Raw genomic sequence first — 142,979 nt, 5'->3', positions numbered from 1 at the left:
GAGTCAGGGTCTCACTTTGTTGCCCAGGCTGGTCTTGAACGTCTAGCTTCAAGTGATCCTCCCTCCCCAGCTTCCTAAAACATACATGTTAATTTGAGATGACTGTGAGGTATCAGAGTGGATGCAGCTATCCCAGCCCCACTAGACAGGTCAGAGGGAGGCTTCTGTCCAAAGGCTTGCTCGGAGGGACAGAATGCTCAGAAAAGAAGGGCAGGGCCTGGCTTCCTGCTCCCTCACTGCCAGCTGCTGGGTCCTGGGCCCCCAGACCAAGACTCCAGGATAGATTGTGCAAAATTTGGAATAATCAGTGACCTTTGTTTTTCACCCATCCTCACAGTTGCTTCAGGTCACCCCCTGATGTGGCACTTACACGCAGAAACACAAGGTTTAGAATAAATACAACTAAAAGACATGCACTGTGGAATGACTCATGCTCATTGAATGTGGGCACTAGCCTTTTCTCAGGAGCACCAAGTCCCAGAACCACAATGGCCTGGGAGACAGGGACCCTGGGTGGATGGGCCCTCCATTTGCACAGCACTTTGGGGCTTACAAAGCACTTTCACATCCATTGTTTCATTTGATTCTCTCAACAATTTTTGAGGGATTATCCTTAACTCTACTTTATATGAGAAGGTTCAGAGAGGTTAAGTAATTTGCCTGGGTTGCACAGGTATTAGGAGGAGTCAGAAATTAAGGACAGGGGCTGGGTGCAGTGGCTTACACCTGTAATCCCATAACTTTGGGAGGCCAAGGTGGGTGGATCATCTGAGGTCAGGAGTTCAAGACCAGCGTAGCCGACATGGTGAAACCCCGTCTCTACTAAAAACAAAACTTAGCTGGGCATGGTGGTATGCGCCTGTAGTCTCAGCTACTCAGGAGGCTGAGGCAGGAGAATTGCTTGAGCCCGGGAGGCGGAGGTTGCAGTGAGCCGAGATCGTGCCACCACACTCCAGCCTGGGTGATGAGCGAGACTCAGTCTCAAAAACAAACAAACAAAAAAAAAAAAACACAAAATTAAGATCAGAAACCAAAACAAATCATCTAATGCCAAGATTGAGGCACTTTCTAGCAAGCCACGTTCCATGGCAGGGATTGCCCATGTTCAGAGAAAGCTGCCTTCACTTCTAAGATATAATATGAGAGGCACAGGAGGCCCCCACTGCCTGTGACATTGCCCAGAACCCAGCCTAGTAAATTGCAAGGACCCCACAGAGATTCTATTCAGTCTCCTCGTCTTACAGCTGAAGAAAAAACTGAGACTCAGGGAGGGAAGAAAGTACGTGGCAATATCAGGACTAAAACCCAAATCTCCAGCCCAGATCTCTTTACACTTCACTCAAGGCCCCTGGGTTTGGCCCTCTTCCAACTCCAGAATGGTCAGCCCTTGTGCTAGGCGAGCTTTGCAGAACAGAAGAGGAACCAGAGCAGAAAAACAAAATGTTGCTTAGCAACCAGAAGGGTGGGCATGTGTGGTTTTGCCACCTGGCATCCATTTACCCTTCGTTCTGGTGTCTTCATCCCCGGCTTATTATCAGGGCACCAGCTACACACCCTTTTCAGGCTCTGCTCCTCAAAGAAATTCATTTCCTGGAGTTCACTTCACTTTCCGCTCCAAGAGTGGGCATGTGACTCAGGGTTGGCCAATCGGAGCATCACATTCCTCTGGCCAGTAAAGGGTCTGGGGCGGGTAGCAGGCTGGATAGGCTTTTCACATGTAATGCTTCACAAGATTGCAAAGCACCACTCAAGGACTGGAGGCTGGCTGAAGTGCTTTACAGACAAGGTCCTGGGTCCAATCCTGCCCCCTCTGCAACTCCAAGCCACCGCCTGATTTTGGCCAGCTGTTCACAAATGTGAATAAACAAGGAAGAAAATGTGAATCTGAGCCAGGCGCAGTGACTCATGCCTGTAATCCCAGCACTTTGGGAGGCCAAGGCTAGCGGATCACTTGAGGCCGGGAGTTCAAGACCAGCCTGTCCCAACATGGTGAAACTCCACCTGTACTAAAAATAGAAAAAATTAGCTGGCCATGATGGCCTGCACCTGTAGTCCTAGCTGCTTAGGAGGCTGAAGCATGGGAATCACTTGAGTCCAGGAGGCGAAGGTTGCAGTGAGCCAAGATCGTGCCATTGCACTGCATCCTGGGTGACAGAGAAAGACTCTGTCCCAAAAAAAAGGAAAATGTGAATCGAGTGACGTAAACCCCTCGACAATATAACTCCAATATCCTGCTAACAGGGGAGGAGGGGGAAGTCTTGGAAGGCTCACAAACTTCTCAAGATTCCTAAACTCATAAAGTACAGATTGCAAAGAGAAGTAGCAAAGATTCACCCATCTCCTCCATATCTCAGACAAGGAAACCAAGGCCCAAACTGGGGAGGTGAGTCCTTAAAGCCATGCAGAGAGTAGGTGACCCAGGTCAGTACTCAGCCAACAATGGCCCCTGACTGCTTTTATGTTATGATAGCAAATGGCCCAGGGTCTTTTTTTTTGAGACAGAGTCTCGCTTTGTTGCCCAGGCTGGAGTGCAGTGGCATGATCTCGGCTCACTGCAACCTCTGCCTCCCGGGTTCAAGCGATTCTCCTACCTCAGCCTCCTGGGTAGCTGGGATTACAGGCGCACACCACCACACCCGGCTAATTTTTGTATTTTTAGTAGAGATGTGGTTTCACCATGTTGGCCAGGCTGATCTCGAACTCCTGACCTCAGGTGATCCGCCCGCCTCGGCCTCCCAAAGTGCTGGGATTACAGTGTGAGCCATAACTCCTTTTTTTTTTTTTTAACCTCTAAGTTGGTAGACAGATGGCCCCTTCAGCCTTGCAGATTGGGATGCTTGTCAAAGCTGAAGAATACCCTCTGGCACCCCTATCTCCTTAGTAGTAGCAACAGAGGCAGCCCTGACCCAGCTGCATTTTTCTCAGGCTTTCTCAGACAAAGGGCCTGCATGCCTTGCCTTGTTATCTGTTACTCTTAATCAGCTCTGCTCCATTTTCTATCATGTTTTATCTGTAAAAGCCTCCTTGGCTGCCCAACAGGAAAGCTGGGCCGAGGTCCCAGAGTTAGTTTGAAAGCCAAGTTGGGACTGGTTTGATGGGAGAAAGAACAGCGGATGTGTCGGGCCTGCAGCCTGCAGTGCCTTCAGAGATCCATATCTCTGCACTCAAGGCAGTGTGGGGGAGGAGAAAGAGCAGGCCGGCTGGCCTGGGTTCACAGTCCAGCTACTTCCCAGCTGTGTGACTTTCAGTGAGATATTTCGCCTTCTGAACCTTACTTTCCTCATCTGTAAAAGAGGATGATACCACTTGCCTCGCAGCGTTGTTGGATTGCGTGTGTAGCGTCATTAGCTCTGGGCCTGGAGGATGGAACTCTGGCTATATTTGTTTTCCTGGTGCTCAAGGTGTGGAGTCATACTAATGAAGAATCAGTATTCTTATCCACGGGATTAGAATTAGTATTCTATCTGCCCTGAAGGTTGGGCTGTAGCATGATAGGCAGAGCCCAGGAACTGGGTCTGAGGATGGTGCTGATGCTCACCAGCTGTGGCTAATCCCACTCTTCTCTAAGATTCAATTTCCTCATCTCTAAGTGGAAAGCTTAATACCTTTCCTGCATCCTGATATTATAGTTATTAAAGTGCCTTGTTAACTGTAAAATACTATGTCAGTTTTATTTCTTCTTATTAGTACACACTGGTGTATAATCAAATCCTTCTGAGACCTTGGGCAAGTCATTAAACCCCTCTGGGTATATTCATCAGGGTCCCAGCAGGAAACAGATGGCACATTCAAATTGGGCAATTTGATTAGTGTGTAATAATGGGGCTATTTACAAAGATGTATGCACAAAATGGACAGGGCAGTACCTAGTAACCACAAGGAGCCCTTGCTCCCCCTCAGCCTTGAAAGAGTGAGGGAGAAGCAATTCCTTGGACCAGAGATGGCAGCTGCATGGAGAAGGCCACCTGACAAGGGCCGTGGCCTTCAGAGGAGGGATGCAGCTCATCCAGGGTGCCCTTGCAGGGAGGCGGTTGAGGAAATAATACTCACATCTCGCTCTCCTCCTGCCCTTTGATCTCCGGTGCGTGCTTTCCTTTGGCCTCACCAAACCGGAAGCCAGAGGGTAAGGGAACTCCTTGATGCAGGCCATACGGGTCACCCTCCCAGGACACAGGACAGGATGGAAAGGGTGGAGAGCAGGTTGGGTGACGGGGAGTGGGGGGGAATTGGCAGGTATCCAGTGCCCTGGGCTTTAGTGTATTTCACAATTAGAGGAAGGTGTTGAATGAGATGATGTCTCCTTCTTTCCCACCCCCTAACAGATTCTCAGCGCTTTTTCCAAGCTTCAGATCTGGACCTAGGGTTAGACCATAAGCCAGAATCCAAGCCCTCTCCCAGGGAGATCTTTAGTCTTCCTGATTAATAAAGAACAAGGACATCCTTTTCTGGCAGCCCCAAATTTAAATTACCCCCTTTGAGTCCCATACTCAAAGCAGTGGGTAAGCCAGCCACAAAGGGGGTAATTCTTTGGATTACTATGTTTTAGTATTTATTTTTCTCTTTTAATCAAAGTGCGCCAGGTGCATGTCTCAAATACTAAACAGATGCCGTTCCGCTTTCATTCATTGGGAAAAAAAAAAACTAATGCAATGTAGATGTCTCTTTAGGCCTTATCTTTAGAAATAATAAATTGCGTACAAGTGAACACCCTAGAGCAATCTAATTTCTTCCAGTACCTTCTAGCTGACAGGCAGCGTGGCTCCCAGGGGAGAAATCAAAGAACTGAGTAATCTTGGAGAGACAATAGTTCCCAAGTCCCCTTTTTCACTCCATCCTATTCCGGATGGTTGCTATAAATCATGTGCCTGTAAAAGAAGAGATAAGAGAGGGCTTCCCCAGAAATTCCAGCGTGGGCAGTACAGAACAATAGTTAAAACCATGGGCTCCAGGCCTGGCATGGTGGCTCACGCCTGTAATCCTAGCACTTTGGGAGGCCAAGGCAGGTGGATCACTTGAGGTCAGGAGTTCGAGACCAGCCTGGCCAACATGATGAAACCCCGTCTCTACTAAAAAGACAAAAATTAGGCGGGCGTGGTGGTGGGCACCTGTAATCCCAGCTACTCCAGAGACTGAGGCCAAAAAATCACTTGAACCTGAGAGGCAGAGGTTGCACTGAGCCAAGATTGTGCCACTGAACTCCAGCCTGGGCAACAGAGTGAGACTCCGTCTCAAACAAACAAACAAACGAAAACAAAACAAAACAAAACAAAAACCATGGGCTCTGGAGACAATGAAACCTGGGTTCAAGTCCTTGCTCTGTCACTCACAAAATTGTCTTTGTGACCTTGGACAAGTGACCTAAGCTCCAGTCTCCTCATCTGTCAAATGAACATCATAATACTCTACCTACTCATAGGGTTATTTCAAGAATTGCATGAAATGGTACATGTCTTTAGCATTCCATAAGTGGTAGTGGAGGGGAAGTTAGGAGCTGAGGACACACTAGATCCACAATAGTGCCCCCTTGCCTGCCATGGTACATCATATATGCTTCTTCTGTGGCCCTCATTGCTTTCCCTTGCATTTTAGCCATCCCTACCATCCCCCTGCTCTAGACCTGTCAGTCATCACTGGCCACACCCACAGTTCCCTCACTTAGGAGCACTGCCCTACCCCCCACTGCTATAAATCATGGGTATTTTTTAGCTCCTTAAGCAAATCACCATAATAAAATACTGTGTTTTATTTATTCCCCCATCATAGATACAGGACCAAGAAAGGCCATCCTGGTTCTGTAATGCAGACGAACCTAGAATCAGAGAACCTAGGTATTGTACTAGATAGAACCTGGAAGACTGACTTTTTTTTTTTTTTTTTTGAGATGCGGTCTCACTCTGTCACCCAGGTTGAATCCCAGTGGTGCGATCTCGGCTCACTGCAACCTCTGCCTCACAGGCTCAGGTGATCCTCCCACCTCAGCTTCTCAAGTAGCTGGGACCACAGGCACATGCCACCACGCCTGGCTGATTTTTGTATTTTTTGTAGAGATGAGGTTTTGCCATGTTGCCCAGACTGGTCTTGAACTCCTCAGCTTACCTCTTCCGCCTCCCAAAGTGCTGGGATTACAAGTGTGAAGCACTGCGCCCAACCCAGATGAGTGACTTAACCATAGGTTTCTACGTGAAACCTATCAACAAGCTGTGACAACACTAACCACCTGTGGAAAGCCAGCCTGCAAACGCAAAGCATACTTAGGAAAGAAGAAAAGAAAGGAGAGAGGAAAGGAAGTTTGAAACATATTTACCTTTTATTTCTAATTTTTAAATATATGTATTCATTTTTCTACTTATTATTTACCTTTTATTTATTAGGAATTAGCAAGGAGTTTTCCTGTGAGATCATGAGGTGAGGACCACAACTCTGGGAAAGCTTTATCTCCCCCTTTTTTACAGCTGAGAAAATGAGCTCAGAGACCATAAGCGACCTACCCAGAGTCACACAGCAAGTTAGAGGAAAAGTTAAAATCTCAACAGAGTGATACATATGTTTTGCGCCACCCCTTTCAAAAGTAGGTTGTTAGCATTCTTTATAAACAGCCCCTGTAGTTTGCTGACGTTTTGCTTGTATGTCAACACCACAGACTATTATGCAATATTATAAAATTTCACCATGATCTGTTTGCACTACAACAATGTACCTAAAGAAAATTTTTCTCTGATCAATTGCCTCATCTTTTTTGTTCATTTGTTTTGTCTTGTTTTGTTTTGAGACAGAGTCTCACTCTGTCGACCAGGCTGGAGTGCACTGTCGCTATCTTGGCTCACTGCAACCTCCGCCTCCCAGCTTCAAGAGATTCTCCTGCCTCAGACTCCTGAGTAGCTGGGATTACAGGCATGCACCACCACACCCGGCTAATTTTTGTATTTTTAGTAGAGACGGGGTTTCACCATGTTGGCCAGGCTGGTTTCGAACTCCTGACCTCAGCTGATCTGCTCGCCTCGGCCTCCCATGAGCCACGGCACCCTGCCCAATTGCCTAATATTTTACATCTGTCTTTCATGGTGATAGACTACTGGCCTAGAGGAATCATCCAAGAATTTAAAGTGTGCTCTGGCCAGGCACGGTGGCTCATGCCTATAGTCCCAACATTTTGGGAGGCTGAGGCAGGAGGATTGCTTGAGCTCAGGAGTTTGAGACCAGCCTGGGCAATATCGTGAGACTCCCCCCCGTCTCAAAAATAAAAATAAATAAAATGTGCTCTTTCAGGCTGGCTTGCACCCTCCTTCCTTCTTGCCACCTTTAGTAAATGACAAAGTCTTACTCTAAAATCTTTAGTCTGTGGTCTTATTTTTCCACATCCTTCTTCTCTTTCCAGCCCCACTGCAGTTTCTCTGGGTCAGGTCTTCAGATTATTGTGATACGCTCTCGATGTTCTTCTCACCTCTGGCCTCTCCATTCTAATCATTTTACACACATTGGTGATTAATTTATCTACTACACTGCTCATATCACAGTACTTAAATACTTTCATTAGCTTCCTGTTCCCTACACAAAAAAAGCCTCTTTTCCTTCTTTTTTTAAATTTTGTCTTCTTTCTAATCTTCCTTCCACATACACACACACACACACACACACACACACACAGAGAGAGAGAGAGAGAGATATTTTTTAGATGGAGTCTCGCTCTGTCACCCAGGCTGGAGTGCAGTGGCGTGATCTCTTGCTCACTGCAACCTCCGCCTCCCAGGTTCAAGCAATTCTCCTGACTCAGCCTCCCAAGTAGCTGGGATTACAGGCATGCACCACCATACATGGCTAATTTTTGTTATTTTTAGTAGCGATGGGGTTTCACCACGGTGGCCAGGCTGGTCTTAAACTCCTGGCCTTAAGTGATCCACCCACCTCAGCCTCCCAAAGTGCTGGGATCACAGGCATAAGCCACCACGCCTGGCCTGCCTTCCCAATATTAACATCCATGCTCCATCATCCCCATCAAACTGTACCTTTCACTGTTGCCCTCTTCTCCCTGTACTTTCCCAGAATGATGTGTCCAGGCCCCGTTTCTCCTGCCTCTGTCTCTGCTTCTTTCTCTGTTTCCCTCCAGGCTCTGCCTTCTTGGTGAGGACTCCATGCTCACAAGTCTCCCCTTGTGCCTGCAAAGTAACTGCCCGTGGCTTCTAAGGATATGCGCTTCCATGTTCAAATGCAGCAGAGAAAAGAACCTCTGCTTCCTGGGAAATCTCTTTGTCCTGACTGGCCTGACTTTTGTCATATGGCCCCATCTTTGAATCAAAGCCTGTGGCAGAGGGAGGGGAGAGGCTGATTGTAGGAACTCCCTGAATTTCCCAGTCATGAGATTTGGGTAGGACTGACTCCCAGCTTCAAGTCTGGGGACAGGCCCTGATTGGCTTGGAGTAGTTGGGGGAAGACACTCTGGAGGCCCCACCTTCCATGGAGCCTCTCCCTTACCCCCTTAGCTAGAAAGCAATGTTTTCTCTGAATTTGTGAGGCTCTTTACGAGCCTTTCTTTTTTTTTTTTTTTTTTTTTGAGACGGAATCTCTCTCTGTCGCCCAGGCTGGAGTGCAGTGGCGCGATCTCGGCTCACTGCAAGCTCCACCTCCCGGGTTCACGCCATTCTCCTGCCTCAGCCTCCCTAGCAGCTGGGACTACAGGTGCCCGCCACCATGCCCGGCTAATTTTTTTTGTATTTTCAGTAGAGACGGGGTTTCACCGTGTTAGCCAGGATGGTCTCGATCTCCTGACCCCATGATCCGCCCACCTCAGCCTCCCAAAGTGCTGGGATTAACAGGAATGAGCCACCGCGCCCGGCAATGAGCATTTCTTTTATTGGAGGAACCACTGTCTACCTTGCGTTAAAGGCCTCTGTCTCATCTCTGTGTCCTGGGCATCCATCGTAGTGCACACCACACCTACAATCTCCTATGAGAAATGGCCCTGTCCACAGTCCCTGACTCAGCAGCCAGCCCTTTGTGTTCTCCTGTCTCTCCTGTCTCCCTGCTGGCCACGCTGATTAGACCTGGGGTGGACACCTGAACCAAAGGCCACCAACCAGAGGCTGGCCAGCAGCTTCTGAGGGGTCTGAAAGAAACAGTTCTGGCCGGGCATGTCGACTCATGCCTGTAATCCCAGCACTTTGGGAGGCTGAGGCGGGTGGATTACTTGAGGTCAGGAGTTTGAGACGAGCCTGGCCAACATGATGAACCCCGTCTCTCCAAAAATACAAACATTAGCTAGGCTTGGTGGCACATGCCTGTAATCTCAGCTGCTCAAGAGGCTGGGGCAGGAGAATCGCTTGAACCCGGGAGTGGAGGTTGCAGTGAGCTGAGATCGAGATTGCGCCACTGCTCTCCAGCCTGGGTGACAGAGCAAGATTCCACCTCAAAAAAAAAAGAAACTTTTCTTTTTTTTTTTTTTGACACAGAGTCTCACACTGTCGCCCAGGCTGGAGTGCAGTGGCACAATCTCAGCTCACTGCAAGCTCCGCCTCTTGGGTTCATGCCATTCTCCTGCCTCAGCCTCCTGAGTAGCTGGGACTACAGGCACCCACCACCACGCCCGGCTAATTTCTTGTATTTTTAGTAGAGACTGGGTTTCACCATGTTGACCAGGATGGTCTCGATCTCATGACCTCATGATCCGCCTGCCTCGGCCTCCCAAAGTGCTGGGATTATAGGCATGAGCCATCACGCCCGGCCGAAATGGTTCTAACCAAACAGAGATCTCAGTGATTGACCCTGAAGGCCATGAGTGAGCTGCCATGAGGAGCAGGCAGAACCTCTGAGTAAGCAGAAGCCACAAGGCAAGCAAAAGACAAAGTGAGCAGAGAAGGAATTCTATTATTATCCCTGGGAAGAAGGAAGCTGAGACTCTGGGAAGTTAACTAACTTGCCCAACACTTGCCTAACCTGCCTAATTAGGTTGTCTAATTCTAAAGCTTACCCTCTGGACCAGTGCACCATACTGTCAAATTGCTAACGAAAACAACTGCATTACATTTGATGCAGACAATTCCTTATTTACAAGCTAGTATGGGGTCATGTTAATAGGGAATAAAAAAAAATAGGGTCATTAGAGTTATCTCCTTTTCCTGGGATGGTCACACAGAGCCTCTCTTCTGGCCCATTCATCTTTTTTATTTTCACTTTTTTAGTAGAAATGGGGTTTCACTATGTTGCCCAGGCTGGTTTTGAACTCCTGGGCTCAAGCAATCCTGCCATCTCAGCCACCCAAAGTGCTGGGATTACAGGCATGAGCCAATGGGCCCAGGCCCATTAGTCTTTTGGTCATTCCTTTCAAGACTGACCAGGAACCTTCCCACCATACCATATCCCGATCAAGAGTGCTTTTTATCGCCAGGCATGTTGGTTCACACCTGTAATCCCAGCACTTTCGGAGGCTGAGGCAGGTGGATCACTTGAGGCCAGGAGTTCGAGACCAGCCCGGCCATCATGGTGAAACTCCATCTCTACCAAAAATACAAAAATTAGTTGGCTGTGGAGACGCATGCTTGTAATCCCAGCTACTTGGGAGAATTGCTTGAACCCAGGAGGTGGAAGTTACAGCGAGCTGAGATCACGCCACTGCACTCCAGCCTGCCAGCCTGGGTGACAGAGTGAGACTCTGTCTTAAAAAAAAAAAAAAAAAAAAAAAGAGGGGCCTGGCGCAGTGGTTCACGCCCGTAATCCCAGCACTTTGGGAGGCCGAAGCGGGTGGATCACGAGGTCAGGAGACCGAGACCATCCTGGCTAACACGGTGAAACCCGTCTCTACAAAAACACAAAAAAATTAGCAGGGCATGGTGGCAGGCGCCTGTAGTCCCAGCTACTTGGGAGGCTGAGGCAGGAGAATGGCGTGAACCGCGGAGCTTGCAGTGAGCCAAGATGGCGCCACTGCACTCCAGTCTGGGTGACAGAGAGAGACTCTGTCTCAAAAAAGAAAAAAGAAAAAGAAAAAGAGTGCCTTTTATCTATTCTCAGCCAAGAGTGGTCTCAGCCAATATGTGGCAAGTGCCACTGATTCAGTAGTGAATAAGCCATATCTCTTCCATGAAGAGCTTTAGTCTTTAATTCCTAAGGTGTTTCTGCAGTTCCATAATAGTAATAATAGCTGCTAAACGTGCTAAGTTGAAGGCAAAGCCCTGGGAAAAGGCCACTGTAGTAGACCCCTCTGGGGGACACTGCCCAGCCAACAACAGCCTCCACCTATCAGAATATTTGTCCTTTCTCGCCCAAGAGTGGTTTTCAGAAGCACTGTTCTAGCTCGTTTCACAACAACCTTGAGATGATAACATTAAGGTTAAGTAAATTGTGCAAGACCACATAACTCTTTCATAGCTCTAGTAATGACTTTAACTCAGGTCTGCCTGGCTCTAACACACATGATCTTTCCACTATTTCCTGCTGCCTCCAAATAGACAGACAAATGGGCTATTCGGTTTGACTTAATATACAACAATCGCCAAGGTTTTTGTTTCATTTTCCTTTTATTGGCATCAGTAATATTCATGCTTTTTTTTTTTTTTTTGAGACAGAGTCTCACCCCTGTTGCCTAGGCTGGAGTGCATTGGCACGATCTCAGCTCATTGCAACCTCCACCTCCCAGGTTCAAGCGATTCTTGTGCCTCAGCCTCCCGAGTAGCTGGGATTACAGGCATGTGCCACCATGCCCGGCTAACTTTTATATTTTTTTAAGTAGAGACGGGGTTTCACCATGTTGGCCAGGCTAGTCTCAAACTCCTGACCTCAAGTGATCCGCCCACCTCGGCCTCCCAAAGTGTTGGAATTACAGGCATGAGCCACTGCGCCCAGCTGGCATTAGTAATATTCATTACACTGGTATCTTTAACCTTCATTTTGGCAATAATGCCCCGTAAAACACCAGACAAACCCTTAACAAGCTAGCATGATGCGTCTGGGGAGTTTGTACACATGGCCGTGTCCATCTATGGGAAGATATAGTGTTGGAGCAAGCCCCAGGAGTAGTCAGTCAAATGGCTGAGGATTCTTTTGCAATGAGGATATTACTGATGAGAAATAAAGGCCCAAGGGAAAATCCCCCTCAATGACGGAATGTTTCCAGTACATCTGAAGGGAGTTGGAAACGTGTATGTAATGTCCTGATGGGAGCTCATCTTTGCATGCCCAAAGTTGTGTAAGCACCTTGGTCCAGAAACATTCCCTGAATATAGCTAAAACTGCAAAAATTCAATGGTCCATGTCCTTTTTTCAAATTGTTTCACTATCAGCTGCTACTGCTCTGGTCTGTTCAAATAATGGCACCTTGATTTGAAAGAAGGAAATATGTATTTCATTTATAAAGTCAATAAATTTATTCTGAGTGCTAATATGTGGGAGGCACTATTGATTCAATAGTGAATAAGCACCATCTTGTCCATGAAGAGCTTTAGTCTTTAATTCATAAGGGCGTTTCTGCAGTTCCACAATAGTAATGAGAGCTGCTTGCTGTTGATGCACGATCATCCATTTGCACTTCACCATCATTCTGGGGTAGGCAGGGTAGGTCTTATAATCTCCATATCACAAATGAAAAGCCTGAGCATGAGAGAAGTTATGGCTTTTTTCCAAAGTTTCACAACTTGTAATTAATAGATCTGAGATTTTTTTTTTTTCTGAGACAGGATCTTGCTCTGTGGCCCAGGCTGGAGTGCAGTGGTGCGATCTCAGCTGACTACAACCTCTGCCTCCTGGGCTCAAGCAATCCTCCCACTTCAGCCTCCCAAGTAGCTGGGACTACAGGTGCCCACCACCACAGTGGCTAATTTTTGTATTTTTTGTAGAGACGGGGTTTTTCCATGTTACCCAGGCTGGTCTCGAACTCCTGAGCTCAAGTGATCCACCCACCTCAGCCTCTCAAAGTGCTGGGATTACAGGTGTGAGCCACCATACACACACAGTCAGATCTGAGATTTAAGACTGCTTAATCTGGGGGGTCCCTTTTATGGAGTTGCATGCTCTGTCATCTTATTTCAGATTTGGTATTTCTTGGAGATGCATAGTTTTCTGCTTGTGGTATTACAGAGTAAGGTTTAGCAACCTATGACCTGTGGGCCAAACCTGCTGCCATCTGCATTTGTTTGTTTGTTTGTTTGTTTGTTTGTGTTTTCGAGACAGGGTCTCACTCTGTTGCCCAGGCTGGAGTGCAGTGGCATGATCACTGGCTCACTGCAGCTTCAACATCCTGGGATGAAGTGATCCTCCCATCTAAGCCTTCTGAGTAGCTGGGACTACAGGAGTGCACCACCATGCCCAGCTAATTTTTGCTTTTTTTTTCTTTTGTAGAGACGGAATTTCGCCATGTTGTCCAGGCTCATCTCAAACTCCTGGGCTCAAGCGACCCGCCCCCCTCAGCCTCCTAAAGTGCTGAGATTACAGGCGCAAGCCACCATGCCCAGCCTGCTGCCACCTGTTTTTGCAAATAAGATTTTATTAGGACACAGCCACACTCACTCATTTATTTACTGCCTGTGGTGGTTTTGTACTACAACAGCAAAGTTGAGCAGCTGTGATCAAGACTATATGCCCCACAAAGCCTAAAATATTATTTCTGGCCTTTTATAAAAGAGTTTGCTGACCCCTGGTCCACAACATAAACGTAACTTGCCCTCCCCTTGATTACTCCCTTTGTTTAGGATTATGGGTCAGTCTGAGACCAGGATCAGAGTTCGTTGTGAGGCTATCAAAGATTACAGTTGCACAAATTCTACCTTGCCTAGGGCTTTTCTCCGTCTGCCTGACCTCAAAGATTGCCATGTGTCTCCACCTCTTCCGGTATGACTTAGAGAGGGCCCCCAGAAGAGCATATGACTTCATATCCAAAGGAGGAAGAATGTTCATAAACAAGAACTTGATTTGCTGGAAAACTGCCCTCATTGACCCTATCCTATAGCCATGGCACATTCCATTTGCCGTACGTAACATCCAACTCAAGAGGAGGCTGCCCAAGAACTCACTTGGTCTGAAAGCCAAAATGACTCTCTAAGAACATTCCTGGCAGTCTCGCCAGCTGCGGGTCCTTCGGGGGCTCCGCAACTTTCCTTCCGTCAGCGTCAGCTCCTTGCCACCCTCATCTCCAGCATGCCTGGTCCGACCCCCAGTGGCACTAATGTGGGATCCTCAGGACACTCTCCCAGCAAAGCCGTGGCCGCCCGGGCAGCAAGATCCACTGTCCGGCAGAGGAAAAATGCCAGCTGTGGGACAAGGAGCGCAGGCCGCACGACCTCGGCAGGCACATGGCGGATGTGGCGATTCTACACAGAAGATTCACCTGGGCTCAAAGTTGGTCCTGTTCCAGTATTGGTTATGAGCCTTCTGTTCATCTCTTCTGTATTTATGTTGCACATTTGGGGCAAGTACACTCGTTTGTAGATTCAGTTACATCCATCTGTCATCTGAAGAAGGAGGAAAAAACCCATCATTTCTTGGACCAAAAGTATAGTGACTATCCGTTCATGAGAGAAATTTTCTGTAAGCTTGCTGTTTTACAGGGGATTTATCAATAATTGATTTAGAGGAGTCAGTTTTTTTCTATGGCTAATAAACTTTTTAATTCACTTACAACAACAAAAAAGAACAATCTTGTTTTTCCAATTGTGCTTTTCTAATTGTGCCCGAATTTGAAACACTTTCTCTTTACTTTGTACTACCAGTCGGAGCCCACGCAATCCCCACAATTTGCATATTTGAATGGTCAAGGTTTCCTGTCACACTGTCCATGCTTTTTTGCCCAATGTGCCATTTGAGATACCCTCCCGGCAATTTGCATTTTTCAGTTTTTTGTTTTTGAGATGGAGTCTCACTGTGTCATCCAGGCTGGAGTGCAGTGGTGCGATCTCGGCTCACCGCAACCTCCACCTCTTGCGTTCAAGAATTCTCGTTTCTCAGCCTCCCAAGTAGCTGGGATTACAGCCGCCCGCCACCATGCCCGACTAATTTTTGTATTTTTAGTAGAGACAGGGTTTCACCATATTGGTCAGGCTGGTCTCGAACTCCTGACCTCAGGTGCTCCACCCGCCTTGGCCTCCCAAAGTGTTGGGATTACAGGCCTGAGCCACTGCACCCAGCCACTCCCAGCAATTTGATTCCATCAGTGAGAGCCTCTTCACCTGACGCCCTCAGCTCCCATTAATGAACACATCCTAATGAAGTTCTCTCTTTGTTGCTAGGCAAGTCTAATATGGTTTAGGGGAGGAGATGAGAGTCATTTAATCTAGCCTTCACATGGAAAAAGACCTCAAATTCAGGCTTTTGGCATCATCTATGAAAGAACTTACACGTAGATTCACCCTGCTACACTGGTAGGATTAAATTCAATAATGGACCACGTCACTTAGAGTCCACTTTAGACTCAATTGATATTGCTGTTGAACTTTTGCAATTGTTTGTGAATAGCATTTGACTTAGTCCATCTGGGTTGCTATAACAAAATACCTTAGACTGGGTAATTAACAACAGAATTTATTACTCACATTTGGAGGGCAGGGAAGGCCAAGATCAAGATGCCGGCAGATGTGATGTCTGATGAGGGCTCTCCACTTCAAAGATGACATCTTCTTGTGGCATCTTCACATGGTGGAGGTGGAGGGCAGCTTCCTCCAATCACTTTCTTTTTCTTTTTCTTTCTTTCTTTTTTTTTTTTTTTTGAGACAGAGTCTTGCTCTGTTGTCCAGGCTGGAGTGCAGTGGTGCCATCTTGGCTCATTGCAATCTCCACTTCCCAGGTTCAAGCGATTCTCCTGCCTCAGCCTCCTGAGTAGCTGGGACTACAGGCGTGTGCCACCACACTTGGCTAATTTTTTGTATTTTTAGTAGAGACAGGGTTTCACAATGTTGGCCAGGCTGGTCTCGAACTCCTGACCTCCAGTGATTCGCCTGCCTTGGCCTCCCAAAGTGCTGGGATTATAGGCATGAGCCACCGTGCCTGGACTCAGCTGCTTTTATAAGAGCACTAATCACATTCATGAGGGCAGAGCCCACATGACTTAATCACTTCCCCAAAGACCCCATCTCTTAAGACTGTAGCATTGGGTATTAGGTTCTAACATATGAATTTTGGAGAAACACCAACATTCAAACCATAGCAACATTATAAAATTACATTTTTACTTTTGTGGCAAAAAATATTAACTTGGGCCAGGTGCAGTGGCTCATGCCTGTAATCCCACCACTTTGGGAAGCCAAGATGGGAGTTCAGGAGTTTAAGACAAGCCTGGGCCACATAATGAGACCCCTATCTCTACCAAAAAATAAAAAATTAGCCAAACATGGTGGTGCGCACCTGTAGTTGCAGCTACTCAGGAGGCTGAGGTGGGAGGATCACTTGAGGCCAGCAGTTCAAGACCAGCCTGGCCATCATGGTGAAACCTCGTCTCTACTAAAACTACAAAAATTAGCCAGGCATGGTGGCAGGCACCTGTAATCCCAGCTACTCGGGAGGCTGAGACAGGAGAATCACTTGAACCTGGGAGGCGGAGGTTGCAGTGAGAGGTGATGGAGCCACTGCACTCCAGCCTAGGCAATAGAGCGAGACTCTGTCTCAAAAAAAGAAAAGAAAAAAAAAAGCATTGATCTTTCCTAACAACGTACCAAAGTTTGGCCATAGTTGGGTACGTTTTACTTCCCACTACCATGTCTCACATTATTTGTTCATCTCAGGATCCACATAGGCCAATGAGGAGGCTCTCCTGCCATTATGGGGGTCATCCCCTCTCCTACATCTCCCTCCTGGAAAGAAAGGAGAAAAATTAGCCCTGGAGCAGGACTTATTTAAAATTTTCAGATACGAGGCCACCCGAGAACTATCTACTGCATCAATGGAACCAATATGCAGACTCCATCACACACAGCTGTAACCCAGTATTGCACAGACTCAAATATTATCATCAGTCAGCAACCAGCAGGATTGTATGCCAATCGCCTGTTTTTTAAATTTTTTTTATTTTATTTATTTATTTATTTTGAGATGGAGTTTTGCTCTTGTTGCCCAGGCTGGAGTGCAATGGCATGATCTCGGCTCATCACAACCTCTGCCTCCTGGGTTCAAGCAATTCTCCTGCCTCGGCCTCCCAAGTAGCTGGGATTACAGGCATGCGCCACCACACCTGGCTAATTTTGTGTTTTTAGTAGAGACGGGGTTTCTCCATGTTGGTCAGGCTGGTCTCGAACTCCTGACCTCAGGTGATCCACCCGCCTCAGCCTCCCAAAGTGCTGTGATTATAGGCATGAGCCATTGCACCCGGCCTGAATCACCTATCTAACTAGGCCCAGTGCTGCCTACAAAGCTGTTATTAATATATGCGATGTTAACATATATGTTTATATGTATACATACATGCACATGCATGTATTCACATATACATATATACATAAAGACACACACATATATGTATGTAATTAATTGAATTAGCACTGATTTCTGAAATTGCACTTCCAGTTTCAGGTAACAGAGATGAAAGCTATTGCATCTTTTTACAGGATCTGGTGAAAGCCAGAGTCTGAAGGGTCATTTAGAGTTGGGTATACATTCATTTAATAAATTTTCACTGGGCTGCCTAAACACTCAAGACTGAAAGAGCTGAATATGGTGGCTCTGCCTATGAAGGATTCACAGATCAATGGCAGAGACCAACTCCAATGTAAGTCAGACCACAAAAGTGCTGTTCTAGAGATATAAACCAGGCATTGCTGTACCTCCAAGAAAGAGGCAATGGATTGAAGCTGGAAGAAGACTTCTCCTAGAAAAATTAATATTGGGGCTAGGCCTTGAAGAATGAGAAGATTCTGAGAGACAGAGAAGGGGGAAAAGGCTTTCTGTTCAATTTAACAAACAGTCTTTAATCACCTACCTTCTACTAAAGGCACTAAACTCTGTGCCTTCCTTGAATAGATGCTCAGTTTTTGTGACAGACTCAAATATTGCACAGACTCAAATATTATCATCAGTCAGCAACCAGCAGGATTGTATGCCAGTCGTCTGTTTTTTAAATTTTATTTTATTTATTTATTTATTTATTTTGAGATGGAGTTTTGCTCTTGTTGCCCAGGCTGGAGTGCAACAGCATGATCTCGGCTCACCACAACCTCCGCCTCCTGGGTTCAAGCAATTCTCCTGCCTCGGCCTCCCAAGTAGCTGGGATTACAGGCATGCGCCACCACACCCGGCTAATTTTGTGTTTTTAATAGAGACGGTGTTTCTCCATGTTAGTCAGGCTGGTCTCGAACTCCTGACCTCAGGTGATCCGGGTGCAGACAGAGCCAGCCCTAGACATATAGCACCTTTGTTCAATTAGAAAAGGTATCTGCCAGGCATGGTGGCTCATGCCTGTAATTCTAGCACTTTGGGAGGCTGAGGCAGGAGAATCACTTAAGGCCAAGAGTTCAAAATCCTGGGCAACACAGCAAGACTCTGTCTCTACAAAAAAATTTTAAAATAAAAAATAACAAGAATAATTAGCTGGATATGGTGGTGCACATGTGTTGTCTTAGATACTCGGGAGGCTGAGGTCGGAGGATCACTTGAGCCCGGGAGGTCAAGGCTGCAGTGAGCTATGATTGCCCCTGCAATCCGTCCTGGCTGGGTGGCACAGCGAGACCTTGTCTCTTAAAAAAAAAAATCTATATCTATATCTTTATCTATATCTATATCTATGTATGTGTGTGTGTGTGTGTGTATATAGATATATACATCTATCTATCTATCTATCTATCTATCTATCCTTCCCTCTAGACTTTCTTTTTTTTTTTTTAGACAGAGTCTTGCTCTGTCGCCCAGGCTGGAGTGCAGTGGCATGACCTCAGCTGACTGCAACCTCCGCCTCCCAGGTTCAAGCAATTCTCCTGCCTCAGTTTCCCAAGTAGCTGGGATTACAGGTAACTGCCACCACACCCGGCTAATTTTTTATCTTTTTCATAGAGATGGGGTTTCGCCATGTTGGCCAGGCTGGTCTCAAACTCCTGACCTCAGGTGATCCGCCCACCTCTGCCTCCCAAAGTGCTGGGATTACAGGCGTAAGCCACCCCGCCTGGCCTCCCTCTAGACTTTCAGAGGCCAAAATCAGGGCTCATGCTTGGTGAATCAGGCTAGATTTTAGCGCCATTTACAGCCCAACCTACCTTCCATGATAAGCTCCTTTGTACAGTGAATAACCTGCTCGACTGTATGTGGTAACCCTGAGTGCAGGAAACAAAGGTGAATAACACCTTTCACACTTGAGGAGCTCAACTGGTCAAGGAAATAAATATGGAAATGTATATGATATCATATGACATAATAAAGGTATGTTTGAACATTATAGGAGTTAGCATTGAGACGGAAATGTCATCAAAAATAAGGAAGCACGAAAACATGAATACCCTTGAGCAGAAAGGAGCAAGTGGCCTTATTTCTCTACCCCAGTGGTTCCCAAGTCTACAGGGTCATCAGAATCATTCGGTGGGCACTTAAAAAATTACAGACCCCTGCCCTCTACGCCTATCCCAGAGCAGGTCTGAGGCAGAGACTAGGAGTCTGCATCATAATAAGTTCCTCTAGGTGATTTCAGTGATTTGCTGGGTTAGGAACCACAGGTGTGAACCAAGCCCCACCCAGCCTCTACTCACCCAGTACCCACTTTCTCTTGGTGAGATAATAGTGTTCAGTACTTTCTCCCTAGAATAAAAAGGAAATGAAAGTTCTGTGGTCTCTAAAGCGGACTGCCCAGGTGAAATTTCAGTTCTGCTTTAGAAAGACAAAAGGCACCTGAGACCTGTGATGGCCGACACATCCAAGGGGCAGGTTACATGGGGTCACATGAGCCTCTTGCACCCACTGATGTGGCTGCTGCCAGGATGCAAAGAGAGGAAGGTGCAGCCTGGCCAGGACAGTGGCCTGTGAGCAGGAATTCTGATAACAAACCCTCAGAGGAAACCAGTCTGGTGTCTGAGAACCTGACTATGATGCTCATGCCCACCAAAAGACTCTTCCTGACTTCCTTGATTATGACTTTGGGATGTGTATTTGGGGAATTCAGTGCTGCCTTATTCAGTTGAAGGATGAAGTATGTTCCTAGGGCACCAGTGTGGCTTGCAGCAGAGTTTTCCTATCTATGAACATGGAATATCTATCTACCTATCATACTTCTTTGATTTCTTTCATCAGAGTTCTGTAGCTTTTCTCATGTAGATCTTTCTTTTTTTTTTTTTTTTTTGAGATGGAATCTCGCTCTGTGGCCCACACCACACTGGAGTGCAGTGGCTTGATCTCGGCTCACTGTAACCTCTGCCTCCCAGGTTCAAGTGATTCTCCTGCCTCGGCCTCCAAGTAGCTGGGATTACAGGTGCCTACCACCACACCCAGCTAGTTTTTGTATTTTTTAGTAGAGATGGGGTTCCTCCATGTTGGCCAGGCTGGTCTCGAACTCCTGACCTCAGGTGATCCGCCCACCTTAGCCTCCCAAAGTGCTGGGATTACAGGCATGAAGCACTGCACCCAGATCTCATGTAGATCTTGTACATGCTTTGCTAGATTTACACCTAAGGATTTCATTTTTGAGATGCTAATGTAAATGGTAATGTGTTTTTAATTTCAAATTCCATTTGTGGGCTAGGTGACAATGTGATTCTCCTGCCTTAGCTTTCCAAAGGGCTGGGATTACAGGCAGTGGTTCATGAGCCCAGGAGTCTGAGACCAGTCTGAGCAACACGGTGAGACCCCATCTCTACAAAAAATTAAAACATTAGCCATGCATGGTGGCATGTGCCTACAGACCCAGCTACTCAGGAGGCTGAGGCAGGAGGATGACTTGAGCCAGGAGGTAAAGGTTGCAGTGGTCCACATTCATGCCACTGCACTCCAGCTGAGTGACAGATCAAGTCCCTGTCTCAAAAAAAAAAAAAAATTTACTTGTTCATTGCTGCTACTTAGGAAAGTGATTGGCTTTTGTTTTTAACCTTGCATCCTGAAACATTGCTGTAATCACTTATTAGTTCCAGGAGGTTTTTGCTGTTGTTGCTTCTTTTGGATTTTCTACATAGACAATCATGTCATCTGCAAACAAAGGCATTTATATTTCTTCCTTCCCAATCTGCATAGCTTTTATCTCCTCTTCTTGTCTTGTTGCATTAGCTAGGACTTCTGGTACAATGTTGAAAAACAGTGGTGAGAGCGGACAGCCTTGCCTCATTCCTGATCTTAGCAGGAAAGTTTCAAGTTTTTCACCACTCAGTATGATGCTGGTTGGGGGGTTTTTAGAGATGTTCTTTTATTTACTTATTTATTTATTTATTTATTTATTTATTTATTTATTTATTTAATTTTTGAGATTGAGTCTCACTCTGTTGCCCAGGCTGGAGTGCAGTGGCACATTTGGTTCACTACAAACTCCGCCTCCAGGGTTCAAGCAAGTCTCCTACCTCAGCCTCCCGAGTAGCTGGAATTGCCCCCCACCATGCCTGGCTAATTTTTGTATTTTTAGTAGAGACAGGGTTTCACCATGTTAGCCAGGCTGATCTCAAACTCCTGACCTCAAGTAATCCTACGCCTCAACCTCCCAAAGTGCTAGGATTACAGGCATGAGCCACTGTGCCCGGCCTATAGATGTTCTTATTTAAGTTAAGGAAGTTTCCCTTTATTCCTAGCTTGCTGAGAGTTTTTTCTTTTTTTTTTTTTTTTTTTTTTGAGACGGAGTCTTGCTCTGTTGCCCAGGCTGGAGTGCAGTGGCACAATTACTGATGTGATAGATTATATTAATTAATATTCAAATGTTGAACTAGTCTTGCATACCTGGGATAAATCCCACTTGGTTATGGTGTATAATTCTTTTCTGACATTATTGGATTTGATTTGCTAATATTTTACTGAAGATTTTTGCATCTATGTTCATGAGAGATATTGGTCTGTAGTTTTCTTTTCCTCTAATGTCTTTGTCTGGTTTTGGTATTAGGGTAATACTGGCCTCATAGAATGAATTAGGATTGGTCTCTCTGCTTCTATCTCTAGAAGAGATTGTAGAGAATTGGTAAAATTTCTCCCTTGAATTTTTGGTACAATTAATCAGTGAACCCATCTGGGCCTGGTGCTGTTTTGGAAAGTTATTATTGATTCAATTTCCTTAACCTTTTTCCCATATGCCCCGAGAATACTCACCAGTGGCACTTGTGACTGCAGTATTTACCCCCAAGATAACTTTGCCACAAAATATCTTGCTTTTATTATTATTTTTGCCTCACTCTAGTATATTGACTTTGGCAACAAAAGATATCATTCTACTTATAGCATTCTGTTTTTAGTACTCGTATTTCCATTTAGAAAATATAGTAATTCTCGATTGCTGAAAATGCCAAATCCTAGAAAATGTAACATTCATACGTATGATGTTAACATTATTCTCGAACAGTTGTTGGCTGAAGATTCATTTGATGAATCCAATTTTTCCAAAACAGACAATTCTGATTATTCAGATTCTTATGTTAATTCCGTTTGGAAATAACTGCAAGAACAGTTTTTATATTTTATTTTCACATTGAAAATCAGTCAGATTTGCTTCAGTCTGAAAGAGCATGTTTATGTAAAATTAAATGAGCACAGGCAGCGAGCTGGTTTTTTTTTTTTCCTTCTAAGTGAGAAAAGGGTTAATAGATATAGGCCTATTCAGATTGTCTATTTCTTCTTATGTGAGTTTTGGCAGATTGTTTCTTTCAAGAAATTGGTCCATTTCATCTAGGTTATCAAATTCATGGATGATATGGTTTGAAGTCCCCTCCAAAACTCATGTTGAAATTTATTTGCCATTGTGATGATGTTGAGAGGTGGGACTTTTAAGAGGTGTTAGGTCAAGGGGAAACCACCCTCATGAATGAATTAAGGCTGCTATTGCAGGAGCAGATTACTTATTTTTTTTTAAAAAAAAAGAAAGTTCAGCCCCCTTTCTCTCTCTCTCTCTCTCTGTCTTTCTCTGTCTCTGTCTCTGTCTCTCTCTCGCATACTCTCTCACCATGTGATACCTTCTGCCATGGAATAACCATGGGATAACCCTCACCAGATCCTGGCACCATGCTCTTGGACTTCCCAGCCTCCAGAACCACGAGCCAAATAAACTTCTGTTCTTTATAAATTACCTAGCCGGTGGTTTTCTGTTATAGCAGTAGAAAGTGGACTAAGAGAGTTGGCATAGAGTGGCTCATAATATTTCTTTGTTATACTTTTAATGACAATGGGGTCTGTAATAATATCTCCACTTTCATTTCTTATGTTAGTAATTTGTATCTTTTTTTTTTTTTCCTAGACTGGCTAGAGGCTTATTGATTTTATCGATCTTTTCAAAGAGCCAGCTTTTGGTTTTGTTGATTTTCTCTCTTAATTTCCTGTTTTCAACTTCATTGATTTATTTATTTATTTTCAAGACAGAGTCTTGCTCCATTACCCAGGCTGGAGTGATGCAGTGGCGCGATCTCAGCTCACTGCAACCTTCGCCTCCCGGGTTCAAGCGATTTTCCTGCCTCAGCCTTCTGAATAGCTGGGACTACAGGCATGTGCCACCACACCCAGCTAGTTTTTGTATTTTTTAGTAAAGAGAGGGTTTCACCAAGTTGGCCAGGCTGGTCTCGAACTCCTAACCGCAGGTGATCCGCCCGCCTTGGCCTCCTAAAGTGCTGGGATTACAGGCATGAGCTACCATGCCCAGCTGCCAACTTCATTGACTTCTGCTCTGATTTTAATTATTTTTCTTCTTATACTGACTTTGGATTTAATTTGCTTTTTTTTTAGTTTTCTAAGGCGGAAGTTTACATTATTGATTTTAGACCTTTTTTCTTTTCTACTATATGCTTTCAATGCTATAAATCTTCCTCTAAGTGCTGTTTTTAATGCATCCATAAATTTTGTTAAGTTGTATTTTCATTTAGTTCGAAATCGCTTTTTTTTTTTTTGAGATGGAGTCTTGCTCCATTGCCCACGCTGGAGTACAGTGGCATGATCGTGGCTCACTATAACCTTTGCCTCCCGGGTTCAGGCGATTCTCCTGCCTCAGCCTCCCAAGTAGCTTGGATTACAGGCACACACCACCACACCTGGCTAATTTTTGATATTTTTTAGTAGAGACGGGGTTGTCCCATGTTGGTCAGGCTGGTCTTGAACTCCTGATCTCAAGTGATCCGCCTGCCTTGTCTTCCCAAAGTGCTGGTATTACAGGTGTGAGCCATCGTGCCCAGCCCAAAATAGTTTCAGCTGTCTCTTGAAATTTCTTCCCTGAGCTATATGTTGTTTAGGAATGTGTTGTTTGGGGATTTTTCAGCTGTTTTTCTGTTATGGGATTCCAGTTTAATTCCACTGTGGTCTGACAGTAGACATTGTATGGTTTCTATTTAAATTTGCTAAAGTGTTTTTTATGGCTCAGATTGTGGTCTATCTTGATGAATGTTCCATGTGAGCTTGAGAAGAACATGTAATCTGCTTTTATTGGATGAAGTAATCTATAGATGTCAATTATATTCAGTTGATTGATGGCGCTATTGAGTTCAACTACATCCTTACTGATTCTCTGCCTGCTATTTATTTCTGGTAGAGGGGTGTTAAAATCTCCAACCATGATAGTGGACTCATCTATTTCTCTTTATAGTTTTATCAGTTTTGCCTCACATATTTCGATGCTCTATTGTTAGTGCATACACATTAAGGATTGTTATGTCTTCTTGGGGAATTAGCCCCTTTGTCATTATGTTATGCCTCTCTTTATCTCTGACGACTTTCTTGCTCTGAAGACTGCTCTGTCCGAAATTAATTATAGCTACTGTCTGCTTTGATTAGTGTTACCATGCAATATCTTTCTCCATCACTTTACATTTACTCTATATGTATCTTTATATTTAAAGTGGGTTTCTCATAGGCAACATGTAGTTGAGATTTTTTTTCTTTTTTCTTTTTTAACATATCAACCACAGCAATCAGAGAGTCTTTTTTAAAATTCACTGTGACAATCTCTTTTTCTTGGTGTATTTAGATCATTGATGTTTAAGATGTTATTGGTCTAGTTGGATAATATCCACTGTATTTGTTACTGTTTTCCACTTTTTGCCCTGGTTCTCTGTTCTTATTTTTGTTTTCCATACTTTTTCTGCCTTTTGTGGTTTTAATTGAGTATTTTATATTCTCTCCTTTCTTAGCATATCAATTATACTTCTTTTATTACTGTTTTTTAGTGGCTGCCTTAGAGTTTGCAATATACATTGACAATTAATCGAAGTCTACTTTCAAATAACACTATACCACTTCATGGGTAGTGCAAGCATCTTATAATAACAAAATATTTTTTAAATTCCTCTCTCCCATCCCTTGTATCATTACTGTCATTTATTTCAACCATACACAAACATACCAACACACACACACACATATATATACATGTAACCGTACATAATCAATGACATTGTTGCTATTATTTTGAAGAAACTGTTATCTGTTAGATCAGTTAAGAATAAGAAAAGCGGCGGGCATAGTGGATCATACCTGTAATCCCAGGACTTTGCGGGGCTGAGGTGGGAGGATCACTTGAACCTAGGAGTTTGAAACCAGCCTAGACAACAAGGGAGAACCCCGTCTCTATTTAAAACAAAATAAGAAAAATATTTTATTCTTCATTTATTCATTCTCTGATCCAATGCTCTTCCTTTCTCATTTAGAAAAATTTTTTTTCTTATTTTTTAGAGATGGAGTCTTGCTATGTTGCCCAGGCTGGACTCTGGACTTGAACCCCTGGGCTCAAGCGATCCTCCTGCCTCAGCTTCCCAAGTAGCTGGGACTACAGGCATGTACCACTGTGCCTAGCCTGTCTTCCTTTCTTCATGTAGATCTGGTTTTTCGAACTTCTTTTAACCTTGCTTGAAAGGCAGACCTACTGATGACAAATTCCTGTAGTTTTTGTTTATCTGAGAAACTGCTTATTTCTCCTTCATTTCTTTTTTTTTTTTCCCAAGGCAGAAGAATTTTTCTTAGTACAGAACAAAATGAAGTCTCCCATGTCTACTTCTTTCTACACAGACACAGCAACAATCTGATTTCTCTATCTTTTCCCCACCTTTCCCCCTTTTCTATTCCACAAAACCGCCATCGTCATCATGGCCCGTTCTCAATGAGCTGTTGGGTACACCTCCCAGACGGGGTGGTGGCCTGGCAGAGGGGCTCCTCACTTCCCAGAAGGGGTGGCCGGGCAGAGGCGCCCCCCACCTCCCGGATGGGGCGGCTGGCCGGGTGGAGGCGCCCCCCACCTCCCTCCCGGACGGGGCGGCTGGCCGGGTGGGGGCTGACCCCCCACCTCCCTCCCGGACGAGGCGGCTGGCTGGGTGGGGGCTGCCCCCCACCTCCCTCCCGGACCGGGTGGCTGCCGGCTGGAGACGCTCCTCACTTCCCAGACGGGGTGGCTGCCGGGCGGAGGGGCTCCTCACTTCTCAGACAGGGCGGCCGAGCAGAGACGCTCCTCACCTCCCAGACGGGGTCTCGGCGGGGCAGAGGCGCCCCCCACCTCCCAGACGGGGCGGCTGGCCGGGCGGGGGCTGCCCCCAACCTCCCGGACGGGGCGGCTGCCGGGTGGAGACGCTCCTCACTTCCCAGACGGGGCGGCTGCCGGGTGGAGGGGCTCCCCACTTCCCAGACGGGGCGGCTGCCGGGAGGAGGGGCTCCTCACTTCTCAGACGGGGGGGGGCCGGTCAGAGACGCTCCTCACCTCCCAGACGGGGTGGCGGCGGGGCAGAGACACTCCTCAGTTCCCAGACGGAGTCATGGCCGGGCAGAGGCACTCTTCACATCTCAGACGGGGTGGCAGGGCAGAGGCGCTCCCCACATCCCAGATGATGGGCGGCCAGGCAGAGACGCTCCTCACTTCCTAGACGGCGTGGCGGCCGGGAAGAGGCGCTCCTCACTTCCCGGACTGGGCGGCCAGGTAGAGGGGCTCCTCACATGCCAGAGGATGGGCGGCCAGGCAGAGACGCTACTCACTTCCCAGACGGGGTGGCGGCCGGGCAGAGGCTGCAATCTCGACACTTTGGGAGGCCAAGGCAGGCGGCTGGGAGGCGGAGGTTGTAGCGATCCGAGATCACGCCACTGCACTCCAGCCTGGGCAACGTTGAGCACTGAGTGAGCGAGACTCCGTCTGCAATCCCGGCACCTCGGGAGGCCGAGGCTGGCAGACCACTCACGGTCAGGAGCTGGAGACCAGCCCGGCCAACACGGCAAAACCCCGTCTCCACCAAAAAATACGAAAACCAGTCAGGTGTGGCGGCGCGCGCCTGCAATCCCAGGCACTCGGCAGGCTGAGGCAGGAGAATCAGGCAGGGAGGCTGCAGTGAGCCGAGATGGCGGCAGTACAGTCCAGCCTCCACTCGGCATCAGAGGGAGACCGTGCAAAGGGGAGAGGGGGAGGGGGAGGGGGAGGGAGAGGGAGAGGGAGTTGTTGATTTTTAAGTTTGTTCAGTTTTTACTTATTTTAAGGACAGAGAGGTGACTTCTAAGCTCCTTACATGCCAGACTGGAAACCAGAAGTCCCTCACCAAAATTATTCTGGTACATAAGATCTCTAAAAGGGCTTCCTCCACCCGGGAAGAATTGGATTTTAGTTAACATCTGTCAAGCACCATCTGTGAGCCAGATGTCTAGTAAATACTTTCACACGCATTGCTTCATTAAGTCCTCACAACAGCCCTGAGAGGTGGGTATTATTATTATCATCCCCATTTTACAGGTGAGAAAGCTGATATTCAGAAAACTAAAATGACTTGACAAAATTATAAAGGTAGAAGGCCGGGCTCAGTGGCTCATGCCTGTAATCTCAGCACTTTGGGAGGCCGAGGTGGGCAGATCACATGAGGTCCATGACCAACATAGAGAAACCCTGTCTCTCCTAAAAATACAACATTAGCCAGGCGTGGTGGTGCATGCCTGTAATCCCAGCTGCTGGGGAGGCTGAGGCAGGAGAATCGCTTGAACCCGGGAAGCAAAGGTTGCAGTGAGCTGAGATCGCGCCATTGCACTCCAGCCTGGGCAACAAAAGCAAAACTCCATCTCAAAAAAAAAAAAATTTACAAAGGTAGAAACTGGTAAAGCTAATATTAAAACAAGGTTTTTTTTGGGCGGCTGAGGCGGGTGGATCACCTGTGGTCGGGAGTTCATGACCAGCGTGGCCAATATGGTGAAACCCCATCTCTACTAAAAATATAAAAATTAGCTGGGCGTGGTGGCGCTGGCCTGTAGTCCCAGCTACTCTGGAGGCTGAGGCAGGAGAATCGCTTGAACCTGGGAGGTGTAGGTTGCAGTGAGCCAAGATTGCGCCACTGCACTCCATCCTGGGCAACTGAGTGAGACTCCATCTCAAAATAAATAAACTAATTAATTAAAAAATAAAACAAAGTCTTCTGACGCCAAGGCTAAGGACTTAACTTTAGAATATGAAAAGTCTCAAGTTATTTTCTGCTCCTCTTCCTTCTCTCTCTGGGACCTTTACTCATGTTTGGGTTTTCATGGCGGTGGGGGCATTGGCAGTACTGAACTCTGCCCACTGAATCTAATCTATAGCAGAGGCTTCAACAACTATATGGCCAATACAATTCAGATTTATTTTGACTTTCCAAAACATACCACCAGAATTAGCAGGCACCTGGCACAGTTCAATTTCAACAAGCAGTTCTATATATTTTATATATATATATACTTTTTTTAGATGAATTTTTGCTCTTGTTGCCCAGGCTGGAGTGCAATGGCACAATCTTGGCTCACTGCAACCTCCACCTCCCTGGTTCAAGTGATTTTCCTGCCTCAGCCTCCCAAGTAGCTGGGATTACAGGCACCTGCCACCAGGCCTGGCTAATTTTTTGTATTTTTAGTAGAGACAGGGTTTTGCCATGTTGGCCAGGCTGGTCTCGAACTCCTGACCTCAGGTGATCCACCGCCCCCCGCCACCCCGCCCCAGCCTCCCAAAGTGCTGGGATAGCAGGCATGAGCCACCACGCAGGCATGAGCTACCGCGCCAGGCCCTCTTCTATGTTATTTTTAACTGTTTAGAGCTTCTTAACCAAGGTCTATGGATTCCTTAAGGGTCCTCAGGGGCTTTAAGAGGTTTGCGAATCTCTTGAAACCATGTTACATCTTGTGGGTATAGGAAAAGGTGAATTTGTTTTGAGGAGAGGGTTTATCTTTTTCATTAACGTCTCAAAGAGGTCTCCAATGCAAACAAGGTTAAAAATAATTAATACAGGCTTTATCCAAGAAGGATTTGTTTTAAACTTTTTGACCTCAGCCTAGGGAGAAAACCAGATACAAGTAAGGAATGCAGCAGCTCATATCAGGAAATAATAATAACACTAATACTTCAGTAATTACTTTTTTCCTCTATGCTGATTGAGACATAGATCTGGCTTTCGCCAAACAAAAATAATAATAAAGAAAGAAACCCCAGTGATTTGTGCTGAGACCAAGAGGATGCATCTGTTTCCTGAATCAACCAGATCAAATGAACACTGGATCAAAAGCTGCCAATGCCGAGACTTCATTTTCTTTCAGAGAAAGATGAAGCAGCTATGCTAAAGAGAGAGGGGAAAAGAGTAAACCCAGGCAAGAGGAGAAATATAAGTTCTGGTTCAGGATGATGCCAATGGATTTCTTGATATGGTACCTTCTCTAGACTAAAGATCATTCCAAACAGGTATTTTTCTACAATACCTGCATGCTAACTCCTCTCTGAAACAGTTATGCAACGGAGGCTTTGGCTCAGTCTGTCTGCAAGAGCTACATTGAATCTTGCCACCCACTCCTGCATCTTACCCAGTCTTCCACATACCTGCCACGAGCCATGCTTAACTCTTTGTCATGTTCTCAGTTCCCATGGCATCTTTGCATTTGCTGTTCCCTGAGCATTTGCTGTTTCCTCTGCTTGAAATACCCTTCACTCCCTTTTCCCCCTGGCTATCTCCTCTTCAGCCCAAGGGACATCTCTTCTAAGAAGCTTTCTGTAACCCCTTAGGGAAAATTAGTATCTTTTATACATATATATATATATATATGTTTTTTGTTTGTTTGTTTGTTTGTTTAAAGGTGCAGTCTCACTCTGTCACGCAGGCTGGAGTGCAGTGGCATGATCTTGGCTCACTGCAACCTCTGCCTCTGAGTTCAAGCGATTCTCCTACCTCAGCCTCCAGAGTAGCTGGGATTACAGGTGTGCACCACCACGCCCAGCTAATTTTTGTATTTTTAGTAGATACACAGTTTTACCATGTTGGCCAGGCTGGTCTCGAACTCCTGACCTCAGGTGATCTGTCCACCTCAGCTTCCCAAAGTGCTGGGATTATAGGTGTGAGCCACCATGTCTGGCCTCATTATTTTATTTTTAATTGACAAATAACAATTGTATATATTTATGGGGTACAATATGATGTTTTGCTATATGTTCACAATGTGGAATGATTCAATCCTGCTACTTAACAAATTCATCACCTCATATAGTAATCTTTTTTTTTGTGGTGAAAACATTTAAAATCTATTCTTCTATAAATCAACACTTTTAAAGAATAGAAGAGCTGCTCTCTTTCCTGGAAGCAGGGAGCTGTGCAGAATGACTAGCGATGTTAGAATTCTCTGATTCTTTTTTTCATGTTAGAATGGCATAAGATCATAAGTTTTGAGATTTAAAAGGGACTTTGAAGACCCTTTGAAAATCCAAGCTTTCACTCTACCCATATCCTGATTTGATTCATATCTCTCTGTCATTATATTCCTGGAGAGCACAGGTGGAATACAATCCAAAATAGCTTTCCTTAGAAGGGTTTGGTCCTGTGAATACCTTCCCCAAGGATCATGTGGTGTAAACACCTTCATTTGAGGAAAATGATATCTAAATACATGCTCCCCACAGATGCGTCCAGTGCTTTATGGTTTATAAAATTGTCCTCCTTACAGTTTCTAACTCAATAAGGGATAACTCAGTGGCTTAAAGGTCATTCATCAAGGATAATTCGTCCAGGTCACCAGCTTGTTAATGGTGGAACTTAGGCCAGAACTCCTGGTGGAATGCACTTTATCCCTCACCCTGATACTTTCTTATTGAAAATTATTCTGAAATACTACTTGTACAATTTTGAGCAGAAGTGATGGCCATATCCAGGGATAATATAGAAGTAAGTTAAAGATTCCGATGTTTACAATGAAATTAGCAAAGCGTTTCTTGAAGTGGGCACAATCCATACAGCCCTTAACAAGGAAATGTTAGAGATGTTTTGAAGCTGAGAATTAACCAGTAACACCAAAGCCAGTGATGTTTTGCCTTATTTCAAAGCACTTCAGAGGCATCCTTCACAGGGCAGGATATGTTGTAAGCAGTGCTTGCTTCTCAAACACTGATATGTATAGAGGCATCTCAGGATCATGGTAAATGCAGATTCTGATTCTCAAGGTCTTGGGTAGGGCCCGAGATTATGCATTCCTAACAAGCTTCCAAGATTTGCCAAGGCTGCTGGTCCATGGACCACACCACAGGCAGCAAGTTGTAACGAAAGAACATCAGAGTTGGAAGCGTAAGACTTAGACCCAAGTTTCAGTTGTGCATTGATGAGTCCTGTGAACTTGGTCAGATTTCACTCTGAGTCTGTTTCCTTACCTGTAAAATAGGTTTATAATCATATCTCTATATGCACCAAGAGCCTTGAGACTGTTGTCCACCATTCCTTTCCTAGTACTCCATCCTAAACATGTGTACAGATGTATGTGTGGGAGCATTTTTTAGCAAACATGTTCATCACAATACTTTTTTTTTTTTCATTTTTCTTTTCTTTTTTTTTTTTTTTGAGACAGAGTCTCACTCTGTCACCCAGGCTGGAGTGCAGTGGTGTGATCTTAGCTCATTGCAACCTCCACCTCTTGGGTTCAAGCGATTCTCATGCCTCAGCCTCCTGAGTAACTGAAACTACAGGCACGTGCCACCATGCCTGGCTAATTGTTGTATTTTTAGTAGAAACAGGGTTTCATCATATTGGCCAGGCTGGTCTCGAATTCCTGGCCTCAAGTGATCCACCCGCCTCAGCCTCCCAAATTGCTGGGATTACAGGCATGGGCCACCATGCCTAGCCCTCAATACTTTTGTAATAGTGATAAAAAAGAAGCAACCTAAATAACGAAGATCAGGAAAACATTTTCTTTCTTTTTTTTTTTTTTCTACTCACCATGGAATCAGAAGGTAAAATATTTTAGTAAGCTAAAATATATCCATTAAATTGAATATTAGGCAGTCATTTCCAATCTTGTCTAGGGAGAAGATATACACAGAATACTATGAATATACATGGAATATTAAGCAGCTATTTAAAATCATGTCTAAGGAGAAGTATATCGAAAAATGCTCATGAGATAACAAATTTTTTCTTTTTTGGAGACGGAGTCTTGCTCTGTCACCCAGGCTGGAGTGCAATGGCGCGATCTTGGCTCACTGCAACCTCTGCCTCCCGGGTTCAAGCAATTCTCCTTCCTCAGCCTCCCAAGTAGCTGGGATTATAGGCACCCACCACCATGCCTGGCTAGTTTTTGTGTTTGTTTTGTTTTGTTTTGTTTTTTGAGACAGAGTCTCTGTCACCCAGGCTGGAGTACAGTGGTGCCATCTCGGCTTACTGTAACCTCCACCTCCCAGGTTCAAGTGATTCTCCTGACTCAGCCTCCCGAGTAGCTGGGATTAAAGGTGTGCACCACCACACCTGGCTAATTTTTTTTTTTTTTGTATTTTGTTAGTAGAGATGGGGTGTCACCGTGTTGGCCAGGCTGGTCTCGCACTCCTGACCTCAGGTGATCCACCCGCCTCAGCCTCCCAACGTGCCGGGATTACAGGCGTGAGCCACTGTGCCTGGCCAACATAAATTTTTTAAGCCAAAATACAAAATTGGCTGTATCCATAGAATAACCACAACCACCACACTAAATATATAAAATCCCTGGCCTGGCTCACTCACAGGAACACTGAGAATAAAATGAGACATTATTTTATTTATTTTTTTTTTTGAGACAAAGTCTCACTCTGTTGCCCATCCTGGAGTGCAATGACCAGATCTCAGCTCACTGCAACCTCCGCCTCCCAGGTTCAAGCAATTCTCCTGCCTCAGCCTCTCAAGTAGCTGGGACTACAGGCATGCACCACCACACCTGGTTAATTTTTTTTTGTATTTTTAGTAGAGACTGGATTTCAGCATGTTGGCCAGGCTGGTCTCGAACTCCTGACTTCAGGTGATCCACCCACCTCAGCCTCCTAAAATGCTGGGATTACAGGCCTGAGCCACCGTGCCCGGCTGAGAAATTAATTTATAACTTACTACATAACTATGAGGCATCACTACAATTATTTTCTAATGGTGTTGATAAAATCCAGGTCAGGTTTTGTCTCGTGCTGTGGCAGGCTGCCCTAATTCTGCAACATAACATTTCCTAGAAGCGCTGGCTTCTTCTTAGCAGGAAGTATCCATTCTGACTATGCTTGAAAATATGAATTCAAGAATCTCAACTAAGAATCTCTCAACTAAGGGCTTTCAAGAAAAGCAAAGCAAAGAATGTGTGTTTCCTACTTCTGTCGTTACCCTTTAGAAAGAGGAAGAAGGGGACGATTTTTAAACAAGTTTTCTGGACAAACTATTTAAAAGGAGAGAATCAAAGCACAGGAGTGGTTTTAAGATCAAATAGTCTTGGGTTTGAGTTCCCAATTTGTCACTTATTGGTTGTGGAACTTTGAAGTTTGAATAAGTGGAACTTTGAAGTTTGAATAAGTTAAACTTATTGGTTGTGGAACTTTGAACAAGTCAAACACCAGTTTCTCTGAGCTTCAATTTCCAAATCTGTAAAACAACTCTAGTTGTTTAACTCTTAAGGTTGTTTAGTATTATCTAGTATTTATCTCTTAAGGTTGTTTGAGGATGAAATGAAATAATTAATGAAAAGTGCTGAGTATAGTGTCTGGTACACAGCAGATTCTCAATAAATCATAGCTAATTGTAGAGGAGGAGTTCTAGGGTGGCCTCCTCTACAATTAGCTACATTCACACCCTGCATGGGTGTGAGTAGGACCTTTGACTTGCTTGTAACCAATAGAATGTGATAAAGATGTTTAAAGTTATGATCATATACGTAAGGGTCCATCCTGCTAGCATACATGCTAGAGAGACTGTCACTCCATTGCTGGCTTGAAAGAAGTAAGCTGCCATGCTATGAGAGGGGGCCCATGGAGAGGGTCCCATGGCAAGGAACTGTGGGCAGTCTCTGGTAGCTAAGAACAGCCCACCTGCAGCCAGCAAGAAAACAGAGACCTCAGTCACACAACCATAAAAAAATGAGGCCAGGCACCGTGGCTCACGCCTGTAATCCCAGCACTTTGGGAGGCCGAGGCGGGCGAATCACCTGAGGTCGGGAGTTCGAGACCAGCCTGACCAACATGGAGAAACCCTGTCTGTACTAAAAATACAAAAAATTAGCCAGGCGTGGTGGCACGTGCCTGTAATCTCAGCTACTCAGGAGGCTAAGGTAGGAGAATCACTTGAACCCGGGAGGCGGAGGTTGCAGTGAGCCGAGATCGTGCCATTGCACTCTAACCTGGGCGACAAGAGTGAAACTCCATCTCAAAAAAAAAGAAAAAGGGAAAAAGAAAATGAATCCTCCCAACAGCCTGAATGAGCCTGGAAGTTAATTAATTCATAGTGGAGCCTCGAGGTTAGAATGCAGCCGCCTTGATTGAAGCTTTGTGAGACCCTGAGTGGAAGACCCAGCAAGGCCATGCCCAGGCTCCTGACACACAGGGCTGTGAGACAATCTATGTGTTGTGTTCAGCCTCTAGATTTGTGGTCATTAGTTACACAGCAATAGAAAACCAATACATATGTCTTCTCAGCCTTTTGGCTAAGATCAAGTGTAGAAAACCAATACGTAATATAAAGCAGATAATCAACACTCAGCCTGTAGCCATTGCTTGCCATCAACAGGTTCATCTTCCTTCTGCCAGTGTTTTAATGAGCACACTATTGTGTTGGGGCAGAATTCAAGAACTGGAGACAGAACCTACTCATGTTGAGTAGAGGAGGCAGAGATGAAAACCGAAAAATTACAATAAAGGGCAATAAGTGTTATGATTAAGATGCTTTTGTTGTGGTAAAATTAGCATAACATAAAATTCACCCTTTCAGCCAGGTGCGGTGGCTCACACCTGTAAACCCAGCACTTTGGGAGGCTGAGGTGAGAGGAACACTTGGGCTCAGGAATTCAAGACCAGCCGAGGCAACATAGTGAGATCTTATCTCTCTCTAAAAAAAAAAAAAGGCCAGGCATAGTGGCTCACGCCTGTAATCCCAGCACTTTGGGAGGCCAAGACAGGTGGATCACCTGAGGTCAGGAGTTCGAGACCAGCCTGGCAAATATGGTGAAACCCAATCTCAACTAAAAATACAAAAAATTAGCCAGGTGTGGTGGCGCACGCCTATAGTCCCAGCTATTCAGGAGGCTGAGACAGGAGAATCGCTTGAACCTGGGAGGCAGAGGTTGCATTGAGCTGAGACCTCACCATTGCACTCTAGCCTGGGCAAGAAGAGCAAAACTCTGCCTCAAAAAAAAATCGCCCTTTAAATTATTTTAAAGTGTGCAATTCAGTGGCATTTAGCACATTCCTACACTGTTGTGCAGCCATTACCACTGTCTAGCTCTAGAACATTTTCATTGCCCCAAAAGGAAACTCCATAGACATTAGGCAGTGACTCCCCATTCTCCACTTCCCCCAGCCCCTGGCTAATCTGCTTCTCTCTCTATGGATTTGCCTATTCTGGACATTTCAGACATACGTGTATTGTATGATATATGGAATCATAAAATATGTAGCCTTTTGTGTCTGGCTTCCTTCACTTAGCATGTTTCTAAGATTCATCCAAGTTGTATAATAGCATGTATCATGTATCTTAATTCCTTTTTATGGCTGAATGATATACTTTTTAAAACATATGTATGTATTTATATATTTATTTAGAGACAGGGTCTTGCTCTTTTGCCCAAGCTGGAGTGCAGTGGTATAATCATTGCTCACTATAAACTCAAACTCCTAGGCGCAGCAATCCTCCTGTCTCAGATCCTCCTGTAGGACAACAGATATACACCACCACACCCAGCTACCTGCTGGAATTATTCAAACTAGCCAATCCTAAACTGCTTTTTTTTTTCCTTTTTTCTTTCTTTCTTTTTTTTTTCTGTCACCCAGGCTGGAGTGCAGTGGCACAATCTCGGCTTATTGCAACCTCCACCTCCTGGGTTCAAGAGATTCTCCTGCCTCAGCTTCCTGAGTACCTGGGATTACAGGTACCCGCCACCACACCCAGCTAATTTTTGTATTTTTAGTGGACATGGGGTTTCACCATGTTGGCCAGGCTGGTCTGGAACTCCTGACTTCAGGTGATCCACCCGCCTAGGCCTCCCAAAGTGCTGGGGTTACAGGCGTGAGCCACCGTGCCTGGTCTGCTTTTTTTTTTTTTTTTTCCTATTCATATTTAATGTATCCAACTGATCTAAACAGTTTACCCAACCATGCTTTGATTTTTCTGCTGAAACCCCAATAAAGGCTGTGGCCTATGCCTTCCCCTCACTCCTTTCTGCCTCCTGACCAAACCTGGTGTTTCTCCATTTGGGTCTGCATGTGAGGCGTGCCATGCCCACTTCTCTGGGGAAATGTAAGTAATAAACAATTCTTTCGGCTGGGCGTGGTGGCTCACGCCTGTAATCCCAGCACTTTGGGAGGCATAAGTGGGTGGATCACGAGGCCAGGAGTTCAAGACCAGCCTGGCCAATATGGTGAAACCCCGTAGAGATGGGGTTTCAAAAATTAGCTGGGTGTGGTGATGCGTGCTTGTAGTCCCAGCTACTCAGGAGGCTGAGGCAGAAGAATCGCTTGAACCCGGGAGGCGGAGGTTGCAGCGAGCCAAGATCTGGCCACTGCACTCCAGCCTTGGTGACAGAGTGAGACTCCATCTCAAAATAAATAAATAAATTAATAAATAATAATAAATTAATTATTATTTCAATGGCATGGACTTCTCCATGTCATCATGCAGTCACCTCCATAAGTTAAAAAATCCTGCAGGTAGGCCGGGCGCGGTGGCTCATGCTTGTAATCCCAGCATTTTGAGAGGCCAAGGCGGGCGGATCACGAGGTCAGCAAATCGAGAGAGACCATCCTGGCTAACACGGTGAAACCCTGTCTCTACTAAAAATACAAAAAAAAAAAAAAATTAGCTGGGCGTGATGGCAGGCGCCTGTAGTCCCAGCTACTTGGGAGGCTGAGGCAGGAGAATGGCATGAACCCGGGAGGCGGAGCTTGCGGTGAGCCGAGATCGCACCACTACACTCCAGCTTGGGCGACACAGCGAGACTCCATCTCAAAAAAAAAAAAAATCCTGCAGATATAATTGAGACTTGAATTTCCTATTCAAAGGAAATAGTGGGTTTGTTTGTTTGTTTGTAGAGATGGGGTCTTGTTATGTTGCCCAGGCTGGTCTCGAATTCCTGGGCTCAAGGGATCCTCCTGCAGGGGCCTCCCAAAGTCCTAAGATTACAAGGATCAGCCACCACACCAGTCTGAATTTCTTTTTTGACCAAAGCTAATTTGAAGTTTCAGTCACTTGCAACTTAAAGAATCCAGACTAATACCTACATATCCACAGGTTCTATCTCAAACTCTAAAATCTACACTTTTTTTTCTTTTAAGATGGCGTCTCGCTCTGTCCCCCAGGCTGGAGTGCAGTGGCATGATCTCGGCTCACTGTAACCTCCACCTCCTGGGTTCAAGGGATCCTCCTGCCTCAGCCTTCCGAGTGCTGGGATTACAGGCATGCACCACCATTCCCGGCTAATTTTTTTTTTTTTTTTTTTTTTTTTTTGTATTTTTAGGAGGGATGGGGTTTCACCATGCTGGCCAGGCGGGTCTCAAACTCCTGACCTCAAGTGATCTGCCCTCCTCAGCCTCCCAAAGTGCTGGGATTACAGGCGTGAGCCACCGCCTAGAATCTGCATCTGAATAAGATCATTCTTTTGTAGCTAACCATGCATAGACCCCAGGCTAGAGATTGAGAACCCTTTTGGGGGGCACAAAAGGCCATGACAAGTTAACAAGCATAAGCAGGTGGAATGAAATAATGATCCGATTTGGGTTTCAGGAAAATTACTTCTAGCAGTTGTTTTGGAAGATGGATCAAGAGGGTAAGAGATGAGAGAGAGGCCACTCCCGGGCCTGACCACGCCACACACAGACTGGTGGGGCAAATTCCCCAAGCTCTTGTGCCATTCCCAGGCCACTGGGTATAAAAGGAAAAGGAAGGGATGTGGGCATTTGCTGACGCCCAGAGCCGGGTCTGCTCCCTTTGTGCTACTTGCCCAAGAGGGCGTATTTTTGGGAAGGGGTGTGTTCTGAAAGTAAGGAGGAAGTCGCCACCCCATTGGAAAGAATCTGCCACCCTGCCTTCCAGCTGAAATATCAGATAGTCTGTTCTTCTCTGGGCCAGCAGAGAACTGGAATGTCCAAGGATTTTTTTTGTTGTTGTTGTTTTCTTTTTTTTTTCTTTCCTTCTTTTTGAAAGACTGCATGAAAGAACATGATGTTTTAGGTTCACAAAGGGAAAAAAGATAAGGGAAAAGTGGCAAGTTAGAAAGCCCATTGTGTATGTTATCTCTGTTATTTTAGAATAAAAAAATAAGTATGGCAGACTGGGATCACAGTTCATGCCAGCCTGGTCCAAAATTGTTGCTTTTATCCTTTTCCCTTGGTGTTCCATTTTGGCAGAGGGTTTTCCTCAGGAGCTTTCTGGTACTCAGAACCACACTGCCTGGCTAAGGAAGAGACTGGGAGGCCCCAGGGCAGCTTTAGCTCTTAGGGGCAGACACACATTAGCTAAGCTCATAAACCCGATTGGATGAAACTGGAATGCCAATTTATTTAACAGTAGACTTTGTTTTTTTGTTTGTTTGTTTGTTTGTTTTGTTTTGTTTTTTGAGACAGACTCTTGCTGTGTCACCCAGGCTGGAGTAGAGTGGTGGCACAATCTTGGCTCACTGCAACCTCTGCCTCCTGGGTTCCAGCTATTCTCATGCCTCAGCCTCCCTTATAGCTGGGATTACAGGTGTGCACCATCACACTTGGCTAATTTTTGTATTTTTAGTAGAGACAGGGTTTCACCATGTTGGCCAGGCTGGTCTTGAACTCCTGACCTCAAGTGATCCACCTGCCTCAGCCTCCCAAAGTGCTGGGATTACAGTTATAACAGTAGACTTTGAACTGTAGACTTTGGCTAGCTGAGCTGGAGCTCAGACATTTAATGTAGCCAAATTCTCCAGTAAATAATCATAATGATGAAAGTAATAATAAGAGCTAACATTTACTGGGCACCTAATATGTGCTAGTCACTATGTTAAACACTTACATGAATTTTTTTCACTTAAACTGAAGTAGGTACTTTTGTTATCCTCATTTACAGATGAGAAAATTGCAACACAAGGAAGGTAAGTAATTTGCCCAAGGTCATATGTCAACTCCCCATCTAGCCCTTGAACTGGAAGTGAAACTCTGTGAACAGAAAGTTGACAGAAAACTTGGATGAGAGACTTTGTGGGGGCACAAGCAGAGCTGCTCTGGAGTACAAACAGAGCAGATGACATTCTCCCCACTTCCTCTCCCCAAGGCAGGTGGTTTTAGAAGGCTGGAGAGATGGCCTGGGCACACACTTCGGTGTCCCCACATTGAGTCCCTTCAACTTTGGCCACCATGAGGCTCCATCAGCTGGCTTCATGGGCCAGGGACCTAGACCAGTGGAAGCTGAAACTGAAGAGGAGAGTGAGGTAGACTGACAGGCTGGTTTGAGAATGTGTGTGAGGTTGTGTGTGTGTATACATGTGTGTCTGGAGGTGGGGAGGATACAGAAGTTATTTGGGAGTACTGTGGGAACGCTGGTGGTAGATGCTAAATTCGTTCTTGAGCATGTAGCCAGTGTCATTTGATCACACATAACTGACTGCCATTTGCATATTCCAGTTCTTGAAGCCAAATGACGGAGGTGACACTCAATGAGAAGGAACTGCCATGGGGACCCTGAGTGCCCATGTCACCAGAACCAGGGCATTGCTCCCTGAAGGTGGAGGCACAGGGGACACCAAATCGTAATCCGTCAAGTGTCACTTCCTCCAAGACGCCCCCTCTGATCCCTCCTCCCTTCCCCTCTTTCGGTGTTGTCTTACTATAACACACTCCCTTCACCCTCCACCACTCTCTCAGAGAACTCATCGAAAGTGGAGCTGAATCATTGTTTGTCAAACCTGTCTCTCCTCTGCTGGACTGTCAGCTCCATGAGGTCAGGAACCACTTCTGTCGGTTCTCTGCTCTAACCTTGGCACTTCACACAAAGTGAGAGCATAGCAAACCTTCAATAAACAATATTTCTTGGCTGGGCACTGTGGCTCACACCTGTAATCCCAGCTCTTCGGGAGGCTGAGGCAGGAGGATTATTTGAGACCAGCCTGGGAAACATAGAGAGACCCTGTCTCTACAAAAAAAAAAAAATAGATTAAAAAAAAAAATTAGGCTCCTTTGCTTATGGAGTAGCCATTCTTTTGTTTATTTACTTTGTTTTTTTCTTGAGATGGAGTCTCACTCTGTCACCCAGGCTGGAGTGCAGTGGTACGATCTCAACTCACTGCAACCTCCACCTCCTGGGTTCAAGCAATTCTCCTTCCTCAGCCTCCCAAGTAGCTGGGATTATAGGCACCCACCACCACTCCCAGCTAATTTTTCTATTTTTCTATTTTTTAGTAGAGATGGGGTTTCACCATGATGGCCAGGCTGGTTTTGAACTCCTGACCTTAGGTGATCCACCTGTCTCAGCCTCCCAAAGTGCTGGGATTACAGGCATGAGCCACCATGCCCTGCTCGTTTATTTACTTCTCTAATAAATTTGCTTTCACTTAAAAAAAAAAATTAGCCAGACATGATTGTGCATGCCTATAGTCCTAGCTACTCAGGAGGCTGGGGCAGGAGGATCACTTGAGTCTTGAGTCCAGGAGTTCAAGGTTGCAGTGAGCTATGATCACGCCACTGCACTCCAGCCTGGGCAACAGAGTGGGACCCTTTCTCTAAAAATAATAATAATAATATTTCTCTGCTCTTCAGCACAGACAAGTTTCTCAAGTCATCTTTCTTCCTTACCACCCATTCCTTTTTCTGCCTGTTCCAATCTTGGGAACCTCTATTCTTCCTCAGGGCCTTTGCACTTGCTGTGATCCTCTTAGAAGGCTCTTCCAGATAATAGCATTGCTTGCTCTCCCACTGTCTTCAGTTCTTTACTCGAATGTAACTTTAGCAGATCATCTTGTAAAAAATAGCAACCCTGGCCAGGTGTGGTGGCTGACGTCTGTAATCCCAGCACTTTTGGAGGCCAAGGAAGGCAGATCACTTGAGGTCAGGAGTTCGAGACCAGCCTGGCCAACATGGTGAAACCCCATCTCTACTAAAAATAGAAAAAAAGTAGCCAGGCGTGGTGGCACATGCCTGTAGTCCCAGCTACCTGGGAGGCTGAGACAGGAGAATTGCTTGAACCAGGGAGGCGGAGGTTGCAGTGAGCCGAGATTGCGCCACTGAACTCCAGCCTGGGCAAGAGAGCAAGACTCTGTCTCAAAAAAAAAAAAAATAGCAACCCTTTTCCCATCCTTGGTTCTTCCAATTCCCCTTAATCTGCTTTTTTTTTTCTGTAGCTCTATGACCATCTAAAATACTACATGTTTACTTGTTTATTTGTTTATAGACCATCTCTCAATCAGTAGAATATATGCTCCATGAGAGAGAGAGTTTGTATCTTTTGTTCCCTGTTTATTCCTAGCACACAATAGATAAATATTTGTGGAGAAAGAGGAAGGAAGGAAGGAAGGAAGGAAGAAAGGAAGGAAGGGAGGGAGGGAGGGGGAGGGGAGGGGAGGGAAGAGAAGAAGAAAGGGACGGAGAGAAGGGGAGGAAGGGAGGAAGGAATAGAGGAAGAAAGGAAGAACTGCAGCATTTCTCATTCAGGTAGAGAAGGAATTGAGGAGACTGAGAAGTGGCCAGAGAGGTAGGAAAAGAAAAGCCAGGCACATGAAGGATAATAGAAGTGTAGAGAGAAAAGCAATTTTTTTTTTTTGAGAGGGAGTCTTGCTCTTGTCGCCCAGGCTGGAGTGCAGTGGCGCGATTCAGCTCACCGCAACCTCCATCTCCCAGATTCAAGCAATTCTCCTGCCTCAGACTCCCGAGTAGCTCACATTACAGGTGCACACCACCACACCCAGCTAATTTTTGTATTTTTAGTAGAGACGGGGTTTCCCCATGTTGGCCAGGCTGGTGTCAAACTCCTAACCTCAGTTGATCCTCCTGCCTAGGCCCCCCAAAGTGCTGGGATTACAGGTGTGAGCCACCATGCCTGGCCAGCATTTTTTTTTTGTGGTGAAATATACATAACAAAATTTAACATTTTTAACCATTTTAATTAAGTGTATGGCTCTGTGGCACTAAATACATTCATATTGTTGTGCAACCATCACCACCATCCATCTCCAGAACTTTTTCTTCCCACAGTGAAACTCTGTACCCATTAAGCATGAACTCCCCATTCCCACCTCCCTCCAGCTCTTGGCAACTGCCATTTTGCTTTCCTTCTCTATGCATTTGACTATTCTAGGTATCTCACATAAGTGGGATCGTACAGTATTGTCTCATTGTGACTACCAGCATATACACAGGTTTCAAGGTCCTATTTGGGGTCCCCATTCCTTCTCCTGATAACTCTCTCTCCATAAATAATCTGATCAATTTCCAAATTAAATATCGCATATAGGCTTCATGGGCAAGTGACCTGTGCAGTTACCTGTAGGTCTCTGTGCTTGGTTTGATGTTATCCTCTTGACGTCTGGAAGTTATTAATAATTTTTTAACATGAGGCTATTTATCTTCATTTTGCACTGGGTCCCACAAATTATGTAACCAGTCCTGCTCCCAAATGTGTAACTTTACCCTGGACTACTCTTCTGAGCTCTTGTCTCATATACCCAGATGTCTACTTGATATCTCCACTTGAATGATTTAAAGACATGCCAGGCTGTTGTGGGAAGTCAGGGACCCCGAATGGAGGGACCAGCTGGAGCCGCGGCAGAGGAACATAAATTGTGAAGATTTCATGGACATTTACCCGTTCCCAAATAATACTTTCATAATTTCTTACACCTGTCTTACTTTAATCTCTTAATCCTGTTATCTTTGTAAGCTGAGGATGTACGTCACCTCAGGGCCACTATGATAATTGTGTTAACTGTACAAATTGATTGTAAAACATGTGTGTTTGAACAATATGAAATCAGTGCACCTTGACAAACAACAGAATAACAGCGATTTTCAGGGAACAAGGGAAGACAACCATAAAGTCTGACTGCCTGTGGGTTCGGGCAAAATAGAGCCATATTTTTCCTCTTGCAGAGAGCCTATAAACAGACATGCAAGTAGGGAAGATATTGCTAAATTCTTTTCCTAGCAAGGATTAATACTGTGGGAAAGGAATGCATTTCTGGGGGAGGTCTATAAACTGCCGCTCTGGGAGTGTCTGTCTTATGCGGTTGAGATAAGGACTGAAATACGCCCTGGTCTCCCGCAGTACCCTCAGGCTTACTAGGGTGGGGAAACACCCCGCCCTGGTAAATTTGAGGTCAGACCGGTTCTCTGCTCTTGAACCCTGTTTTCTGTTGTTTAAGATGTTTATCAAGAAAATACGTGCACCGCTGAACATAGACCCTTATCAGTAATTCCGCTTTTGCCCTTTGCCTTGTGATCTTTGCTGGACCCTTATCAGGAGTTTCTGATTTTGCCCTTGTCCTGTTTCCTCAGAAGCATGTGATCTTTGTTCTTTTTGCCCTTTGAAGCATGTGATCTTGTGACCTACTGCCTGTTCTTGCACCCCCTCCACTTTTGAAATCCTTAATAAAACTCCTGGTTTTGTGGCTCAGGTAGGCATCACAGTCCTACCAATATGTGATGTCACCCCCGGCAGCCCAGCTGTAAAATTCCTCTCTTTGGGCCAGGTGCGGTGGCTCACGCCTGTAATCCTAGCACTTTGGGAGGCTGAGGTGGGTGGATCACAAGGTCAGGAGATTGAGACCATCCTTACTAACACGGTGAAACCTCATCTCTACTAAAAATACAAAAAAGTTGCCAGGCGTAGTGGTGGGTGCCTTTAGTCCCAGCTACTCGGGAGGCTGAGGCAGGAGAATGGCGTGAACCCGGGAGGCGGAGCTTGCAGTGAGCCAAGATGACACCACTGCACTCCGGCCTGGGCAAGAGTGCAAGACTCCGTCTCAAAAAAAAAAAAAATTCCTCTCTTTGTACTCTTTCTCTTTCTCTTTATTTCTCAGCTGGCTGACTCTTACAGAAAATAGAAAGAACCTACGTTGAAATATTGGGGGCGGGTTCCCCCAATACCAGACTGGGCACAGTGGCTCATGCCTGTAATCCCAGCACTTTGGGAGGCCAAGGTGAGAGGATAGATTGAAGCTTGAGACCAGCCTTGATGACAAAGCAAGACTCCACCTATACAAAACGTTTTTTTAAATCAGCTGGGTGCAGTGGCACGTGACTGTGGTCCCAGCTACTCAGGAGGATTGTTTGAGCCCAGAAGTTCAAGGTCACATTGAACTCAACCAGGCGCAGTGGCTCATGCCTATAATCCCAGGATTTTGGGTGGCCAAGGTGGGCCTATCACTTGAGGTCAGGAGTTTGAGACCAGCCTGGTCAACATGGTGAAACCCCATCTCTACTAAATTAGGTGGGCATGGAGGCATGTGCCTGTAATCCCAGCTACTTGGGAGGCTGAGCCAAGAGGATTGCTTGAGTCCAGGAGGTGGAGGTACCAGTGAGCCAAGATTGCACCATCTTGTCTCAAATGAATAACTAAATAAATAATAAAAATAAATTTTAAAAAAAGATATCTTTAACATATCAAAAAACAAACAAAACAAAAAACTAACATATCAACATATCCAAAAGTAAGTTCTTCTTTTTTTATTTTATTTTATTTTTTTTGAGACAGAGTTTTGCTCTTGTTGCCCAGGCTGGAGTGCAGTGGCACAATCTTAGCTCACTGCAACCTTTGCCTCCCAGGTTCAAGTGATTTTCCTGCCTCAGCCTCCCAAGTAACTGGGATTACAGGCACCTGCCACCATGCCCGGCTAATTTTTTGTATTTAGTAGAGACAGGGTTTCACCATGTTGGTCAGGCTGGTCTTGAACTCCTCACCTCAGGTGATCCACCCACCTGGGGCTCCCAAAGTGCTGGGGTTACAGGTGTGAGCCACTGCGCCTGGCCCAAAACTTAGTTCTTAATCTACTCCTCTAATCTTTACTCCATCATTCTTGCCCACCATTCCAACCAGAAACCTGGGAGCCATACTTTCCTCCTCTTTCCCCCATTCTCTCCTACCCCATCCAACCCACCAACAAGTCAGAAGGATTGTACTTCAAAAGTATGTTTCAGATTCGTCCACTTCTCTCCAGTCAGCTACCCTGTTCTAAGCAACTATCATTTCTCATCTGGACTCCTGTAGAAACTCCTAGCTGGTGTCCCTACCTTACTCTGGCTCCTTCCTCAAAGCTAAAAATGGTTATTTTCCATATGACATTTAAGTGCTCTTTTAAAATAAATCATAATGTGCCCAGGCACGATGGCTCATGCCTGTAATCCCAGCACTTTGAGAAGCTGAGGGTGGCAGATCACCTGAGGTCAGGAGTTTAAGACCAGCCTGGCCAACATGGCAAAACCCCATCTCTAATAAAAATACAAAAATTAGCCAGCTGTGGTGGCAGGTGCCTGCAATCCCAGCTACTCGGGAGGCTGAGGCAGGGAGAATCGCTTGAAACTGGAAGGTGGAGGCTGCAGTGAGCTGAAATTGCGCTACTGCACTCCAGCCTGGGCGACAGAGCAAGACTCCATCTCAAAAAAAAAAAAAAGTCAGCTTTGAATAAATCTGTTGAATGCAAATGAATGAATGAGAAGGTGCTTGCTGCGGAGAACAAGGACTTAAAGGCGAATGGCATCGGACTCTCCTAATCAGATGCTTCCATCTCCACAACAAGGGTGACTAGTCAATGGGACCAGAAATCCTACAAGTATGTTGGCTGAGTCTTCCTGGTCAGTGCTTGAAAGAACAGGAAATGTTCCATCTTCTGGTTTGATCAAATCCTTATTTAATGAATACATTCTTTCTTTCTATTTAAGACTTCTGGCCAGGCACAGTGGCTCACGGCTGTAATCCCAGCACTTTGGGAGGCCAAGGCGGGCAGATCATGAGGTCAGGAATTTGAGACCAGCCTGACCAACATGGTGAAACCCTGTCTCTACTAAAAATACAAAAATTAGCTGGGCTTGGTGGCAGGTGCCTATAGTCCCAGCTGCTCAGAAGGCTGAAGCAGGAGAATTGCTTGAACCTGGAAGGGAGAGGTTGTGGTGAGCTGAGATCACGCCATTGCACTCCAGCCTGGGCAACAAGAGGGAAACTCTGTCTCGGAAAAAAAAAAAAAAAAAAAAAAGACTTCTAATCAACTTACATTTATGTCTTTGGAGTCACATTATTGTTTCCAGAGGGGCTACATAACCTGACTCTGATTCCCTGCATGTGTCAGTAGTGTGATGTAAGGCCTAAAATCAATTTTTTTTTTTTTTTGAGATGGAGTCTGGCTCTGTCGCCCAGGCTGGAGTGCAGTGGTGCAATCTCAGCTCACTGCAAGCTCCACCTCCCGGTTTCACACCATTCTCCTGCCTCAGCCTCCCGAGTAGCTGGGACCACATGTGCCCGCCACCACGCCCAGCTAATTTTTTGTATTTTTAGTACAGACAGGGTTTCACCATGCTGACCAGGATGGTCTCGATCTCCTGACCTCATGATCCACCGCCTCGGCCTCCCAAAGTGCTGTGATTACAGGCATGAGCCACCACACCCCACCCTAAAATCAATATTATGTGCTGTCTTGACTGGAACTGGGTGTGGGGGGCCTTGAGTGGCCTGACAGCAAGTTTTCCTCCCCACTCTGCTCCGGTGGATAAGATCCTCTAGCCAGATAACCCTCACTATCAAATGGACTAGGTGCAATTCCTGCTTATTCCTGAGTAGCAGGTTTCAGTTCCCATGGAATTATTCAAACAAGCCAATCACATCCTCCTTAAGAAATCAGGAAGCCCCTCACCCTCTTGATACTGCAAAGCTTGACCCTTCCAGCCCCTGACAGTTCACTCTTTTCCCGGGTGTAACCGCCATGTGGCTCTGTGAGGGGCAGAGTCCTCCCCTGCCTGAATCTATGTGACTAATAAACTGCTGTGGGTCTCATCTGCCCAGTATTGGGTGTCACGGGTTTGGCCATCTCCATAATTCTAGGGCAAGCATCCCTCTCTTCCCAACAGATAAGTAGGAGGTGATCAAAACAAGTAGTTTAATTTTTAGAGGGTATATCGGCCAGGTGCAGTGGTTCACGCCTGTAATCTCAGCGCTTTGGGAGATTGAGGCAGGCTGATAACTTGAGGCCAGGAGTTCGAGACCAGCCTGGACAACATGGTGAAATCCCATCTTTACTAAAAATACAAAAATTAGCTGGGTGTGGTGGCACATGCCTGTAATCCCAGCTACTCAGAAGGCTGAGGCATAAGAATCACTTGAACCTGCGAGGCAGAGGTTGCAGTGAGCCAAGATTACCCCACTGCACTCCAGCCTGAGCACAGAATGACTCTGTCTCAAAAAAAAAAAAAAAAAATTCAGAGGTCTATTAGTAAGGTGCATGTGCAGGTATCAAAGACCCAATAGAGTGGTTTAAACAAAACAAGTCTGTCCCCCTCCACGGTGAAGCAGCTCATTCCTCAATGCCATCAGAGGCCCAGCTCTTCTGTCTTGTAGCTCCCCCACCCCTAAGGCATGGCCCTCACCACATGGTTCTTATGGTGGAATCAGTGCATCTCACTTGTTGGGATGTACCCAAGTTTACTTTATCCCCGTGAAAAGAACTGCAAATGTCCCCAACTCCATGACTTAAGACCAGTTATAGAAGCTCAAAAATTAGATGTTCCAACATATTTCAAAATCTTAAACCCAAAAGCAGTTGGGACACCCAGCCCCTCAAATGGAGTCTGGCACAGTGACAGTATAGAATCATAGTTAAGGATGCAAATTCTGGGCAGGTGCAGTGACTCACACCTGTAATCCTAGCACTTTGGGAGGTGGAGGCAAACAGATCACTTGAGGTGGTCAGGAGTTTGAGACCAGCCTGGCCAACATGGTGAAACCCCGTCTCTACTAAAAATACAAAATTAGCCCGGGGTGGTTGTGGGCACCTGTAATCCCAGCTATTCGGGAGGCTGAGGCACGAGAATCACTTGAACCTGGGAGGCAGAAGTTGCAGTGAACCAAGATCACACCACTGCCCTCCAGCCTGGGCAAAAATAGGGAAACTCTGTCTCAAAAAAAAAAAGTGGGGGGTTGTGATGGATGTGTGCACCTAGCACAGAGCTGGGCACAGTGCAGGGATTCAATGAATGGTAGATCTGGTACTCCTTACCCCACTTGCCCAAAGAATTTGAAGGGGGCAGTAAATATTCAAGATTGGGGTAATTTTGACCTAGTGTATGACAGTGAGACGTATAAGTATAGACACACTGAAAACGGCAAAGCCAGGCCGGGCTCGGTGCCTTACTCCTGTAATCCCAGCACTTTGGGAGGCTGAGGCAGGCAGATTGCTTGAGCCCAGGAGTTTAACAAAACCATCCTATGCAATAAGGTGAAACCTTGTCTCTTGTATCTACAAAAAAAAATACAAAAGTTAGCCAGGCATGGTGGCACATGCCTATAGTCCAGGTACTCGGGAGGCTGAGGTGGGAGAATGTATTGAGCCCGGGAGGTTGAGGCTGCAGTGAGCCATGATGATGTCAGTGAACTCCAGCCTGGGTGACAGAATGAGACTCTGTCAAGAAAGAAAAGAAAGAAAGAAAGAGAGAGAGAGAAAGGAAGGAAGGAAGGAAGAAAGGAAGGGAGAAAGAGAGAAAGAATGAGAGAAAGAGAGAAGGAGAGAGAGAGAAGGAAGGAAGGAAGGAAAGAAAGAGAGAGACAGACAGAGAAGGGGAGGGGAGGGGAGGGGAGAACAGAAGGAAATGGCCAAGCCTATATGTAGCTACCTTATGTGACTACCTTAAAGGAGATTGTTGTGAGGATAAAATTAAATGAGTTAATGTGTGTTAATGTTTAGCACCATGCCTGCCTCATAGCAAATACTATGTAAGTATGAGCGATTATAATTATTATGGTCATCATATCTACAAGAGATTGATATTATTTACTTGTCCTTGGCATAGCCTGTGGGCATTTGTTACTTGCTGGTATTTAAATGTAAAATATCATAAATGTGACATTGTCTGTCTCTCCTAATAGAGTTTCCATGTATGAGGTAATTGGAATTTTACTACCCCCATTTGTGGCAGTTGAGTGAAACTGGCAATTGCTAACATCGTAAAAGGGACACAAACTGCCACCCAGCTGTGCTAGAAAACAAGGTCAAATTTTTTTAGAGTTCCTGACTGTCCAGGATTTTTCTTAAAGCTATTCTGTAGAATTTTCAGTACAAAAATAGGTGTGAACTGTATTCACTTTGTAAAGGAATGAGTTGGCCACTGTAGGACCAAGACTGGTATTGTTCAGTGAACCAAATTCCTGTTCACTGATGTTTTGGGTTGGGCTGACCTTATGAACTGGATTTCTTTTCAAATGGGTGTATTTTTCCTTATTGCAAATTTCCTTCAATTCATCAGCAGAGATTCTAGCCACTCTGTTGGGAGCTTGTGACCCTGGTTTGGATGGCTTATGAACTTGTCTTTCAACAAATGCTTATTTTTTTTTTGTAGTTTCTGCTTGGCACTGCCCACTTTCCCTCTGGGACACCATCTTAGGCTTCTGTCACCACCCTCTGCTTTTGTCCCCTATGAATCACTTCCTTTGGGTCACTTGAGACTTTTCTCCTGTAGAAGAATCTAATCTGCACTAACAACCAAGTTGAAAAAGACCTTCCTAGAGTACTGCTTTACCATTCATTCAATGGTTCCTGGGCTCCATGACTTGAATGCAATTCACACACCCGCTGCTTTATTTATCTATATTATAAGGATTGACATGGCGCTTAAAAGGGCATTGCATTTTCTAATATAATCTTCACTGTACTGTGGGTAATCTGTGGCAAGCCTAGGTTTTATCAATGGAGCTATCTGCTGCCTTAAAGAACTCACTTTTCTCTGGATTTTCTTATCTACAAATGTCTATTTTACTTATTTATCTATACCCTATCTTCTTACAAGAATAATCTAAAGGCCACTTATACAAACACTATAGCAAGATAAAATAAATTTGAAACAGAAACCACATAGCAAAGGGAAAGTAAAGGTATAGAGGTAAGATGCAAGTCATGAAGTTTTTGCTATAGATGGCATAAAAGTTGACTCGGAAACTCCTGGTAAGGCCAGGTGCAATGGCTCATGCCTGTAATCCCAGCACTTCGGGAGGCCGAGGCAGGTGGATCACTTGAGGTCAGGAGTTTGAGACCAACCTGGCCAACACGGTGAAACCCCATCTCTACCAGAAAATATAAAAATTAGCTGGGCATGGTGATGCATGCCTGTAATCTCAGCTACTAGGGAGGCTGAGGCAGGAGAACCGCTTAAACTGGGGAGACGGAAGTTGCAGTGAGCTGAGATTGCACCACTGCACTCCAGCCTGGGTGACAGGGCGAGACTCCATCTCAAAAAAGTATAAGAAGAAGAAAAGAAACTCCTGGTAATCAACACAAAGGGAGAAATCAGATGAGGTACAAAATGCATAGTCTCTAAAGGATAAACATATCAGTTGCATAGGTGTAGCACAATTCTTCTAGAGCTATAATCTTTCCCATGAGTCCTCCCAAAGGAATTTCCCTAATACCTTTTTTTCTCTTTTTTTTTTGAGACGGAGTTTCCCTCTTGTTGCCCAGGCTGGAGTGCATAGGCGTGATCTCAACTCACCGCAACCTCTGCCTGCCAGGTTCAAGCGATTCTCCTGCCTCAGCCTCCTGAGTAGCTGGGATTATAGGTATGTGCCACCACACCCAGCTAATTTTGTATTTTTATAGAGATGGGGTTTCTCCATGTTGGTCAGGCTGGTCTCAAACTCCCGACCTCAGGTGATCCACCTGCCTCGGCCTCCCAAAATACTGTGATTACAGGCTTTAGCCACTGCACCCCAGCTTTTTTTTTTTTTTTTTTTTTTTTTTTTTTTTTGAGAAAGGGTCTGGCTCTATCATCCAGGCTGGAGTGCAGTGACTCAATCTCGGCTCATTGCAACCTCTGCCTCCTGGGCTTCCATCCTCCCACCTCAGCCTCCCAAGTAGCTGGGACTACAGGACCACCACACCTGGCTAATTTTTCTATCTTTTGTAGAGAACGGGGTCTTGCCATGTTGTCCAGGCTGATCTCAAAGGGATTATAGTCATGAGCCATGGTGCCCGGTCAATAACATCTTTCTCAAAGCACAGTGATGAATTTCATGGACCTTCCTTATAATACCAAGGCACAAGTTAGCAGAAGCATTTCTGCCAGAGGCTGGAAAAAGTGACTAATCTCCTCTGACACTACCAGGGAATAAAGGATGAATAGAATGATTTCCGAGGAAATGCTATGGGGGCCTTAGAGAAGAGGAATGAGAAAAGTGTGTGGTGACAGCTATCCAAACTTTTGAGGTCCTATAAAATGCCAAACACCATTCAGGATTTGATCAAATCTATTATTTGAAGCTATGGTGACCAAAGAACCTATCTGTTTAACTCAATTATCTGAATTCCCCAGCCATTCCCTAACCCTTGTCCTTGTTTGACCTTTTTGTCCCCACAAAGAAGAATGGGGGCTGGGTGCAGTGGCTCACACCTGTAATCCCAGCACTTTGGGAGGCCGAGGCAGGTGAATCACTTGAGCTCAGGGGTTCGAGACCAGCCTGGGCAACATGGCGAAACCCCATCTCTACAAAAAATATGAAAATTAGCCAGGTGTGGTGGTGCATGCCTGTAGCCCCAGCTACTCAGGAGACTGAGGTAGAAGGATGGCTTGAGCCTGAGAGGCATAGGTTGCAGTGAGCTGAGATTGCACCACCACACTTCAGCCTGGGCAACAGAGCAAGACCCTGCCTCAAAAAAAAAAAAAAGAGGGCAGGGCACGGTGGCTCATGCTGTAATCCCCCCAATACTTTGAGAGGTCAAGGTGGGCGGATCACAAGATCAAGAGATCAAGACCATCCTGGCCAACATGGCGAAACCCCATCTCTACTAACAATACAAAAATTAGCTGGGCATGGTGGCATATGCCTGTAGTCCCAGCTATTCAGGAGGCTGAGGCAGGAGAATCACTTGAAGCTGGGAGGTGGAGGTTGCATTGAGCCGAGATTGCACCACTGCACTCCAGCCTGGCAACAGAGCGAGACTCCGTCTCAAAAAAAAGAAGAAGAATTTGGAAGGAGGAAGACAGTCTTGGGAAAGGCTGAGAGACAGTCCCAGGAGGGCATGTAAAAGAGGGTTGAATAGGATGTGAACGAGCACTCAAAGAAGGCCTCATTTAAATGGAGCCAGATGAACTTCTGTAGGTTCTTTGACCCCATACTGACTTTAGCTTTTTTTTTTTTTTTTTTTGACGCAGTCTTGCTCTATAGCCCAGGTTGAAGTGGCACAATCTCGGCTCACTGCAACCTCTGCCTCCCAGGTTCAGGCGATTCTCCTGCCTCAAGCTCCCAAGTAGCTAGGATTACAGTTGCACGCCACCACATTCAGCTAATTTCTGTATTTGTAGTAGAGACGGGGTTTCACCATGCTGGCCAGGCTGGTCTTGAACTCATGGCCTCAAGTGGAATATTCTGTGAGTTTTGACATGTATCTACCATCATAGCATCATACAGAGTAGTTTCACTCTAAAAAATTCTGTGTTCTGTTTCACTCTCGAAAATTCTCTCTCCAACCTACCCCTGCGTGCTTTTAGCTTTTAAGAAAATTCTGGGCTGAGCGCAGTGGCTCACGCCTGTAATCCAAGCACTTTGGGAGGCCGAGGTGGGTTGATCACGAGGTCAGGAGATCAAGACCATCCTGACCAACATGGTGAAACCCTGTCTCTACTAAAATACAAAAAATTAGCCAAGCCTGGTGGCACACGCCTATAGTCCCAGCTACTCGAGAGGCTGAGGCAGGGAAATCCCTTGAACCCGGGAGGCAGAGGTTGCAGTGAGCCGAGATCGCACCACTGCACTCCAGCCTGGGCAACAAGAGCGAGACTCCATCTCAAAAAAAAAAAAAAGGAAAAAGAAAATTCCGGCCAGGCACGGTGTCTCATGCCTGTAATCCCAGCACTTTGGGAGGCTGAGACAGGTGGATCACCTGAGGTCAGGAGTTCGAGAGCAGTCTGACAAACATGGAGAAACCCTGTCTCTACTAAAAATACAAAATTAGCCAGGGGTGGTGGTGCATGCCTGTAATCCTAGCTACTAGGGAGGCTGAGGTGGGAGAATCGCTTGAACCCGGGAGGCGGAGGTTGCAGTGAGCTGAGATCACGCCACTGCACTCCAGCCTGGGCAACAAGAATGAAACTCTGTCTCAAAAAAAAAAAGAAAATTCTGTTGAGTCAGTTCTACATACAAGGACATTGCCTGGCAAGGATGGCAGTATTGGACATTAGATTTCCTTTCTTCACTACCAAGTTTTGCATAGTATCTCTTTGATTAAAATCTAATTTAGCTTCTTCCTATCAGGGCCCATCAGTTTAAATCTCATGATATAACCCAGGAGATGGATAAATTGTCTCCAACTAGAGAAAAAAAATTCAGCTTAGCTGAATAACTAAATTTACATAAATAAAACTCAGCTATTGTGGACATTATTTAATTGATGTTAATTTGAAGTTATACAGTGTTTTCTTTTTCTTTTCCTTTTTTTCTTCTTTTTTGAGGCAGAGTCTCACTGTTGTTGCCCAGACTGGAGTGCAGTGGCGTGATCTCAGCTCACTGCAACCTCCGCCTCCCAGGTTCAAGTGATTCTCCTGCCTCAGCCTTCTGAGTAGCTGAGATTACAGGCGCCCACCACCACACCCAGCTAATTTTTGTATTTTTAATAGAGATGGGGTTTCACCATGTTGGCCAGGTTGGTCTCAAACTCCTGACCTCGGGTGATCCGCCTGCCTTGGCATCCCAAAGTGCTGGGGTTACAAGCATGATCCATCACGACTGGCCTACAGTGTTTTCATTCTGAAGCTCAAAAAAATCAGCATGTAATCAGCACATGAATTTTCATAATTGTCCTGTTAAGTGCACAAAGGGAGATCCAAATGAATCCAAGAAAACAGGGCTCACATGTTTCTACACATTAGAAGGGAATGGAGAAGGGAACAGGGTAAGGACGAGAATGAAAGCTAAAAAATGTCGGCAAATGTTAATAATGAAAACTTTAAACCCTGAAAAAGGAAGGATAATAATAGCTTTCTCTGAGTCAGCTTTCAATCTGCACAGAATATCATCGCTAACAGGGATCTAAACTTACCAAAAAAAAAAAAAAAAGGCGGAGGGGAAGAGAAAGAATTTTTTTCTAACTTCCCTTTTGTAGATTAATTACCAATTTATTCACCAGTTGGTGATTTGGCATCATTTCGAGTCAAAACAAATGCTTTTGTGTAGACTAAAGTTCACTGGTAAATTTAAACTAAAAATAAGATTTTCAAAAGTATTTTTAAACCGAATTTAGAAATTTAAAACATTTTTAAGACTTTCAAAAACTGTATGTTACTAAAAGTAACATTGACCCTTGATATTTATCTGAGGAATTCTCTGGAGGAAAAAAAGGATTTCATCCTGGAGATAAATTGGGCCAACTCATCTGTAGTCTTTGGTTTAATTAGCTAAACTCTTCCAGATGGAGAACATTTGAAGCAAAGGAATATTTCTGAGCCCCCTGGAAGTGTTAATAAACACAATAATATGTTACATGTAAAAGAAAATGTGCCCTTTATCTTTGAGGAAGTGTTTGGTAGCATTATAATTTTCAGTTTGACTATTGAAGAAAAAAGCTCTCATTTTATTCAACATTCAACAAACAAATACTGAGTGCTTGCTTTTCGCCAGTGCTAAACACCAAGACAGGACAGGACCCCTGCCTTTATGGAATCTCACAATTCCACCAGAATTTGCACTCCCACCAGAATTTGCCTGGCACATAGTAGCAGCTGGGTAAGTATTTGTCGAATACGTGAGTGAATGATACAGACACTTGAATAAGGAATTGTATTCGTAAAGATTTGAACAAATTACTATGGTCAGAGGGAAGCATGGGGGCCTCAAGCTGTCAGAGAAGGCTTTGCAAAGGAGTTTGTCAGATAGGAGCAGGAAAGACTTGCAGACACAGAAAATGGCACTTGCAAAGTCAGGGAGAGAAGAAACAGTAACATATATTTAGGCAACAGCTAGTAATTTGTGTGGTTGGAGAGTAATGTGTATAAGGAATGTGCCCAGAAGGTAGTAAGACCACAAAGATGGGTTGGGGCTTATTTGAGGAGGACCCTGAAAACCTGCTAAGGTTAGACTTGACCCTTTAGTATGTGTTGGTGTTTTAGAAAGATAACTCGAGACATAGTATTAGAGGATACACAGAAGGAGAGAAGGAAGGAAAAGATACCAAGGGTTAAGTGCCATGTTTGTGCCCATCCCTAGGCTAGATCCTCTATGTATTTATATTAAACTCATTTAATCCTTGCAATACTCCCATTGGTTACCTAATATTGTCCTTATTTTCAGCGGGAAACATTCAGAGAAATTATGCAATTTCCCCCAGACCATACAGTTAATAAAAGATGGGACTAGGATTTGAAACCAGGGTTCTAAAAAAATCTTGTTGGAGAATAAAAATACCAATGGACTCATACAAATTAGTATTAGGGAAAATAAACAGTAGAAGACTGGAGAAAGTGAATATTAAGAAAGACACACATGTAAGACGCAAGGGGAAAAAAGCATGACTATACAAAAGGATATTTACAGTAAGGAGATACAACACAGGAAGTGGAAAGATAATCACAGAAAAACCACAACATGTGTTTTTAAAATGCAAAGCCCCTGGGAAGAGAAAGCAAATGATACAATAATGCCATTCACTCTGGCATCCTGTGCATTTGGTTTTGCTCTTTACTCTTTTTTTTTAACTTTAAACAATTTGTTATGAGAGTAACAAAGATACGGCTTATGATCTTGTAACTCTAATGCTCTAAATCAGAAACAGATGGTGCCTAGTGTACCCTGTTTCCTAGAAACTGCAGAACTTTGAGGACAACACCCTCTCTGCACTGCACCACTGATTTCAGTTCCTTCACAGATACTAATACATGGCTAAATAACGTGGTTGCTGAGTATTGTATTGGAATATCTGTTTTCCTTGCTCGGGAATCTTTTTGAAGTTTAAAACTTTTCTCCATTTTTATTCCTTTTTCTGATTCAAAAAGTAATTCCTTTTTATTGTGACAATTTTTAAAAATATGGAACAAAGAAAAAAATAAAAATCCCCATTCCCTTCCCACCCAGCAATAACCAACGACCACTGTTAACATGTTGACAACATTCTTCTAGTTATTTTTCTGCACACACAAACACACTTCATAGAAAACTGAATGTATAGAAATTGTTTTCTAATTGTTTTGTTCACTGAGCAATAAATACTTTACATTTTTTCACATCATCAAATGTTTATGATAATTGCCAGTATTCCATCATATTGGAGAAGTTAATTTATTTATCTTCCCACTTTTTCATTCAACAAATTCTTTTATTTTTTTTTGAGACGAGTCTCGCTCTGTGGCCCATGCTGGAGTGTAGTGGCATGATCTCGACTCACTGCAACTTCTGCCTCCTAGGTTCAAGCGATTCTCCTGCCTCAGCCTCCCAAGTAGCTGGGATTACAGGCATGCACCACCACGCCCAGCTAATTTTTGTACTTTTAGTAGAGACGGGGTTTCACCATGTTGGCCAACTGGTCTCAAACTCTTAACCTCAGGTGATCCACCCGCCTCGGCCTCTTAAAGTGCTGGGATTACAGGCGTGAGCCACCATGCCTGACCCTCTTTCAACAAATTCTAATTAACACCTACTATTTGTCAGAAATGTGCTCAGCACTGGATACACAGTGGTGAGCAAAGCAGGCAAAGATCTTGCCCCCATGGAGTTTAAAGTCCTCTATTGACCTATAGTTTGCTTGAGAACTTTTTTTATTTTAAAAAAATAGCACAGTGAGGCTGGGCGCCGTGGCTCAAACCTGTAATCCCAGCACTTTGGGAGGCCGAGGCAGGCGGATCACAAGGTCAGGAGTTCGAGACCAGCCTGGCCAACATGGTGAAACCCTGTCTCTACTAAAAATACAAAAATTAGCCAGGTGTGGTGGCACACACCTTTAATCCCAGCTACTCAGGACGTTGAGGCAGAAGAATCGCTGGAACCCAGGAGGCAGAGGTTGCAGTGAGCTGAGATCGCACCACTGCACTCCAGCCTGGGTGACAGACTGAGTGAGACTCCGCCTCAAAAAAAAAAAAGCTCAGTGAAATCTGGCAAACACTACCTCAGCTAAGTGACTAAGCTTAACATAATCAGCGAAAAGTCACGCAGACAGCATGTACCCCTGCTGCTGTGCTGGGACAAGAATGGCACTTTACCTCTGTGGTCTTCCTCTCATAACCCTAATCTAATCATGATTTTTTAAGAGAAAAATCAGACAAAAGACATTCTACAAAATACTTGTTCAGTACTTCTCAAAACTGTCAAGGGGAATTCCTGACTAGCTTGGGCAACATAGAGAGATTCCATCTCTACAAAACATTTAAAAATTAGCCAGGCATGGTGGCATGTGCCTGTAGTCCCAGCTACCCAGGAGGCTGAGGCGGGAGGATCACTTGAGCCTGGGAGATTGAGGCTGCAGTGAGCTATGATCATGCCACTGCACTCCAGTCTGAGCGACAGAATGAGACCTTGTCTCTTAAAATTGGGGGAAAAAAAGTATGGATTTTAGTTAATAATACTGTATCAATATTGGTTTATTAGTTTGGGCATGGTGGCTCATGCCTGTAATCCCAGCACCTTGGGAAGCTGAGGTGGGCAGATCACTTGAGGTCAAGAATTCAAGACCAGCCTGGCCAAAATGGTGAAACCCCATCTCTACTAAAAATACAAAAACTAGCCAGGCATGGTGGCAGGCATCTGTAATCCCAGCTATTCTGGAGACTGAGGCAGGAGAATTGCTTGAATCAGGGAGGTGGAGATTGCACTGAGCCGAGATCAGGCCACTGCACTCCAGCCTGGGTGACAGAGCGAGACTCTGTCTCAAAAATATATATATATATGTATTGGTTCATTAGTTGTGACCAATGTTTCATACTGTTACAGATAGGAAAGGGGTCCCGATCCAGACCCCAAGAGAGGGTTCTTGGATCTCACACAAGAAAGACTTCAGGGTGAGTCCGCAGTGCAAAGCAAAAACAAGTGTATTAGGAAAGTAAAGTGGTGAAAGGACAGCTACTCCATAGACAGAGTAGGATGTTCCCAAAAGTAAGAGGAGGAACGCATCCACCCTAGGTACAAAGCTTGTATATATGGGGAGATGTGCTCTGCTACAAGGGTTTGTGATAAAGGATTAAGTTTTTTTAATTACTATATTTTTCAAAAATCAATATTATTATCTTTAAAGCAAAATTAGGAATGCCTTTGTTCTCCAGATATCGGGATATCTGGACACTCCCAAGTCTGGGTCTGTTCAGTAAGCATTATTAATTTGTCCCCTTAGCCGTAAACATCTAGAGGTTAGGAATGCCTAACTTTCTGAGAATGTAGCTCAGCAAGTCCTGGCCTCATTTTTCCAGCCCTCACTCAAAATGGAGTCGCTCTGTTTCGAACGCCTCTGACAATACTAACATAAACTGTTAACAATAGGGGAGCTGGGGAGAGAGAATAGATGGAGTATACGGGAAATCTCTGTACTACCTTTACAATTTCTTTGTAAATCTAAACCTATTCTAAAATTAAATGTTTATTTTGGGAAAAAAAGCAAACACTGTGACAGTCATCCTTGTTTTTTGTTTGTTTTTGAGTCTCGCTCTGTTGCCCAGGCTGGAGTGTAGTGGCGCGATTTCAGCTCATTGCAACCTCCGCCTCCCAGGTTTAAGCGATTCTCCTGCCTCAGCCTCCTGAGCAGCTGGGATCACAGGCACGTGCCACCACACCCGGCTAATTTTTTTGTATTTTTAGTAGAGACAGGGTTTCACCATGTTGGCCAGCCTAGTCTCGAACTCCTGACCTCAGGTGATCCACCCGCCTTGGCCTCCCAAAGTGCTGGGATTATAGGCATGAGCCACCACGCCCGTCAATCCTTGTATCTTGAAGCATATCTGTGATTGTTTCCTTAGGATAAAACTCTGAGTGAAATTGCTGAGTCAACTGTACTGTACACATATTTTTATCCACTAGAGATTGTTCTTTTGAAATGTTATAGATGTTTTTCTGACTTTTTAAAGATGTTTATACCTATACCTTTATCTTAGCATTTTCCTAGTTGTGAACCAGGAAACCTAAGAGATCATGAAGCCCAGAGGCCTCATTTTACAGATGAGGAAACTGAGGCCCAGAGAAATGAAGTGACTTGCCAAGGCCAAGTGGTTAGTTAACAGTGGGAACTGGAACCCCTATTTGTGTCAACAGCAATCCCTACTGAACTGTCCCGGGGTTTGGCCAAATGAAGTAAAATTTTCTGGCTCATGGTGGAATCAGTGATCAACAGCCAGACCTGCATCTTTCTATTTCCTGTAGGTAAATACAAGGGTTTGCTTCCTTTGTTTTGGATATGGTTGCTAGGAGCTAAAAGCATTTTAAAATGTTTAAAGAATGGATTCAGACACAACTAATAGAATTGCCTGACTAAATGCCTGGGCAAATCACTTTTTCTTTTTGAGGTACTCCTTTCTTTTTTTTTTTTTTTTTTGAGACAGAGTCTCACTCTGTCGCCCAGGCTGGAGTGCAGTGGCATGATCTCAGCTCATTGCAACCTCCGCCTCCCGGGTTCAAGCAATTCTCCTGACTCAGCTTACTAAGTAGCTGGGATTACAGGCACACACCACTACACCTGGCTAATTTTTGTATTTTTAGTAGAGACTGGGTTTCACCATGTTGGTCAGGCTGGTCTTGAACTCCTGACCTCATGATCCACCCGCCTTGGCCTCCCAAAGTGCTGGGATTACAAGGGTGAGCCCCCGCACCTGGCCTTTTTTTTTTTTTTTTTTTTTTGAGTCAGAGTCTTGCTTTGTCACCCAGGCTGGAGTGCAGTGGCATGATCTTGGCTCACTGTAACCTCCATCTCCCAGATTCAAGAGATTCTCCTGCCTCAGCCTCCCAAGTAGCTGGGATTACAGGTGCCTGCCATCACACCCGGCTATTTTTTGTATTTTTAGTAGAGACGGGGTTTCACCATTTTGGCCAGGCTGGTCTCAAACTCCTGACCTCAAATGATCCACCCACCTCAGCCTCCCAAAGTGCTGGGATTACGGTGAGCTACTGCTTTCTAATCAGAAAATTCAGAATTCCAATGCCTCCTTTTAGTCTTCTGACAGGCACCTAGGAAAAATCAAGTAGTTAGTGCAGATAGATCTGAGGAAACCTTAGAAATATCATTTAAGGAGGCCGGGCACGGTGGCTCATGCCTGTAATCCCAGCATTTGGGGAGCCCAAGGTCGGGGGGATCACCTGAGGTCAGGAGTTGGAGACTAGCCTGGCCAACATGGTGAAACCCTGCCTCTACTAAAAACACAAAAATTAGCCAGGCATGGTGGTGGACGCCTGTAATCCCAGCTACTCGGGAGGCTGAGGCAGGAGAATCGCTTGAACCTGGGAGGCAGAGGTTGCAGTGAGCTGAGATCATGCCACTGCACTCCAGCCTAGGTGACAGAGCAAGACTCTGTCTCAAAAAAAAGAAAAGAAATATCATTTAAGGAAAAGGCATTTGAATGAGAACAAAGGGCACATTTTCTGTTAAGTGGTCTGTGGTATCCCAAGAAAGTTCATTTCCTTGCCCCTGTGGTCTTTAGACAAGGAAAATCCCAGACTTGGCATTAGTAAGGAAGAAGAGGGCGATGGAAAGGAAAGGAGAGAATTGTTAGACTTCTTGGCTGGAATTCAGAAACAAATAGTTCCAGAGCCTGGCATTGTCGAGGCCAGCGTCAGGACCAGCCCAAGGAGGCAGACAAGGAATATTACCGTTACTGACTTGGCTCCACATACCGTTACTCAAGAGAAACTGGTGCGTAAGCAAGATCCTGGAGGATGCGAGAGAAATATAAACAATCACTGGGTGTGGACCTGTGGCTGCCCATAGAGGCTTTGCCAGCTCTGAAATTGTAGTCACACATTTTGACTAATTTAATTGCCAGAAATTCTTGCAAGATTTGGGCAGTGACAAATGCAAGCCAAAACAAGACTAAAGTCTGGGGGTTTGGAAAAGCATTGGCCTCTGACCTCAAACTGGAGCCTCTCATCAAAGTTCTAACCCCTATTCGGGTCACTGAGCATCCTTGCTCTGAGACGTGGAAGTGACTTATTTTATTTGCCTATAAACATCTTTCGGCACCTGCACCAAATTGAAACTTGGCAGGCAAAATGAGGAAGGAGTGATACTTCTAAAAACTCATCCTATTTTTATGATTTGAAGCTTTTTATTCTTTGTAGGGGTAGCACAGGAGAAGGATATTAAAAAAAAAAACTCTCAGGAGCAGATGAAAAGAGAAAAGAATGAAACAGACTGCAAAAATCTCTCAACTGATATTTATTGCCATCATTATTTTGCAGAGAAAGACATAAAGACGTGAGCACATTGATTGGCATTGCCCATGATCATGCAGCAACAAAGGAAGTGATAGCCCTGAGGTTTTAAGACAGAACCGAATGAGAAGGGAGGGTTTGAAGTGGGTGCAACTTCAAGATGGTCTAGATATAGGTGAGAATCTCTACTCAAATATCTGAATTTCTAGCCTCTTAATTGTATTGTACACTTTTATATTAAAAAGCACTTCTGAGGCCAGGCACAGTGGCTCACACCTGTAATGCCAGCACTTTGGGAGGCCGAGGCAGGCAGATCACTTGAGGTCAGGAGTTCAAGACCAGCCTGACCAACATGGTAAAACTCTGTCTTTACTAAAAATACAAAACAATGAGCCAGCCGTGGTGGTGCGAGCCTGTAATCCCAGCTACTTGGGAGGCTGAGGCAGGAGAATCACTTGAACCTGGGAGGCAGAGGTTGCAGCGAGCCTTGATCATGCCACTGCACTCCACCCTGGGTAACAGAGTAAGACCCTGTCTAAAAAAAAAAGCACTTTTGGACTCTATACATGCAAATAACCCTTTTTACTGGATCAACTTTTGATCTTGATTTTTTTTTTTTTTAAACAGGGTCTCTGTTGCCCAGTAATGTGATCTCAGCTAGCTCACTGCAGCCTCAACCTCCCTGGGCTCAGGTCATCCTCCCTCCCACCTCAGCCTCCAGAGTAGCTGATACTACAGGCATGTACCACCACACCTGGCTAATTTTTGTACTTTATGTAGAGATGGGGTTTCGCCATGTTGCCCAGGCTTGTCTCAAACTCCTGTGCCCGCCTCGAGTTCGAGACCAGCCTGGCTAACATGGCGAGACCATGCTTGGCCCACCTTGTTTTTTAAGACTAATATTGGCCAGGCGCGGTGGCTCACGCCTGTAATCCCAGCATTTTGGGAGGCCAAGGCAGGTGGATCACCTGAGGTCAGGAGTTCAAGACCAGCCTCGCCAACATGGTGAAACCCTGTCTCTACTAAAAATACAAAAATTCGCTGGGCGTGGTGGTGAGCACCTGTAATCCTAGCTACTCGGGAGGCTGAGGCAGGACAATGCTTGAACCCAAAAGACAGAGGCTGCAGTGAGTGGAGATGGTGCCACTTCACTCCAGCCTGGGCAACAGAGTGAGACTCTATCTTAAAAAAGAAAAAAAAAAGACTAATATTAAACATATTTTACTGAGATGAACTTAACTGCCCCTACTGAGGCTACCTGCACATCTGGTTCTTTGTTGATGCCTCCAATTCCACCACTAGAGTTTAATCCCTTTGAATGAGATGGTAAGTGGAGTATATAGATAACGTGCCAATTCCAGTCAGCTGATAGCTCTCTGAATCACTCTGTTGAAAATGATACCGAGGCAGTAGAAAAGGACTCCCACAACTGATTAGCAAGAGAGGGAGGAGGGGCAATGCCCTACCAGTTAAGGTAGTGTATGTTGCCATGACTTACCTCTGGGAAAGGCAATTTATGAAGTTTTTATAGTCATCAGCACCTCAGTGTGAATTACTATAATGTCAACTCATTTCCAGTTATACCAGAGCTAGTTTTAATAGGTAAGGCATTCATATTTTCAGAAGTAAAACTCAGAACATATGGTTCAAGCGAGGATTTTTTTTTTTTTTTTTGAGATGGAGTCTTGCTTTGTCGCCCAGGCTGGAGTGCAGTGGTGCCACCTTGGCTCATTATGGCACCACTGCAACCTCCACCACCCAGGTTCAAGCAATTCTCCTGCCTCAGCCTCCCTAGTAGCTGGGATTACAGGTGCATGCCATCATGCCTGGCTAATTTTTTTTATATTTTTAGTAGACGTGGGGTTTCACCATGTTGGCTAGGCTGGTCTTGAACTCCTGACCTCAAGTGATCTGTCGCCTCAGCCTCCCAAACTGCTGGGATTACAGGCGTGAGCCACCTCGCCCACCTTAGCAAGAGTTTGTTTTGATTTTGTGAATTAAATTACATGTAAGCTCCTACAAAGATACAGAAGTAACATTTAACTAATCATATAATGAATCATAATTGAAATTTACAGAAAATTGGCTGGGCACAGTGGCTTACGCCTGTAATCCCAGCACTTTGGGAGGCCAAGGTGGGGGATCACTTGAGGCCGGGAGTTCGAGACCAGCCTGGCCAACATGGCGAAACCCTATCTCTACTAAAAATACAAAAATGTTGTTAGAGGTACACGCCTGAAATCCCAGCTACTAGGAGGATGAGGCATGAGAATTGCTTGAACCTGGGAGGTGGAGGTTGCAATGAACCAAGATTGCACCTTATACTCCAGCCTGTGTGACAGAGTAAGACTCTGTCTCAAAAAATTTAAAAAAAAATTTTTAAAAGGCCAGGCATGGTCGCTCACACCTGTAATTCCAATACTTTGGGAGGCCGAGATGGGAGGATCACCTGAGGTCAGGAGTTTGAGACCAGCCTGGCCAACATGGTGAAACCCCGTCTCTACTAAAAATATAAAAATTAGCTGGGCGTGGTGGTGCACGCCTGTAGTCCCAGCTACTTGGGAGGCTGAAGCAGGAGAATCACTTGAACCTGGGAGGCGGAGGTTGCAGTGAGCAGAGATCAGGCCACTACACTCCAACCTGGGCGACAGAGTGACACCCTGTCTCAGAAAAAAAAAAAAAAAGTAAAAAAAGAGAAATTTATAGAAAATATTACCTGAAAGGTGAAAACAATCCAGGGTGTATAGTTCCCAAGGATAAGTCCAAAGCACAGGAGGGTCAAGTCTAGGTGGGAGCCCTGGGCTTTCAGGGCCCCTCAAAGGCCCTGGAGTCTAAAGTCATGGTGGTTTCCTAAGTGGGTAGAAAGAATACTGAAAACGGAATTGAGAAGTCACTGACATACTTCATTTATTCCACAATTCTGCTTTTTTTTTTAGAAACAGAGTCTCGTTCTGTCACCCAGGCTGGAGTGCAGCGGCACAGTCATAGCTCATTATAACCTTGAACTTCTGGGCTCAAGGGATCCTCCTGCCCCAGCCTCCCAAGTAGCTGAAACTACAGGTGTACACTACCATACTTGGATAATTTTTTTTTTTTTTGTAGAGATGGAGTCTCACTATGTTGCCCAGGGTGGTCTCAAACTCCTGGGCTCAACCAATCCTCCTGCTTCAGCCTCCCAAAATGCTGGGATTGTAGGTGTGAGCCACCATGCCCAGCTGATATTTTTAACCTATGGGCAAAATGAAAGTAAAGCCATGTTTTCCAAAATATATTCTCAAAGAACAATGGTCCAATGAGTTGCCCCTTGAAAAGAGTATTCTGTATGTCAAAGAGTCTGGAAAGCAGTATCATGCATAAGGCCTTCTTGGAACTTCACAAAGCTATTATATTAATGTCTTTGAAAAGTTCTTCAAGAAAGAAATATGTTTAACTTTATTTATCATCATTTCCCACACTTGTTTAAACCACCAAATTCTTCTTTCAAGGAGTAGCTATCAAGTTGGTTATGAAAATCTGCTTAAAGTTCAATTAACAGTATTGTTCAGCTGAGCGCAGTGGCTCACACCTGTAATCCCAGCACTTTGGGAGGCCAAAGTGGGTGGATCACGAGGTCAGGAGTTCAAGACCAGCCTGGCCAAGATGGTGAAACCCTGTTTCTACTAAAAATAAAACAATTAGCCGGGCGTGGTGTCGGGCACCTGTAATCCCAGGTACTCAGGAGGCTGAGGCAGGATAATCACTTGAACTCAGCAGGCAGAGATTGCAGTCAGCTGAGATCATGCCCCACTGCACTCTAGCCCGGGCAACAGAGCGAAACTCCGTCTCAAAAAAAAAAAAATAAAGAAAAAGTCCGGGCGTGGTGGCTCACGCCTTCGGGAATCCCAGCACTTTGGGAGGCCGAGGCGGGCGGATCACGAGGTCGGATGTTCAAGACCAGCCTCACCAACATGGTGAAACCCCATCTCTACTAAAAGTACAAAAATTAGCCAGGTGTGGTGGTGCGTGCCTGGAATCCCAGCTACTCAGGAGACTGAGGCAGGAGAATCGCTTGAACCTGGGAAGTAGAGGTTGCAGTGAGCAGAGATCGCGCCACTTCACTCCAGTGTGAGCAACAGAGCGAGACTCCATCTGAAAAAAAAAAAAAGTATTTAAATAAAACTTGCTGCACAATATTGGTAACATTCTGCATTTTGTTTCTAAACGAAGTCACTACCTAACCACTAGATGGCAATATGATTCAATTTATGTTATAACCATCCCCCAGAACATTAATAGTTCAAAGGGTATTTGAGTTTTCCAAAAATGCATATATGCACTTATTCATTCATTTAATTATTCCTCAAACATTTATTAGGTAACGTGAAGTTCCCGGAATTCTGATGGATGTTGGAGATAAGACAGTGATCTAAAGCTAAAAAGTGTTCACTGTCAAAAAATGTAATTCCTAGATTCCTATAAAACCGAAACATGCCTCATCAATTTAACATTTTTTTCTGAGAAAAAAATGAAAAAACATTACTACATTAAATATGTACATTGAGGCCGGGCGCGGTGGCTCATGCCTGTAATCCTAGCACTTTGGGAGGCTGAGACGGGTGGATCACTTGAGGTCAGGAGTTCGAGACCAGCCTGGCCAACATGGTAAAACCCCACCTCTACTTGAACCCAGGAGCTGGAGGTTGCAGTGAGCCAAGATTGAGCCACTGCACTCCAGCCTGGGCGACAGAGTGAGATTCTGTCTCAAAATTAATTAATTAATTAATTTAATTTAATAAAAATAAAAATAGCAATCATGTATTTAGCTCATTAATATGCAATTTGGACAGGGCTCAGTGGTCATGACTCATCTGTGCTCTACAAAATATCTGGGACCTGGGGACTTACCAGGCATCTCTCACTTCAAGTAGAATTAGAGTCTCTGTGTGTGGTCTCTCCCTGCAATCTGCCTAGGATGGCCCCGGCGTAGCCAAATTTCTTACATGGCAGCTTGCTTCCCCTATAGCCAGTCTTCAAAGAGAGATGTAGACTCTCTTAAGCTAGGCTGGCACAGCATCACTTTTGCTGTATTATATTCCTTATAGCAGTTACAGAACCCTCCAGATTTAAGGGGAGGGGACAAAGAAGGCTACACTTCTGGATGGGAACAATGTCAAAGAATTTGTGGCCATCTTTCTTTTGCCATATGGATATATGAGATTTGGGTGTTGGGATTAAAAGAGAAAAGTCCAGGGTAATTACTAGATTTCTAGACTGGGCCACAGTGGTGATGTCCACACAGATATAGACTACATGTGAGAGTATATAGTGAGACTATATAGAGAGGGGTAACATTTTGGATATGTTGAATTTGAGATGTCCATGGGAAATCCAAGGGGCATCAAGGAGGCAACTGAATATAAAAGGCTGAGAACTCGGCAAAAGAGGTCTGACCTCTAGATATGAAAGTGGAAATAATCAGTCTTCGGAATAGTTCTCTCTACTGTGGCACATCAGTGTCATGAGCAGTTATAACTTAGATAACCAGGAATTTGTAAATAATAACAGTTGAAGTGTGGCCAGGCGCGGTGACTCACACCTGTAATCCCAGCACTTTGTGAGGCCGAGGCAGGCAGATCATGAGGTCAGGAGATTGAGACCATCCTGGCTAACACTGTGAAACCTCATCTCTACTAAACATACAAAAAAAATAAGCCAGGCGTAGTGGCAAGCACCTGTAATCCCAGCTACTCAGGAGGCTGAGCAACTGGAACAGTGCTGGTAACTGCGATGGGGAAAGTAAGTGTGGGGAGAGAGGTTAGGACTTCAGTTTCAGACATGTTACATCTAAGATACAAAATAGGCCGTTGAATATATAAACCTGGACTTCGGGGGAGAAGCTTAGACTGGAGGTATACATTTGGGGATGATCGGCATATAACAATGCAGTATTTAAAGCCAGAAGACTGGGTGAGATTCTCAGGGGAGTGTTTGTAGATGGAAAGGACCAAGAACTGAACTCTGGACACTCCAACATCAAGAGGTTGGGGAAAAGAGGAGCATCTAGGAAAGGAGTCTGAAAAGGAACAGTTAGTGAAATAGGTAGAATCAAGAGAGTGGCGTCCTTGATGCCACATGAAGAATGTGTTTCCACGAGGAAGGAGCAAGCAATTGGTCAAATTCTACAAGTAGTCAAATAAGCTTAGAAATAACAGTTCAGGCCAGGTGCTGTGGCTCACGCCTGTAATCCCAGCACTTTGGGAGGCAGAGGTAGGAGGATCGCTTGAGGCCTGGAGTTTGAGACCAGCCTGGGCAACATAGGAAGACCTTGTCTCTACAAAAAATAAAAAATAAAAAATTTGGCAGGGCATGGTGGCACAAGCCTGTGGCCCCAGCTACTCGAGAGGCTGAGGCAGGAGGATCACCTCAGCCCAGGAGTTTGAGGCTGCAATGAGCTGGGATCACATCACTGCACCCCAGCCTGGATAACAGAGCAAGATTATGTGTCAGAAAAAAGAAATAGCAGTTTAGTATTAGACAGATAATGTGGATGCCATTGATAACCCGGAAAAAAGCAGTTTCAGCAAGGCAGTAGAAGCAAAAGCCTGAAAAACATGGATTTAATGAGGCCAGATGCAGTGGCTCACGCCTGTAATCCCAGCACTTTGGGAGGCCGAGGCAAGTGGATCACTTGAGGTAAGGAGTTCGAGACCAGCCTGACCAACATGGTGAAACCCTGTCTCTACTAAAAATACAAAAAACATTACCCAGGCAGGGCAGCGCATGCCTGTAATCACAGCTACTTGGGAGGCTGAGGCAGGAGAATCTCTTGAACCCAGGAGGCGGAGGTTGCAGTGAGCCGAGATTGTGCCATTGCACTCCAGCCTGGCCAACAATAGCGAAACTCCATCTCAATAAAATATATATATATATATATATATATATATATATATATATATATATATATATATGAGAATGAGAGAGAAGGAATTAAAACACTCTTGAGTTTTGCTGTGGGTGAGAGGAGAAGAGATATGGAGTAGTAGCTGCAGAGAGTGGAGGTCGAGGGAATGTTTGTATGCTTAGTACATACAGTACTAAGAGAAAAGGGGAAAAGACTGAAAATGGAAATAATTGAATTGCTAGAATGATGTCCTTGAGCAGGTGTTCTAAGGAAGTAGAAAGGTTGTCTCTGCATAAGCTCAGAGACAGTTTATAGTAACAGGAAGGGAAGGCAAAATATGTGGTTACAGATGCTGGTAGGTGGGGAGATGTCATTATAGAGGAAGTCCTCCCTTCCTCCTTCCTTCTTTCCAGATGGGTGTCTTTCTGGCCATGCTGGAGCACAGTGGCAGGATTGTAGCTCACTGTATCCTCCAACTCCTGGGCTCAAGAAACCTCCTATAGCTGGGACTACAGAGGCACACAACTATGCCTGGCTAGTTTTTTAAAAATTTTTATTAGAGATGGGGGTATGTTGCCCAGGCTTGTCTTGAACTCCTGGCCTCAAGCCATCCTTCCATCTCAGCCTCTGCTTTAATTTTCTAAATGAAGAAGCAAGCTGAGAGTCAGGATGACAAAGGAGGCAATGGAGGTTATAGGAGTTATGAAATATTCATTTAGAACAGTAAATGGAGAAGGCAAATACAATGTGTTTGCTGGGCAGCATTATGGGCCCACTCAAGGTACATGGTCCTGATGGAGTTACAGGGAGGCATGTCAGTATGGGTGTATAGTTTTCTGTTTTCTTTCTTTTCTTTTTTTGAGACGGAGTTTCGCTCTTGTTGCCCAGGCTGGAGTGCAACGGCGAGATCTTGGCTCACTGTAACCTCCACCTTCCGGGTTCAAGCGATTCTCCTGCCTCAGCTTCCCAAGTAGCCGGGATTACATGAGCGCACCATCATGCCCAGCTAATTTTTCTTTTTTTCTTTCTTCTTTTTTTTTTTTTTTTTGAGACAGTCTCGCTTTGTCACCCAGGCTGGAGTGCAGTGGCGCGATCTTGGCTCGCTGCAACCTCCACCTCCCAGGTTCAAGCGATTCTCCTGCCTCAGCCTCCCGAGTAGCTGGGATTACAGGCGTGCACCACCATGCCCGGCTAATTTTTTGTATCTTTAATAGAGACAGGGTTTCACCATGTTGGCCAGGTTGGTCTGAAACTCCTTACCTCGTGATCCACCCACCTCTGCCTCCCAGAGCGCTGGGATTACAGGCGTGAGCCACCGCGCCCGGCTAATTTTTCTATTTTTGGTAGAGACCGGGTTTCACCATGTTGGCCAGGCTGGTCTCGGACTCCTGACCTCAAGTGATCCTCACGCCTTGGCCTCCCAAAATGCTGGGAGCCACGCCCGACCCGGGTGTATAGTTTTCTCCAGTCATGTTCAGCTACAGATTTGAATGTAGTCGAAGTTGTAGTTTTTACCGATGAAGAGTTAGGCAATGAAGTAATTTAATGGTATTCAGGATAAGAAAGAAACACCAAAGAAGTGTGGGACAGTGAAGATTTTGTAGAACAATGGATTCCAGGTAGAATGAGGGGACTGCACTGCCAAAGTTGGTGTCCCAGAGGGAGTGAAGTGGAAAGATAGAAAATGATGGTCGGAACCAGATAAATGAAACGGAGAATGACAGGGAATGGTTGTGGTCACTGGTAATAGAAGTGCTTTAACTTCTATTGGCTATCACTAAGGAACAAAACCTTCCCCGCTGGAGATTAGCATTTTCCTCGATTTTGAACATCTACTCCCACAATATCTTCTAAACACCCACTATGGGCCCTTACTGCATTGACAGCCAAGTGCAAGATCACGGGTGGAAGGAATGGCAAATTCCTTTCACGTATCCAAGTGAGTAGCACTCAGGTAACCTCAGCAAGTGGCAGCACCAAGGTTTACCACATTACGTTTCATTATACAGGAATACACGAATACAGTCTCTTGGGGAGGGGAAAGACCAAAACCAAAGGCCTTTCCCTCACTACCCCTTCCTCACCCCGCCATCCCAAGTGTCGCCACTGAAGAGCGAAGGGAGGATCGCCAAAGATTTACAGACGGACACCCTAACCGAGGGAGAGGTGACCATAAACCCGGGATCCGGCAGAGGACGCCGAAAGGCCGGGACTCCCCGGACCTCGCCCCTCCTGGTCGACTGAGCCCCGCGTTTTAGAAACAGAAACAAACCCGGCCCCGCCCCCTGCCCTGCGGCCGCTGAGAAAAGAGCACCGCCCTCCGGAGGCGTTCCAGCCGGCCACTGGAAGGTTCCCGCAGATAGAGTCTGCCTCCCCTGCCCCCTTCTCTTCTGGATTCCTCGCTGCCCACCCTCATTCTCCCGGTGGAAGCCTCGCAACGAAGGGCCGGAGCCGCCTTTCTGCTCCCGGAATGCTTCACCTGTCCGCAGCTCCGCCCGCCCCACCCCCGGAAGTGACGGCGACCGCGCGGCCCTGCCTTTGTTCCGTTGGGCGTCGCGGCGACGGCGGGAAGATGGCGGCGGCGGGAGCCCTGGAACGGAGCTTCGTGGAGCTAAGCGGAGCTGAGCGCGAAAGGCCGAGGCACTTTCGGGAATTCACAGTCTGCAGCATTGGTACGGAAATGGCCAGGGAGGGTGCGATCCCATCTGTCCCCTCGGGCTCCTCTCATGGGTCCCAGGGTCCCTGACGCCCTGTTTCATCCTCCTGAGTCCACATGCCTCTAGCCCCGGGATCAGAGATTCCTTGATGTCCGACGTTTTCCTCTTTTCTTTGTATGGGTTGTCAGTCTGTCACTCTCTGCTTTGTCAGCTCCCTTAGTCCCTGTCATTTCTCAGAAGACGCGTGTGCAGGCTGACCACGTTCATTTTGCAGGGACTGCAAATGCCGTGGCTGGCGCCGTAAAATACAGTGAAAGCGCGGGAGGCTTTTACTACGTGGAGAGTGGCAAGTTGTTCTCCGTAACCAGAAACAGGTTCATTCATTGGTAAGTGTTGTGGTTCGCCAAACTCCCCTGGAAGGTAGGGTTTGGTGTATAAATTTTCGTCGCTGTACCCAAAGTGCTATTCTAGAAGCGGTAATTGACACTTAGGGAAAGAGAAAGATTGTTTTTTCAGTTCGTATCAGAATCGGGAAAACTGAGACACAGAGTTCTAGAAGAGATACCTCTCCCCCTCCCCCCCCCCACCCCCACACACACATACACCAAGCAACACCAGAAGCAGAGGAAATGTAGCTTAGGGGAATAAAGCCCATAAGACCAATTTTAAACATGAACCCGTTATGTTTTTATAGTGCTTTACAGCTTCCTTCATTGTACAAATACGTTCGAGCTTCAATATGTCAGGCATTGTGCTAGGTACCAGGACGAAATGAACAAAACTGCAATTTTCATCATGCAAGACGTTGTAGCAATGTCAGAATAGATGTAGACCCACTTTTCATGGGGAAATTTTTTGGAGGAAAACTTGCCCTAGAGGAAAAATATACGGGTTATGAGAGGCTAATAAGAGGACCAAATATAATTAGTGGGGCAGGGAAAGGCTTTAAGGAATTCACAGTTACCCTGAGATCTAAAGGACACGAGGTTAGCCAGGCATGGGGAGTGGACAGAGAGGAGTCCAGCAAGTAGGATCACCATATGCAAAGGTCATGAAGTGGAAAGAATGTGGCGGGTTTGGAACTGACCAAAGATCTGTGTGGCTTAAGTGCAGTGGGTAAAACAGAAAGTGATGTGAGATACTGAGGCTGGAGAGGTAGGCAGGACTCGGACCATGAGGGACCCTTAGGCCATTTTTAAGGATTTTTGGATTTTATCCTAAGTACATTGAGTAATAATTGAAAGATTTTTAAAGAGTTACTAACATCAAAATTGCATTTTTGGATGGGAACAGTTAACACTAGGGATTCCAAAAGGAGGGAGGGAGGGGAGCAAAGGTTGGAAAACCTATCGGATACTGTGTTCACAACTTGGGCGGCAGGATCATCAGAAGCCCAAACCTCATGTATATAGGAATATACACACAATATACTCATGTAACAAACCTGCACATGTACCCCTGAATCTAAATTTTTTTAAATGTATTTTTAGAAGATCTCAGTCTACTTTGTGGAAAGTGGATTTGGATTAGATGGGTATAATACAAAAAAAATTTTGCTTTTATCATGGCCCAAGTAAGGGTTGCTGGTGGCTCAATTGTGGGAATGACTAGAAATAGAAAAGTAGATGGATTCAAGATACCTTTGGAAGATAGATTCACTAGGGCTTGGTGGTGGATTGAATATGGGGTAAGGGATGGTAAAAGAAGAGAGAACAAGGACAGCTCCCTGGTGTCTCATGTGACTAACCAGATGTGAGTGGGGAGGGGTTGCCATTTACAGAGATACCCGGAAGATGGATTTTGGATAGATATGAATAATTCTATTGGACATAGTAAATTTGAAGTACCTGGGGAGCAGCCCTTTGGAAATGTCAAGTAGGCATTGAAGTTTACAGGTCTAAGGCTCAAAAGAGTGACTTTATGTTAGAGATACAAATTTCATTTAATTAAATATTTTGGCTGGGCACAGTGGCTCACACCTGTAATCCCAGCACTTTGGGGGGCTGAGGTGGGAGGATCTCTTGAGGCCGGGAGTTCAAGACCCCATTTCTACAAAAAAAATTTTTTTTTCTTTCTGCTTTTTTTTTTTTTTCTTTTTGAGAGACAGTCTGGCTCCATTGTCCAGGCTGGAGTGCATTGGTGCAATTATGGCTTACTGCAGTCTCCGCCTCCTGGGTTCAAGTGACCCTCCCACCTCAGCCTCCCAAGTAGCTGGAATTACAAGTATGCACCACCATGCCCAGCTAATTTTTCTATTTGTTTTTGTAGAGATGGGGTTTTGCCTTGTTGTCCAGACTGGTCTTGAACTGCCAGACTCAAGCAGTGCCCCGTTCTCGGCCTCCCAACTTGCTAGGATTACAGGCGTAAGCCACCGTGTCCAGCCTGATTTTTTAAAATAAGCCAGGCGGAGTAGCGTGTGCCTTTCATCTTAACTACTCAGGAGGCTGAGGTGGGAGGATCCGATCATGCCACTGCACTCCAGGTGGGAAAAAGGGTAAGACCCCATCTCTTTTAAGAAAACAGGAAGAAAGAAAGAAAATTTGCTTGCCTAATGTATTTCAGTCCGTTTTTAGGGAACAGGGATATAGCAGGGAACAAAACAAAGTCCCTACTCTTATGGAGGAAGATAGGCAACAACAACAATAACCAAAAAACCCCAAGTACATGCAGTTTTGTTACAGGAAAAGGGTGCCGATCCAGACCCCAAGGGAGGGTTCTTGGATCTCGCACAAGAAAGAATTCAGGGCAAGTCCGCAGTGCATAGTGAAAGCAAGTTTATTAAGAAAGTAAAGGAAGCCAGGCATGGTGGCTCACACCTGTAATCCCAGTACTTTAGGAGGCCGAGGCAGGTGGATCACCTGAGGTCAGGAGTTCGAGACCAGCCTGACCAACATGGTGAAACCGTGTCTCTACTAAAAATACAAAATTAGCTGGGCATGATGGCACATGCCTATAATCCCAGCTACTTGGGAGGCTGAGGCAGGAGAATAGCTTGAACCCAGGAGGTGGAGGGTGCAGTGAGCTGAGATCACACCATTGCACTCCAGCCTGGGCAACAAGAGCAAAACTGCATCTCAAAAAAAAATGTAAATAAAAGAATGGCTACTCCATAGACAGAGTAGCTCCGAGGGCTGCTGGTTGCCCATTTTTATGGTTATTTCTTGATGATATGCTAAACAGGGGTGGATTATTCATGCCCCCACTTTTTAGACTCCTGATGTAACTTCCTGATGTTGCCATGGCATTTGTAAACTGTCATGGCGTTGATGGGAGTGTAGCAGTGAGGACAACTGGAGGTCACCCTTGTCGCCATTTTGGTTTTGGTGGGTTTTGGCTTGCTCCTTTATTGCAACCTGTTTTATCAGCAAGGTCTTTATGACCTGTATTTTGTGCTGACCTCCTATCTCATCCTGTGACTTAGAATGCCTTAACTGTCTGGGAATGCATCCCAGTAGGTTTCAGTCTTGTTTTACCCAACTCCTATTCAAGATGGAGTTGTTCTGGTTCACATGCCTCTGACAGTTTGTCAGTTGATTAATGGAATAGGAAAAAGGGAACAGCATAAGAGGGAAGAGGAATACCTGTGGGAGTTAATGTTTTATGTAGGGTGGTTGGGCAAGAGCCAGGGGTAAGCTGACATTTGAGCAGAAGAAAGGATATCTGGGGAATGAGTATTTCAGGTGGAGCCTTCCAAGAAAAAGGAATAAAAAGTGCAAAGAACCCTGAAACAGGAGCCTGTTGTGTTCAAAGAGTGGAAAGGAGCCAGGAGTCTGCAGCTGAGTGAACAAAGGGTAGAATAATAAGAAAGAGATAGTTGAGGGCCAGATCAGGGCTTTGTTGGTTATTTTAAGCTTTGGCTTTTGCTCTGAGTAAGATGAGAAGAAGCTGTGGAAGGTTAAAGTGGAGGAATGACGTGATCTAAGATCTGGGCTTCTAAAGGATTGCTTTGACTGCTGTCTTGAGAATAGAGCGTGGTGGGGGAAAGGGTAGGTGCAGGGAGACCAGTTAGGAGGCTGGTGCCACAATTCACACATGATGGTGGCTTAGATCAGGGTGGTAGTGACAGAGGCAGTGAGAAATGTTGTGATTGTGGATATGTTTTCAAGGTGAATTTGTTAGAATTACTGTTGCATTGGATGGGGAGTATACAGAAAGAAAAGAGTCACAGGTGAGCCCTAGATTTTTGGCTTGAGCAATTGGAAGTTAGGGAGATGTCATTAATTGCGATGGAAAAACGTATAGGTGAAGCAGGTACTTTTGTTTTCTTCAGGTTCAGTGAGTCCAGGAGTTCTGTTTTGGACAGGTGTAATCTGAGATGCCTGATAGATATCCAAGTGAGTGTTGAGACAGTAGTCAGGAGTTGAGTGGAGAAGTTGGGCTAAAGATACAGATTGTGAAATTGTTGGCATTAGATCGTGCTTAAAGCTGTTCTACTGAATGAGATCACCTAGAAAGTGAGAATAAATTAGGATTTTTCACCTTCTGCACTATTATTGTCAGCTAAGTCTTCATTGTGGAAGGCTGTCCTGTATGCTATAGGGTGTTAAGCAGCATTCCTGGCTTCTACCCTCTGCATAGCAATAGCACATCTATACCGCCACTTCTACCCTAGTTACAATAACCAACAATATCTCTAGATATTGCTTAATATCCTGGTGAATGAGGAAGAATCGCCCCCAGTTGAGAGCCACTTGAGTAGAGCAGTCTGGGACTGAACCCTGGGGCACACCAACATTTAGAAAAATGACGAACCAACAAAGGAGCCCAAGAAGGAGTAACTGAAGTGAGAGTTGAACAAAGAACGTGGCATCCCAGAAGCTAAGGGAAATGTTTCAAGGAGGAGGAGAGTGAAAACCTGTCAGTGTTGCATTTAAGCCAGGCAAGATGAGAAACGAAAATTGGCCTTTGGATCATGGAGGTCATTGATGACCTGGTCAGGAATTGCTGCAGTAGTCGTACAAAAGCCTCAGTGGAGTGGGTTCAAGAGGGAAAGGGAGGAGAGGAATTGTGAGTATAGAATAGCCCTTCCAAGGTGTATTGCTATAAGGGAAGCAGAGAAATCACATGGTAACCAGAGAGCAAGGGAGGAACAGAGAAAATATAATAATATATCTATGTGCAGTTGGGAATGACCTAGTAGATGCAGTTGAGAGCAATCACTAGAGGAAAGGAATTTGGGGAACTGAGAAGGTAGAGTGTTAGGATAATTGGATATTGTTTATTCATTTGTTTGTTTGTTTTTTTTTAGAGTCAGAGTTTCACTCTGTCACCCAGGCTGGAGTAAAATAGCACAGTCATGGCCTACTGCAGCCCGAACTCCTAGGCTCAATCGATCCTCCCATCTCAGCCTCCCAAGTGGCTGAGATTACAGGCGGGCATCACCATGCCTGGCTAATTTTTTTATTTTGTAGAGATAGGGTTTTGCTGTGTTGCCCAGGCTGATCTCGTACTCCTGGGCTGAAGAAATCCTCCTGTCTTGGCCTCCCAAAATGCTGGGATCATAGGCATGAGCTATTGTACCTGGCCCTGATACTGAAATCATTAAGAATTATGGTGAGAGTAGTGTGGGAGAGAGTGACAGTGGGCCAGGAGCTAAAATCAACTGCAGTGAGCATGGGTAGCAGGTGGTATCTGATTCCATGAGCTTCAGAGCTGAGTGATTCGGGTAGCAGAGGAGGAACAGTGGCCTAGAATGCCAGTGGGGAACAAGGACATCTGTATGTTTTCCTTGAGGCCCCACCCCAAAGGGCATGGTAGAGAAAACTCTGGGGTCACTGTCCTCACGGGAGATCCAGGATCCAACTTTAACCGTAAGGCAGGAAAGCGAAGGAATTATTCAGAGATGAGGTTGAGGATCCAGAAAATTGTGCTGATGCCGTGAGTTACCAGAAGCAAAGTAGCTCTGGGAAATCATCAGCGCTGAAAAGGTACTTACATCCTTGGGAGTAGATAAGATGTGCCTTGGGAGAAAGTGTACAGTGAGAGAAGATGGTCCAGGATCAAGGTTTGAGGAAATCTAGCATATAGGGGTCAGGTCAAGGAGAAGGGGAAGAAATGGACAGGAATGTGGGAGGAAAACTGGGAGAGGGTAGTATCATAGGATTCATGAGAAGAGACTGTTTAAAAAGGAAGGCAAGGTCACATATGTGGAATGCTGCTAAGAGATCAAGTAAGAGGGCCAGGCATGGTGGCTAACACCTGTAATCATGTGGAATGCTGCTAAGAGTCAAGTAAGAGGGCCAGGTGTGGTGGCTCACACCTGTAATCCCAGCACTTTGGGAGGCCGAGGCAGGTAGCACTTTGGGAGGCTTGAGGCCAGGAGTTCAAGATCAGCCTGGCCAACATGGTGAAACCCCGTCTCTACTAAAAAATACAAAAATTAGCCAGGTGTGGTGGTGCACACCTGTAGTCCCAGCTGCTGAGGAGGTTGAGGTGGGAGGATTGCCTGAGCCCAGGAGTTCGAGGCTGTAGTGAGCTATGATTGCACCACTGCACCCCAGCCTGACAGAGTGAGACCCTGTCTCAAAAAAAAAACAAACAAACAAACAAAAATTATCAGATGGTACATGCTCCTTAGAGCCCTCAATCTCTCGAACTAGAGCACGTTCCAGGATCACATGGCCTTCCTTGTAACACTGGCTGTCTTCGGTGGCAAACTCGTAGATCCATCCCAGTTTGCTGCTGCAGTTTTTCAGCTCACATGTTGGACCATGTGGTGGCCAGTGAGCATGACCCAATCTAGAGCTTCATTGTACTGCAGGTTCACTACCTTGTTAAAAAGAAATGCTCTGCCAGTGGCGCCTGTGAACCAAGTGGAGATGAATTCTGAGCGGTTGGTCAGGATTGTATCACAGTTTGCATAAGAAAATGGACAGGTACCACGAATATGATCAAGGAAAATTCTGCCCATTTTTATGGCTGAAGTTCTAAAAACCCTGTGCAGCAGTGAGATCTGTGGCTGCCAGTGGCTCCTTGCTCCTCAGCTGGGATTAATAAACAAGCTCCTTTTGGGGAGGGTGGGGGAAAAAAGAAAAAAATAAATAAACAAGCTCCTTTTGAGGAGTAATAATGAAAGTTAGAATAGCTTAGTATAGAAACTAACCCTGATATGTTCAATTTGCGAAGGTATTTTTATATTAAAATATTTATTTTTGTAATATTTTTGCACATACATGTAAGCGCATGTATAAAATTGCTATTCTGTGTGTGTGTGTGTATATGTGTGCGCATGCATGCTATTGCAGGTTAAGAAGTAATAGAAACAGGAAATAACCGCAATTATTAAGGTCAGTTTTGTTTGATGCTGTAGTATATATGGAGGCCACATTCCACTACAAGCAATGGCCGGGGTATGGTGTTAATTTTTATTATAGTAGAGTTAATTGCATAAAATATTGTCCTAAATAAATGGCCTATCAAGTTTGGAAATGTCTCTATGTAACAGAATCACAGTGAAATTTGGATTTTGTTATGCTGTTTTTTATAAATGTACATAATGTGATTTGGCATGCAAAAGTGGTCCAAATCTGTTTATCCAAAATTTTCAAATTTGGTGAGTTCACTTGGACACTGTTCTCATATATTTCAGTAGAACAGTCAGTGAGAAAAGCATAAACTTTTCAAACAAATGTCTCTTTTTCAACAGGAAGACCTCTGGAGATACATTGGAGCTGATGGAGGAGTCACTGGACATAAATCTGTTGAATAATGCCATTCGCCTAAAATTCCAAAATTGCAGTGTTTTACCTGGAGGGGTTTATGTCTCTGAGACTCAGAATCGTGTGATAATCTTGATGTTAACCAATCAAACAGTGCACAGGTTACTTTTACCACACCCCTCCCGGATGTATAGGAGTGTAAGTTGGCTAAGTGCAATATCTTTTATTTCCCAAATTACTCTGGGTGTCACAAATGTAGTGCTGGAGCGATGTCTTTTGGAATTGAAGGAAATTTGGATTCTCGTTATCCCTCACCAAGCATACTTTGATAGCTACCGCTTAAAATGATCAGGCATACATTTTAAGTTGAGAATTAGTTTTCATTAAGAAGAATAGCTTTCTTAAACTTGACAGTTTTTTACTTTAAAAACTTTTTTAGCAATAGAGAGGAACTGAGCAAAATTCTGGTTATTTTGATTTAATAGATTTTTCTTTTTAATTACTCAACAGGAGTTGGTAGTTGACAGTCAGATGCAGTCAATATTCACTGACATTGGAAAAGTTGATTTCACAGATCCTTGCAACTATCAGTTAATTCCAGCAGTACCTGGAATATCTCCTAATTCCACCGCCTCTACAGCCTGGCTCAGCAGTGATGGGGAGGCCCTGTTTGCCTTACCATGTGCTTCTGGGGGAATCTTTGTTCTTAAGCTACCTCCTTATGACATACCTGGTAAGAATGGGAACTGAGCATGGATTTAACTTTAAACAAGGAATGTTAACATTGAAACAGTTCAACCTCGTCATCCAATGCAGGGATTGCATCTCTACTGCCCCGGAACTGGTCATTCATTATTGCTTGCCTAATGAGTCCCTAATGCTTTACTTTTATACAGTGGATAAGGAACTATAAAGCATATTGGAGCACGGAAAAACAAATAGACAAGTATAAGACAGCCTATTCTAAATCTTGTAGTAGAGATGGGTTGCCTAATTGTCTGCCCTGAGATGGAGGCATTATAACATTATAATTAAATTAATTGAAACAAAGACATTAAATACCCTGCACCAAGTTGCCACTGTGTCTTGCCTGGATTATTGTATTAGCTTTCTATATATCTCCCCAGATCTGTCTTAACCCTCTTCAGACACTTCTCAGGTGGACTGATATATTTAAAACCCAAGGGCCAGGCGCTGTGGCTCACGTCTATAATCCCAGCACTGTGGGAGGCCAAGGCAGGTGGGTCACCTGAGGTTGGGAGTTGGAGATCAACCTGACCAACATGGAGAAACCCCGTCTCTACTAAAAATACAAAATTAGCTGGGCATGGTGGCCCATGCCTGTAATCCCAGCTACTCGGGAGGCTGAGGCAAGAGAATCGCTTGAACCCAAGAGGTGGAGGTTGCGATAAGCCAAGATCGTGCCATTGCACTCCAGCCTGGGCAACAAGAGCGAAACTCCATCTCAAAAAGAAAAACCCAAGTTGGGTCATGTCACTGCACTGTGTAAAGCCGTCCTTTATGTAGTGCAGTGACATGACACAACTTTTCTTTTATTCTTTTTTTTTTTTTGAGATGGGATTTCTCTCTGTCGCCCAGGCTGGAGTACAGTGGCATGATCTCAGCTCACTGCAATCTCCACCTCCTGGGTTCAAGCGATTCTCCTGCATCAGTCTCCTGAGCAGCTGGGATTACAGGCATTTGCCACCATACCCAGCTAATTTTTGTATTTTTAGTAGAGACAGGGTTTCACCATGTTAGCCAGGCTGGTCTCGAACTCCTGACCTTGTGATCTGCCCACCTCAGCCTCCCAAAGTGTTGGGATTACAGGCTTGAGCCACCGCACCTGGCCTTTCTTTCTTTCTTTTGAGACAGAGTCTCACTGTCACCCAGGCTGGAATGCAGTGGTGCCATCTTGGCTCACTGCAACCTCCGCCCCCCCCAGGTTCAAGTGATTCTCATGTCTCAGCCTCCCAAGTAGCTGGAATTACAGGTGTCCACCACCACACCTGGCTAATTTTTGAATTTTTAGTAGAGATGGGGTTTTGCCACATTGACTAGGCTGGTCTCGAACTCCTGACCTCAAGTGATCCGCCTGCCTCAGCTTCCCAAAGTGCTGGGATTACAGGTGTGAGCCACGGCACCTGGCCAACATGACCCAAGGTGGGATTCAAATATATCATGTTATGCTGAATAAACCCAGAGTCCTTACACTGGCCTAGAGTGACCCACTGCTGTCTCCAACTTCATCTGTTCACTCTTCCCCTCTTCACCAGCCACATGCCTTCTTGTAATTCCTTGAATATGCCAGGAACACCCCTACTTCAACAAGGCATTTGTTTGGTATTGTCAGCTACTAGCTTGGCTCATTCCCTCAGCTCCTTTAGGTCTTTACTCAATGTCACCTTGTTGAGGCCTTCCCTGACCATCCTTTTCAAAATTGCAGTGCCCCTGCCTGCCCTCCCTATATCCTGGCACTCTCTGTACTCCTTTTGTGTCTTATTTTTCTGACTTACTACCATTCTACTTAATTTAACTGTCTCTGCTTCTCCCCTTCCCCCAAAGGAATATAAGTTCCAGGAGGACAGGAGTTTTAAAATTTGTTTTGTTTACTGCTATGTCACTACCATCTAGAACTGTGCCTGGCACATGAAAGGTACCTAGTGATTGTTTTAGAAAGAATGAAGTGATTCTGCCGGGTGGCAATATGGGTTACTGTCTGTAAAAGGCAAAAATTTCCATGAGAAGTATAAAAATGCTATTTTTATGGATCTAATAATGATTCAAAATATTTTAGGTGTGATATATGCAGGAAAGTTACATCCTAAACCTTTGTTAGTACAGAAATACGGAAGTCTGTTGCCTATTATAAAGACCTTGTTCATGGTTACATCATTCTTGCCTTTGGGTTTCTCTAAGTGTGTTCAAGAGGTGCCTTGGATATCATTGCAGGTATGGTGTCAGTCGTGGAACTGAAACAGAGTTCAGTAATGCAACGATTGCTTACAGGCTGGATGCCAACAGCTATCAGGTGAGTGGTGTCTGGCAGGTAAATCAAAGGGCCCAAGAATTTAATCTTTTTGCACTGGTCGGCAGTTATTGTTTCCAGTCTTATTCCAAGGCAAACATTATACTGGAAAGGAGAACAGTCAGAATAACATTAAATTCCATCTGAGGAAAGCCACACTCCCGAGTCCCTTTCATCTGCAATTGGATGCCTTGTCAGCATAAATCGGCCTGTTTATATTCTCACAATATCCAGTTCAGTGCTCTGCCCCGACTTACCCAAATCCAGTTTCGTGTAAAATTATTAGAAATAGAAAGTTTTTGATGGTTACAGGAAAACAATATAAAAGGAAACAGTCTTCCATTGTTATGTAGAGCCTTTTAAATTTTATTATAGTAATTGGCGATAAACCAAATAGAAATGTAGTTGTCTTATACCAGCATATAAGCTCTTGGTCCTTCTGCTAAGAGTGTACATTTATAATTTTATTATATTTCTTGAATTGCAAATTCTAATGATCAGATTCTTTGCAGCAGTAAAACTCTAAAACTGGGTCTTATGTTTTAGGGGTGACCAGTCGCCTTCAGATCGTCCCCTCAGTCTTGCTGTTCATTGTGTGGAGCATGATGCCTTCATCTTTGCTTTGTGTCAGGATCATAAACTACGAATGTGGTCTTACAAGGTAAGTGCTACATTTATAGTTGCTGTAAGTTAAAACAGGATTGTGAATCATGAGAATTGAAGTAAATTTTGCTGTTTCTCTAAAGATTATTAGATCAATTGGTTTGGAACTTATTGGTCACTGCCAGATTCAGACAGTTTCATTTAGCTTTATTTTGCATATATTTTCCTCCTAACTTACTGTCTTTTTATTTGGAAAAATTATCAACCTAACAGGAACACTGAAAGAGTAGTACAAAGTACACCTTTCACTTTTTTTTAAATTTTTTAATTTTTTGAAACAGTCTCACTTTGTCACCCAGGCTGGAGTACAGTGGCATGAATATAGCTCACTGCAGCCTCTGCCTCCCGGGCTCAAGCAATTCCCCACCTCAGCTGCTCAAATAGCTGGGACTACAGGGGCACGCTACCATACCTGGCTAATTTTAGTATTTTTTGTAGACAGGGTTTTGCCATGTTACCCAGACTGGACCTTTCATTTAAGAGCAACAAATATGTTTTTAAAATGTAAGTTGGTAAAATGGTTTTCAAGATTCATCTAAAAAATACAGCTTATATTTTATATAAGTCTGATCTTATGTTTCAGACTGAAGAGATGTTTTTCATGTTAGCCCCTCCCTCCCTCTTTTTATTTTCCCCCGAAACAGAGTCTCGCTCTGTCACTCAGGCTGGAATGCAATGGCGCAGTCTCACCTCACTGCAACCTCCGCCTCCCAGGTTCAAGTGATTCTCCTGCCTCAGCTTCCCAAGTAGCTGGGATAACAGGCATGCACCACTGCACCTGGCTAATTTTTGTATTTTTTAGTAGAGATGGGGTTTCACTATGTTGGCCAGGCTGGTCTCGAACTCCTGACCTCAGGTTATCCACCCACCTCGGCCTCCCAGAGTGCTGGGATTACAGACGTGAGCCACTGCGCCCGGCCTGTGTTAGCCCTTTTGAAACAAAAACCTGTAAGGTCTTTTAGCAGATAAACTAGATAGAGCAGTAGATACAATGAAAGGTCCATCCTTTCAAAAGGTATGTTCTTCTAGCCTGAATATCCCTTGAATATCACCTATTAACTATTTTCTTGGACAGGAGCAAATGTGCCTAATGGTAGCTGACATGCTGGAGTATGTCCCTGTGAAGAAAGACCTTCGGCTTACTGCTGGAACTGGACACAAATTACGGCTTGCTTATTCCCCCACCATGGGACTCTACCTGGGGATATACATGCATGCACCAAAACGAGGACAGGTATGAAACAAATAAGACACATACCAAGTTATTCTGTGTGTACTGATGTGGAGAAATGGCTGTAGACTCAGTGAGTCTGTTCAAGCTCTTTTCACCGACCTAGATGTGTTTCTGAGGTGATGGTTGGGTTTCGTGCTACTATGTGAATTAGAAGATCTTGAAGGAGGGGTCAGTATGAAAGGAAGTAGAGAGTTTAAAGTAACATGAAAGGAAAAGTTAACAGAAACTAAACAAGAAGAGCAAATTAGGAGTTCTAGGTGAAAAAACAGAATTCCTGAAAGGGATGTAGGTGTTATGTGGTGTTAAGTTAATTTTTCTAAATAAATTTGCTTAGCATCCAGACAGTAGCTGCTGTCTGTAGATGAGATACGTAGGATGTGATGTAATAGTGTAATCATTTAATAAACAGCCATTTGTTGAGCATTGTGTGTTTGGTGCTGTGCCAGTCCCTTTATGCACATTAATAATAGCAGACACTGGGATTGTGCTTACTCTGGGCTCATATGCTATATGCGTTTTATCCATTTAATCCTAATAACAGCCCAGTGAGGTAGGGTCTGTCTCCCTTACTATGCAGGAGCTCTGATTCCCCCACTGAGTCCCCACGCTAGGCCACTGCCCTTCCTGGATGCCCTTCTCACTTCTGTTGGGATCTCATAGCCCACTCCACATTGCTCCTCCAATGTGGGTGCCCTCCTTACCCTGTTTGGGCCCTGAGACCACCAGACTGCCCCCATGCAATGGACCTCCTCCTCACCCAACCTGAGTTTCCATCCTGCACCAAGCTTTCTGTCCATGTGGAAGCCATCTCAAACTGTTCGTGCTCCTCCCCCCGAAGTCAGGCAGTCCCAAATGTGGACAGTCTTCTTATGTCCCTAGGCTCTTGCCTCATCACACCTGGCCATATCACCCCTGCATGCACGCCCTTCTCACTCACTAGTGTTCTCACTCCTGTGCTGGGACATGCCTGCACCGATGTTCTCTTCAACCTGTTCAGACTGACTCCTTATGCCGAACCCCAACCCCCCAGGTCCCCGACCCTTACCTTCTGGCCAGCAAGGATATCTACCTTGCTCTAGGTTTTTAGATTGGATTGCTCAGGAACAGAATGGAAGGGAAGAGGAAGAGCTCATTCTTGCAGTTTTTTCCTAATATGGCCCAAAAGTATCATGCTATCAAGACATTTATCTTGATTGCACATAATTGTTCTATTCTCTCTTCTGGAGGACAACCCTTGAACTATTTGAACATACCTATCCATCTCCTCTAAGTATACTCTTCTCTGCATGTAGGTTGTGGGTGGTAGGAGAATTGACCCTGCTCTAACTTCCTTAGTTCCTTCCATTGTTATTCATGTAACATCCTGTTGATCAGTCTCCTCGACATGTTACAATTAGTTTGTCACACTAAAATAGTGGTTCTCAAACTTTTGGTCTCGGGACCCTATTATACTCTTACCGAGAACTGCAAAGAGCTTTTGTTTATATGGGTTATACCTATAATTTATTAGAAATTAAAACTGGCTGGATGTGGATTGACACATTTTATATTATGCAGTATCTAAATTACTGTTTTGGGGGGTAATCCCCAAGACCACCTCACCTCCATGTCCAGTAATACTCTGAAAGGACTCATAGGGCTCAGTATGTAGTTGTGCTGACAGCTAAAATGTATTACAGTGAAAAGATACAAAGCAAAGTGAAAAAAGGGAAAAGGCACATGGAGTGAAGTCTGAAGCCAGACACAATCGTCTAAGAGTCCCCTCCCAGTAGAGTCTCACAGGACATGCTTAATTCTTCCAGCACTGAATTGTGATGATGTGTGTAAAATGTTGTTTCCCAGGAAAGCTTGCTAGAGGCACAGTGCCCACCATATTGGCCAGGCTGGTCTCGAACTCCTGACCTTGTGATCTGCCCACTTCGGCCTCCCAGAGTACAAGCAAGACTTTCTAAGGAGAGCAGCCTCAGGCCTGCTATGTTAACCCTTTCTGCACAACTATTATCATTGATGATATTATCATTGGTGATCACTCAGAAGAGCCTTGAGAAGCTCTGGAGTTCATGTTAGTGGATACGAAGTTTTCTGAAATCATAGTTTTCACTTTAAAACTTGAAATGTATCATTGGCAACAAATACTGTCATTTGTTTTCCCTGAAATGACAGGTTCACTTTATTCTTTTTTTTTTTTCTTTTGTGATGGAGTTTGGCACTCTTGTCACCCAGGCTGGAGTGCAGTAGCGTGACCTCAACTGACTGCAACCTCTGCCTCCTGGGTTCAAGCAATTCTCCTTCATCAGCCTCCACAGTGGCTGGGATTACAGGTACCTGCCACCATACCCGGCTAATTTTTTGTATTTTTAATAGAGATGGGGTTTCACCATGTGGGCCAGTCTGGTCTCGAACTCCTGACCTCAGGTGATCCACCCGCCTCAGCCTCCCAAAGTGCTGGGATTACAGGTGTGAGCCACCACGCCCAGCCTATTCATTTATTTAAACAGCTTTCTTGAGATGTAATTCACTCACCCATTTAAAGTATACCATTCAATGAGTTTTAGTATATCCACAGATACGAGCAACCATTACCATAGTCAACTTTAGAACATTTCCATCACCTCAAAAAGAAACCCCATACCTTTTAGCTATCATTCTTCCCTTCCCCCATTTCTTCCCAGCTCTACACAACTGCTAATCTATTTTCTGTCTCTATAAAGTTACTTATTCTGGTCATATTATGTCAGTGGAATCATATAAGTGGTTTTCTGTGACTGGCTTCTTTCACTTAGCTTAATATTTTCAAGGTTCATCCATGTAGCATGTGTTGTCAGCACTTCATTCTGTAAGTGCCCAATACATACAGCTGATTTATCAAGACAGGAATTGGAATAGAGAGAGTTTAATACACATAGAGCCAGCTAAACAGGAGACCGGAGTTTTACTGTTAACTCAAATCAGATCAGCCCCCCTGAAAATTTAGAGGCTAGGGTTTTTCAAAGATAGTTTGCCAGGCAGGGCGAGGCTATGAGTGCTGCTGACTGGTTGGAGATGCAATTGTAGGAGTGTGGAAAACCATCCTATGCGCTGAGTCTGCTTCTGGGTCGGGGCCACAGAAGAGTTGCTCATCTGGCTGGGGCCAGAAATGTAAAAAACTGAAAACACATTTTAAAAGGCCAGTGTAAGGTGCTACAATGGTGATGTTATTTACAGAAGTAATTGGGGAAGTTGCAAATCTTATGACCTCCGGAATAATGACTGGTAATCATTTAACTATGAATTCGGGCCCCTCTCATCTTCCTAACCTGGTGGCCTTTCATTAGTTTTACCAAGGTGGTTTGGTTTTGGGGAAGGGCTATTATTATTTAAACTATAAATTAAATTTCTCCCAAGGTGAGCCTTGCCCATGCTCAGGAATGACCAGAGGCAGTTTGGAGATTAAAGACAAGATGGAATTTGTGGGCCAGCACAGTGGCTCACGCCTGTAATCCCAACACTTTGGGAGGCTGAGGCAGGCGGATCATGAGGTCAGGAGATCGAGACCCTCCTGGCCAATATGGTGAAACTCCTTCTCTACTAAAAATACAAAAATTAGCTGGGCGTAGTGGTGCATGCCTGTAGTCCCAGCTGCTCAGGAGGCTGAGGCAGGAGAATGGTTTGAACCTGGGAGGCGGAGGTTGCAGTGAGCAGAGATTGCACCACTGCACTCCAGCCTGGTGACAGACCGAGATTCTGTCTCAAAAAAAAAAAAAAAAAAAAAAAAAAGGAATTTATTAGATCAGATCTGTCTCTTTTTTTTTTTTTTTTTTTTTTTTTTGAGAGAGAGTCTCGCTTTGTCACTAAGGCTGGAATACAGTGGCGCGATCTCAGCTCACTGCAACCTCTGCCTCCCAGGTTCAAGCAGTTCCCCTGCCTCAGCTTCCCAAGTTGCTGGGATTACAGGCGCATGCCACCATGCCTGGCTAAGTTTTTGTATTTTTTTAGTAGAGGTGGGGTTTTGCCATATTGGCCAGGCTGGTCTCTCCTGATCTCAGGTAATCCGCCTGCCTCGGCCTCCCAAAGTGCTGGGATTACAGGCGTGAGCCACTGCACCTGGCCCAGACCTCTTTCATTGTCATAATTTTCTCACTGTTATGATTTTTGCGAAGGTGGTTTCAATTCCTTTTATAGCTGAATAATTTTCAGTTGTATACCACCATTTATTTATTCATTTGTGTTGGAATTTTTTCATTTGTGTTGGACATTGTTGTTTCTACCCTTTATCTATTATGAATACTGCTGCTATATACTTGTCAACACTTGTTGTTATCTGACTTTTTAATTCTAGATATCCTAGTGGGTATGAAGTATTATCTCATTATGGTTTTTGTTTTAATTTCCTGATAACTAATGATGCCAAGCATCTTTTTAGTGCTTATTGGTTATTTGTGTCTCTTCCTTGGAGAAATGTTTATTCACATCATTTGCTTTTTTGTTGTTGTTGTTGTTGTTGTTGTTGAGATGGAATCTTGCTCTGTTGCCCAGGCTGGAGTGCAGTGGCGTGATCTCGGCTCACTGCAACCTCCGCCTCCCAGGTTCAAGCGATTCTCCCGCCTCAGTCCCCCAAGTAGCTGGGATTACAGGCTCACGCCATCATGCCTGGCTAATTTTTGTGTTTTTGTAGAGACGGGGTTTCACCATGTTGGCCAGGCTGGTCTCGAACTCCTGACCTCAGGTGATCCACCAGCCTCAGCTTCCCAAAGTGCTGGGATTACAGGCATGAGCCACCACGCTCGGCTGCTCTTTTTTTTTTTAACTTTTGTTTTAGGTTTGAGGGTACATGTGAAGCTTTATTACATAGGTGAACTCATGTCATGGGGCTTTGTTGTACAGATTTTCTCATCACCCAGGAATTAAGCCCAGCACCTAATAGCTATCTTTTCTGCTCCACTCCCTCCTCCCAACCTCCACCCTCAAGTAGACCCTAATGTTTGTTGTTTCCTTCTTCGTGTTCATAAGTTCCCATCATTTAGCTCCCATTTATAAGTGAGAACATGTGGTATTTGGTTTTCTGTTCCTGCATTATTTTGCTGAGGATAATGACCTCCACTTCCATCCATGTTTCCACAAAAGACATGATCTCGTTCTTTTTTGTGGCTGCATATATTCCATGATATATATGTACCATGTTTTATTCAGTCTGTCATTGAGGGGCATTTAGGTTGATTCTATGTCTTTGCTATTGTGAACAGTGCTGTAATGAACATTCATGTGCATTTGTCTTTATGGTAGAATGATTTGTATTCCTTTGGGTTATATACCCAGTAATGGGATTGCTGAGTGGAATGGTAGTTCTGTTTTTAGTTCTTAGAGGAATCACCACACTGCTTTCCACAATGGTTGAAGTAATTTACAGTCCCACCAACATTGTATAAATGTTCCCTTTTCTCTGCAACCTCACCAGCATCTGTTATTTTTTGACTTTTTAATAGCCATTCTGACTGCTGTGCGATGGTATCTCATTGTGGTTTTGATTTGCATTTCTCTAATGATCAGTGATAGTGAACTTTTATTCATATGCTTGTTAGCTGCATACTTCTTTTTTGAAAAGTGTCTGTTCATGTCCTTTGCCCACTTTTTAATGAGGTTGTTTGCCTTTCATTTGTAAATTTAAGTTCCTTATAGAGGTTGGAAATCAGACCCTCGTCAGATGCATAGTTTGCAAATATTTTCTCCCATTCTGTAAGTTGTCTGTTTACTCTGCTGAAAGTTTCTTTTACTGTGCAGAAGCTTTTAAGTTTAATTAGATCCCACTTGTCAATTTTTGCTTTTGTTGAGATTGCTTTTAGTGTCTTCGTCTTGAAATCTTTGCCCGTTCGTATGTTCAGGATGGTATTGCCTATGGTTGTCTTCCAGGGTTTTTATAGTTTTGCGTGTTATGTTTAAGTCTTTAATCCATCTTGAGTTGATTTTTGTATATCGTGTAAGGAAGGGATCCAGCTTCAGTCTTCTCATGTGCCCATTTTTTAATTAGTTTGTCTTTTTTGTTATTGAATTGTAAGAATTCTGTAAACAGGCCAGTGCGGTGGCTCATGCCTGTAATCCTAGCACTTTGGGAGGCCAAGGTGGGTAGATCACTTGAGGCCAGGTATTTGAGACCAGCCTGGCCAATATGGTGAAACCCCATCTCTAATAAAAATACAAAAAATTAGCCGGGCATGGTGGCACGTGCCTGTAATCCCAGTTACTTGTGAGGCTGAGGCACGAGAATTGCTTGAAACCTGGTGGTGGAGGTTGCAGTGAGCCGGGATCGCACCATCCAGCCTGGGCAACAGAGCAAGATTCTGTCTCAAAAACAAAGAAACAAACAAAATGGTATTATAAACTTAATCTTATGGAGTCACCATTGTATATGTGGTCCATATACCAAAGCATCATTATATAGTATGTAACTGTATTATTCTGGATCTAAATCTCTAATCAGATTTATGACTTGCAAGTAGTATTTTCTACCACGTGAGCTGTCTTTTCACTTTCTTGATGGTGTCCCATGAAGCACATGTTTTTAATTTTGATAAAGTCCAGATTATCTATTTTTTCTTTTGTTGCTTTTGTTCATAGTGTCATACCTTAAGAATCCTTTGCCAAACCTAAGGTCATAACGATTTACTCTTATGTTTTCTTCTCAGAGTTTTATACTTTTAGCTTTTATATTTAGGACTTTGATTCATTTTTTTAGTTTTGTGGGGTTTTTTTTTAATAGTGTGAGGTAAGCATTCAACTTCATTCTTTTGCTTGTAGATATTCAGTTTTCTCAGCACCATTTGTTGAAAAGATAGTTCTTAACACATTGAATGGTCTTGGCACCCTTCTCAAAATCATTTGACCTCAGACACATGGTTTTATTTCTAGGCTCTCAATTCTGTTCCATTGATCTATATATCTGACCTTGTGCTGGTACCACACTGTCTTGATTACTCTTGCTTTGTAGGAAATTTTGACACCAGGAAGTGTGAGCCCTCTTACTTTGTTCTTCTTTTTCAAGATTGTTTTGGCTATTCTGGGTCCCATTCAATTCCATATGAGTTTTAGAATCAGCTTGTCAGTTTCTACAAAGAAGTTAGCTGAGATTCTGATAAAAATTGTGTTGCCTCTATAGATGATATTATAAAATATTGCCATCTTAGCAATATTAAGTCTTCTGATCCATGAACATGGGATGCTTTAGTTTTCAGAGTGTAAGTTTTATACTTTTGTTCAATTTCTTCTTAAATATTTGATTCTTTTTGATGCTATTGTAAATGAAATTTTCTTGATGCTATTATAAACGAAATTATTTTCTTAATTTCATTTTCAGAGTGCTCATTGGAAGTTGATAGAAATACAGTTGATTTTTGTATATTCATAATTGTATCTTGCAACTTTGCTGAACTCATTTATTAGTTCTGATAGATTTTGTAATGGATTCATTAGGATTTTCTTTATACAAGATAATGTCACTTGCAAATAAACTTTTGATTACAATGGCTCACACCTGTAATCCCAGCACTTTGGGAGGCCAAGGTGGGCAGATTGCTTGAGCTCAGGAGTTCCAGACCAGCCTGGGCAACATGGCGAAACCCTGTCTCTACAAAATAGCAAAAATTAGCTGAGCATGGTGGCTCATTCCTATAGTACCAGCTATTTGAGGGGCTGAGATGGCAGGATCACTTGAGCCTGGATGGTTGAGGCTGCAGTATTCCTGATTGCCTCACTGTACTTCAACCTGAGCAACAGAGCGGAACCCTGTCTCATAAAAAAGTTAGTTTTATTACTTCCTTTCTAAACTAGATGCATTTTCTTTTTTTCTTTTCCTTCTTTCTTGTAGGGTTTTTAAAAATTTTTTTGGAGGGAGGTGGGTACTAATTGTCCTGGCTAGATCCTCTAGTACAATGTTGAATAGAAGTGGCAAGAACCTGCATCTTTTTTGTCGTCTTTTTTTTTTTCACTCTGTCACTCAGGCTGGAGCGCAGTGAATGCACTCTCAGCTCATTGCAACCTCCTGGTTCAAGCGATTCTCCCACCTCAGCCTTCTGAGTAGAGTTGCCGGGACCACGGGCATGTGCCACCATGCCCAGCTAATTTTTATATTGTTGTTTTTTGGTAGAGAAGAGGTTTCACCATGTTGGCCATGCTATGCATCTTTGCCTCATTCCTAATTTGTATTGCTAAGGGAGAAGTTACCAGTGTTTCACCATTAAGTATAATGCTAGCTGTGAATTTGTCTTTTTTTTTCATTGTGATGCAACAGTAAGCTGTGAATTTTTTTTTTTTTTTTGAGACAGTGTCTCACTCCGTCACCCAAGTTGGAGTGCAGTGGCGCAATCTCAGCTCACTGCAACCTCCACCTCTCAGGTTCAAGCGATCCTCCCACCTCAGCCTCCCAGGTAGCTGGGACCACAGGTGTGTGCGACCACACATGGCTAATTTTTTTGTATTTTTGGTAGAGACGGGGTTTCGCCATGTTGCCTGGTCTCAAACTCCTGAGTTCAAGCAGTCCACCCACCTCGGCTTCCCAATGTGCTGGGATTACAAGTGTGAACCACAGCACCCAGCCTGAATTTTTCGTAAGTGCCCTTTATATTGTGTTGAGGAGGTTCCCCTTTATTCCTAGTTTCTTGAGTGGTTTTCTCTTGAAAGGGTGTTCAGTTTGGTCCCACTGCCTTGATTTATGTTAAGACACCAGTAATTTTACCCACCACTGATTTTGCATCATTGATGCAAATATCAACAAAGTGAAAAAGGCAAATAATGCAGTGTTATTATGCAAAGGGTTTGGGGCTGGGTGCAGTGGCTCACACCTGTAATCCCAACACTTTGGGAGGCCAAGGCGGGCAGATCACCTGAGGTCAGGAGTTCGAGACCAGCCTGGCCAACATGGTGAAACCCCGACTGTACTAAAAATACAAAAATTAGCCAAGCGTGGTGGCGGGCATCTTTAATCCCAGCTACTCGGGAGACTGAGGCAGGAGAATTGCTTGAACCCAGGAGGCAGATGTTGCAGTGAGCGGAGATTGTGCCATAGCACTCCAGCCTAAGTGACAGAGAGAGACTCTGTCTCAAAAAAAAAAGGGGGGGGGGATTTTTACCTCACTGACCCCCTGAAATGGTCTCAGGGACCTCTAGGAATCTGTGGACCACATTTTGAGAACCACTGCTCTAAAGGTCAGATCGGGAATGAATGTAGTAGTTCAGGAGTGTGTCAAATTGAGCAGAGCTATTACTTCCTTTGTTTTGAGCATTATGATTCTTCATTGAAGCCTAAAATCAGAATAACTTTTTTGACAGCTATGTAACACTGTTAGCCTATCCAGATTATAGTGAACTTATAGTATTTTATTTCTTTTTTCTTCACAAAAACTGATCTTCGGCTGGGCCTGATGGTGCATATGTATAGTTCCGGCTACTCGGGGCTGATGCAGGAGGATCATTTGAGTTCAGGAATTTAAGACCAGCTTGGACTGTTGGGTTTTTGTTTGTTTGTTTGTTTGTTTGTTTGTTTAATGCTGTTTGAGACCTGCTAAATTGATTTTATGTCCCACTAATGGATTGAGATTTGTAGGTTTTAAAACACAGGTTCAGGCTACAATGGATATAAGCACTACATATTTTTTTTCATATTTCATACACTATGTTTCTCAAAAAGGAATTTTGCTGCTTTTTTTTCTTTAATACTTTTTTGTGAACAGCTGCATATAAGGGTCATCATCACTCTTATCAATTTACAGTAAATTTTCTTTATAAAAACAGTTAATTTAGGCTGGACTTGGTGGCTCACGCCTGTAATCCCAGCACTTTAGAAGGCCGAGGTGGGCAGATCACCTGAGGTCAGGAGTTCGAGACCAGCCTGGCCAACATGGTAAAACGCTGTCTCTACTAAAAATACAAAAATTAGGCTGTATGGCTCATGCCTGTAATCCCAACATTTTGGGAGGCCGAGGTGGGTGGATCACTTGAGGTCAGGAGTTTGAGACCACCCTGACCAACATGGTGAAACCCTGTCTCTACTAAAATACGAAAACTAGCTGGGCATGGTAGTGCGTGCCTGTAAATCCCAACTACTCGCGAGGCTGAGGCAGGAGAATTGCTTGAACCCAGGAGGCAGAGGTTGCAGTGAGCCGAGATCGTACCACTGCACTCCAGCCTGGGTGACAGAGCGATACTCCGTCTCAAAAAAAAAAAAAAAAGGCAAAAATTAGCTGGGCATGGTGGTGGGGACCTATAATCCCAGCTACTTGGGAGGCTGAGGCAAAATTGCTTGAACCTGGGAGGCAGAGGTTGCAGTGAGCCGAGATCACACCACTGCACTTCAACCTAGGCAATAGAGCGAGACTCGTCTCCAAAAAAAAAAAGTTATTTAAAAAGTTCATCAAGCCAGGCACTGTAACTCACTCCTGCAGTCCCAGCAATTTGGGAGGCCAAGGCAGAAGGATCACTTGATACCAGGAGTTTGTGACTAGCTCGGGCAACATGGTGAGACTCCGTCCCTACAAAAAATAAAAGTCCGGCTGGGCGCGGTTGGCTCATGCCTGTAATCCCAGCACTTTGGGAGGCCGAGGCGGGCAGATCACGAGGTCAGAAGATCGAGACTATCCTGTCTAACACAGGGAAACCCTGTCTCTACTAAAAATACAAAAACTTAGCTGGGCGTGGTGGCAGGCGCCTGTAGTCCCAGCTACTCAGGAGGCTGAGGCAGGAGAATGGCGTGAACCCAGGAGGTGGAGCTCGCAGTGAGCCGAGATCACACCACTGCACTCCAGCCTGGGCGACAGTGCGAGACTCCATCTCAAAAAATAAATTAAATTAAATTAACGTGAAAAAAAAAAACAAAAGAAAAAGCTGGGTCGGGTAGAACATGCCTGCATTACTAGCTATTAGGGAGGCTGAGGTAGGAAGATAGCTTGAGCCCAAGAGTTGGAGGTTAACGTTGAGCTACGATCATGTCACTGCACTGCAGCTTGGGTAACAGAGCAAGACCTGTCTCTAAAAATAAAAATAAATAAGTTTGTTTTTTATTTTATTTTATTTTTTTTTGAGATAGAGTCGCTCTGTTGCCCAGGCTGGAGTATAGTGGGGCGATCTTGACTCACTGCAAGCTCCGCCTCCCGGGTTCACACCATTCTCCTACCTCAGCCTCTCGAATAGCTGGGACTACAGGTACGTGCCACTGCGCCCGGCTAAATTTTTTTGTATTTTTTTTAGTAGAGATGGCGTTTCACCGTGTTAGTCAGGATGGTCTCGATCTCCTGACCTCATGATCCACCTGTCTCGGCCTCCCAAAGTGCTGAGATTACAGGTGTGAGCCACCGCACCCAGCCAACAAATAATTTTTTTTACCACAGTGAGATAATCACCTCACATCTATTAGGATATCTACAATTGAATGAATGAATAAATAAATAAATGTCTTGGCAAGGATATGGAGAAATTAGAACTCTTTTGTTGTTGTTGAGAAATCAGAACTCTTGTACATTGCTAGTGGGAATGTAAAATGCTGCAGCCATTATGAAAAACAATATAGTGGTTCCTCAAAAAATTAAACATAGAATTACCATATATTCCAGAAATTCCACTTCTATGTGTGTGTGTATATATATATATATATATATATATATATATATATATATATATATGCAAAAGAATTGAAAGCAGGGTCTCAAAGGTATATTTGTACAACCATATACATAGTAGCATTACTCACAATAGGCAATAAGATAAAGCAGCCCAAGTGTCCATCCACAACAAATAGGTAAACAACCTGTTGCATGTACGTACAGTTTAATATTTCAGTTTTTAAAAGGAAGGAAGGCCAGGAGCAGTGGCTCACACCTGTAATCCCAGCACTTTAGGAGGCTGAGGCGGATGGATCACAAGGTCAGGAGATCAAGACCATCCTGGATAACACGGTGAAACCCCGACTCTACTAAAAATACAAAAAAATTAGCCAGGCGTGGTGACAGGCGCCTGTAGTCCCAGCTACTCAGTAGGCTGAGGCAGGAGAATGGCAGGAACCTGGGAGGCAGAGCTTGCAGTGAGCCGAGATCGCACCATTGCACTCCAGCCTGGGCGATAGAGCGAGGCTCCTTATCAAAAAAAAAGAAAAAAGGAAGGAAATGCTGACACATGCTACTACATGGGCGAGCCTTGAAGACATTATGCTAAACGACATAAACCAGTCACAAAAACACAAATAATATATGACCCTTCCACTTACATGGAGTACCTAGAGTAGTCAAATTTATAGAGACAAAGTAAAGTGGTGTTACAAGGGGCTAGGAATTGAAGGGAAATGGGAAATTGTTTATTGAGTATAGAGTTTTAGTTATGCAAGGTGAAGATGAAAGGAGTTCTATAGATTGGTTGTACAACAGTGTGAATATACTTAACACTGCTAAAAATAGTTAAAATGGTAAATTTGACGTTATGTGTATTTTACTACATTAAAATAAAGTGGTTCTACCTGGCCTGTGTGGGTGAAAAAGAAAAAATTTTTGAAGACTATACTTTCAGGGATCATTTCTGCAGTAAATACCATTTGACCCAGCCATCCCATTGCTGGGTATATACCCAAAGGATTATAAATCATGCTGCTATAAAGACACATGCACACATATATTTATTGTGGCACTATTCACAATCGCAAAGACTTGGAACCAACCCAAGTGTCCATCAATGATAGACTGGATTAAGAAAATGTGGCACATATACACCATGGAATACTATGCAGCCATAAAAAAGGATGAGTTCATGTCCTTTGTAGGGACACGGATGAAGCTGGAAACCATCATTCTGAGAAAACTATCACAAGGACAGAAAACCAAACACCACGTGTTCTCACTCATAGGTGGGAATTGAACAATGAGAACACTTGGCCACAGGGTGGGGAACGTCACACACTGGCACCTGTCGTGGGGTAGGGGGAGTGGGGAGGGATAACATTAGGAGATATACGTAATGTAAATGAATTAATGGGTGCAGCACACCAACATGGCACATGTATACATATGTAACAAACCTGCACGTTGTGCACATGTAACCTAGAATTTAAAGTATTAAAAAAAAAAAAAGAAAAGAAAAAAAATTTTTGGCCGGGTGCAGTGGCTCACGCCTGTAATCCCAGTTCTTTGGGAGGCCGAGGCAGGCGCATCATGAAGTCAGGAGTTTGAGACTAGCCTGGCCAACACGGTGAAACCCCATCTCTACTAAAAATACAAAAATTAGCCGGGCATGGTGGCGGGCACCTGTAATCCCAGCTACTCGGGAGGCTGAGGCAGGAGAATAGCTTGAACTTAGGAGGTGGAGGTTGCAGTGAGCTGAGATCGTGCCATTGCACTCCAGCCTGGGCAACAGAGCAAGACTCTTCTTTCAAAAAAAAAAAAATTTTTTTTTAAAGGTTTCTGAATGGTAATAGCCCTTGCTTCGAAAAGTAACATGTTGATTATTTCAGGTAATAAATGATCATCTTGTGTTTTAACAGTTCTGCATTTTCCAGTTGGTGAGCACTGAGAGTAATCGCTATAGTCTCGATCATATTTCTTCACTGTTCACTTCTCAGGTAGGTTGATTCATCCTTTGCATATCACATAAGTACAAGAAAAAGAAGTATTGACTAACTCTGTTATGGTATAATGGGATTGTAGTCTTAAAATGGAATTATTTCATGATATATGGAACAAAATTTCATTTAGACTTTACCAAATTCATGTGGTACCATGTTTTGTTTTCATACATTTACCTCTCCTACTGATGAAAAAGTAAGTCACCGTGAACTACTACTTTCTTTCTTATTTTATCCCTTTTTTTCCCACATTTCCTCCTAGGAGACACTGATTGACTTTGCCTTAACTTCCACGGATATCTGGGCCCTGTGGCATGATGCTGAGAACCAAACAGTAGTGAAATACATCAACTTTGAACAGTATGGGTCACTTAATTCTGTCATCCTACCTCACCCCAAGCAATTTCATGCTAAGAAGACGAGAGGCCGGGCGCCGTGTCTCATGCCTGTAATCCTAACACTTTGAGAGGCCGAGGCAGGCAAATCACTTAAGCTCAGGAGTTCGAGACCAGGCTGGGCAACAGAAACCCCGTCTCTACTAAAAACACAAAAAATTAGCTGGGCCTGGTGGCAGGTGCCTATAATCCCAGCTCCTCGGGAGGCAAGGCTGTAGCATGAGAATCGCTTGAACCCAGGAGGCGGAGATTGCAGTGAGCCAACATTGCTCCACTGCACTCCAGCCTGGGCAACAGAGTAAGACTCTATCTCAAAAAAAAAAAAAAAAAAAAAAAGACAAGGGAGCTTTTTATGTAGAACCAAGTCAAGGGTTTTCATTCGAATAATTCAGCCCTGGGTTTTCGTCTTGTTACTGTCTTCCTGAAATACCTCTTGTGCATTTTGTGTTATTTTTTACATTTTTGTTTTAGGACAAAATGAGAATTTTGGGGGTTGGACTAAGATAAAATGTCATATTTCTTGGGAGAGATAGCACATATCCAAAATACCTCTAATCTGGGAGTTTTCTTTGTTTCTAAGCTAAGACTATTCCTGATTCCTGCAACTTCCTTAGGATACTATAGCCTTTGTGTTTTCAATTTTCTCATCATGAGATGAGAAATAGATTGGACAAGTGCAGTGCTTCTCAAATTTATTTTAAAACAGGGCTGGGCACAGTGGCTCATACCTGTAATCCAAGCACTTTGTGAGGCTAAGGTGGGAGGATTGCCTGAGGCCATGGTTCAAGACCTGTCCAGGCAACATAGCAAGACCTTGTCTCTATAAAAAATAAACTAGTGGCCAGGTGCGGTGGCTCATGCCTGTAATCCCAGTACTTTGGGAGGCTGAAGTGGGCAGATCACAAGGTTGGAAGTTTGAGACCAGCCTGGCCAACATGGTGAAACCCCATCTCTACTAAAAATACAAAAATTAGCCGGGCGTGGTGGTATGTGCCTGTAATCCCAGCTACTCAGGAGGCTGAGGCAGGAGAATCTCTTGAACCCAGGAGACGGAGGTTGCAGTGAGCCAAGATCATGCCATTCACTCCAGCCTAGGCGACAAAGTGAGACTCCATCTCAAAAATAAATAAATAAATATAAATAAATAAAATAAACTAGCCAGGTGTGGTGGCACGATGCACCCTATTAGACTGAGGCAGGAGGATTGCTTGAGCCTCAGAGTTCAGGCTTCAGTGAGCTATGAATGTGTAGTATTTTATGAGTATAAAATTATAACACAATTTAATGTTGATTGTACCTAATGTTAGATATATTTGGTATCTAATATTTTTTAATGTAGATGATATTAGTTTGCAAGCCTTAGGTAGTTAAAAATACATTTTACAAAACAATTTTTGGCTGGTCCCATGATAATGGATTGTCAGAACTTAACATTAGTGTCACTAAAGTTGGCATACAGCCCTCCACTGCTAAATTTGGCCAAAAATAAAAAACAAACCATTTTGAAGCAAAGACTTGTCTAACCCCTGAAACATCTGTAGAGGCTCCCTTGGGACAGAGCTTGAAGACCACTGAACTAATTGAACCCTCTGGGTCCCTGATAACCCTAGAGCCTAAGGTAGAATTCTGGGAATGATTGCCCTCCAGATTGACCTCAGGCCATACCTGGGAAGATAAAAAAAGCACTCCTTGTAGATGGCATTTGAGCAAAGTAGTCAGAAAGCACAGGCTGCAGAGTTGGAGCAGGGTTGGAATCCTAGTTGTGCAACTTACTAGCTGTGATATACCCTCAGCCTCACTGTGTACATCTGTGAAATGGGAGTACTATATCCTTCAAAGAATTATAAGGCATACATGAATAATGTCTAAAACTGCATCTAGCATAATATCTAGCAAATAATAAATGCAGAATAAAAGTTAGTTATTCTTTGTATTTGATGCCTTAGTGTTAAAATGACATTAAAGATTATGGGCTTGAGATCTGAAACAATGAGTTTCAATTTTAGGAAGATAATTATTAAAACATGGTAAGCAAACTTGTATAAAAACTAGGCTCTGCTAAAAATGTTTCTTTCTTTCTTATTTAAAAAAAAATGTTTTTAATAGAATTGATGAAGCAGTCATTGCCGGGTTCCGTGATGGGGTCCTCCCTGCCCAGATACTGCCAACAGCATACATTTCATTTTTAGTGATCATTTCTGTATAAACTGGTGGACTTTTTTGTCTCTAGTAATGTTGCAGGTCAGTGGAATCCAGTTTTTATGCAGCCTCTGCCAGAGGAAGAGATTGTCATCAGAGATGATCAAGACCCCAGAGTAAGTAGATGCTCAAATGTTATATAAGGGAATGATTTACTTTGATCTTTTTTTTTTTTTTGAGACAGAGTCTCGCTCTGTGGCCCAGGCTGGGGTACAGTGGCATGATCTTGGCTCACTGCAACCTCTGCCTCCCAGGTTCAAGCAATTCTCTTGCCTCAGCCTCCCGAGTAGCTGGGACTACAGTCACGTACCACCACACCCAGCTAATTTTTGTACTTTTGTAGAGACGGGGTTTCACCATGTTGTTCAGGCTGGTCTCCAACTCCTGACCTCAGGTGATCCACCCACCTCGGCCTCCCAAAGTGCTGGGATTACAGTCGTGAGCCACCGTGCCCGGCCAAATCTCCACATTTTTAAGGGACACCCTCAGGATAAATAAAAAAGCTTTCAGTTGATGCCTTAGTATTACAATGACATTAAAGATTATGGGCTTGGGATCTGAAACAATGACTATTTGCAGGAGTAGAAAACATACTTCAAAAATCTTAAATTGAATATTACTGCACTCTTAATCCCAAGAGTTTATTGGTGGTAGTTATTTATTGTTCCAGTTAACTACTGGCACTTGGCTTTTGTCTAAAAGCCAAAATCATATGCTGATTACTAAAACTGTTGTTTTTCTCCTTCATTTTGGTCATTTTATCATCTCAGTAGAAGGAAGGAAACTTGAATGACTGTTAGTCAGATTTACTACTTGGGGGCAAATCTGGTTTAGGAGAGTTGGTCAAAATCATTAGGCAATATGAGATTTTTCCATGTTGTTCTCTCTACTTCATTTCCCTACTTGTGAGAGTTTATTGCTGTTTGTTTTGTTTTGTTTTGTTTTGTTTGCATATAATACCTATTATTACTGGTTCCATTTCTTTTACATGTGAGTCATAAAATGAATACCATAGATGGTGTAGAAACCAGCTTCGTTTACTTGTTCTCTTACCAGTGTATATCACCAATTAGATTTGCTTCTTCCATTTAAGATTGGCATTTGACAAAGCTTGTTTTCTGCCGGAACCCAATGAAGCTCTCCGTGAGGAACACACCATTTTAAGTATAGTACCTCTAGTTGACTCAAAGACATTGCAGTCTTCACTTTCAGTGTGAAAACATGTAACCGCACTACTGTTATTGCCCACATATAGAAGGGCAAAATGGCAATGTTCATATAGTAGAAACTCAAACTTTGGTGTTATGTGTTGAATTCCAAATTTTGTTTAGGACAATAGTAACTTTTGTTTTAATGTTCTAATAGGAGATGTATCTGCAAAGTCTTTTTACACCAGGACAATTCACAAATGAAGCTTTATGTAAGGCTTTACAGGTCAGCAAAAAAAATTTACTGTTTGTTTAAGACTATTTCTTATTTTATTACTGTATATAATTACTATTAAGTTTTTGCATATATTAAACACTGAATGTACTTCTGTATTCATACATATGTGTGTTTGTAAATACTTTTATAATTTTTTTAATGTTCTTTCCATTAAATACAGTATTCATGGTGGAGAGGTTGGAGGGGGGACCACTTTCCCAGTAATCAGTGACACATGCCAGAGTTAGAAAGAGAAACCTCTACCTACAGTACTGTAAAAAGATACCATACTGCACTGTATAGAATCTCTGTACTTGAGAGAAACTTAAAGTGGTTTTTTGTTTAGTTTTGGTTATACTGTTTTAACCTTTTTATTAGGACAGTGAAGGTCTGACTTGGTTCAGATTCAAGAAAACTCTAGGCCGGGCGTGGTGGCTCACGCCTGTAATCCCAGCACTTCGGGAGGCTGAGGCAGATGGATCACGGGGTCAAGAGATCGAGACCATCCTGGCCAACATGGTGAAACCCCGTCTCTACTAAAAATACAAAAATTAGCCGGGCGTGGTGGCACACGCCTATAGTCCCAGCTACTCGGGAGGCTGAGGCAGAAGAATTAATCTCTTGAACCCGGGAGGCAGAGGTTGCAGTGAGCCAAGATTGCGCCACTGCACTCCAAACTGGCGGCAGAGTGAGACTCTGTCTCAAAAAAAAAAAAAAAAAAAGTTTTTGGCTTCAAATTCATTGTATAAGAGAAGCCCAGTGCTTTACAAAAGGATTCTTTGGCCAACGGTAGTGACTCACACCTGTAATCCCAAAATTTTGGGAGGCTGAAGAGGGAAGATCACTTGAGCCCAGGAGTTTGAGAGCAGCCTGGGCAACAGAGGGAGACCCCATCTCTAAAAAAAATAATAATAATAGAAAAATAGCCAGGTGTGGTGGCATGCACCTGTGGTCCCAGCTACTCAGGAGCCCTAGGTTGGAGGACTGCTTTAGCCCAGGAGGTAAAGGGTATGGTGAGCCTTGATCATGCCACTGCATTCCAGCCTGGGAAACAGAGTGACACCCTATCTTAAAAAAAAAAAAAAAAACTGAAAGGATTTTTTAAGGTTACAAAGGCTTCTGGCTGGGTGCAGTGGCTCACACCTGTAATCTCAGCACTTTGGGAGGCCAAGGGGGTGGATTGCTTGAGCTCAGGAGTTCAAGACCAGCCTGGGTAACATGGCAAGATTCCCATCTCTATTAAAACAACAACAAAAAGTTACATAGACTTTTTTTTTTTTTTTCCCTTTGAGGCAGGGTCTCGCTCTGTTGCCCAGGCTGGAGTGCGGTGGCACGATCTTGGCTCACTGCAACCTCTGCCTCCTGGGTTCAAGTGATTCTCCTGCCTCAGCCTCCCAAGTAGCTGGGACTACAGACGCATGCCACCACACCCGGCTAATTTTTGTAGTTTTTAGTAGAGACAAGGTTTTGCCATATTGGCCAAGCTTGTCTCGAACTCCTGGCCTCAAATGATCCACCCGCCTCAGCCTCCCAAAGTGCTGGGATTATAGGCATGAGCCACCACACCCAGCTTGCATAGGCTTCTTTAAATTACTACTTAGCTTCATGGATGGATTTAAAATACAATAACTCATATAATTGAAAATTATATTAGAATATTTTAGACTGACCTCCCACATAAAACAGAAATGCCTTCTGAGGCTTTTGTGATAGTTATTCAGCCTTTAATTGTCTCTACCTCCACTGACCACTTTGTCACTACCTCTTGTGGGAGTTATTATTCCCAAACTGTGTCATTGAAAAGGAAGCCTCTCTTCTATAAATCAACCCTTCAAGTATTTTAAGAATCTTTCCAGGTCACCTTTCTCCAGACTAAATACACCCAGTTTCTTAACTTTCTCTTGGGTGATGTGTGTTCCAGGTATGCCAAATCTCTATTATATAGTTTTATATTGCCTCTATGTCTTCTAAACTGAAACGTTTTCCATTCAGTTTTGGCTATTATATAGAAGTCTAAAATGTCTTTTAATGTTAGATTTTCTGCCGAGGAACTGAGAGGAATTTGGATCTTTCCTGGAGTGAACTGAAGAAAGAAGTTACTTTAGCTGTTGAAAATGAGGTGAGGCTTGGGTAGAGAAAGAATAAGAATTCCTTCCATCTTGATATAGGGCAGATTGGTACTGACCGAGGAATTACTGGAATTCTTCACTTGACCTTGTTTGTTGGAACATATAAATGTTTAAACCTTTTAACTAGAGAATCAGATACACATTTGCATAGTCTATGGCCTTTAATACGTAAGGAATATTCATTTGGCTGTAGCTTAGTATAATGATATTGGACAATTATGTTTTTTGTGGACAAAGATCCTGAATGGCATCAAAAGTTTAATTTCTTTCATTTCTTCTTTGCCAGCTTCAAGGAAGTGTAACAGAGTATGAATTCTCCCAGGAGGAGTTTCGAAATTTACAACAAGAATTCTGGTGCAAGTTCTATGCCTGTTGTCTTCAGTATCAAGAAGCCCTCTCTCACCCTCTTGCCCTACATTTGAATCCACACACAAACATGGTGTGCCTGCTGAAAAAAGTAAGTGAGCTAAAGCATAGAGAAGACCTTCTTGAGACAGTTCAGTGGCTGTTATAACAAAATGCCTTCAGAAAACAAAAAGTTCAGTGGCTCTTGCCGAATGTTAGTCTGGTGAATGTTGCGGTTAGCATTTAGGACTTTGCATTTGTATTTTTTCCCCTAAAATTGTGATTCATTCATTTAAATAGTTTTCTGTGTTATTCTCTATACTTTTTTTGTATTTTATTGTATTTATTTCTTTTTCTTTTTTTCTCTTTTTTTGAGTTGGAGTCTTGCTCTGTCACCCAGGCTGGAGTGCAGTGGTGTGATCTCAGCTCACTGCAACCTCCGCCTCTGGGATTCAAGCAATTCTCCTGAGTACCTGGGACTACAGGTGTACACCATCACACCCGGCTAATTTTTGTATTTTTAGTAGAGGTGGGGTTTCATCATATTGGTCAGGTGGGTCTTGAACTCCTGTCCTTAGGTGATTCACCCGCCTCAGCCTCCCAAAGTGTTGGGATTACAGGCGTGGGCCACCACACCCGGCCTATTTACTTTTTATATTGAAGTAATTTCCAACTTAAGGTAAGAGTTACAAGAATAGCACAAAGAATTCCTGTATACCCTTCATCTGGATTCATCATTTGTTAACTTCCATATGCTTTTCTTCTTTCTCTAAACAGTTTTTCCTGAACTACTGAGAAGTTAGTTGTAGATATCATGCTCCTTTATCCTTAAATATCCTTAAATATTTCAGCATGTATCTAAGAACACAGATATTAAATAACCACAGCCCAATTTAAAAATCAGGTTATTTGATATTGACATAATATTATACAGCTTATATTCAAATTTTGCCAAATATAACATATATATATATATAGTTTATATTCAGATTTTGCCAATTGTGCCCATAATTTTTTTTCCTGATCCAGGATCCAATCTTTTTTTTTTTTTTGAGACAGTCTTGCTCTGTCGCCCAGGCTAGAGTCCAGTGGTGCAATCTCGGCTCACTGCAACCTCCGCCTACTGAGTTCAAGCGATTCTCCTGCCTATCCTCCAGAGTAGCTGGGATTATAGGCACGCGCCACCACACCTGGCTAGTTTTGTATTTTTAATAGAGACGGAGTTTCGCCATGTTGTGACCAGGCTGGTCTCAAATTCCTGGGCTCAGGTGATCCGCCCACCTTGGCCTCCCAAAGTCCAGGATCCAATCTAATATATGTATTTAGTTATTGTGTCTCTTTAGCTTAACCTCAAACTGTTATCAGCGTTTCTTTGTCTTTCATGAGAATGATGTTATTTGAAGACTATGCTTGTTTCTTTTTTTTGTTTGTTTGTTTGTTTGTTTGTTTGAGGCAGGGTCTTGCTGTGTCACCCAGGCTGCAGTACAGTGGCACTCTTTTTTTTTTTTTTTTTTTTTTTTGAGACAGAGTCTCGCTCTGTCACCCAGGCTGGAGTGCAGTGGCACGATCTCAACACACTGCAACCTCTGCCTCCTGGGTTTATGCCATTCTCCTGCCTCAGCCTCACCAGTAGCTGGGACTACAGGCGCCCGCCACCACACCTGGCTAATTTTTTGTATTTTTAGTAGAGACGGGGTTTCACCGTGTTAGCCAGGATGGTCTCGATCCCCTGACCTCGTGATCCACCCACTTCAGCCTCCCAAAGTGCTGGGATTACAGGCGTGAGCCACTGCGCCCGGCCCAGTGGCACTCTTAAGGCTCACTGCAGCTTCAACCTCCCAGGCTCAGGTGATCCTCCCACCCCAGCCTCCCTAGCAGCTAGAATTAAAGCTGTGTGCCACCACACTTGGCTAATTTTTTTTTTTTAGAGATGGGGTTTCATCATGATGCCCAGGCTGGTCTTGAACTCCTTGGCTCAAGTGATCCTCCCACCTCAGCCTCCCAAACTGCTGGGATCACAGATGTGAGCCACTGTGCCCAGCCAAGACTTACACCTATTATTTTATAGAGTGTATTGCAACTTGGGTTTGCCTCATGATAAGATGCACATCTCAATTATTTTATACCTTTAAAATTTTACTGACAAAAATGTAACTGGAAAATTTGTATTTCCAGGGGTACCTGTCTTTCCTTATTCCCTCATCCTTAGTGGATCATTTGTATCTCCTGCCTTATGAGAACCTTTTGACAGAAGATGAGACAACCATATCTGATGGTAATAGTAATTGTTATGTCCATATTTAATCCCCTTCCTATATAAACCCTATGCTTCGTTTCACATGGATACAAAAAATATCGATTGCCACACCTGTCTTGGTCACTTTACCACACCACAAATATTTTAATGAACACTTAAGAGACCAAAGCATCTCTGAGACCTCAGATAGATTTCTTGTCATTTAATTATTAACATTTTAATGTAATATCAATCAATAGATTGTCATTGGCTTAAGACATAAATGTTAACTTTCTCTTATTTGTAGATGTGGACATCGCTCGGGATGTCATATGTCTTATAAAATGCCTCCGGCTGATTGAAGAGTCAGTAACTGTGGATATGTCAGTTATAATGGAAATGAGTTGTTATAACCTACAGTCTCCGGAAAAGGCTGCAGAGCAGATTCTGGAAGATATGATCACTATTGATGTGTAAGGAGAATTAGGGTAAAGTGCATTTCCTAATGGAAATTCAGCATTTTTAGCGCCAAAGTTGGAATTTTAATGTATGTTCCAGAGCGTACAGAATAGTAGCTTAAAGTCAAACTGATGCGCCATGATTCTAAGTACATATTTCTACTTTTAACAGAAAATTTAACACGACTTCAAGTCTAGAAATAGACTTATAAAATATGCTTTAACAATTAACCGAGCTAAAAATTCTAAAAAGCAAAAGTGTTCTTCTCATGTTTGTTTTGTGTGTTGTTTATGAAAAACTGAGAGGAAATTTGCTATGCATAGGGACTGTATCTTATATGCCAGAGTGATTATCTTCATTCCTTTATCTGGTTCTCTTGTTTCATAATGTATTTAGCTTATAGGACATATAGAACTTGCCTTACGTATTCTCGGTAGTAATAAGAGTTTTGTAATTGTCCTTATAGAGAAAATGTGATGGAGGATATTTGTAGTAAACTGCAAGAGATTAGGAACCCAATCCATGCAATTGGACTACTTATACGGGAAATGGATTATGAAACAGAAGTGGAAATGGAAAAGGGATTCAATCCAGGTAAATGACAGAACAACAAATGTGCCTCTTTGATTAAAACAATGATGCATTCAACTCCATTTTTCTTCTTTTTACAGCTCAGCCTTTGAATATTCGAATGAATCTTACCCAGCTCTATGGTAGTAACACAGCAGGGTATATTGTGTGCAGAGGGGTGCATAAAATCGCCAGTACTCGTTTCCTGATCTGCAGAGATCTTTTGATCTTACAGCAGCTGTTAATGAGGCTTGGAGATGCTGTAAGTACTGCTTGAGGGAAAACTTGTAAAATCTAAAACCTGTTATAGGCCTACAAGCACTTAGGAGCAAAATGTCAGCCCTACTAGCACAGATACTTTTGTCTTGGTTCACTGCTTTATTCTCCCAAGCTTGGCCTTATGAGATGCTCTATAAATATTTTTGAATTAAGAATGAATAAGCATTGTAATCCTTGTGAGAGTATAGATTAAGAGCATATATGGAGGGGACGGTGGGGAGGGAGAACATCAGAAAGAATAGCTAATGGATCCTGGGCCTAATACTTAGGTGTTGGGTTGATCTGTGCAGCAAACCATCATGGCACACGTTTACCTACGTAACAAACCTGCACATCCTGCCCATGTACCCTGGAACTTAACAGTAGATTTTAAAAAACATACATGAAGCAGATTGCTTTACTCTTAACCTTTGTATGTGTAGTAGTGGAAAATTTTCCCAAGTTGGCTCTCCCAAAATGTAGTATTATTAGTAACTATGAATGTGGTAAGCATACCCTTTAGTATGGAGGAAGAAAAAGAAAACTCTTTTTTTTTCCTGTCTCTCTCTCTTTTTTTTTTTTTCTTGAGACAATCTTGCTCTGTTGCCCAGGCTGGAGTGTGGTGGCCTTATCTCAGCTCAAGCAATTCTCCTGCCTCAGCCTCCTGAGTAGCTGGGATTACAGGTGCGTGCCACCGTGTCCGGCTAATTTTTGTATTTTTAGTAGAGACAGGGTTTCACCATGTTGACCAGGCTGATCTTAAACTCCTGACATCAGGTGATCCACCTACCTCGGCCTCCCAAAGTGCTGGGATTACAGGCATGAGCCACCTTGCCCAACCTAAGAACTCTCTACAGTGCAAGGCTTACCCTAAACACAGTTTTGAGATGCAGGTTTATCTTTGTGGTCCTCCTAACTCTATTCTGTGCTTTCTTTTTCATTCTGTTCTTCTTAGACCACCAGACTCTTGTTGCTAATATATAGTCCTAATCACCCACCCTACTGAATGTCCCATGCTAAGAAATTATTTTTCTCCCCACAGTCAGACATCCCATTTTTTTCTAAGTCAGTAATCTCATTTGAGCCTGTCAAAGAAGGAATCTAATTAAACCAATTCATATTAATGTGTAAATAGCCAAAAGTCCTTTGGGGCTCCCATTTTAATTCTGACTTAAAATGTATAAATGTACTTATACATTTTAAGTCAGAATGTATTAACTCAGGCTGGGCACAGTGGCTCACACCTGTAATCCCAGCACTTTGCGAGGCTGAGGTGGGCAGATCACTTGAGGCCAGGAGTTCGAGACCAGCCTGGCCAACATGGCCAAACTCCATGTCTATTAAAACAAAAAAGTTAGCGGGGTCTGGTGGCACACTCCTGTAATCCCAGCCATTCAGGAGGCTAAGGCATGAGAATTACTTGAACCCAGGAGGCAGAGTTTGCAGTGAGGCAAGATTGCACCACTGCACTCCAGCGTGTGTGACAGAGCGAGATTCTGTCTCCAAAAAAAAAAAAAAAGAAATTATAAACCCAGATACATCGCTAATGGTAGAATTTCAAGCAAGAGTAAGAAAAAGGCCAGATGTGGTGGCTCATACCTATAGTCCCAGCACTTTGGGAGGCCAAGGTGGCCTGGTTGCTTGAGCCTAGAAGTTTGAGACCAGTCTGGGCAAACCCTCATCTCTACAAAAAAATACAAAAATTAGCCGGGCATGGTGCAGCAAGCCTGTAGTCCTTGCTACTTGGGAGGCTGAGATGGGAGAATTACCTGAGCCTGGGAGGTTGAGGCTGCAGTGAGCTGTGATTGCGCCATTGCACTTCTGCCTGCATGACAGAGTGAGACCCTATCTCAAAAAAAAGAAAAAAAAAATTGGGAAGATAATTTGTTTAAGATCACCAAGTTGAAAAATGAACCTTTCCTGAAAGTCTGTTAGGTTGGTTAGCCTTTACTAAGTTCTTTTTGATCTATGTAGATTCTTCCATTTTTTTCAGGTTTTTTGTTTTTTAAATTATAACTTTTGTCAATTTTTCTGAACACAGAAGTAATAAGATATTCATTGTAGAACCTTTACAAAATATATATAAGCAAAAATTTAAAAAATTTATAATTTTCTACCCAGTGATTACTACTTAAATTTTGCTATATACGTTTTTTTCCATGCACATTCTTTTTGGTTTGTTTGTGAAATTTAAATAAACTACATAGTATTTTTTGTAATCTGGTTGTTCTGTTCTTCCACTTTATAAATCTCAACATTTTTCTTTTTGTTGCCAGTTTTTCCTTTATGTCCATAATTTTCCGCACATCTTTTTTTTTTTTTTTTTTTTTTTTGAGAGTCTTGCTCTGTAGCCCAGGCTGGAGTGCAGTGGTGCAATCTGCAACCTCCGCCTCCTGGGTTCAAGAAATTCTCATATCTCAGCCTCCCAGGTAGCTGGGATTACAGATGCGCACCACTACACCAGCTAATTTTTATATTTTTAATAGAGATGGGGTTTCGCCATATTGGCCAGACTGGTCTCGAACTCCTGGCCTCAAGTGATCTGCCTGCCTCAGCCTCACAAAGTGCTGGGATTACAGGTGTCAACCACCGTGCCTGGCCACTTTCTGTACATCTTTAATTATATCTCTAGAATAAGTTCTAAAAACTAGAATTTGGTCTACAGGTAATGCACATTTTAAGGCTTTTGGTAGTACTGCCAAATTTGCTTATAATAATGGTCATACCTGTTTTTTTACCCAGCACCAGCAGTATATGAGAGAATTTAGATTTCCCTGTGTCTCTTCAATTCTTTTTTTTTTTTTTTTTTTTGAGACAAGTTCTCACTTCTGTTGTGCCCAGGCTGAAGTGCAGTGGCTCAATCTCGGCCCACTGCAGCCTTGATTTCCTGGGCTCAGTTCAGCTTCCTGAGTACCTGGGACTACAGGCACATACCACCACTCAGGCTAATTTTTTTTTTTCTTTTTTAAGACGGAGTCTTGCTCTGTCACCCAGGCTGGAGTGCAGTGGCGCGATCTCAGCTCACTGCAACATCCGCCTCCTGGGTTCAAGCGATTCTCCTGCCTCAGCCTCCCAAATAGTTGGGAATACAGGCGCCCACCACCATGCCTGGCTAATTTTTGTAATTTTTACTACAGACGGGGTTTCACTGTGTTGTCCAGTCTGGTCTCGAAATTTTGGGTCAAGTGATCTGCCTGCTTCAGCCTCCCAAAGTGCTGGGATTACAGGTGTGAGCCACTGTGCCTGGCCCTCTTCTTTAATTCTGAACCCACAGATTTAATGAAAGTTAAGCTTTTTATTGTTGGTTTCTTTTCATCATGAGCTTCCGTTACTTGGTGAGCTGTTTTTGATTATTTTTTGACTGTTAATGTTTGGGAAGATATTTTGCCACTTGCTACCGTAAAATGTAAAACGTGTTGCTTTTACAGTATTGTGACCTTTGTATTTGTTATTTTATTTTACCTCCACCTGAGCCGTAAGAGTTACCATTACTAATTGCTATAATTTCTTGTCTGGTCCACCTACCCATAATGTATAGGTGATTTGGGGAACTGGTCAGCTCTTTCAAGCTCAGCAAGACCTACTACATCGAACAGCTCCCCTACTCTTATCTTATTACCTCATTAAATGGGGAAGTGAGTGCTTGGCAACTGATGTTCCACTTGACACACTGTGAGTTTCATTATCCCAATTATTTAAAATGTAAATTGTGAGTTTAATTATTTTTCCCCTTGTCTTAAAGGGAAAAAGTTTTAGTGTTTTGTTTTTGTTTTTGTTTTTGTTTTGAGACAGAGTCTCGCTCTCTCTCACCCAGGCCGGAGTGCAATGGCATGATCTCGGCTCACTGCAACCTCCGCCTCCCAGGTTCAAGTGATTCTTCTGCCTCAGCCTCCCAAGTAGCTGAGATTTCAGGCACCTGCCATCATGCCCAGCTAATTTTGTACTTTTGTAGAGATGGGGTTTCACCATGTTGGCCAGGCTGGTCTCAAACTCCTGACCTCAGGTGATTTGCCTGCCTTGGCCTCCCAAAGTGCTGGGATTACAGGCGTGGGCCACCACGCCAGCCGGGAAAAAGATTTTTAACAGGATGCCGTAAAATTATATGCCATTAAGATTCAGAGAGCTTTTTGGTGCCTTTATTTGTTACAGGTTGAAGGCAACTTATAAGAATGAAAATAAGTCACATGTAATCATAGACTGTATGTATGTGTACAAATAAATTATGTATTATACTTATGTACTACACGTTTGTGTGTACATATAAATTATGTTGAATATAAAATACGATGAAACCAGAAGGAAAGACCATACACAAAATGTTACGCTTGTTACTTTAGGTAGGCTGAGCTTCTTTATAGCCAAATCCAAGAATTACAAGATTCACTTTTTTTTTTTTCTTGGAGATGGAGTTTCGCTCTTGTTGCCCATGCTGGAGTGCAATGGTGCGATCTCGGCTCACTGCAACCTCCACCTCCCTGATTCAAACAATATTGCTGCCTCAGCTTCCAGAGTAGCTGAGTTTAGAGGCGCCTGCCATCACACCTGGCTAATTTTTGGTATTTTTAGTAGAGGTGGCGTTTCACCATGTTGGCCAGGCTGGTCTTGAACTCCTGACCTCAGGTGATCCACCCGCCTCAGCCTCCCATAGTGCTGGGATTACAGGCATGAGCCACCACACCCCGCCGAGATTCACATTTTCAATAAGATAAACCATCCTGTTTGCTCTGGCTCCTCATTGAAGGGTCACGAAGTGATATTATGGGCAACAATCTATATTATAATGATTTCCAATTTTTTTTGTGCTTTCAGTGGAGCTTTTATGTGCAATTTATTAATTAAATTGACAGTGTTCTTCGTAGAAGAGCTTGTAGAAGTAATGTTTAGCATAGGAGAATTTACTAAGCTGTCTTTTCCCCTTTTCTCACAGGGAGTCTAATCTCCAACACTTATCAGTACTGGAATTAACAGACTCTGGTGCTTTAATGGCAAATAGGTTTGGTAAGGAGTGGACTATGTACACATTTCATTTTAAACTGGGGATTTATTGCATATTCATTAAAGTGGTCTTTTGCCACCTTTGCCATAGAAAGGTTGGCTAGGCTCTTTGCTTTCAGAAGGCATGAGTAAGCTGTGGCCTGAGATCTCCGTTTGTGGCATGGGGTCTGTGAAACTGTAGTACCAGATCAGGCATATGTTAAGGATATGGTATATATATGTGTGTGTGTGTGTGTGTGTGTGTGTGTGTGTGTGTGTGTGTGTGTGTGTGTGTGTGTGTGTATAGCTGCTTTCCCATTCTGTTTTGATGCTCCAGTGATTAACAAAATCATTTAAAAATTTATTCGTTCATGGTAACTTTTGTAATCTTAGTCAACAGATATTTAAAAGTATCCCTCATGTTTGAAAACCATTATTCTGGAGAATTTATTTTGTATTGTTCTGGTATAAAAGTTGAAATCCTGGGGCTAATTGTATTTATCATGAAGAATTTCTAGGGAAGGCACTTAAGTCTTGTGAGATCAGTGAAAAGAAATGACTATAACTTTGATGTGAATGGTGTTTTTATTGCATTTTTATAGTGCCTCACAATTTACAGACTACTTTTATTTATATTGCCACTGGATATATACCCGTGATACATTTTCTGTTTTGAAGTGCTAAATTGTTTGTTACAAGCATAAAATGAATTGATAGACTATTTTAATTGAAAATTGATAATTACCACTACACAAAACTGTCATAACTTTTTCTTTTTAAGTATCTAGTCCTCAGACTATTGTGGAGTTATTCTTCCAAGAAGTTGCAAGAAAACACATTATATCTCACCTCTTCTCTCAGCCAAAGGCACCTCTGAGCCAAACTGGATTGAATTGGCCTGAAATGATTACTGCAATTACCAGTTATTTATTGCAGCTTTTGTATCCTTTTATTTAGAAGCCAGTGAAAAGCTCTCTTCTGGCCGGGCATGTTGGCTCACACCTGTAATCCCAGCACTTTGGGAGGTGGAGGCAGGTTTATCACTTATGGCCAGAAGTTCGAGACCAGCCTGGCCAACATGGTGAAACCCCACCTCTACTAAAAATACAAAAATTAGTCAGGCGTGGTGGCCTGCACCTGTAATCCCAGCTACTCGGAAGGCTGAGACTTGCTTGAACTTGGGAGGTGGAGGTTGCAGTGAGCCAAGCTCGCGCCACCACACTCCAGCCTAGGCGGCAGAGCAAGACTCCTTCTCAAAAAAAAAAGCAGCTCTCTTCTATCTAAATAGTCTAAGGTTCTTATTCTGCCTATGTAATGAAATACCTAGGTCTGTTTTAAGACATTATTCGGCCAGGCGCAGTGGCTCACGCCTGTAATCCCAGTACTTTGGGAGGCAGAAGCGGGCAGATCACGAGGTCAGGAGATCGAGACCATCCTGGACAACACGGTGAAACCCTGTCTCTACTAAAAATACAAAAAAAAATTAGCCAGGCATGGTGGCAGGCGCCTGTAGTCCCAGCTACTTGGAAGCTGAGGCAGGAGAATGGCATGAACCCAGGAGGCGGAGCTTGCAGTGAGCCGAGATTGCGCCACTGCACTCCAGTCTGGGCAACAGAGTGAGACTCCGTCTCAAAAAAAAAAAAAAAGACATTATTCATTTGGCTGGGTGCTGCAATGGCTCATGCCTATAATCCCAGCACTTTGGGAGGCCAAGGCGGGCAGATCACTTGAGGCCAGCAGTTCAAGACCAGCCTGACCAACATGGTGAAACCTCGCCTCTACAAAAAAATACTAAAATTAGCTGGGCTTGGTGGCATGCGTCTGTAGTCCCAGCTACTCAGGAGGCTGAGGGAGGAGAATCACTTGAACCTTGGAGGCAGAGGTTGCAGTGAGCTGAGATCATGCCCCTGCACTCCAGCCCTGGCGACAGAGTGAGACTCTGTCTCAAAAAAAAAAAAGACATTCATTCAACAAATATTTATTGAATGACTCTATATGCCAGGTACCATGTTATGTGCTGGATGTCCACTGGCACCAATACTGTGTTCTGCGGTACACCAGCTGGAATTGAAAATGAACACCCAGGAATGAAATACAGGCTTTTAAAAATTTATTTATTTTTAGAGACAGGACTCTTATGTGTTGCCCAGGCTGGTCTTGATTTCCTGGGCTCAAGCAGTCCTCCCACCTTACCCTTCCAAAGTACAGGGATTGCAGGAGTGAGCCACCGTGCCTGGTGAAATAGATGCTTTATTCCATAGTTATCTGAGTTCTAAGCACTATAACAAGTCTCCTGGTATAAAAGTAACTGTTTAACTGTATTCTAGTGATGATGAAAGAACATGTGGTTGGCCAACTTCTCTGCCTTGTTTATGTAAATTAAGCTATTTTATGGACTTTTCTGAATTTGATGCCCAATGTATATGTTTAAGATTTGCCAACAAAAATTAAGAAATATCCTTAACCAATGACTAGATGGCCTAGCAATCCTGGTTGTCTCTTTCTAGAATGTTTGATGGGAAATTGCCAATATGTACAATTGCAGGTGAGTTCCTTTGAACATTTCATGTCTACACATTCTTGTAAAGCATGGGATTGCTGAATTTTTTTCTTTGTAAATGTTAACTGCATTTTAAAGAACCACAATAATTTAAACTTGATTATGTGAAGACATACCCCAAAGAGATTGTTCTCTATTTCTATACCATCCTGAACTTGCTTGATTTTGTCTGATCTACGAAGCTAAATAGGGTTGGGCATGGTTAGTACTTGGCTGAGAGAATACCTGGTTCTAAAGGCTTTTAAAGAAAGTAATAAAATAAATTTTTAAAGAGAGAGATTTTTCTCTACTTCTCTCTGGACAGTATAATTCCTAACGTGATTTTTTCTAGAGTATCTTTTTTTTTTTTTCCTGAAACGGAGTCTCACTCTGTTGCCCAGGCTGGAGTGCAGTGGCATGATCTTGGCTCACTGCAGCCTCCACCTCCTGGGTTCAAGCAATTCTCCTGTCTCAGCCTCCCGAGTAGCTGGGATTACAGGCACGTGCCACCGCGCCCAGCTAATTTTTGTATTTTTAGTAGTGACTGGGTTTCACTATGTTGGCGAGGCTGGTCTCGAACTCCTGACCTCAGGTGATCCACCCGTCTCCCCAGAGTGCTGGGATTACAGGCATGAGCCACCGTGCCTGGCCTCTAGAGTGTCTTTTTAAGAATTTGTCTCTGCTAGGTTTTCTTCATAGTAATTCAAATGTACTATTGTTTTCATATAAATCCTTTACTGGAATCTAGTCATTGAACCAATAAATACCAAAAATTGGAAAATTGCTGAGATGTAAAGTATGTGTATGTGTGTTACTGGACTCCTGTTTGTGTAAGGAAAGGGGGAATGGATGAAGAAGGAAGGCAACAGGGGTAGGTTTTAATATCAGAATTATGTCAGGAAATAAAACATTTGTTCAAACACTGTCTTTTCATCCTCTGTGACGAATAACTTGGGAATGAGTATCTCCTTAAGTAACATTTATTTTCTAATCAGAAAGCACCTTTTATGCCTTTAAGGATTATATTCAACTGCTACATCCCTGGTGTCAAGTCAATGTTGGTTCCTGTCGATTTATGCTGGGAAGGTGTTACCTAGTTACAGGAGAAGGACAGAAGGTAAACTACATTTGAATGGCAAATAAACTTTATAAACTTTAACGCAAGGAAGTTGCTTAGCTTCCATTTGACTAGGTTTTAGGGGATGGGAGACATAGAATCCTCTACATAAAGTTAAAGAAGACTGTACTAATGCCAGTCAAAGGCATTATATACATGTAAGGACTACTTTCTTGTATTCTGCAATTTAGATAGGACTCAGGAACATAAGAAAATATTAGAACTCTCCTGCCCCTGTGTGTTTTTAGAGATTCCTTTTATTATTATTATTATTATTATTATTATTATTATTATTTTGTAAAATCAGGGTCTCACTATGTTGCACAGGCTGGACTCAAGCGATCCTCCCACCTTGGCCTCCCCCAGTGCTGGGATTACAGGCATAAGCCACCGCGTTTGGCCAGGATACATTTTTATAAATCAAACTTATTTACTTATTTTATTATTTCTTTTAGACAGGGTCTTGCTCTGTCACCCAGACTGGAGTGCAGTGGTGTAATCAACAGCTCACTGCTGCCTCAACCTCCTGGGCTCAAGTGATTCTCCTACCTCAGCCTCTCAAGTAGCTGAGGTACTTGGAGGCTACAGGCGTGAGCCACCATTCCTGGCTAATTTTTTAATTTTTTGTAGAGATGGGGTTTTCCCATGTTGCCCAGGCTGGTCACGAACTCCTGGGCTCAAGTGATCTGCCCACCTCAGCCTCCCAAAGTGTTGGGACTACAGGCATGAGCCACTGCACACAGCCCAAATTTACTTATTAATTACATTTTTTTTATTGTTTTATGCTGCTTTTTTCTCGTTATGTAGTTTAAAGTTTTAATTTTTTCCCTGATGTTCTATTACATAAATTTTCAAACAGACAGGAAAGTTTAAAGACTTTTTACAGTGAACAGTATATACCTATCACTCAAATTCTACAATTGTTAACATATTGCTACAGTTGCCTTATTATGTATGTATGTGTCAATCATCTTATTAAGGTTTACTTTCTTTTTTTTTTGGAGACAGTCTTGCTCTGTCACCCAGGCTGGAAGGCTAGACTGCAGTGGCATGATCTTAGCTCACTGCAACCTCCGCCCACCAGGTTCAGGCGATTCTGCTGCCTCAGCCTCCTGAGTAGCTGGGATTACAGGTGCACGCCACCACGCCCGGCTAATTTTTGTGTTTTTAGTAGATATGGAGTTTCACCGTGTTGGTCAGGCTGGTCTCAAACTCCTCACCTCGTGATCCACCCGCCTCAGCCTCCCGAAGTGCTGGGATTACAGGCGTGAGCCACCCCACCCGGCCAATGTTTACTTTTTAATTGGTAGCACTTAAGTGTGAGATACATTTTTAAAAATATGAATGCATCACATAGAATTCATATGTGTCAGAAACTATACATAGAGTAGACCATGTTAAGTAATCTTGTTTCTTTTTTGGCTTTCCCTTACATGTGAACCCCTGATTCATAGCACCTAGAATTTGAATGATCTGTTACAAGTCATTTTATATTTTATTTCTCCAGGCTCTGGAATGTTTTTGTCAGGCAGCATCTGAAGTAGGCAAAGAGGAATTCTTGGATCGCTTGATTCGCTCAGAGGATGGGGAGATCGTGTCTACCCCCAGGCTGCAGTATTATGACAAGGTACATCATGTCTTGGTTTGGCCTTATACCACCCTGTGTAAAAACACATCTGAAATACATTGCTTTGCTATTTTTGGAGAAAAATACTATAAAAATTCAGTTGCTCCCTGAACTTCCAAATTTAAAAAAAATGAATTTGCCTAGAGAAATTAAAGAAACATGGCCGGGCACGGTGGCTCATGACTGTAATCCCAGCACTTTGGGAGGCCAAAGCAGGCAGATCACCTGAGGTCAGGAGTTTGAGACCAGCCTGGCCAACATGCCAAAACCCTGCCTCTACTAAAAATACAAAAATTAGCCTGGCGTGGTGGCGGGTGCCTGTAATCCCACCTACTTGGGAGGCTGAGGCAGGAGAATCACTTGAACTTTGAGGTGGAGGTTGTAGTGAGCCAAGATCGTGCCACTGCACTCTAGCCTGGGTGACAGAGCGAGACTCCGTCTCCAAAAAAAAACAAAAAGAAATTAAAGAAACATATTTTAAGTTAAAATTTTTTCCCAGGATCTATAATTAGGGTTAAATGGTGAAATGTAATAAATACTTTTAACTGAAATGAAATTTTCGTCATGGTATTTTATTAGCCCAGTTGCCATTAGAATTTTATTATTTAATTTGCACTTTACTAGTCTTGCTGATATTTCTGGGAATTGACTAGTAATGCTGTATTTAGCCTTAGTTTATAATTTGGACTTGAGGGTCCTCTTGACCTGTTTCCTGCCCCTCTTTCCTCTGGTCACTCCATTGTAACAATGGTGACCTTCTTACTGTCTCATTCAAGTCAAGCGCATGCTCTATTCTCTTAGGGCCTTTCTGCCTGCTGTTCTGTCAGCCTGAAATGCCCTTCCTCACACCCTCATTCCATTCAGGTCTCTGCTTATCTGTCACCTCCTCAGATAGTGCCCTCTGCCTGGCCTGTGCAGAAAAGCTTTTTTATTCATCCTGTTGTGCACACTTCCAGATTGTATAACATTTCACCATACTTGATTTTATATTTTAGACTAGAATTTATCTGGATTTCCCACCAGAAAGTAAATGCCACAGAAGCAGTCTTCACTGTTTTGTTAATTGCTTATTAGATAAATGAATTTACACTGAAGTAGATTTGTAGCTCTTAATAACCCTTGGCCGGACGCGATGGCTCACACCTGTAATCCCAGCACTTTGGGAGGCTGAGGTGGGCGGATCACGAGGTCAGTAGTTCGAGACCAGCCTGACCAACATGGTGAAACCCATCTCTACTAAAAGTACAAAAATTAGCCGGGCGTGGTGGTGTGCGCCTGTAATCCCAGCTACTTAGGAGCCTGAGACAGGAGAATCACTTGAACCCAGGAGGCGGCGGAGGTTGCAGTGAGCTGAGATCGTGCCACTGCACTCCAGCCTGGATGACAAAACAAGACTCCACCTCAAAAAAAAAAAAGAAAAAAACCCTCTACTTTCCTACTAATGACAATTCTTTTGAATTCCAGTACAGCCTGGGTGACAGAATGAGACCCTGTCTCAAAATTAAAAAAAAGTATTATGTGCTTTATATAATCGTATATACTATACTTTTTTTTTTTTCCTTTTTTTTTTGAGACGGAGTCTGTTGCCCAGTGCAGTAGTGCGATCTGGGCTCACTGCAACCTCCGTCTACCAGGTTGAAGCGATTCTCCTGCCTCTGTGTCCCAGGTAGCTGGGATTACAGGTGTGCACCACCACACCCCACTAATTTTTGTATTTTTGGTAGGGACAGGGTTTCACCATGTTGGCCAGGCTGGTCTCGAACTCCTGGCCTCTAGTGATCCACCTGCCTCGGCCTCCCAAAGTGCTGGGATTATAGGCATGAGCCACAGTGCCTGGCCATGCTGTACTTTTTATATGACTGGCAGCACAGTAGGTTTGTTTACACCAGCATCACCACAAACACGTGAGCGATACATGCGGTGGCTATGATGTCACTAGAAGATAAGAATTTTCCAGGTCCATTATAGTGGGTGCAGTGGCTCACGCCTGTAATCCCAACACTTTGAGAGGCTAAGGCAGGAGGATCACTGGAGCCTAGGAGTTTGAGATTAGCCCAGACAACATAGGAAGACCCCATCTCTACAAAAAATTAAAAAATTACCTGGGCATGGTGGTGCATGCCTGTGGTCCCAGCTGCTCAGGTGGCTGAGATGGGATGTTCACTTGAGCCCAGGAGGTCAAGGCTACACTGAGCTATGATCATGCCACTGCACTCCAGCCTGGGCAACAGAGCAGGACCCTGTCTCAAAAAATTAATAAAAATAATTTTAAAACTTTTTATTTTATCTTCATCCTTTATAAATGCGTATTTTGGATGTATCATACATATGTATTAGAGAATTGCACGTATATGAGATAGGGAAATGTGCATGGTTAGGGTAGCGGGCAGACGTTGACAGGGTGGACAATCAAAAATGTTTGTCAGGCCGGGCACAGTGGCTCACGCCTGTAACCTTAGCACTTTGGGAAGCTGAGGCAGGCAGATCACCTGAGGTCAGGGGATCAAAACCACTCTGACCACCATGGTGAAACCCCATCTCTACTAAAAACACAAAAATTAGCTGAACGTGGTGGGGCATGCCTGTAATCCCAGCTACACAGGAGGCTGAGGCAGGAGAATCACTTGAACCCAGGAGGTAGGGGTTGCAGTGAGCCGAGATCACACCATTGTGCTCCAGTCTGATTGACAGAGACCCTGTCTCAAAAAAAAAAAGGATTATGTCAGTCATTTAGTAAATTATCTTTAGGGTTTTTATAAAACTATGGTGTTTATTTACTATTCTTTACATTCATCTGTGACTTGAACAGTTAGTAGTGAAATCGTATTTATTCTTTCATTCAACAAGCTTGCTTTTTTTTTTTTTTTTTAATAATAGAGATGGGGTCTCGCCGTGTTGGTCAGAATGACAGGTGTGAGCCACCAGACCCAGCCTCAACAAGTATTTACGGAGAGACTACTGTATACTAGGCACTGAGGATAGAGACAGGGTCGTGCTATACCACCCAGGCTGAAATGCAGTGGCAGGATTAAAGTTCACTGCAACCTTGAACTCCTGGGTTCAAGCAGTCTTTCCACCTCAGCCTCCCAAGTCGCTACAACTACAGGCGCATGCCACCACACGCAGCTAATTTTTAAAAAAATTTTTTTGTAGAGATGGGGGTCTTGCCATATTGCCCAGGCTGGCCTTGAGCAATCCTGCTGCTTCAGCCTCCCAGAGTACTGGGATTGGAGGTGTGAGCCACCATGCCGGCCTACTTAACCTTTCTCAATAATTTTAAACCATAATTGAGTTTGAAGTACATTACAATATTAATTTTAATGGAAATTTCTTCTATTTCTCGTTAGGTTTTACGACTACTAGATGTCATTGGTTTGCCTGAACTGGTTATTCAGTTGGCTACATCAGCCATAACTGAAGCAGGTGATGACTGGAAAAGTCAGGTAAGAATTGGCTGCAATTTGGTTGTTTTCTTTAAGGTTTGTTGTGGGTGTGGTATGTTCATTTCTATTGCTCTTTTTGATATTTGATCTACATTTGATATTTAGGCTACTCTAAGGACATGTATTTTCAAACATCATTTGGATTTGGGTCACAATAGCCAAGCATATGAAGCCTTAACCCAAATTCCTGATTCCAGCAGGTAATTTCATGGCCTTTTTTAGAGAAGACAATTTACCAACTCTGTTTAACCTACTAAGATAGTTTGCCCTCATATTCCTTTCTTTCCTTCTAGGCAATTAGATTGTTTACGGCAGTTGGTGGTAGTTCTTTGTGAACGCTCACAGCTACAGGATCTTGTAGAGTTTCCCTATGTGAATCTGCATAATGAGGTAATTTTACTTATCCAGTGATGGCTTTCAACAAGTATGGTGGTTGCCATGATTGCTACTGACTTAGTTATCTGATTGCTTCCCCTTCCCTAGGTTGTGGGAATAATTGAGTCACGTGCTAGAGCTGTGGACCTTATGACTCACAATTACTATGAACTTCTGTATGCCTTTCACATCTATCGCCACAATTACCGCAAGGGTGAGCAATGTAACCAGACAGTATCTTGCAGACAGCCTTATTAGTTTAATCATGTTTTACCAAAATATTGTGTGTTGGACTTAGGTAATTTTTAATATGTGTTTAAGTACAAGATTAGCTTAAACCTTGTGAAGATTACCTTGAAGATAGGCCCTTGCTTCCATTCTAGAACTTTCTCAAGGCGTTGCCACTAAAATGGCATTCTGTGTGCATCTTCTGTACAATTATAAAGGAAATTAGCACTGGGCGCAGTGGCTTACACCTGTAATCCTAGCACTTTGGGAGGCCAAGGCAGGTGGATCACCTGAGGTCAGGAGTTCGAGACCAGCCTGGCCAACATGGCGAAACCCCTTCTCTACTAAAAATACAAAAATTAGCCATATGTGGTGGTGGGCACCTGTAATCCCAGCTACTCAGGAGGCTGAGGCAGGAGAATTGCTTGAACAGGGTGGGGCGGGGGGCGGAGGTTACAGTGAGCCAAGATCACGCCACTTCACTCCATCCTGGGCGAAAAGCAAAACTCCGTCTCATAAATAAATAAAGGAAATTAGCTTTTTCACTAGAGACAGCATGAATTTTTGAGACTGGGTTTGAGTTCCTGTGCTATTTCACCATTAGCCTTCTCCCTTTCCACATTTCAGTTCTTAGAGCAAAATTCTGACTGCTTAAATGTGCTTAGGTTATGAGTATAATAGATGATATTCCGCATTAGCTGTGGTTAGATTGTCCCACATCCCCTCAATTAAATGCAAAGTCCTTAAAGAGGGGACTAAAATTTACATTTAGGGTTGGGCGCGGTGGCCCACGCCTGTAATCCCAGTACTTGAGGAGGCTGAGGCAGGTGGATCGCTTAATGTCAGGAGTTCGAGACCAGCCTGGCCGACATGGTGAAATCCCCTCTCTACTGAAAATACAAAAAATAGCCGGGCATGGTGGCGGATGCCTGTAATCTCAGCTACTCTTGAACCCAGAAGGTGGAGGTTGCAGTGAGCCAAAATCATGTCACTGCACTCCAGCCTAGGTGACAGAGCGAGACCCTGTCTCAAAAAAAATTACATTTAGAAGTTATCAAATGATATCCTGGTGAATTCTTTTTTCTTCATTCAACTTTTTAATGTAAAATTTGTCAAGTCTACAGAAAAGTTAAAACATTAACGCAGTGAATATCACCCTATATACCTTTCATCCAAATTCCCCAACTGTTAATATTTTACATCATTTTCTTATCTCCTCTTCCCTCCTTTCCTTTCTTCCCCCTTCCTTCCTCTCTCTCTCAATATCTATTTATTTATTTACTTACTTGTTTGTTTTTGCTGGTCCTTCTGGGAGGAAGTTAAAGACATCATGATTTTTTTAATGTCATCAGTTATTTAATTAGGTTCTTCTTAAGACATTTAGAACAGCAATTTGTAAGGATAAATTCCATTTGTCAGGGCAAACACAGATCACAGGTAGCCCTGGAGCTAAGGAATAGCTTTGATTTTTGGTAAAATTTGTGAGTCCACAGCTTTCTGATTGATCCTACTGTGCTCTGTAATCTCGTATTTCTCTTTTTCTGTGTGGAAGATCTCACCTTCCTGGTGTCTGGGCTTCCGCAGCTGCTCCTTTTTTTTTTTTTTTTTTTTTAGATGAAGTCTCACTCCGTTGCCCAGGGTAGAGTGCAGTGGCACCGTGTCTGCTCACTGCAACCTCCACCTCCCAGGTTCAAATTATTCTCCTGCCCCAGCCTCCCGAGTAGCTGGGATTACAGGTGCCTACCACCACGCCCGGTTAATTTTTTTATATTTTTAGTAGAGACGGGGTTTCACCATGTTGGTCAGGCTGGTCTTGAACTCCTGACCTCAGGTGATCCACCCACCTCCATTTCCCAAAGTGCTGGAATTACAGCCGTGAGCCACTGCGCCTGGCCAATAATGTTTTTTATAGCGCATCCCTCACATACTGCCCTCACCCTGGATCTAGAATACACACTGCATTTAGTTGTGCGATGTCTTTAGGCTCCTTTAATCTGGAGCCTCACTTTGCCTTTGATGACATTGATATTTTTGAAGCATGTAGGTCAGTCATTTTTGTAGAATGTATCTTAATTTGGACTTACATTATCAATGAATTATTTATCAGAACAGCTAAAATGAACGGAATGTGAGCGGAATGTGAGATTGTTTTAAGATTATATTTTACAATATAATCACTGTGGAATGTCTAACATTTTTGTACCATTTTTACTTAGAATTTTCTTTGGTTTCTTGCTGATTTTCATTGGAAAAAAGTAGATGGGGTTTATTCATAGGCAGGTTCTTAACATTCCTAATAGTAAAACATATTTGCATATTCTTTATTTTCTTGAATCATATAGGAAGGGAAATAAAAATTATTAAAGATCTCTCAGTATCTGCTTTCACAATAACATTATATCAACCTGCTTAGTACCAGTTTAGCAAGATTAATGTTCAGGTTTTTCTAGAGCAAGGCTGTTCTTCTGAAAGCGCCTTACATATTGCAGGTATTCAAAAATATTTGTTGAAATGAAAAATAGCTTTATTTGAAAACTAAAAGAATTTTTAATGATATTTTAATTTCTGGAGTCCCATGCTGTTCCAGAACAATGGACTTTTCAGAATCTTATTGAATATGTGCAACTAAAGTATTATAAAAATGAGAATCTATGTTCTTTTTTTTTTGAGACAGTCTCACTCTATCGATCAGCCTGGAGTGCAGTGTCTCGATCTCGGCTCACAGCAACCTCCACTTCCAGGTTCAAGCAATTCTCCTGCCTCAGCCTCTCAAGTAGCTGGGATTACAGGCACCTACCACCATGCCCAGCTAGTTTTTGTTTTGTTTTGTTTTTGTTTGTTTGTTTGTTTTCGAGACAGAGTCCCGCTCTGTCGTCTAGGCTGGAGTTCAGTGGCATAATCTCGGCTCACTGCAACCTCCGCCTTCCCAGGTTCAAGCGATTCTCCTGCCTCAGACTCCTGAGTAGCTGGGACTGCAGGCATGCACCACCACGCTCGACAATTTTTTTTGCATTTTTAGTAGAGAGAGGGTTTCACCATGTGTTGGTCAGGCTGGTCTTGAACTCCTGACCTCAAAATGATCCACCCGCCTCAGCTTCCCAAAGTGCTGGGATTACAGGCATGAGTCACCACACCCAGCCCCTAATTTTTGTATTTTTAGTAGAGACGACGTTTCACCACGTTGGTCAGGCTGGTCTTGAATTTCTGGACTTGGGTGATCTGCCCACCTCTGCCTCCCAAAGTGCTGGGATTACAGGCGTGAGCCACTGTGCCCAACTGTTTTTGTTTTTGAGACGGAGTCTCGCTCTGTCGCCCAGGCTGGAGTGCAGTGGCGCAATCTCGGCTCACTGCAAACTCCACCTCCCGGGTTCACGCCATTCTCCTGCCTCAGCCTCCTGAGGCTGCCACCATGCCTGGCTATTTTTTTGTATTTTTAGTAGAGACGGGGTTTCACCCTGTTGGCCAGGATGGTCTCGATCTCCTGACCTCATGATCCGCCCGTCTTGGCCTCCCAGAGTGCTGGAATCACAGGCATGAGCCACCGCGCCCGCTATCTTGACCATTTTTAAGTGTACAGTTTGGGAGTGTTAAGTGCATTCACAATATTGTGTAACCAATCTCCAGAACACTTTTCATCTTGCAAAACTGAAGCTATATACCCATTAAACAACTACTTGTTCCTCCCAACCCCGATTCCCTGGCAACCACCATTTTACCACCCATCTCTATGAATTTGGCTGCTTGAATCATATAGTATGTGTCTTTTTGTGACTGTCTTATTTCACCTAGCATAATGTCTTCAAGGTTCATCCTTGTAGTGGCGTCAGAATTTTCTTCTTTAAAAATGTCTTTAAAAATTAGCCAGGTGTGGTGGTGGGCGCCTGTAATCCTGGCTACTTGTGGGGCTGAGGCAGGAGAATCGCTTGAACCCAGGAAGCAGAGATTGCAATGAGCTGAGACCGCACCATTGCATGCCACCTTTGGCAACAAGAACAAAACTCCGTCTCAAAAAAAAAAAAAAAAAAAAAAAAAAAAAAAAAAACAGATATCTTACAGATAATTAAATGATTTTCTGTTGTATTTATATGTCAAATTTTGTTCATCCATCAATGGACACTTGGATTGCTTTCACCTTTGGCTATTGTGGATAATGCTGCTATGAACATGGGTGTAGAAATATCTCTTTGAGACCCCTCTTTTCATTCTTTGGGGTATATACCCAAAAGTGGAATTACTGAATGACATGATAATTTCACTTTTAATTTTTTGAGGAACTGCCATACTGTTTTCCATAGCAGCTGCACCATTTGACATTCCCAGCAACAGTACAAAAGGGTTCCAGTTTTTCCACATCCTCACCAACATGTGATTTTGGGGAGGGGGGGCAGGGGTTACATCAAACCCAATTTTGTTTTAAATTTTAACATTTGATTAGGGATAGCATTCTCCCTGCGTATCTCTAGAGAAACAAATTTTGGAAGGCTGGGTGTGGTGGCTCACACCTGTAATCCCAGCACTTTGGGAGGCTGAGGTGGGCGGATCACGAGGCCACAAATTCGAGACCAACATGGTGAAACTCTCTACTAAACTCTCTACCAAAAATACAAAAATTAGCCGGGCGTGGTGGTCGTGTGCCTATAATCCCAGCTACTCAGGAGGCTGAGGCAGGAGAATCGCTTGAACCAGGGAGGCGGAGGTTGCAGTGAGCTGAGATCAAGCCATTGCACTCCAGCCTGGGCGACAGAGCAAGACTCTGTCTCCAAAAAAAAGAAAAAAAAATTTGGAAGTTCTAAAGTCTAATTTATTATCTCCTCATAGCTGGCACAGTGATGTTTGAGTATGGAATGCGGCTTGGCAGAGAAGTTCGAACTCTCCGGGGACTTGAGAAACAAGGCAACTGTTATCTGGCTGCTCTCAATTGTTTACGACTTATTCGTCCAGAATATGCGTGGATTGTGCAGCCAGTGTCTGGTGCAGTGGTATGAAAACATTTCATCCTGGAATTTGGGGGTTCATCCTGGAACAAGTAAATCTACTTGTTTTGGTCCTTTCAAAACTATTGTGTCATTTTGCTTCTTTTGATTTACAATTTCTACTGAGATATTTGTGAAAAAAATCTATGTTTACAATTCAATTGTTGTATATTACTACCCCTTTAGTTTTCAAGTTCAGAATTATTGTAGGAAGAAATATTGCAGAGTGGTTTTGGAGTTAGACCTGACCCAATTCAGACAAGTTACTTAATCTTTTGTCATTCTCTGGCATAAAATACGGATAATATCTACTTTATAGGATTGTTTGGGTATTAATGAGATAATTCAAGTCGATTGCTTAGAACAGTAACAGTGCCTGGCCCACAAACTGTGCTCAGTAAATGGTAGCTGCTTTTATTTCTATTGTGTTTGTTAATGCAGTCTACAGTTACTGTTTTAAAGGACACACACTTTGAGTTTTTCCTATCATACTGATGGGTCAGATACATGCAGCTGTTTCTGTTATATATAACTCTGGAGCCGAGAAAAATTAGTTGATTTACATGGAGATCAAATCCCTGTCCTTGGACTCAGTAATATGTTATGGTTAAGTTAACAACTTGGCAAAGAACTTCTTTCTTTGTCTCATAGTTACAGTACCTCTGTAAGAAGAGCTCTGCTGGTCGAAACAAAAATAATTTCCATTGAGAAAATTTAAGCATAAAAGCTATGAATCACCGTTAATGATATCAGAATAAAATACTGATTTTCACAGTTAAATTGCTTGTTTTGTTTTATCAGTATGATCGCCCTGGAGCATCCCCTAAGAGGAATCATGATGGAGAATGCACAGCTGCCCCCAGTGAGTCAGGAGTCTCACACTGGTTCTTTGCTAGACAGTAGTAATGTTGTTATTGTTAGTTGTATTATGATAGAAATATGTAGTTAAATAAGCTACATATAATAGTAATATATAAATGTTATAGTAGTAACAGTTGCCCTTGTAAAACACAAGTTTTAACTGCAGGCACCTATTATACACAGATTTTTGTTTTCAATAAGTATATTGGATTCTTTTTCTGGAGATTGTCACAATTTGAAAAAACTCCCAGTTGAACCACATAGCCTAGAAATATTGAAAAAGTTAAGGAAGCCGGGTGTGGTGGCTCACACCTGTAATCCCAGCACCTTGGGAGGCCGAGGCAGGTGGATCACCTGAGGTCAGGTGTTCAAGACCAGCCTGGTCAGTGTGGCGAAACCCCATCTCTACTAAAAATACAAAAATTAGCTGGGCAGTAGTGGCCCTCACCTGTAATCCCAGCTACTCAGGAGGCTGAGGCAGGAGAATTGCTTGAATCCAGGAAGCAGAGGTTGCCGTGAGCACACATCGTGCCACTGCACTCCAGCCTGGGCAACAGAGTAAGACTCCGCCTCAAAAAAAATAATGTTTAGTGGGACCCATACGAAGTGTCACTAGTGACGCTGGAAGTGCTCCCAAAGAGCAGAAAAAAGTCATAACATGACAAGAAAGAGTTGAACTGCTTGATGTCTACTGTAGATTGAGGCCGGCAGCTGAGGTTGCCTGCCATTTCAAGAAAAATGAATCCAGTGTAAGGAACATTGTAAAAAAAAAGAAGAGAAAATTTGTGAAGCTGTTGCTTCAGCTTCGCCAGTAGGTACAAAAACCTTGTGCTTTTTGCAAAATATATTTTTATCTCATATTGAAAATCCAGCTTTTATGTGGGTACAGTATTGCTATAAAAAAAGGCATATCTATAGACTCTAACATGATTTGCAAAACAAAGGTTATTATACAACAACTTAAAGCAAAAGGAAGGTAAAAGATCTAAAGCTGGAGAATTTAATGCCAGCAAAGGATGGTTTGACAATTTAAGAAAGAGATATGGCTTTTAAAATGTCAAGATACAGGAGAAGCAGCTTCTGCTGACCAAGGAGCAGCAGAAGAGTTCCCAGACACCATTAAGGAAAATCACTGAGGGGAAAGGACACTTGCCTAAACCTGTTTGTTTTTGTTTTTGAAACAGGGTCTCACTGTGTTGCCTAGGCTGCAATGCAGTGGCACAATCATGGCTCACTGCAGCCTCAAACTCCTGGACTCAAGCAATCCTCCTACCTCGGACTCCCACAGTGCTGGGACTACAGGGATGAGCCACTGTGCCTGCCTTCCCTATGATTTTCTTAATAACATTTTCTTTTAAGAGTACAGTATAGGCCAGGTGCGGTGGCTCATGCCTGTAATCCCTGTACTTTGGGAGGCTGAGGCGGGTGGATCACCTCAGGTCAGGAGTTCAAGACCAGCCTGGCCAACATGATGAAACCCCGTCTCTAGTAAAACTACAAAAAATCAGCTGGGTGTGGTGGCGGGTGGCTGTAATCCCAGCTACTCAGGTGGCTGAGGCAGGAGAATTGCTTGAACTCGGGAGGCTGAGGTTGCAGTGGGCTGAGATCGCGCCACTGCACTCCAGCCTGGGCAACAAGAGCAAGACTCCGTCTCAAAACAACCACAACCAAGAGTACAGTATATAGGCCAGGCACAGTGACTCACGCCTGTAATCCCAGCACATTGGGAGGCCAAGGCAGACAGATCACCTGAGGTTGGGAGTTTTGAGACCAGCCTGACCAACATGGAGAAACCCTGTCTCTACTAAAAATAAAAAATTAGCTGGGCGTGGTGGCGCATTCCTGTAATCCTAGCTACTTGGGAGGCTGAGGCAGAAACATCACTTGTACCCAGGAGGGAGAGGTTGCAGTGAGCCGAGATCGCGCCATTGCACTCCAGTCTGGGCAATAAGGGCGAAACTCTGTCTCAAAAAAAAAAAAAAAAAAGTACAGTATATAAAATACAAAATATGTGTGAATTGACTGTTTAGGTTGTCAGTAAGGCTTCTGGTCAGTAGTAGGCTATTAGTAGCTAAGTTTTTGGGTAATGAAATGTTATATGCAGAGTTTCAACTGCTCAGGAGCCAGCATCCCTAAACCCTGCATTGTTCAAGGGTCAACTATACATGCAATTTAGACAGTAGTTATATTGTAACATATACAGTTACATTGTTATATACTATACATAGTAGTAACGTTATATACTATATATTATATATAATAATTACATTGCTGTAAAAATATTGTAAAGTTCCTTCTTTTTAGTTTATTTTCAGCATTCTAATCTGCTAAAGGTTGTCTGGTAGCACTTCGAAAATGTTGTACAACAGTAAGAGAAATGAAAATGCTTAAATAAGAATGTGGTTTTTTTCTTGAATGTTGTATTTAAATCAGCTTAGTTCCAAGCTTTTTTTTTATCAAGTTCTTTTGCTATTTCCACAGAGGCATGATATCCTTCCATAAAGAGCCGAGGCTCTAGATTTGGACACACCTGGTTTTATTTCTGCCTCTCACAGTTTGGTCATATTTCTTTCTTATTGATAGAGATGACAGACAGTATTTCACAATTATAATAGTTAAATGAGGCCAGGTGCAGTGGCTCATGCCTTGTAATCCCAGCATTTTGGGAGGCCAAGGCAGGAGGGTCATTTGAGCTCAGGAGTTCAAGACCAGCCTGGGCAACATAGCAAGACCCTGTAGAAAAAAAATTTTTTAGGCTGGGCACAGTGGCTGATGCCTGTAATCCCAGCACGTTGGGAGGCTGAGGTGGCTGGATCACCTGAGGTCAGGAGTTTAAGAACAGCCTGGCCAACATGGTAAAACCCCGTGTCTACTAAAAATACAAAAATTAGCTGGGCATGGTGGTGCACGCCTGTAATCCCAGCTACTCGGAAGGCTGAGGCAGGAGAATCACATGAACCCAAGAGGCGGAGGTTGCAGTGAGCCGAGATCATGCCACTGCACTCCAGCCTGGGTGACAGATTGAGATTTGTTTCCTTAAAAAAAAAAAAAAAAGTTTAAAGAGTTAAATGAAATTACATGTAGTACCTTGTAAGCACCTCCTCAACTGCAGTCGGTTAAAATACTTTGATTTGACATGGGATATTGCATAATTTGTTTAAGTTAGCATTTATTTAGTGCCCTATTTTCTCCTTCCTTCATGCATTTGGAAATTAGATTGAATGTTACTTAATGTTCAGTGGAAATTGACAGGTTGCGTTAATCTGATGGATACTTCTTTGTATTTTGGGAGTTCAAAATATTTTTCTTTGATGTATAGCAAATCGACAAATTGAAATCCTGGAACTGGAAGATCTGGAGAAAGAGTGTTCCTTGGCTCGCATCCGCCTCACTTTGGCTCAGCATGATCCATCAGCGGTTGCAGTTGCTGGTAGGAATTCAAGAGTTTAAAGCCTCTGACTTGTCAGCACCACGAGCACATTTTAGGTCCAGGCAGTGTATGTAGCATGGTAGATGGGTATAAAGCCTGGGTTATTACTCAGAGATACTCATCAACAAAACAAAATCTTTGGTTTCATTTGTGTATACCTTGGCTACACGAAATAATCTTTTTCCATTTTCACAGGAAGTTCATCAGCAGAGGAAATGGTCACTCTCTTGGTTCAGGCGGGCCTCTTTGACACTGCCATATCACTCTGTCAGACTTTTAAGCTTCCCTTAACGCCAGTCTTTGAAGGGCTTGCCTTCAAGTATGTATAAAATTATTTTTTTATAGTCTTTTCTAATGCAAATATATTATCCTCTTGCTCAGTGTGAAACAGTCGTCATAAGCCAAGTAGCCCATATATCATTTATGATTTGAAGAAGTGTTTTGTTTAATCCATCCAAGCATTCTTAAAAAGAATTTCAGGCTGAGCGCAGTGGCTCACGCCTGTAATCCCAGCACTTTGGGAGGCCGAGGCGGGCGGATCACGAGGCCAGGAGATCAAGACCATCCTGGCTAACAAGGTGAAACCCCGTCTCTACTAAAAATAATACAAAAAAAATTAGTCGGGCGTGGTGGCGGGCGCCTGTAGTCCCAGCTACTCGGGAGGCTGAGGCAGGAGAATGGCGTGAACCTGGGAGGCAGAGCTTGCAATGAGCCGAGATCGCGCCACTGCACTCCAGCCTGGGCGACAGAGCGAGACTCTGTCTCAAAAAAAAGAAGAAGAATTTCTTGGCCAGGCACAGTGGCTCACATCTGTAATCCTACTAATACTTTGGGAGGCTGTGGCGGGTGGATCGCTTGGGACCAGCCTGGCCAACATGGTGAAACCCTGTCTCTACTAAAAATACAAAAATGAGGGTGTGGCACACAACAGTAATTTCAGCCTCTCAGGAGGCTTAGGCACAAGAATCTCTTGAACTTGGGAGGCAGAGGTTGCAGTGAGCTGAGATCGCGCCTCTGCACTCGAGCCTGGGCAACAAAGCAAGACTCTGTTTCAAAAAAAAAAAAAAAAAAAGTTTGTGAATTAGAAATAATTTTGAACTTTCAGAATTTTTCAGCCAGGTGCAGTGGCTTACGCCTGTAATGCCATCACGTTGGGAGGCCAAGGTGGGCAGATCACTTGAGGTCAGGAGTTCAAGACCTGCCCGGCCAACATGACGAAACCCCATCTCTACTAAAAATACAAAAGTTAGCCAGGAGAGGTGGCGTGTGCCTGTAATCCCAGCTACTTGGGTGGCTAAGGCAGGAGAATCGCTTGAGCCTGGGAGACGGAGGTTACAATGAGTTGAGATTGCGCCACTGCACTCCAGCCTGGGCAACAGAGCGAGACTCCATCTTAATTTAAAAAAAAAAAGAGGCCAGGTGCGGTGGCTCATACCTGTTATCCCAGGACTTTGGGAGACCTAGGCGGGCGGATCATGAGGTCAGGAGATCAAGACCATCCTGGCTAACACAGTGAAACCCCGTCTCTACTAAATATACAAAAAATTAGCCAGGCATGGTGGCATGGGCCTGTAGTCCCAGCTACTCAGGAGGCTGAGACAGGAGAATCACTTGAACCTGGGAGGCAGAGGTTGCAGTGAGCTGAGATTGCACCACTGCACTGCAGCCTGGGTGACAGAGCAAGACTCCATCTCAAAAAAAAAGAAAAGAAAAAAGAATTTTTCATCATTAATTTTATCTTGGAAGTAAATTGTCTCTTAATGCTTACTCATGTTCTTGTAGGTATCCAGTTGTGTAACTTGAGGAAGAGATGAGCCAATATTCCAGTAGTGAATTCAGCAAAAGACTAGAGATGAAGTTGTCATCTATCTCTCTAGTTTTAGTATCAAATTAAAGTGGTACGTTTCAGCGTTCAGTTTTCAAGTGTGGAACCATTTTCATTCCAGATGCATCAAATTGCAATTTGGAGGAGAGGCAGCACAAGCAGAAGCCTGGGCCTGGCTAGCAGCCAATCAGCTCTCATCTGTCATCACTACTAAGGAGTCTAGGTACAACCCTGGTGTTCAACCCTGGGTAGTTTTGCCTTTCTAAAAGCTGTAACTGTCTTTCTCTGACTAAATTGTCCTACATAGATCATTTCACTTTTTTCTTTCTTTTTGGCTAAGTTTTTATAGGGGCTGGAAAGTTTATAATTAAGGTGACATCATGTCATTTATTGTCCAAACTAGGATGTCTTTGCCTATGAAATGTCTCCTTCTCCATATCCCCCTCCTCAAAGACTTACTGTTTCATATCAGGAAAGGGTACTCTTACAGGCAAAAATCTGTATTTACTTGTTTCGGAGTGTTATCCTCCTTTTTTCCCCCATTTCTTCCACTGAGCAGTCACTGCATGGTTTCATCACAGTGTCCTCTTATATCTTGTCTCCAGCTGCTGTTCAGCAGTCTGTCACCCATCAGCCCCCATCATCCACTATACCTTCTTCAGATCTCCTCTGGTTCGTATACTTCCCCAGTGCACCCACTTTGTGTCCACGTAAATATACTTCAGCTTCTTCAGAAACCTTCTCTAACATTCCTAACCCTCAGTAAACTTCCCTTTCTGAACTGCATTTGCACTTGGTATTATACAGCTTAGCACTTTAGAGTGATAGCACTTTAGAATTTGGAAGTTCTCTGACATTAGTTTTCAACCCCTAAATTAGCACATCAGAATAACTTATTAAAATACAGATTATGAGAAATCACCCTAGTCTTCTAAGTTAGAACTTCTGCATGATTCTAATGCTTGATCAGGTTTGAGAACCAGTGTTCTGAACCAGTTTCTTGTTTTAGAAATGCAGAAACAAAGGAGTTAAATGAATTATGCATTAATAGCCAAACAAATAACGTTCATTTACTAAATATGTTTGTTTACTAAATACTAAATACGTTAGTGGGAGAGGAATATACGAACCCAAGACATCTAGTTTCTAGTGCTATCCCCATAAGTCACATTAGCCCAAATAATATTTGTTCCCATTTAGCTATATTATTGATTCAGTTGTTAATTTCTAAAGTTTTCCTTGTAAGGCTGGGCATGGTGACTCCTGCCTGTAATCCCAACACTTAGGGAGGACAAGGTCAGAGGATCACTTTAGCTCTGGAGTTTAATACCAGCGTGGACAACATAGCAAGTCCTTGTCTCTACAAAACATAAACAAAATTAGCTGGGCATAGTGGTGCATGCCTGTATTCCCAGCTATTTAGGAAGCTGAAATGGGAGAATCTGGGGCTGAGGCTGCAGTGAGCTGAGATCACACCACTCCACTCTAGCCTGGGTGACAGAGCAAGACCCTGTCTGAAAAAAAAGTTTTCCTTGTAAATACATGCTTTGAATGGTACTCTAAATAGCTATTAAGAATCTGAAACTCATTAGTCATTTTTGTTTTTTTCAAGTGCTACAGATGAAGCATGGCGACTATTATCCACTTACCTGGAGAGGTACAAAGTCCAGAATAACTTGTATCACCACTGTGTAATCAACAAGCTCTTGTCTCATGGAGTGCCTCTGCCTAATTGGCTTATAAACAGTTACAAGGTAAACGGATTATAACTTGTACAGAGTAAGAACCCACTCTTTATCATTCTGGATAACTTCATGAGATGATTAAAAATATGGACTGATTGCAGTGGCTCATACCTGTCATGCCCGCACATTGGTAGGCCAACAGGGGAGGATGGCTTGAGCCCAGGAGTTTGAGACCAGCTTGGGCAACACAGGGAGACCCCATCTCTATTTAAATTTAAAAATATATAAAGAAAAAGAAAAAGATGGGGTGATAACTTATGGGAACATATTGACTTACGTACTTTGGGAAGCTTTTCATCATAGCTAAAACCATAAGAACAATTCAAATTCATTTCCACAGTACTACTGTGTATTTAGATTTGAAGTTTCATAGGTTAGTAATTAGGTTAATGACTCCTATTATATTCACTGAACAATGAGTTTATATTTAGAACAATGAGCATATGCATGACACAGGATTTACTCTTCATACCTCAAAAAAGTCACAGGAGTCGGTGGAGTACTTTTCAAATAATATAACACTATGGCTGGTCTGAGTGCCGTGTTGTTTACAACTAATTGAGCACAACCAGTTTCCGATTGGTTCCTTCTCCACTCCCACTGTTTCACCTATTAAAAATCAAAAACGGGTTCTTAGACTGTCTGCATCAGAATTATTCAGATGGCAGTCTTCTTCAAAATACAGATTCCTCATCCTAGACTTACAGAATCAGATTATCTCAGGCTAGGAGCCAGAAATCTACATTTTAAGAAGCTCCTAATTTGATTTTGATGCATGCTAAAGTTTGAGAACTTCTGCATCTGAACCACCGTTAGTAGGATAAGGAAAGAGAAAATCTAAAGCTTAAAATCAGGAAAGTTTTTTTTGGTTTTTTTTGTTTTGTTTTGTTTTGTTTTTTTTGTTTTTGTTTTTGTTTTTTTTTTAAGGTAGAAAGGAGGCCGGGCACGGTGACTCACGCCTGTAAACCCAGCGCTTTGGGAGGCCAAGGCAGGCAGATCACCTGAGGTCAGGAATTCGAGACCAGCCTGGCCAACATGGTGAAACCCCATCTCCACTAAAAATACAAAAATTATCTGGATGTGATGGTGCGTGCCTGTAATCTCAGCTACTCTGGAGGCAGAGGTTACAGTGATCTGAGGTTGCACCACTGCCCCCAAGCCTGGGCGACAGAGCAAGACTCTGTCTCAAAAAAAATAAATAAATAGGAAAGTAGGGAAGCCAGCTAAGATGGTAAAGGTAAGATTGTGATCAAATGGGAATATAGAAAGCATGCTTAATTAATAGAGCTCTTCCAAATAGAGACTTCAGATTTAAAGCTGGTGATTCTTTGAACTTCTTTTGCATTTGTCATTCATATATTTCTTATTATGTGAATATATTGTCACTTTAGTGTTCAGGAAAAGTTTGTTGACTTTACAACTGTGGAAACTGAAGTGGAGAGAAGTTAAAATATGTCTTAGGTCATAAAACAGGGGAAGAAGGCTATTTAACAGATAAGGGCCTCCCAAACTGCCTAGAGGTAACGGCTCTTAGGGATTTAACTTTTTTTTTTTCCTAACTCCCCAGATTTGTTATCAGCTCTTATCCTAAGATACAGATGAGTAAACCAAGCCACTGGTTTAATTATATTGAGAAATACAAATGTTAGGGAATCAGCCACTCAACATTCTTTGGTCAGTACTCAAGTAGGAGGGAAATAGGTACATATTCTTAATCACTGACTTTTCACAGAAGGTTGATGCTGCTGAATTGCTTCGTTTATACTTAAACTATGACCTTTTAGAAGAAGCTGTGGATTTGGTGTCAGAATATGTGGATGCTGTATTGGGAAAAGGACATCAATACTTCGGAATTGAGGTAGGCATATACAAATGGTCCCCAATTTACAATGGTTTGACTTACGATTTTTCAACTTTACAGTGGTTTGAAAGTGATGAACATTTATGAGAAACCATACTTTAAAATACTGATGGCCGGGCACAGTGACTCATGCCTATAATCCCAGCACTTTGGGAGGCCGAGGCAGACAGATCACCTGAGGTCAGGAGTTCGAAACCAGTTTGGCCAACATGGCAAAGCCCCGTCTCTACTAAAAATACAGAAATTAGCCAGATGCAGTGGCACGTACCTGTAATCCCAGCTACTCAGGAGGCTGAGGCAGGAGAATCGCTTGAACCTGGGAGGCAGAGGTTGCAGTGAGCCGAGATCATGCCACTGCACTCCAGCCTGGGCAACAGAGCGAGACTCCATCTCAAAAATAAATAAATAAATAAATAATAAATAAATAAAATACTCATACAACCGTTCAGTTTTTCAGTTGCAGTACAGTATTCAATAAATTACACAAGATATTCAACAGTGTATTATAAAGTAGGCTTTCTGTTAGATGATTTTGCCCAACTTTATAGGTTAACGTTAAGTGTCCTGAGCATGGTTAAGTAGGCTAGGCTAAGCCGTGATGTTCATTAGGTTAGATGTATTATATGTATTTTCAACCTATGATATTTTCAACTGATAGTGGGTTTATTGGAAAACAAACCCACCATAAGTTGAGGAACATCGGTATAGGCGCATATATATATATATATATATATATATATATATATATATATATATATATATATATTTTTTTTTTTTTTTAACTGAGTTTTGCTCTGTTGCCCAAGCTGGAGTGCAGTGATGCAGCCTCCACTTACTCCCTCACTGCAGCCTCCGCCTCCCGGGTTCAAGTGATTCTCCTGCCTCAGCCTCCTGAGTAGCTGGGATTACAGGCACCTGCCACCACATCCAGCTAATTTTTTAATATTTTTGGTAGAGATGGGGCTTCACCATGTTGGCCAGGCTGGTCTCGGAACTCCTAACCTCAAGTGATCCACCCACCTCGGCCTCCCAAAGTGCTGGGATTACCCATGTGAGCCACCATGCCCGGCCTAGGCATTTCTTTTTATTATCATGCTATGTAAGGTGAGAATCTGAGAGTAAATTGAACTATATGTTAGTGTATTTAACCTTTACTATCTGTAGTTATACAACTAAATATTGACACTCTAGGAATCTCTAGTCTCCTGTTTATAAAATAGGAATTTCATCTTTCTCTATCAAAATAATATGGCATTAGTTAGGATTCAGTGGAGAGAGATAAACAAAATGGTATTGTGTGTGTGCCGGGACTGTGTTAAGTCTCTACAAGCATTTTTTTATTTAATCCTTATAGCAGCCTTATGAAGGAATGTTTTAATTTTCTATTTTTTAACCCATGAGGGAACAGGCTCAGAGGTTATCACAGGCTCATACAGATGGCAAATATAATAGAAGAGCCAGGTCTAAATAGGTGTAGTTAACTACAGCTTCAACCCTCATGAAATCAGCCAGGTGCAATAGCTCACACCTGTAATCCTAGCACTTTCGGAGGTCAAGGTGTGAGGATCGTTTAAACCCAGAGGTTAAGACCAGCCTTGGCAACATAGTGAGAACCTTTATCTACAAAAAATAGAAAAAAATTAGCTGGTCATGGTGGTGCGTGCCTATAGTCCCAGCTATGTGGGAAGCTGAGGTGGGAGGATCACATGAGCCCTGGAGGTTGAGGGTACAGTGAGCTATGATCATGCCACTACACTCCAGCCTGAGTGACAGAGTGAGACCCTGTCTGAAAAAAAAAAGAAAGTTGACATGAAATTATTTTTTATTTTTATTTTTTTATTTTTTCCAAGACGGAGTCTCGCTCTGTCGCCCAGGCTTGAGTGCAGTGGCATGATCTCGGCTCACTGTAACCTCCGCCTCCCGGGTTCAAGCAATTCTTCAGCCTCAGCCTCCCGAGCAGCTGGGACTACATCTGTGCCACCACACCTGGCTAATTTTTGTATTTTTAGTAGAGACGGGGTTTCACCATATTGGCCAGGCTGGTCTCGAACTCCTGACCTTGTGATCCGCCCACCTCGGCCTCCCAAAACGTTGGAATTACAGGCCCAGCCGACATGAATTTTTAAATATATTTAACCGAAAAAAATGACAAGTTTCCCAGTTGGAGAAAAGAGGGTTCCCATTGTGTGCATGCACATGTATACACACAGTTTCTTGTGGTTGGGGGAAAAAATGCATTTTATTTTGCCGGGCACAGTGGCTCACTTTCGGAGGCCAAGGCAGGTGGATCACTTGAGGCCAGGAGTTTGAGACCAGCCTGTCCAACATGGTGAAACCCCATCTCTACTAAAAATAAACATAAAAAAATTAGCTAGGCATGGTGGTGCACATCTGTAGTCCAGCTACTCAAGAGGCTGAGGCACAAGAATTGCTTGAGCCCAGGAGGCGGAGGTTGCAGTGAGCTGAGATTGTGCCACTGCACTCAGCCTGGGCGACAGAACAAGACCATCTCAAAAAAAAAAAAAAAAAGGGTATTTTATTCTACAGAGTCCTATGAAAGCAACTACCCAGAAGAAATGGTACACTTTGCAGACTGTTTTCAAATAAACATTTTCCTTTTAGTTTCCACTGTCCGCAACAGCCCCAATGGTGTGGCTTCCATACTCCTCTATTGATCAGCTTCTCCAAGCTCTGGGAGAGAACAGTGCCAACAGTCACAACATCGCAGTAAGTCAGCCCTTTCATGAGACGTCTTGTGTAAGCCCCTGCACTAGCAGTTACACCTTACAGCTTGATCTTCAGTTCTCCGGGATTAGAAAGGGAAGACAAAAGCCTATTTTTGGCCCTTAACAAACTGCCCAGTCCCTTTATAGATAAGGCAGAGGATCTAAGTAACAGGATCAAGAAAACATAATGAGGAACTGTGTAAGTGTTAATTATACAGAGACAAATGGCAAGCAGTCGGTCCATCCTTTAAAGCTTTTAATTTGGTAGGGCAGACCCTACAAGGTAAACAGGTACTTGAAATACAGCAATGATAGGCCGGGCGCAGTGGCTCACGCCTATAATCCCAGCACTTTGGAAGGCTGAGACGGGCAGATTACCTGAGAGGTCAGGAGTTCGAGATCAGCTTTGCCAACATGGTGAAATTCCATCTCTACTAAATATACCAAAACTAGCCAGGCATGGTGGCGGGCACCTGTAATCCCAGCTACTCGGGAGGCTGAGGCAGGAGAATCGCTTGAACCCAGGAGGCGGAGGTTCCAGTGAGCCAAGATTGCACCACCGCACTCCATCCTAGACAGCAGAGTGAGACTCCATTCCCCCACCCTGAAAAAGAAAGAAATACAGTGTGATAAATTATCACTGTCCTGAGGGAAGTTGGCATATATAACAACATTTCTCAGGAGTCATATATTCACCCTGCTTGCCTTAACATAAAAAACAATAGTGTTTCCTTGAGTCATTATAGTGATGGCTTATTTTGTTTACCAGTGAGATAGAGTGCCTCCTGAGCCTATCTAAAATATTAGTTCTATATTTCACTTGGCAGCTAATAACTAGTTATATCAGATGCAGCATTTCTGGTTCTGAGAAAAGAGTTAGTGATCCTTTTATTAGAAATACTGGTACGATTTCCATACTTAGAAAATTCATTCAGAAAATGAGACTGAAATGTTGTATATAACAGAGAGGCCTAGTTTTATCAGTAGAGTCACAGAGGAGACTCCTATAACAAATGGTGATTTTATGAAGCAGAGTGGCTAACATCTTTATAAGGTGGAATCTACTTGGTGAAGTCAAAGTTATTAATAACTTCAATATTTTTCCATTGTTGAGCTGTTATGTAATGTTTTCCTTCTTTTCTCTTATAGCTGTCCCAGAAAATACTTGACAAATTGGAGGACTACCAGCAAAAAGTTGATAAGGCAACACGGGATTTATTATATCGTCGGACCTTGTGATTTGGATTGTCACCTAGCCTTTGTAACCGCTTGGTGCCTCTTAGGACTTAAGACTACCCTACAGGAACCCTGTACTCAAGGCCGATTTTTGTAACTGTAAATGATGTGTACAACATTCAAGTCTGCATTCTGCACAAGATAGGAGGGCGGAAGAGTCAGAGGACCCTGTGCTTGCTGGTGGTGCTAACACAATTTCTGGTGTTCAACCTTGGTCTCAAATAGCTGCTTTTGTATATGATTCACGAGCTTTTTTAGAGTTTATATTTTTTTAAACTACCGAAGACATTCATTATCTGCAAATTAAGACTCACCTTCACTTTCCAAAATAGCTGAGGGTTGTTGGCTTGTTGTAGCTGACCACCAAAAGCAGTCACTGCAAATCTTTTAATTCTTCCCTATCACCTTTTGTATTTTAATGCAATTATTTTGGTCCAGAACTGACCTGTATTTTCTGTATTGTACACAAAAGCTAATAATTTTGTGTACTTTTTATTTATTTTGGAGGTTTTATATGATCTTCAATTGAGTATTAAATAATTTGCCTAGATTAAGCCTAAAATGATGACCAGCTAATTAAAGAAGATATTTTGAATCTGGTTCTGAGCTAAAGTTGAGTAAATTCTTAGCTAAGAAAAAATTGGAAATCCATCATCTATATTAGCAACAGATTCTCAGAGTAAATTGTTAACTTCTATGATTTATGATAATCAAGCTGGACTTGATCATACAAGTTAGTCTCATAATGTATTGGACCAAAATGTAAACTTCATTGGTCAGATTTAGAAGCATTCATGCTCACAAGTTTTGGGAAAGTGAAAAATAATAAAATCATCTTGGATTTTATTCTGTATATTAAAATTTATCTTTTAAGGAAACAATCTGTATACTACTTGCTTGTATAGCCTTTTGACCCTTCTTGAGTTTTTCAGAAGCCTTTAATTTTTATACTTTCAATACCATATTTACATTATATACTTTAATTAACAATGTGAGTTTCTCTGTGGTACTGTTGTTGATAGATACTGAGGTGTGTGTTTCTTTTTTTTTTTTTTTTTTTTTTTTCATTTTAGCTCTACTATGATTAATACGAGGCATTTGGTGCAATTAGGGACTGGGAGAGCCCCTGTCCTCCCAGCTCTCTAAACCTGTGGCTTTCAACGACAGTAAGAAAGACATTTTGACCTACATACACATATATAACCAAAAGAAAAGTTTCACAAAATTTGTATCCTCACCTACAGTGTATCCTGATGTTTTCATGAGTGACTAATGGATCATAACCCATAGTATGAAAACATCAAGGGCCAGGCGTGGTGGCTAACTCCTATAATCTCAGCACTTTGGGAAGCTGAGGCAGGCGGATCACTTGAGATCAGGAGTTCAAGACCAACGTGGCAAAACCACATCTTTCAAAAAAAAAAAAAAATTAGCTGGTCGCAGTGGTGCGTACCTGTAGTCCCAGCTACTAGAGGGGCTGAGGCGGAAAGATGGCTTGAATCTGGGAGGTAGAGGTTGCAGTGAGCCTTGAGCATGCCACTGCACTCCAGCCTGGGCGACAATGAGACCAAACCCTATTGTAGCCATCTCTGGAGGGCAAGAAGTAGTGAGAGACTAGCCCTATTCCAGAAACCCCCACTCCCCCCATTTGTGTTGCTGATCAATGCAGTGGTTTCCATGGTGGCAGTTCACAAGATGCTGACCAACTTTTCCTGTGCTTGTTTAGGTTCAAGGCCTAGAACCCATGCTCAACCCAGCCCAGCTCTTCTGTCCATTGTATTCTACGCTCCTCATTTTGAGTCCCGACCAGAACAGAGCATGCCCCCATACTTCCACGTCACTTTTCTCACAGCTTTGAGTCTGCTTTTTTTTTTTTTTCAGACGGAGTTTCACTCTTGTTACCCATTCTGGAGTGCAGTGGCGTGATCTCCACTCACTGCACCTTCCGCCTCCCGGGTTCAAGTGATTCTCTGCCTCAGCCTCCCGAGGAGCTGGGATTACAAGCATGCGCCACCACGCCCGGCTAATTTTGTATTTTTAGTAGAGACAAGGTTTTTCCATGTTGGGCAGACTGGTCTTGAACTCCCAACCTCACGTGATCTGCCCACCTCAGTCTCCCAAAGTGCTGGGATTATAGGGGAATTGCAACAGAGAAAGTAATTCATGGCCGGGCGCAGTGGCTCACGCCTGTAATCCCAGCACTTTGGGAGGCCGAGGCGGGCAGATCACGAGGTCAGGAGTTTGAGACTAGCTTGACCAACATGGTGAAATCCCATCTTTACTAAAAAAAAAAAAAATGCAAAAATTAGCCAGGTGTGATGGCGTGCACCTGTAATCCCAGCTACTCAGGAGGCTGAGGCAGAA

General features: G+C 43.5%; 1 protein-coding gene and 4 pseudogenes across 3 annotated transcripts, besides 9 other annotated features; 4 read left to right on the top strand and 1 right to left on the bottom strand.

Annotated features, from left to right (window-relative positions):
- Positions 13,732 to 14,026: an enhancer, noted in NCBI's record as "tiled region #14057; HepG2 Activating non-DNase unmatched - State 24:Quies, and K562 Activating non-DNase unmatched - State 7:EnhWF". NCBI's record gives its function as "activates a minimal TATA promoter and a strong SV40 promoter by Sharpr-MPRA in HepG2 and K562 cells {active_cell/tissue: HepG2 | K562}" and the evidence as "EXISTENCE:reporter gene assay evidence [ECO:0000049][PMID:27701403]".
- On the top strand, positions 14,034 to 14,595 carry LOC100287189 (SEC61 translocon subunit beta pseudogene; annotated as a pseudogene).
- On the top strand, positions 34,892 to 35,063 carry LOC124902844 (uncharacterized; annotated as a pseudogene).
- Positions 40,238 to 40,407: an enhancer, noted in NCBI's record as "active region_4709". NCBI's record gives its function as "activates an Ori minimal core promoter by ATAC-STARR-seq in GM12878 lymphoblastoid cells {active_cell/tissue: GM12878}" and the evidence as "EXISTENCE:reporter gene assay evidence [ECO:0000049][PMID:35858748]".
- Positions 56,494 to 56,543: an enhancer, noted in NCBI's record as "active region_4708". NCBI's record gives its function as "activates an Ori minimal core promoter by ATAC-STARR-seq in GM12878 lymphoblastoid cells {active_cell/tissue: GM12878}" and the evidence as "EXISTENCE:reporter gene assay evidence [ECO:0000049][PMID:35858748]".
- Positions 57,929 to 57,998: an enhancer, noted in NCBI's record as "active region_4707". NCBI's record gives its function as "activates an Ori minimal core promoter by ATAC-STARR-seq in GM12878 lymphoblastoid cells {active_cell/tissue: GM12878}" and the evidence as "EXISTENCE:reporter gene assay evidence [ECO:0000049][PMID:35858748]".
- Positions 69,284 to 69,333: an enhancer, noted in NCBI's record as "active region_4706". NCBI's record gives its function as "activates an Ori minimal core promoter by ATAC-STARR-seq in GM12878 lymphoblastoid cells {active_cell/tissue: GM12878}" and the evidence as "EXISTENCE:reporter gene assay evidence [ECO:0000049][PMID:35858748]".
- Positions 69,364 to 69,413: an enhancer, noted in NCBI's record as "active region_4705". NCBI's record gives its function as "activates an Ori minimal core promoter by ATAC-STARR-seq in GM12878 lymphoblastoid cells {active_cell/tissue: GM12878}" and the evidence as "EXISTENCE:reporter gene assay evidence [ECO:0000049][PMID:35858748]".
- Positions 70,876 to 71,435: an enhancer, noted in NCBI's record as "active region_4704". NCBI's record gives its function as "activates an Ori minimal core promoter by ATAC-STARR-seq in GM12878 lymphoblastoid cells {active_cell/tissue: GM12878}" and the evidence as "EXISTENCE:reporter gene assay evidence [ECO:0000049][PMID:35858748]".
- Positions 71,179 to 141,605, top strand: NUP160 (nucleoporin 160). Of its 3 annotated transcripts, none has more exons than NR_134636.3 (36): positions 71,373 to 71,504; positions 71,764 to 71,875; positions 79,135 to 79,345; positions 79,658 to 79,880; positions 82,100 to 82,178; positions 82,722 to 82,836; positions 83,914 to 84,072; positions 97,559 to 97,636; positions 97,902 to 97,999; positions 100,265 to 100,349; positions 101,599 to 101,667; positions 103,694 to 103,777; positions 104,074 to 104,244; positions 106,308 to 106,407; positions 106,676 to 106,856; positions 107,294 to 107,421; positions 107,499 to 107,659; positions 111,194 to 111,327; positions 112,583 to 112,653; positions 113,411 to 113,570; positions 115,105 to 115,174; positions 116,187 to 116,285; positions 117,793 to 117,912; positions 121,260 to 121,355; positions 121,461 to 121,555; positions 121,649 to 121,745; positions 121,839 to 121,944; positions 126,777 to 126,937; positions 127,733 to 127,793; positions 131,112 to 131,222; positions 131,418 to 131,541; positions 133,169 to 133,270; positions 134,660 to 134,801; positions 136,525 to 136,650; positions 139,276 to 139,380; positions 140,529 to 141,605. NR_134636.3 is itself a non-coding variant. In NM_015231.3 (36 exons), exons 1-36 carry the CDS (start codon positions 71,405 to 71,407, stop codon positions 140,616 to 140,618), a joined length of 4,209 nt encoding a protein of 1,402 aa, NP_056046.2. In that variant the 5' UTR covers positions 71,373 to 71,404; the 3' UTR covers positions 140,619 to 141,605. The 3 variants fall into 3 exon arrangements, 2 of the variants coding, with proteins under 2 accessions (NP_001305328.1, NP_056046.2); NM_015231.3 differs by having other exon boundaries at positions 106,676 to 106,841; NM_001318399.1 differs by lacking the exons at positions 82,100 to 82,178; positions 82,722 to 82,836; positions 83,914 to 84,072; ... (27 more) ...; positions 139,276 to 139,380; positions 140,529 to 141,605 and having other exon boundaries at positions 71,179 to 71,504; positions 79,135 to 80,222.
- YPEL5P2 (YPEL5 pseudogene 2) lies at positions 78,036 to 78,479 on the bottom strand (annotated as a pseudogene).
- Positions 105,342 to 105,842: an enhancer, noted in NCBI's record as "H3K27ac hESC enhancer chr11:47835433-47835933 (GRCh37/hg19 assembly coordinates)". NCBI's record gives its function as "activates a minimal SCP1, AML or CMV promoter by ChIP-STARR-seq in naive H9 embryonic stem cells {active_cell/tissue: H9 hESC(naive)}" and the evidence as "EXISTENCE:reporter gene assay evidence [ECO:0000049][PMID:30033119]".
- Positions 105,843 to 106,343: an enhancer, noted in NCBI's record as "H3K27ac hESC enhancer chr11:47834932-47835432 (GRCh37/hg19 assembly coordinates)". NCBI's record gives its function as "activates a minimal SCP1, AML or CMV promoter by ChIP-STARR-seq in naive H9 embryonic stem cells {active_cell/tissue: H9 hESC(naive)}" and the evidence as "EXISTENCE:reporter gene assay evidence [ECO:0000049][PMID:30033119]".
- On the top strand, positions 115,321 to 115,427 carry RNA5SP340 (RNA, 5S ribosomal pseudogene 340; annotated as a pseudogene).
- Positions 141,606 to 142,979: the final 1,374 nt, after the last annotated feature.

This window comes from Homo sapiens, chromosome 11 (genome assembly GCF_000001405.40).
Source record: "Homo sapiens chromosome 11, GRCh38.p14 Primary Assembly".
NCBI classification, from domain to species: Eukaryota; Metazoa; Chordata; class Mammalia; order Primates; family Hominidae; genus Homo; species Homo sapiens.
Note: the sequence above shows the minus strand (reverse complement) of the source record. Positions and strands in the feature narration are given on the sequence as shown.

Coding starts and splice junctions, on each gene's coding strand:
- NUP160 (NM_015231.3), top strand. CDS start 71,405: ATGGCGGCGGCGGGAGCCCTGGAACGGAGCTTCGTGGAGCTAAGCGGA. Junction 106,842..107,293: donor GATATGATCACTATTGATGT/GTAAGGAGAATT, acceptor TTGTCCTTATAG/AGAAAATGTGATGGAGGATA. Junction 133,271..134,659: donor ATCACTACTAAGGAGTCTAG/GTACAACCCTGG, acceptor GTTTTTTTCAAG/TGCTACAGATGAAGCATGGC.